General features: G+C 36.4%; 2 protein-coding genes across 7 annotated transcripts in view; one reads left to right on the top strand and one right to left on the bottom strand.

Moving 5' to 3' along the window:
* The window catches only part of DEGS1 (delta 4-desaturase, sphingolipid 1), a 10,434-nt gene extending 9,848 nt beyond the window's left edge, over window positions 1–586 (top strand). Inside the window, exon 3 of the mRNA XM_031967060.1 lies at window positions 1–586. This exon is cut by the window's left edge and continues 31 nt beyond it. Coding sequence (XP_031822920.1) covers window positions 1–116 — 116 coding nt within the window. The 3' untranslated portion in view covers window positions 117–586.
* A 47,477-nt stretch (window positions 587–48,063) lies between these two features.
* On the bottom strand, window positions 48,064–132,679 carry NVL (nuclear VCP like). Of its 6 annotated transcripts, none has more exons than XM_012547910.3 (23): window positions 132,309–132,679; window positions 127,407–127,480; window positions 118,440–118,492; window positions 118,257–118,356; window positions 116,193–116,250; window positions 111,218–111,481; window positions 102,573–102,699; window positions 102,280–102,356; window positions 101,609–101,743; window positions 100,366–100,467; window positions 98,117–98,234; window positions 95,528–95,672; window positions 87,495–87,759; window positions 85,501–85,719; window positions 84,752–84,856; window positions 79,993–80,055; window positions 75,263–75,382; window positions 69,183–69,282; window positions 65,626–65,732; window positions 63,507–63,583; window positions 61,238–61,326; window positions 53,760–53,830; window positions 48,064–48,364 (listed from the first exon to the last, which is right to left on the bottom strand). In XM_012547910.3, the coding sequence occupies exons 1-23, from the start codon at window positions 132,510–132,512 to the stop codon at window positions 48,320–48,322; spliced, it is 2,718 nt and encodes a 905-aa protein (XP_012403364.3). In that variant the 5' UTR covers window positions 132,513–132,679; the 3' UTR covers window positions 48,064–48,319. The 6 variants fall into 6 exon arrangements, with proteins under 6 accessions (XP_012403364.3, XP_031822916.1, XP_031822915.1 ...); XM_031967056.1 differs by lacking the exon at window positions 132,309–132,679 and adding an exon at window positions 131,802–132,121; XM_031967055.1 differs by lacking the exon at window positions 132,309–132,679 and adding an exon at window positions 131,777–132,072.
* Window positions 132,680–144,179: the final 11,500 nt, after the last annotated feature.

Genomic DNA, 144,179 nt, shown 5'->3' with positions numbered 1-144,179 from the left:
ACTTGCCTCAGTACAACTCCTGGATAAGAGTGCTCTATGATTTTGTGATGGATGATTCTATCAGTCCCTATTCTAGAGTGAAGAGGCATCTAAAGGGAGAAGTGAAACAGGATTAATACTCCAATCAAAGGAGGACTCTTCATAGTCACTTTAAAAATGGCTTACACATGTATATTACTTCCCCATATATTTATATTTTGAATTATTAACTAGGGAGATTTAGAAGCCACCCTTGTACAGTTTCCAGATAGGAGCTCTACAAAAAGTTTCAAGAATTTAATAAGGCTTTAACCAATTAACATGCTTCTCCTATGTCTAATTTGCACTTGTGTGCCCTGAATAAAACCATGATTCAGCTTGCTTCTATGCCATTACATATAATTTTAAAAAACTATATATTTACCAGTGTTAATGTTTTGGGGGAAGCATATTGTAAAAAGACTTTTAAGAAGTTGCATTTCTATGAATTGAATTCTCTGCCCATTTTGTTCATCTGTGTATTGTATTTTCTGCAGAGAAAAATCATTAGAGTTGAGCTTAAGCACACATAAAATAAAATAAAACTGAATTATTAATTAAAACTGTATTCACTTCTTGCTTTTATATTTCAAATAAAAGGAATTCAGTAAGGTAAGGGACAATAAATTATACAGAAAAGAGATTATTAGGATGTGAATGAGTATTCAGAAACTGGCAAAATACTTTGTAGTTTGAGATTAAGGCATATGCACAGATCGAAAATGATTAGGGGAAGAGGAAAAGAACCTCTTATGTTCTAAAATATTTGCCAACTATGTGGTGGCAAAGAAGTGGATATTGCAGAGAAAGCCATCGATTGGGGAATGACTGAACAAGTTTTAGTATATGATCATGATGAAATACTGTGCTATAAAAAAATAATGAGCTCATTGATTTTAGGAAAAATGTGGAAGACTTGCATGAAATAATGAAAGAAGGACCAAGAGAACGATATACAGTAATAGCAATATTGTTTTGAGAACCTTGAATAATTAAGTCATTTTGGTTATCATAAATTACCCAAATTAACTACAAAGGACATTTGAAGAAAGATGCTATCTGCATCCAGAGAAAGAACTGATAAAGTATAGAATAGTGTGTGTATATGTATATATGTGTGTGTGTGTGTATATATGTATGTATATATATAGTGTAGAATGATTTCATATATATGTGTGTGCATATACACACATGACTAGTGATGGAGGGTGAGAGAAAAAATTTACATGATAAGTTCTATATTCCAAAGAAATAGCAATTTGTACGTAATAGAATTGCAGTTTCATATGCAATCATTCTATGATGTTATGGAAATGCATCTTTTATTTCATAAATTAAAATGTAAAAAAAATAGGGAACATATTTAGTTCATTCAACGTTTATTAAGCAGCTAGCATGTTGCCAGGTACTGTGCTAAGCATGATGATACTAAGTAGGAAAAAAAAGTTCCTGCCTTCGAGGAACTTATCTAATGGGAGAAGACAATACACAAGAGGAAATGGAAAGGGCAGCAGGACACCAGTGTTCTTTCTTCCATGGAGCAGAAAGAGTTGCAGGTAAAAAGTGAGAAGGATGTTATGATAGGAGGGAATAGGGAAGAGACTAAAGCATTCATATAAAGCCTACTGTGTACCAGGTACTGTGCTAAGCACTTTACAAATATTATTTCATTTGAAATAATTGGATAGAACTTGACAACTTTTTGGATATGGTAGCAGAGAGGAAGAGAGCATGAGGAGTTCAGGATGACACTTAAGTTTTGAGACTTGGTGACTGGGAAAATGGTAATTCCTTTGGGGGAAAAATAGGGAATTTGGAAAGAAGAGAGGGTTTGGGTGAAAAAAGAATTTGGTTTTGGATGCAATGACTAAAAGTGTATATGATGTCCATTTGAAGGTGATGAAAAGATAATTGGAACCAGCTGGAGATGTTAGGGCTGAAGAGAAAAGTGGACAGAGATGATAATTAAATCCTTCAGAGCTGATGAGATAACTAAATGAAATAGAATGCGTAGAGAAGAGAGGGGAGCCCAGGACAGAGTCTTGGGGACCTTCCCTCTGCCCACCCCCCAGGATTAGTGGACATGACCTGGATGAAGAACAAGGAACTGGAAATTGAGTGGATGCTCATCAGTTGGAGAATGGCTTGCTAAATTACGTTATATGAAAGTAATGCAATTGTTCTGTAAGAATTAATGAACAGGCTGATTTCAGAAAAGCCTGGAAAGACTTAACATGAGTGAAGTGAGCAGAACCAGGAGAATATTGTACACAGTAATAAATTATGTGATAGACTTGGCTCTTTTCAACAATGGAGTGAATCAAGGCAATTCCAATAGATTTGAGATGGAAAATGCAAATCATATTCAAAAAGACAACCTGGAGACTGGATCACAGCATAGTATTATCCTTTTGGTCTGATTTTTCCATATTATATTGTGCAAGAAAAACAAGTCAGATGGAAAGGTCTCATGATCCTTTGGGTACAGCAATAAGCAGATGATAATGCCTCTTTAATACTATTTATATTGATAAATATGCATTAGTTTCTGATCCTGAGTTACTTGCCACTGGTTTGGAACTAGTATTCCTTCCAAGGCTCCTGGGTCTTGGTCGGTTTCATCAAGGAAATCTGAAGGTCAAGGTGGTTGGATTTCCTGGCTCCCATTACCTTCTGCCTCTCCCTACTGTTTCAGTTAGACTGGCTCTCACCTGGCTTGTGAGGGGCAATTAGTCGATTGGCAGTTGGTGGAGGGTGACTGGCTCCACTGGAGTTATCTCCCCAGATAATGGCTTGAGCACTGGGCTGGATGCAGACCGGGTATTTGCTCTAGTAGTCTAGTAGCTCTTGCTAGTAGTGGTGAGGAAGGTAGAACATTTTCTCTGCAGTGATTTCTCCCCTCTTCGATGGCTGTAGGGATTGCGCTGGAGGAAGGTTTGATGGTTTAGATCACACAATGATTCTCTTGGATTTAGAGTCCTGGGTTACTTCCATCAGAATCTAAAGATAGATAGTCAAGCTGGTTGTCATGGCAATTTTACTCTATTCTATTTACCAACTATTTGCCAATCAATCAACAAGCATTTACGAGATATTAGGTACTGTGCTTAATCACTAGGGATACAAAGGCAAAATTGATAAAGTACTTAAGAAACTTGCATTATCTTCCAAATGCCCTGTGATTTTAGTCTGATATGTAAAACAGTAATTTAGCGAAATGTCTCCATGTGAATGCTTCAGAAAGTGAAAGAAGGTCCCAATAATTCAGGCAAATGTATTTAGAAATTTTCCACATATGATTGTGACATTGGTGCAGTCAGCTAAAATTACCCAATTTTAAAATTTCTAACTTGCATATAGTTTTGAAATAAATTGCAATTACAGCATGTAATTGTAAACACTGAACTCTATTTTCAATTCTAGTTTTCAACAGATTCAAGTTAGAAAAGTTAGTAACAAATAGAAGCAAAATCTTTTTAAATCCTGTAAAAGTTTTGATGTTCCATGGGAGAGAATTGAAGAAAAATTTGTGTGACTCTGAAATGATTTGCAAGTACTCAAGGCTAGTTTTGTAATGCAGATGTGGTCTCTAAAAATATCATAAATATAGAAGAAAACTATAAAAGGAGAGGAGACATGAAATATTTATGTTATTGGGGCCATGGGGTTTTGCTTAAACAAGAAGATACCCTGTTTTTAAGTTGGTTTTTTTTTTTTTTAAGTTTTTAAGTAGAAAAGTGGACTGGGGGGAAAAAAAAGAATATGGTTTTCCATTTAATGACTCAGTAGTTAAATGATGTGAGAGCTGAGTGATGTATGTAAAACACATTGTAAGTATAAGCCTTGAAGTATTTATCACATAGTATTACCTTGATTTTATGGTTTTCTTTACTTAAAGAACTTTTTTCATCCTTAAACTGCAGTATTGGAAAAGAGAATGAATTGCCTACATGTATTACTATTCATGTAGAAGAGGAAGTAATTAACAAATTGTGTAATATTTATGCAGATTGATGTGTTACAAGGGCAGCAGCAGTGGAACTTATAATGTGGAGTAGAACCCAATGGAACTTTTTATTGCTGGTGATTATTTTTGATTATTATTATTAGTTATTAGTTGCTGATCATTTTTTTGACATTGATTCCATATATTGCCTCAAACACTTCTGCTTTAATTGGTTTTGTAAATCAGAAGACAAAATTTGTGCTAGAAATTACTATGGCTTCATTGGGTAGATGGATAAGTCAGCAACCCATCAAAAGGCTGATTGTCAGCAGGCTGCTTGGTGTTCCCCAAACCCCAAAAATGGCTCCGGGTGGCAATAACTTCCATTAAATTGGTTACAGGCAGATATGAAGATGCACTAAGAAGTAATAGAGAAAGAAGTAAAGTTACTGTTTGGACTTTTCTGATAACCCCGCTGTCTTTCTGCCTTGGAGGGGGAAATCCTAATTTGTTACATTTTATGGCCATATCCTTGGAATGATGCTCAGTAATAGTAAGTGCTTAATAAATGCTTCTTGACTTAATTGATTGACAGTATGAAGACAAATTGAATGAATGGACAATTCTGGATTCTAACATTACCAAATCTAAACTTTTTTCAAAGTTAGAAACTTGACCTTATATTCATGGTTGTGTTAATTAGTTTGTATATATTTTCTTAGTGATCTCATTTGTTCCCATAAGAGACCTATCATTTTTCCATAGATTATTTCAAAAGCTGTATTTCCAACTTTGGCCTCATTACTGGCTGTCTATTAAACATCTCCATTTAGATACCACATTAGCATTTCAAACTCCATATGTCCAAAATAGAACTCAATATCTTTACTCCAAAACCCACTTTTTTTTCAGCCATCCCTTTTTCTGTCAGATACCAACCTCTTTTCATTTACAAGGTTTTTAAATTCATGACTTTTTTCCCTTCTTCCCCATAACTAAACAGTGTTAATTCTGCATAATAATGAGCTAACATTTACATAGAACTTTAAGTTTTGAAAAATGATTTAATTTTATCTTCACAATAACCCTGGGATATAAATGCTATTTTTTTTTTTTTTTTACTTTTAAATAGTATTTTATTTGTTCAAATACATGCAAAGATAGTCTTCTACGTCCATTTTTGTAAAACTTTGTGTTATAAATTTTTCTCCCTCCTTTTCTTACCTCTCCCAATCTAGTTTAGACGTGGACTATTATAACTTTAGCATTTAGCACCTAAACTGTTATAATAAATCCCTAAATAATCTACTGTTTTCTAGTGTCTGACTTGTCCAAGCTATCCTCAATACAGATATCAAAATCACCTTTCCAAAGAAAAGTATAAATTCGTCATCAACCTGCTCAGCTGCTCAACTCCCTGTAGTCTCCAGGATAAACAAATCTGTCAGGAGACCTTTAAAGCCCTTTTCACTCCAACTCCATCCTTCCTTCTCACACTTATTGCGCCTCACTCTATTCACTTTATGGTTCAGCAAAACCGGCCTCTTTTCTGTTCCTTACAGTGAGATAATTCTTGTTTTCAGTCCCCTCCACTGCCTCTTAAACCTCTACCTTCCCTTTAGATTCAGCATAGGTGCCATTTCTATGAAGAGTTTTTCTAATCTCCTTCATGGTTAGTTCTTTCATCCTCCTCAGATCAAGCATATGATATTTTAAAATATTGTATTGAAAGTAGACATTGCTTTTAATTTTCCCTTTGTAGCCCCACTGTCTTGTTCAGTCATTTTTTCAGTCATGTCCAACTCTTTGTGACCCCATTTGGGGTTTTCTTGGCAAAGATACTGGAGTGGTTTGCCATTTCCTTTTCCAGTTCACTTTACAGATGAGGAAACCAAGGCACACTGGGTTAAGTGACTTGTCCAGGGTCACTCAGTCACTAAGTTTTCTGAAGCCAGATTTGAGCTCAGGGAGAAGGGTCAGTCTCCCTGACTCCAAACTCGGCATGGGATCAGCTGTGCCAACTGGCTGCCTTAGCTATCCCTAGCACCCAGTGCACTGTTTTTCAAGGAAGCATCTAAAGTAAATGCTCACTGGATTAAGTTGGATCGCCCTCCCCCTGTTGTTTGGGAGTTCCAATTTTGGGGCTGAAGACTCAGTCACTGAAGGATATTCACAAGTGGATGTGGGATTTGTAGAAGGACTACAAAGGATGAGCACTCCTCCCGGTGAGTCACACTGGGAGGTTCGGGCTTCAGTGGGCAGCGCAAGCAGGTTGCAGAAGACTGAAGTTCCCCAGCCAGTTAATGCCCTCATGGCTACTTTAGCTTTCTCAATCACTCCAGGAACCAGAAGGAATAAAGGGAAGAGGATCTCTGCAGACAAGGAAGGCAGAGCGGACCAACCAGTAGGACGAGTTTAGGTGTGTTTCCCTAAACAGCATAGGGCATGCAGCGAAGACTTTTACGGAGATATAGACCCAAGAGACCTCTCCAAAGGCCAGCAAAAATCCTGGCCTAAGGAAAAGGAAGCAGAAGAAGGGGCCATTTGAATGGTAGGAAGGAAAGTTCCAATAGATTGAGGTTAAGTTTTGGGCAAAGTACCTTAGGAGTGAAGACTAAGATGCACAGTGCTAAATAAGATGATCCCACAATCGTAAATCATTGACCGGAAAGGATCTCAGAGCACTGGACTTGGGATCAGGAAGATGAGTTTGAATCCTGCCTGACTGTAGGCAAGTTACATAACTTCTTGCAGCCTGTTTTGTCATCTGTAAAATAGGTATCAAAAAATAGCGTCTACACAAATCATGGGTTTGTTGAGAGCATCCATGAGATGCTAAATGTAAAACACTTGATAAAGTCTAAAGTGCCAGATAAATGTTAGCTAGACATCCATCTTCGCTAAATCCTTTATTTTACAAATAAGGAAACTCTAGTCGTTGAGTGATTTTCTTTTGAATAATTTCTAGGTATCAGAGATGGAATATGAACCCCAATATTATTACCCAGATCAACTAGAATTTGCCTTCGCATCCCCAAAATGACTTCATAAGTGAGTAAAACTAAGAGACCATTGTACACAGCAACAAGAAGATCATGGGAAGATCAACTCTGATAGATGTAGCTCTTTTCAATAATGAGGTGATTCAGGGAAGTTCCAATAGACTTGTGATGGAGAGAGCCATCATCCAGAAAGAGGATGATGGTGACTGAATATGGATCACAGTATAGTATTTTCACCTTTTTTGTTCTTGTTTGCTTGCTTTTTCTTTCTCATGTCCCCCCCTTTTTTTATCTAATTTTTCTTGTGCAGCAAAATAAGTGTGGAAATATCTAAAAAGGAATTATATATATTGGCACATATTGGATTGTTTGCTGTCTGGAGGAGGAGGGTGAGGGAAAGAGAGGGAGAAAAATTTGGAATACAAGGTTTTGCAAGGGTGAATGCTGAAAACTATCTTTGCATGTATTTTGAAAATTAAAAAGCTATTTTTTTTTTTAAATTGTGAGCCAGAAATATAAAGTGAGCAATGTGGCTGGGCCTTCTCATGATATGATGGTTCTAGGTAAGAACTTATCATTGGGTCATCCTCAGAGTAGAGTCATCACCAGGGAGGGAAGCAGCCACTGTGCTAATTTCACTTTGAATCAGTTTATAAAAATTTCTCCCATGTTCTGTTTTCATCATATTCATTATTTCTTACAACATAGTAATATTTCATTGCATTTATATATTATAATTTGTTTAGCCACTCCCTAGTTTCTTGCTACTACAAAAAGTACTGATGAAATATTTTTATGTATGTGTCACCTTTCCTTTTATCACTGATTTCTTCTTGGTTGAAGAATATAGATATTTTAGTCATGATCTCATAGTTCCAAATTACTTTCTAGAATGCTTGGACTAATTTACAGCTCTACCAACATTGCATTACTCTGTTCACTTCTCCATAACTGCTCTAATTTTGATATATACATTTTAATAGAAGAAAATTTATTCAATAAAAGCAGGAGAAGGATAATTAGCAAAGATATTACATTGATTTTATTGAGTGCCGCTCTCTAACCCTTTCATTTGTCATGATGGTTCCAATAGTCAGGAGAATTGTTGATTTAGATGGAAGTGAAAAGTTTTTAGATACAAGGAATACTAAATATTCCTTAAACTGGGTTTTTATATCTTTGATGACCAGGAAACCAGGCCAAAGTTTTAAGCTATAGTCCCTTAATCCAAATAAGTCTCAAATGAAGTTCCATTGGCTTTTTAGGGGACAAACTAGCTTATGTGGAAGGCACCTTCCAATTTGCTTGGGCTATACATGGTGAATGTGCAGCTATAGCATGGACTTAATTCAAGATATTGCTCCTACAACACTGTATGTGGCTGAGGCCAAATTAGAGAATAGGCCATGGGATTTCAGGAGATTGAGGAAATGAGAGGTCAGCTGTTAGATTGGAACATCCACATGTATGTTACTCCTGGATAAAAAGGCAAAAGTACAGAGAAATAACAGCCATTTCTGAAGTTGGTGAGTAAGGAGAGGGAATGACCTAGATGTCAGAGTTTCAGCCAGGGTTTGGATTGGTTATCACATTTGAATAAAATAAACTTCCAAGGGAGAACCATTACAGAGTAATAGTGGCAGGGGGTGAGGGAGGAAAGAGAGAGATTCTAAAAGTAATTAACAGTGATAAGCAAGAATTATTCTAATCCACCCTTCAAGACCAATGTGTTAAGAAGTGTGAGTACTGTACTATCAGTCTTGGAGAAAATGACTAGAGATACAAGATAATGTTAGAGGGGAAAACAAAAGCAGTTCCCTCCTTTCCCCCACCACCAAGACAGCAAGCAATCTGATGTAAGTTATATATATGTACAATCTTTTTAAATATATTTCCTTATTTGTCGTGTTGTGAAAGAAAAGTCGAAACAAAAGGGAAAAATCACAAGAAAGGGAAAAAAAAGATAAAAATAACATGCTTCAATCTGCATTCAGTCTCAGATTGGCATTCAATCTTCAATTCTATCCCAAGTCTGCTGGAATTGTCCTGCAGCAATGTATTTCTGAGAAGAGCCAAGTCTATCATAGTTGATCATCACCCAAACTTGCCTGTCCTGAGTATAATGTTCTGGTTTTGCTCACTTCGCTCAGCATCAGTTTGTGTCTTTCCAGACTTTTCTGAAATCAGCCTGCTCATCACTTCTTATAGAACAAGAGTGTTCCATTCATTCCCTAATTGATGGGCACGCACTCAGTTTCCAGTTCCTTGTCACCACAGAAAGAGAAAGAACATGAGTCCTTTTCCCTCTTTTAAGATCTCTTTGCGATACAGACCCAATACAAAACAGTGCAGTTTTATAGCCCTCTGGATATAGTTCCAAATTGCTCCCCAGAATGGTTGGATCAGTTATAAATCCACCAAAAATGCATTAATGTTCCACTTTGCCCATATCCCCTCCTTTAAGGGCTGAAACTTTTGGTTCATGCACTGAGGTTCCCATAAGCAAGCACTTAAGGCTAATTACCAATTGGACAACACTATTAGCATTTGCTTGGAAAATGGCCCTTCCCACTATTCTGTGTGGGCTTGATCTGTTAGTGTATAAAGAGATGAGGAAGAGGGATAAAAGGGGTGGAGTAAGAAAGTAAGAGCAACTCCTGGCCTGATTCCTGTAGGATTCCTCTCACTTCTTGTCATTCCTCTCACATTCACAAAGAATAAAAAGGATTTTTGCTTATCCTGACTCTGGCTGATTCTAAAGTATCCTGGGTGCTATCATGGTCATCACCCCCTCCAACATTTATCATTTTCTTTTCCTGTCATCCTAGCCAATCTGAGAGGTATGAGGTAATACCTCTTAGTTGTTTTAATTTAAATTTCCCTAATCAGTAATTTAGAGTATATTTTCATACAATTATAGATGGCTTTAAGTTCTTCATCTGAAAATTGTTTATGTCTTTTGAACAGTTCCTGATTTCAAGATACTTATAGCCTTACAGGAGGAAATAATATAAACACACATAAGGATATAGAAATACTTTGTGTTCTGTTGTGTCCAAGACTTCATGGCCCCGTTTGGATTTTTCTTGGCAAAGATATTACAGTGGCTTGCCATTTTCTTCTCTAGCTCATTTTACAGATAAGGACACAGAAAAACTAGGTTAAGTGACTTGCCCAAGGTCACTAAATATTAAATAGTACTTTAAAGTTATTTAAATTTGTAAAGCACTTTACAAATATTATTTCATTTTATCCTTACAACAATCCCCTGAAGTAAGTATTGCTATTATAATCCCCATTTTTACAGATAAGGAAATTATGGCCAACAAAAGTTGAATAACTTGAGATGTGGTGGAGAGATACCAAACCAATTAATCATATGAGGCAGAATTTAAACTCAAGTCTAGATTCCAGATCAAACTTTCTATTCATTTACTGCACCAAGGAAGCAACATGTATAAGGCGCTTAACCTTTTGTACAAAGACATTTTGATTGCTGAAAGGAATAGAAAAGGGCATTTATGTAACAGGCAATGATAAAAATCAGCTTGAGAAGAAACAGACTTTAGATAGGCTATTGAGGAGAGATAGTGATTCTCCCAGAAAATTACCCCTTAGGTAAGTGACAGAAGACATTCCTGAATGAGGAGCATGATTGGATAATGATGGCTACTGAGCATTATGAGCCATCATGTTTATTTTATGGGACTCCCCCCCCACCACACACACACACACACACACACACAGAGTTTTGAATGTTACAGCTAAAAATTATAAATATCTTTGGGAACATGGGATGATTTTATAAGGATTGAGGACCAAATAATGACATTTCCCATTTTTTTTATTTAAAGCTTTTTATTTTCAAAACATGCATAATTTTCTTTTTCTTTTTTTTTTTTTTAATTTAATAGCCTTTAATTTACAGGATATATACATGGGTAACTTCACAGCATTAACAATTGCCAAACCTCCTGCTCCAATTTTTCACCTCTTACCCCCCCACCCCCTCCCCTAAATGAAAACATGCATAATTTTCAACATTCACTCTTGCAAAACCTTGTGTTCTGAATTTTTTCTTCCTCCCATCCCTTCACCCTTTCCCCTCATCAAGCAATCTAATATAGCTTAAACATGTATAATTCTATACATATTTCCACAATTATGCTGCACAAGAAAAACCAGATCAAAAAGGAAAAACTGGGAAAGCAAACAAAATGCAAGTAAACAACAAAAAAGTGAAAATGCCTTGTTGTGATTTATATTCAGTTCTCTCTCTGGATGCAGATGGCTCTCTTCATCACAAGTCTATTAGAACTGGCCTGATTCACCTCATTATTGAAAAGAGCCACATTCCCCACAATTGATTATTATATAATCTTGTTGTTTGGTACAATGATCTCCTGGTTCTGCTCACTTCACTTAGCATCAGCTCATGTAAGTCTCTCCAGCTGAAAACATCCTGTGGATCGTTTCTTATAGAATAATAATATTCCATAACATTATGAGACATTATTCGAATAAAAGATGATGCTTCACAACAGTAGAAAACTGGAGGGGAGAGAAAACCATTTCAAGATAGCAGTAGGAGAGGGAGGTGAGATCAGGAGGAGCTGGACACACAGGACTAAGGAATCGGTGAGACGATTAAAGAGAGGAACTAACATTCAGTCTGTGTAGTTATTTTGTTAGGACTTGTGCCCTTTGTAAAAGGGCCATTTTTCGGTCATTCTTTCCAGTCACCTCCACCAGCCTCCTGGCCTGACCTATTTCTAACTTTAAAGAAAGGAGAAATCCATCCCATCCCCCATCTGATCTCCTGGGCTTGTTGCTAATCTAGCTGAATTAATTCCTCAATAATAAACATTCGTTTAATGGTGTCCTTCCCATTTTAGGGAGTCAAACCCTCCCAGACATTATTCAATCTTATTCTCCAACTTCTTTATTCTCTAATCATTCAGCCCCATCCCCATTCCCTTGTCTCCAGCTACCCATAAGCTTTAGAATGATTGCTTCCTAGATAACAAGAGCTTAGTTTGAGGCTTTCACCTTAAGTCTTGTATTCTTATGTCCATCTCCTGACTGAGATCTCGTTCCCCCTCCTCATTACCGGGCCTCCTTGGCCACTTTTTCTAGAACTGGTTTTACTTCCTGAGTCCTGAAGTGGGGGCTGGAGTACCCCTTCCCCCCCTTCCCCATTGCCACTTCCCAGCTCTCTCCCAGCACTCAGTACTGAGCTTCACTAGCTCTCTATTTGCCATTCAGTTCAGATCCTATTAGTTGTTTCCTACTGAACTCCAGAACTCCTTTCTTCAAGGAGTCGCAGACTTGGTGTATGGGAGTCCAAGGAAGGCTTTGGTGGGAGGGCCTGCCGAGCCCTCATCAGGGCTGCTCCCGCATCCAGATCACCTGGATGCCTATCCATCCAAAAGCCTATCCATGCTCAGTGACTAAACCCCAGGAAACTTTCTAGGCAGACAGGCTGAACCAACCGGCCACCAGGTCACTGGTGATTTGCGGGGTGTCCACCCCAAGTATGGGAAGACTCCCCTCCGTGGGATGGGTGGCGAGAACAGTTTGTTCCAGTGGCCACGAAGGCCGCTGAAGTTTGCTGTAGGTTGCTTGGAGCTTGCTCAGACTTCACAGGAGCCAGAGTCATTCACCATCTCTGGGATCATAGCTAGTCATCCTGATTTTTGGCTTGCCACTGGAAGAGAGAGTGAGATTTGATGCGATTCATTTAAATCCAGTTCACTTGCTCTGAGTCAAGACATCACTTATAATGTCATTGGTCCTCTTCAAAAATGAAGGACACCATTCTGGAGAGCAGTTTGGAACTATGCTCAGAAAGTTATCAAACTGTGCATACCCTTTGATCCAGCAGTGTTACTACTGGGCTTATATCCCAAAGAGATCATAAAGAAGGGAAAGGGACCTGTATGTGCACGAATGTTTGTGGCAGCCCTCTTTGTAGTGGCCAGAAACTGGAAACTGAGTGGATGCCCATCAGTTGGAGAACGGCTGAATAAATTGTGGTATATGAATATTATGGAATATTACTGTTCAGTAAGAAATGACCAACAGGATGATTTCAGAAAGGCCTGGAGAGACTTACACAAACTGATGCTGAGTGAAATGAGCAGGACCAGGAGATCATTATATACTTCAACAACAATACTATATGATGACCAGTTCTGATGGACGTGGCCATCCTCAGCAAGATCAACCAAATCATTTCCAATGGAGCAGTAATGAACAGAACCAGCTACGCCCAGAGAAAGAACTCTGGGTGATGACTAAAAACCATTACATTGAATTCCCAGTCCCTATATTTATTCACACCTGCATTTCTGATTTCCTTTACAAGCTAATTGTACAATATTTCAGAGTCTGATTCTTTTTGTACAGCAAAATAACGACTTGGTCATGTCTACTTATTGTGTATCTAATTTATGTTTTAATATATTTAACATCTACTGGTCATCCTGCCATCTGGGGGAGGGGGTGGGGGGAAGGAGGGGAGAAATTGGAACAAGAGGTTTGGCAATTGTTAATGCTGTAAAGTTACCCATGCATATATCCTGTAAATAAAAGGCTATTAAATTAAAAAAAAAAAAATGAAGGACAAGTTTTAAATCTCCATTCATTAGAGAAATGTAAATTAAAACAACTCATTGACTAGTATTAAAGAAAAGGAAAATGATAGATGTTGGGGAAGATTGGGATACCTAATGCATTGTTGGTGGAATTGTGAACTGACCCAAATATTCTGAAAAGCAATTTGGAATTATTCTCAAAGGGCATACTCTTTGATCCAGAACCATTACTAGGTCTGGATCCCCAAAAAATCAGAAAAAGGGAAAGAACCTACATGTACAAAAATATCTATAGCAGCTCTATTTATGGTGGAAAGGGGATGTCCATCAATTGGGAAGTGGTACATGAATGTAATGGACTACTATTGTGCTACAAGAAATGATGAGGAGGATTTCAGAAAAATCAAGAGATACTTATGTGAACTAATGATGAATGAAATGATCAGAACCAGGAGAACATTGTACAAAGTAATAAGTAACAGCTATGTTAGATATGGCTCTTCTCAGCAATACAATGATCCAAGACAATTCTAAGAGACTCATGGTGAAAAATACTATCTGCATTCAGAGAAAGAACTGATTGAGCCTGATTGCAAAGCAAAGCATTATTTTCACTTTTATTTGTATGTTTTTTTTTCCTTTTGTTATGTTTCTTTTTTCATAAGATGATTCATGTGGAAACATATCTTACATGTCTAAACATGTATAACCTTTGTCAGATTATCTGCCATCTTGGGGAGGTGGAAGGGAAGGGAAAGAGGTAGTAAAATTTGGAACTCAAAATCTTTCCAAAAAATGAATATTGAAAATTGTCTTTATATATAATTGAAAAAAAAATTTATTATTATTATTGTGTGTTGTTGTTTTTTTTTTAATGAAGGGTAAACAACAACCTAATGGCTTGCTCAGTCTCTCCTCTCCGATTCCTGTCCCCACACTAGCGTATTTCAACATAGGTATTGATACTCCCCCAAAATCTTAAACTCCCAGTTCCTCAGTTTATTCATTTCCCAAGATCTCTCTCTCCACGACACTGTCTCTGGACACCCAGATTTGGCCATGCTTTTTGATCAGTCTATTGTTATTCTCTCCTTGGCCTGGTAACCACTAACCTGGTTCTTCCAACTCTAGGTGACTTTCAGTCTACAGCTAAATCTTTGTAAACAGAGTAATAGGAACAAGGTCTCCTTAATCTGGCAGTGACATAGGATTACATTGTGGTTGAGGAGGAGGCTCAAAGAAAACAATGAAAGCAATCAGATGGATGATAAAGTGCATCTGGATTAAGGTGGTTGATAGAATCAGAACCAGGTGGAAGATGGAATTTAAAAGAATTTGATTTCTAATGTACACATTTAATCTTCATTGGATTGCTTGCTGTCTAGGAGAGGTAGGGGGAAGAGAGGGAGAAAAATTTGGAAAATAAGGTTTTGCAAGGGTGAATGTTGAAAACTATTTTTGCATGTATTTTGAAAAACAAAAATCATAGAAAAAGAATTTGACTATGTAGATAGATACAAGTATAGGAGAGAAAAGAATCCAAAGGAATCTATGGTTTTGAAAATGAAACACAGAATTACGAGTGTAGCCACAGACAAATATAGAAAAGGAGGAAAGATATTAGACTCCATTTTGGACCTGTTGTATTTAATGTGCTGGTAGGGCATTGATATTTGTAAACTTTTGGAGAGGTAGAGCTGGACCTCAGAAGAGAGGTTAGGGCTGAAGGTAGAACTTTGGTAGTTATTTGCACAGAGATTGTAGTTGAAGATATGAAAGGGAACAAGATTGCCAAGGAAGAGACTGTAGAGAAAGAAGAAAAAAGTGTCAAAAATAGATATTTGGAGGTCTACTTAATTTAAGGTTCAGGAAGAGGGTAAGAAGCTAGAAAGAGTTAGAATTTTATTAGAAAGGCAGGAAATGAGAGGGTTGATACGTGTTCTTCCAGAAGAGTTTCTGAATATTCTAATGGGAGGACATTTGGGAGTCTTCAGTAGATGAAATGTTCAATACTTTCAAGGGCCTCAGAAGTCAAGATGCATAAAGAAGATTGTAAAAAGACCATTGGATTTGGAGATTAGGGCAGTGATGACCTTTAAGAGAACAGCTCAAACAAGGTAGTTTGACACAAAGCCGATTTTAAGGGGTTAAGGAGTGAATAAAGAAGAAGTAAAGCTCTAGACAGACTTCCCTTTTAGCAATAAAAGGAAGAGAGATGGTAGCACATTTTTAGGACTGAGATCTTTCGTAGCCTTTGTTTAAAGATACTTTTTTTTTTAAAAAAAGAGTTTTATGTCTCTATAAAAATACTAAAAATTTATATTCAACAACTACAGATTATCAAATGTCTCATTCTACAGGAGGTGGAGCAGATACTGGATCATTAAAGTCTATGTCTGATGGAAGATGGAAGCACTTTTGAATGCAGCCCAGTGACCCAATGGGTAAGTTTTTCATCAGAAAGGGAACCTAAGTATAAGAATGACTCATTTCCATAAAAACCACAGCAATTCATGAAATTAATCTACTTAGACATTCAACACTGGGTGAGAAGTAGAGGTTCTGATCCATAATAGTACATGTGCCCACATGAATGGAATCATGAACTCATGAGATATAAAGTTCTGAATACACATACATATAAATAAACATAAAAAAATATACATATCAAGCACTGAGCTGGGTCCTGGGAATACAAAGATGAAAGCAGACTCTGATATAGCTTCCTCAAGAAGCTTTCCATCTAACAGGGAGATAATACTTGTACACAAATAATTATGAAACAAAATAAAAGTATCAAGGAGAGGCATGCATACTATTTTAATGGAATATTATTGCAATTGAGAAATAATGAATGTGAGGAATTTGGAGAAATTTCAAAAGTTGCATAAATTGATGCAGAGCAAAGAAATAAGAACCAAAAATATACACAAATATAGCAACTACAGTAGCTCAAGGGAAAGAATCCTAAAAGATATAAGATCTTAGACCAATGCAATGATTAAGCTTTAATTCAAATCACTGAAAATGAGACTGCAGAAAAGCAATGAAGTCTGGGTGTAAAATGTGTCATGTGTTGTTGAACATGGCCAATATGTTTTGCTTAACTATACTCTTTTATTATTATTATAAGGTTATATTCTATTGGAAGAGGCTGATAATTGGGAAATGACAATATAAAAAACAATTGAAAAGCACCAGTGAAATTTTGAAAAAACAAGGAAAGAAGTTACTCCTTTGGGAAACAGACAAGATGATAAAGTAGCAGGAACAAGTACAGTGAACTGCCCACAAAATTCCAAATATGCAGAAAATGCACCAGACCAAACCCTAGTTGAGAATTTTTTTTAAAAAAATCATTTCTCCAGCCAAGTAAACAGAGGACACTGCAGACCCTAGGGCTAAGGGATGGTCAGGAGTGTACCAGGTCAAGAGGAGGTGCTAGATCCAGCGCAGAGCTTGAACTTGTGTCTATAGCGGGCACAGGTAGAGCCTTTCTGGCACTCACTCCCCAGTTCTGAGACATTCATACAGGATAGATTGAGCAGATAGCTGAGCCAAGGGCTGGTGTTGCAGAGGTGCTTGCTGGTATGGGGCATATTTCAAGAATTGATCACGTACAGAAGTAAGCAGCAGGTGTGTGCATTGTCTCAGGTCTCTCCTACCCAGGCTGAAGTCTATAGAGCAATAAACAGGGCAGGAATGCTTCAGTTCTCTCCCTCTGAACCATCAGAGCTTTCTAGCTGATTGATAGTGACCCAGCCTAGTAACATTTTACTCAAACTCCTCCAGTGGAATGAACCCAAAGGTCTATTGTTTAGACCCAAACTCGTATGAAGAACTCCAAAACCCTGACAAGGGGAGCAGGGGACCATGGAGCAGACCACTTGGGAGCATGGGTTACATTGTCTGAACTGTCCCTAGATCCTCGCACCCAATATCCCAAAAAAGCAACAGAGGGACTAGCCCAAAGATTACCTCTAGAACTACACAGAACCTGGCTTTAATATGAAGTCCAAAGAAGTCAGGAAGTAGACTGGAAGATTGAGCAAACAAACAAACAAACAAAAAATACTAAAATTAAAAAGTGGTTATGATGACAAGAATGGTCAAGACACAAATGGAGACAAGAGAATAACTCTAAAACATGTACAAGCTGTATTTCAAAGAAAAAGACAGCTTGGACAGAAATTCAACTAGAAATCCTGGAAGCAAGGAATCAAATGAAGCAAGAATGTTTTTTTTAGAAAAAATTAAAATTTTTATAGGAGATATTTTAGGAAGAGATGAAGCAAGAGGTTTTTTTTTTTTAACTTTTAAATGTTTTTGTAAGTGAAATGAAAGTGCTAAAGAGAAAAATTGGAAAATTAACAAGAGTTCTGAAAGAAAGGATGGGAAAGGAAATGAACAGCATGGCATAAAAGTTACAGAACCTTGCCAAGCAAAAAGCAAATGACTTCATTTCATATTTTATTGAAAAACAAAATTAAAAACACAGAAACCTGAGATTATTCGGTGAGAGCTATCTCTTCTCTCTTTCTCTGCTTCCTTATCTCATCTCATTGATGCTTTCTGTCACTATCTCTGCATTCATCATTGTCTCACATGATGAAGTGACCCTTCTCCTTGACAGGCAAAGCCCTCTCCTTATATAAGTGAAATATAAATTCCATCTTCCCTAGATTACCTCTGTCTTGATTGTGTTAATTATCTTTCATCTTTTCTTGTTTCCTGGCTGCTACCCAGTTGCCTACAAATATCCCAATATCTCCCCCATCTCCATGTAAACCTTACTTGATCTACCCATTTCTCTTAGTTTTTAACTCTGTTTTTCTCTTCTTCCCTTTATAACTGGTATGGTATGATTGTTGCCCTCATTCTCCAAAAGGACTAAAACAGCATCATTACGGTCTCTGATCAGACCAAGAAGAGCTGGAACGCTCTCCCACAGGCTGGGCAGCAGGAGTCCACGCAGTGGACTCCCTAAATTTGGGGTGGATTTCCCTAAATTTGTTGATCCCGTTTCTTTGAGCTACATGGAGTCTGCTCTGCTCACAGAGCCCCGCACCTTCTCTAAGGAGAATGAACAGCTGTGCTGGGCTAGTGTCTCCCATGTCACACAATCACTTCCAAAGTTCTTAAGCGCGTCCTTGAGAGTGTCCTTGGGTCCTTCTTCTGACTGTCATGTGAGTTCTTGCCCTGCGAGAGTTAGGTTTGGCGTTTGAACAACATGGCAACTCATCGGAGTTGTGCTCTTTGTAGCTAAACTCTGGGAGAAGATCATTTACAATAAATGATCTTTTTTTTCACTCTTCTTCACTTTTTATGTTCTAGCTTCAAACCTCATGATTCAACTGAAACTTTTCTCTTATTTGCTAACTCCAATGACCTATGGTCGGTCGTTACCATCTTTCTCTCTCTGCATCCTTTGTCACTGAAAATCACTTTCTTCTCCCTGATAATTTCATCTTTCAGGTTTTGAGACACCACTTTTTCCTCTGTTTGCTCCAACTTCTCTCTCCATTCCCTCTCCTTCATTAGATAGATCTTCAGCCAGATAATGCTCACAAAGCATGAGTGCCCTTGGGTCTCTGCCCTTCTTGGACATGGATCCGAGCCTGCAAATGCTTTTGAGACACCTTGCGATGCTGGTCTGGAATCCCAACCTTGGGAGGCCTGTTGGCTCCCCTCAACCTGGTTTGGCCCATGAACTGGTCAACGGAGGGAAGAGTAGTTGGGTACACTCAAAAGGGAATTTAAGAGGGAAAAGAGAGAAAGGGGAAGGAGGAATTAGGAGGGCAGATTAAAGGGATTATTAGTCCAAAGGGGTAAAAAAAACTCTAAATAAGGACAAAATTATTCAAAGCTCTCTGTGAGGTAAGAAGAATGGGAATCTGAGGAATTAGCAACAGGGAAATAGCTGAAGTAGTTAAGAGTATATAAGTGTTATGGAAACACTGTTGTGTTGTAAGAAATTATGAAGGGGATAATTTCAGAGAAACCTGGGAAGACTCACATAACTTAAGCAGAGTGAGGAGAATAGAACCAGGAGAACAATTTCTACAGTGACAAGATATGATAAAGATAAATAACTTTGAATGGACTTAGGAACTTTGACAATGTAATTAATCAACCTAGATTCTAGAGGACTAATGATGAAACATGATACTTACCTTCTGATAGAGCAGAAAAGCATTCAGAGTACCTAATGAAACTTTTTTAAAATGGCTGCTGTAGAAATGTGATTTGCTTGACTATAAATATTTCTTAAAGGCATTTTTTTTTTCTTTTTCAGTGGGTAGGGGAGGAGGTAAAAAGGAAAGAAGACTAATTTTGATCATTGTAAAAATATATATAATTGCTTTTTAAAAAGTTTATTTTATTAAAGAAAACCAGAATAGAAAAAAGAAAAACAAAACAGAACAGAACATTGTCAATTGCCCAGCAGAATATCAGGGAGGATTCAAAATATATAACAATAAATTAACAGTTCAAGAAAGGATAGATAATAGCAAAAGAAATTATATTCTTGAGTGTCCATTTTTTCTTTGCTATGCACTTTAAAAAATTTTATTCTTTTTTCCCCATTTATCCCCCAACTTCCCCCAAGCAAGCGATAGTTAAGCACAGTATATATTATATACATATGTAGAATATATATACACACACTTATACATATATATATATATACACATACATTAAAACCCACTCACAGACCCACTAATACATATACATATCTATACACACACTTACATAGAGCAACATACATTTAAAACATCAGTATGGCTGACATATAATGTAGATTTCTCTCTTAATTGGATCTTTTAGTTTGACCTCTCTCTTCTTTCCTAACCCTGCAAATTTCTGTTTTAATTGTGCTCTTTAACTTGCCTTGCTATTACCTAACCTCTCCCTCTGCTTCCCTACTCCACCATGGATCCCTCCCTTGTTTTCTTCCCCCACCCTTTACTTCCCTTTCCACCCATTCCTCCCCCCTTTATTTCTTTATAGATTTTGGAAGTACTATATCCTTGATGGCATATATATATATATACACATTCTAACTATGAGTCCAGCATATTTGAATGTTTTTTTCTTGTTTCTTACAAAATTTTCTCTTTGATTTTCAAAATTTGACAATAACATTTCTATGTGTTTTCCACAAAGGATCTCTTTGAGTAGGGATCCATGGATTTTTTTTCTATTTCTACTTTCCTCTCAAGTTCTATCAGTCCAGGACAATTTTCTTTGATTATTTCTTATATTGCTATGTCAGGATTTTTGTTTTTTTGGTCACAGTTTTCAGGTAGTCCAATTATTCTTCTATTTTCTCTTCTTGATTTGTTCTTCAGATTTGTTGTTTTTCTCCTAAGATGTTTCACATTCTGTTCAATTTTTTTTTCATCCTTTATATTCTATTTTGTTATTTCTTGGTCTTTTATAGCTTCACTGGCTTCCCCTTGCCCATTTCTAATTTTCAAGAAGTTGTTTTTGTTTTTAAGACTCTGGGTCTTCTTTTCTAGTTGGTTAACTGTTTTTTTTCCCCACAATCTTCTTGTTTTTCTTGGCTTTTTTTTTTTTTTTAAAAGTTTTTCCTCAGTGTCTCTTATTTGGTTTTTAAATTCTATAAATTCTTTCTGGGCAGAGAGTTATTTAATGTTACTCTCTGGGGTAGAAGCTTTTTTTTTTTTTTTTTTTTTACTTCATTGTCCTCCTGTGAAGATGAACCCTGGTCTTCCCTATACCTATAGTAAGTCCTATGAGTGGGCTCTTTCTTCTTTGCTGGTTCATTTTTTTAAAACGAGAAATTTTAGTGTAAGGACCTTTAATCGTGGGGTGGGGGGGTATGGTGCCTTTAGCTTCCCTTCAGCTCTCCCCTCTGACCAGGAACCCCAAACCAAAAGCTCCCCTTCTGCAAGTACCCACAGCCAGAAGCGAACCTGCCGCATGGCTTCTGCACTCCCCAGGTGTGCAGGTTCCTTCTCCCCAAAGGCAGCATCTGAGCAGCACATGAGAGCCTGGTGTTCTTAATTAGCAGAGATTCCCTCGGTTTTCCCACATCCTGGAGGTGAAAGTTCCTGTGGTTGGGGCTGAGGCTTGGGCCAAATCCAGGTAGCCCCAGGGCTCCCCACTTGTTTCTGTGGAGCTAGCTTGGGGGTATTTGCACTTCACCCTAATTAATCCTCCGACTGAGGTCTCTCTCCAGATTTTCCTAGGTTGTGCCTTGAGGGTCCCTGTTTTGTCCCAAGGCACAAATTTGTTCCGTTTGTGGGGGAAATCTGAAAAGTGAAATTTACTGACCTACTCCACCATCTTCCCAGAATCCTTCTCCCCAAATACATAAAATTTCATTTAAAAACATTCCTTTTATATGAACTTGAGTACACAAAGCCAGCAGTTCACGGCCCTGAATCTAAAAGCAAATGAAAAGAAATTCCTTCCAAATAAAACAGCTTTTCAAGATGATCAGTGGAGTGCCAGTAGGACTCAACAAAAGTGCTTCAAGGAAAGAGAAATTTAATCTCTATTAAAAACATTGCAATTTCACTGATAACATCTAAAAAATTTGCAGTGAGTCTTACAGGCATTCCAGAGTCAGATAATCCGCCAGCTACGTAGGGACGGACTCCCTTTCTACTTCTGTCTGAAGGGCTGCTTTTTAGATCCAACCCCACTCTCAGTTTTGGGGTGTTCTAGTCTAGAGCAGAGATGGAAAAGAAGGAAAAAAAGAAAAGAAAATGCCTTTGAATATAAAGTATAAAGGATCCCCCCTATCAGCTTCACTTCTTGGTCTGGTCTGGCTGAGACCCTTGCTGGGAATGGTCAAGTCAAACAGAATCCTCATGACTTCTACAATTTCCACTTCTTACCTGTTGAATAGAAAGTGGATCTCTCCTGAGCATTGACAACAGCCTCGCTGTCAGTACCAGCAACACGATAGGCCTGAGCCTGTACTCTACGGTCCCAGAGAAATGAAACCGGTTCTGCCTTCCAAGGGTTTCTATTCCATTAGGGGAAAACCACATGTATAGTTTTAGATATTTGCTAGTTGTGTGATCCTGAGCAAGTCACTGAACCTTATTTGCTTCAGTTTCCTCATCTATCAAATATAAAATAATCTCTAAAACCTATAGAATAATATAAAATTAAATTTGCATAATTAATTTTATAATCTATAATAGTATATAATGAAATCTATATAATATATAATCTAAAATAATACAAAATAATGCTATCTTCTATGTTTTCCAGTTCCTAATTACTAGTACCTTCCCCTGTACAATTACTTTATGTTTGTTTGTATGTACATTAGTTTGTATATTTAGAGAGTTACGGATATAGTGGGAGCTTTCCTCACAGTAAGGATGGATTTAAGTTTCAATTCTGACATATACTAGCTGTATGACCCCAAGTAAGTCGCTTAAACCTATTTACCTCAGTTTCCTCATCTGTAAAATGAGCTCGAGAAGGACATGGCAAACCATTTCGGTTTCTTGGCCAGGAAAGTCCCAAATGGGGTCATGAGGAATAGGAAAGGACTGAACAATGATGGGGAGAGCCGATGGGACGCTGCTTTTGGGGGAGGAAGATAGGTGATCATCCAGCAAAGGAGATACAAGCGTCTTGCTCTGTAGGCAGCTAGGTTCCAGATTGTAAAAATGGAATACCGAGCAGTCGTGTTTATTTTTCAGGGTTGGGTTCTTGCTCCAGGATGTTTCCTTCTCTTCCTGGGAGCCCTCTGGAAAAATGGAATCTATAAAGCTTTATTCATGTTTCCTTTTGTTTTTGTAGTTAATGTGACATCCCACTGTTTTTGAAGGGAACCTGCTTCAGAGTCCTCAGCAGGCCACCCTCCTGTCCCTGGCATGCGTGTTCAGGCCTTTGGGATTAATTAGTTCAGGTGGTAAAAACTGGAAAAAAAAAAAAAAGCCCTCGGGTGTTAACATTTTCCCCTTCACTAAGTCAAACAGGATCAGGCTCTTAAGTCAAGCGAACAGTTTATTTTTCTGGTCAGGTGGGAGCCATTCAGAGATCATGACTAGAAACGCTGACTAAGGGCCAAAGGCCAGACTTGTCTGCTGGGCAAATATTATGCCATTTCTGCTTCTTCCTTGTCCTCTTAAAAGTTATTCAAATTCTGTTTTAGATACTTGCTAGTTGTGTGACCCTGAGCAAGTCACTTAACCCTATTTGCTTCAGTTTCCTTATTTATAAAATATATAATAATCAATAAAAGCTATATAATAGTATACAATAAAATCTGTGTAATAATCTATGATATGATAATTTATAAAACCTATATAGGTTATTATATTATGTATATTATTTTAGATTATGTATCATAAGATTTTAATTATATACTATTATATATGATATATATCATATATACAAGCTATATAATAAAATCTGTATAGTATATAATCTATAACAACATATGTAATATATATATATATATACACATATATACACACATAATATAATAATATATAAAATGAGCTAGAGGAGTAAACAGCAAACCACTCCAGTATCTCTGCCAAAAAAGCCCTAAATGGAGTCATGAAGACTTGGACACTACTAAACAACCAAAAAAACAGACTTCTCTAAATTCTCTCCCTCCATGTGAATATCGAATATTATTTTGTTTTAAAATCCACTTACTGCTCTAAGTTATTTCAGATTCTACTTTCTTTTCATGGCCTTCAGGATGGCCTGGGAATCAGGACTGGAGTTCTAGTACCTGTTTTGTGAACTGGGACAAATGTTTTTAATGTGTGAGATTCAATTTCCTTATCTGTAGAATAGGATAGTTGAGCTTGATGGTTCCAAAGTTCCCATCTAGTAATATATATTTTTTTAATTAAAATTTTTATTTTACTTTTCTTTAAAAAAAAAAATCATTTCCCCCAATTACATGTAAAACAAATTTTTATTTTTATTTTTTTCCCTGAGGTAATTGGGATTAAGTGACTTGCCCAGGGTCACACAGTTAGGAAGTGTTTAGTGTCTGAGATCAGATTTGAACTATGATCCTCCTGACTTCAGGGCTGGTGCTCTATCCACTGTGTCACCTAGCTGCTCCTTAATTTTAAATTAAAAAAATATATATTTTGAGTTTCAAATTCTTTCTTTTCTTCCTTCTTTCCCCCTCCCCTTATTGAAAAGGCAAACAATTTGACAGGTTATACATGCTAGCTTTTCCCCCCAATTAAATTTTTTACATTTCTTTTAAAAAAATTTTGATATCTAATTTCCCCAATTACACACAAAACAATTTAAAATTTTTAATGTAAAATTTAATTTAAAATTTAAAAAATTTTTGAATTCCAAATTCTCTCCCTCACTCTCTTGCCTCATTGAGAGGGCATACAATTTGACATAGATTATACTTGCTAGCACTATATTTCTTTTTTTCTGAAAGCTGTTTAATTACATTATTATTGTTGCTTGCAGCATTTTTATATGGTCATTGATAAGATTGGTTTTCTTCATTTGATAACTGCTTATTTATATACTTTGATCACTTACTTATTGTGCAATGGATCTTCTTATATACTTGAACCAGTTCTTTATATCTTAGTACTAAATTTCCTTAAACCTCTTCTATAGGGACAGCTAGGTGCACAGTGGATAGAGCACCAGCCCTGAAGTCAGGAGGACCCGAGTTCAAATCTCAGTCAGACACTTAATACTTCGCAGCTGTGTGACCCTGGGCCCAATTGTCCCAGGGAAAAAACAACCAGACTGGGGAAGACTGCAGAAATGAAGGGTTCCTGCTCTTACCCTCTCCTCCCCCCTCCCTCTTTCCATCTCCTGCAGACCAAATGGAGCTGTTACACTTATCTAGAAATTGCCCAATCTTGACTTTTCTCAATTCTCCTCCTTCTTGGTCTTTCAGTAACTTTTGACACTATTATGTCAAAATAGTTTTCACCACTTTCTCATATTTCTCTTCCTTCCTTCTGACTACTTGGGTTCAGTCTCCTCCTGGGTTGTTATCCATCTCCTACTCTCTAATGTTGTCTGTGACAAAGCTCTCCCACCACCACCACCATCATCACCCTCACAACAACCTTGAGAGGGAGGTGCTACTGCTAACCCCATTTTACAGATAAGGAAACTGGGGCAGACAAAGGTACAATCAGTTCTGTGATAAGGATCTGAATTCTTATCTTTCTGACCTCGAGAACTGGTTCTATCCACCATGATCCCTAGCTCTCTGTGCCCTATTTTCACTCCCTAGACTGTAATTTGAATGATTTTGATGAGGTCTAGATATCTAGTACCTAAATGAAATTAGGGTTTAGTTCGGGGGTTCCCTCTTCAATTTCATCTTCTAGGGACATAATTATCATTCATCTATATTTCCTGGAGATAGATGTGCATGGATGCATGTACATATGTGTATCCAATTATTCACACACACACCCCCATTCTGAGTTCTAGTCCCAAATATCCCAGCAACATCCTTTTAAATATTTTCCCCCTTGTTCTTTCTTCCTCTCCCCTCCCTCCGCCCCCATTGTCTTTCTCTCAGTACCTGACTTTTAACCCTCCATCTTCCCTTTGTGTGCCTTTGTGTGGGAGGTACCGTCTTCCTCACTTCCTCTTCATAGAACCAACCCTCACTTCCAGACTAAATCAACACTTTCTGCAGAAAAAAACAAAACAAATTTCCTGATTTCCCCAGGGCTAATGCCCTCACTCACTACTTTGTATTTAACTACATTGTTATACATGCACAGTAGTCTCCTTTGAGCCAAAGTAAGCCAGGTGGTCCTGAAATTCAAATTTCCCCTCAGATACTCACTGGGCATCTGTAAAATGAGAATAAAAATTAACAGCACTCACCTTGTGGGCTTGTGAGGGCAAATAATAAATGCTAGCTATCATTAATTAATTAATTTTAATTAAGTAATTAATTATTAACATGACCATTTAATCAATCTTTCCCCTTTCTCCCACAAGCTCTAGCCATTCATAATGGGCTTCTAGCTGGAAATCTCCATCTGAATGTCCAACAGTCGTCTCAGACTTAACAGATGCAGATGGAACCCCTTTCCTCCCCAGCTTCCCTGGCTCTCGGCTCTCTGATCATCCGGGCCTCATGCTCATATTCCATCAGCCGCCAAGTCTAGGATCCCCCAGCCCTCCACCTGTCAGCTCAGGTGAAAGTTTTAGTTGGTCCTGCTCCTTTTCTTTGATTTCCTCGTTTGTTTACGTGTTTCATTTCCCCAGTAGAGTCTAAGTTACTCAAGGAAGGAACTCGTTTCCATTCTGATCCCTAATCAATCACTTAATGCTTTGCCCACGGCGAGTCCTTCAGCAATGTTTCCACAATTGGGAATCGGATCTCTGCGAATGGAGGAAAAAAAAAGATGAATGTTCTCTTGGACATGTGCAACTTGTGATCTTTGGGGCCCTCTGAAGTGCAGTTTCATAATTTGCTAAGAAAATGAAGGGTGTAAAGGGGATTGTAGGGTCTTTCCCCAGTAAATCAAGTAGTGAAGAGAGAAAGCTGTTTTTAAGGCTTCTTTCCTAGAAATGACACTGCTAATTCTAAGTGGATTTTAACCTAGTCATTAAGCCAAGCCCATTTCTGGTTGTGCTTTGTTTGAATCAGCAAAATTATATGCTTCGAATCAGCAAAAAAATCATATATTTCTTCTCAAAGATTTCCATGATTCAAACTTCTCAGGGATTAACTAACCTCCCACTTACTTCACTACCTACCTGAGGTCTTTTGTCCTTAAAACTCCAGCAAGTGGTTTTTTTTTTTTTGAACTCCAGCTGCATAATATTTACCAAGATAAGGCAGAGCTGGGGCAGCGAGGAGGAAGAGGAAGAAGTAACAGCTTGGTGGTCACTGGCTCCGACCCATTTCCCCGGGGCCCCAACCGTGGCTGGGTTTGGAAACACCCCACCAGCTGCTCTTTCATACCTTTGCTAGCAACCTGTGGTTTCCTGGCCTCCTCTCAACTGCACAGCCCCCGACCCACTCGCAGGGTCCTGGAAAAGGCTCTGGAGGCATTTCTAATAACCGCACAGCACCTACTACGAGTCCACTGCTTTACAGTGATTTTCCCATTGGATCCTCACAACAGCTCTGGGAGTGGGTGCTATTATTATCCCCATTTTACAGATGAAGAAACTAAGGCAGGCAGAGGTTTGAATGGCGTGGCCAGAGCTGCACAGCTAAAGAAGGTCTGAGGGCACTTTTGAATCCAGCACCCATCCACTGCACCAAATCGCTGCTTCTATTTATCAATGAAGGGCCTGAACATTTAGGGATATTTTCATGCTTTTACTTCAGGCTCTTCCTCATTAATATTATTATAAATAGAGATTTAATTAAAAAAAAAAAAAAGCTCTGATTTCACTGATACAGGGAACTCCCAGGTGAGGAAATTCTCTCCACTGATGCAAACTTAAAGCCTTAGAGAGTTGCCAGGAACTTTGGGAGGTTATGTAATGCCGAAGAAACTGAGCAAGACAGAGATTAGAGACCACTTAAATAGTTTATTAAATGGAGAGAAATACTGGGACCAATGCATCCAAGGTTGATCCCAGGGCTAGACGAGACTCTCATCTCAAGGAGTCTAGCCCCGAGCTTTTTATGGAATAACTAGAACAATGACATTACTGATATTCTAATGACATCTGAAATGGATAAACCTTTATCTTGTCAAACATTAAGGAACGTCTATAAAACCTTTCTCTCAAACATTAAGAGGGAATTAAGAGGTTATAACCTAAGGCAGAATAACGAACTAGGACAATTGGAGAAACTGTGTCACAACATTAAAAGGGAACTTTGGCATAAGAGTTAAGGGGTTTACCTAGGATCCCACAGATGAGACACAGCAGGCGTCTGAGGCAGGACTCGGAACCTCATTGGTTCTTAATAAATATCTACTAAAAATTGTCATAGTACTGATCACTCAAAGGGTTTAACTGGATTGGACTGAATATAGAGTGCCCTCTCCCTCCCTCACTCTCTCCCTTTCCTTCACTTCCTCTTTTGTCTTCCTCTACCTTCTTCCCCCTCTTTCCCTCCCTCCTTCTCTCCCTTATTCTTTTTCTCTCTTTTCCTATTTTGCCTCCTTCCTTTCCTTCTGCTCTCCTTCCCTCCCTCCTCTCCCTTCTATCTCTCTCTCTTCCCTCCTTTTCTTTCTCCTTTCCTCCTCTCCTCCCTCCCTGTTTTCCCCCCTCTCTTTTTCTTTCTTCCCTCTCTCCCTCTCTATCTTTCTCTCCCTATCTCTTCCTCTCTCCTCTCTTTCTCTGTCTCTCTGTCTCTCTCTCTCTCCTACACACACATTCATACACAATTATAATACATCTGCGAATAAACCTTAAAACTGAACTTTTAAACACTTTAAAAATTACTTTGAGCTCCAAATTTTCTTCCCTCTTGCCACTTCCCCCACTCGTGGAGAAGGCAAGCAATATGACACCCATGTGAATGCGCTAAAACGCTGAGACACCCAGTAATTGTGGGGGGGGAAGAGGATACAGTCTATATTTAGAGAAATGAGGTAATTTCGGACACAAAAGGCCCAGGTACACTGCAGTAGCATTGGAATGGGCGTATTTCTCACTATTTTGGTTTATCATCCATCCCCTAGAAAATCTGAGCAAATTGTTTACAGAGTGCCCCCGAGCTGGAGATCAAGGGTACTAATCACTCTCCCACTCACCAGGTACAAAACTTTGGAATGTTCTTTTGTTTTTCCCTCCCTCTAACTCCCTTTCCAGTCAGTTGTGAAACCCTGTTGATTCTATTTCCTCATTATACTATCTCTTGCATCCTATCTCAAATTCTCCTTTCATATAATCACTGACACAATTCTTGCCCTTATTACTCCTTGCCGAGATGATAATAAGAGCTTCCTAATTGATTCAAAAACCTTTAAGTGGTTCCCTATTTTATGATAAAAAGCAAATTCTTTAGTCTGACATTTTAAGCCTTTCCCAATCTAGTTCCCACCTACCTTTCCCATCCTCCCTCACCTTATTCCTCTTCTTGCAAAATTCATCATTTCAGCAAAACTTGACTTTCTAGATTTCTTGAACTCAACATGCCATTCCCTAAAGCCTTCTATTTAAAAACAAATTTTCTCCCATGCCTCGATTTCACTCCTTTTTCATCTCTATCTTTGAGCTTTTTTCTTCCTTCAAAGCTCAGGTTCAGGTATCATTTCCTATGAATCTGATTTTCCAGATCCTCAGCTTTTGATGTTTCAGCTTTTCTCAGTTATTCCTTTTTAACTTGTTTATTTAAAACTAAATAAAAAAAAAAATAAGAAAAAGACATAAAAAAGAGAAGAAAAAGTAAAAACAAAACATTTTCATGTGCTCAGCAGAACATCAGGGAGGATTCAAAATATGTAATGGTAAATTTCCATTTCAAAAAAAATCTTAAAGTAATGACATTATATTCACGAGTGTCCATCTTTTCTTTCCTTCCTTGTAGGTTAGTCTTTAGGTCTTTGTTGTGCACTTTTTATATTATTCTTTTTTCCCCTTTATACCCTCTTTCATTCCCCCTCCAACAGGCTATGCATAATCAAGGATATAATTATGTATACATACACACATTTGCACACATGTATATCTATACACACATATACCTAAATGCAAACATATAGACATATAAACACACATTTACACATATGTAAATATACATCTCAAACAATATTAATCAATGATTTCTAGCCCTATATTTTTTCCTAATAAATTCTACTCTTGATCTTTGTTATAGTGTTTGTGACTATCTTATTTCCTATCCCTGCTAATTTTTCTACTTTAGTTCTACTCCTTAACTTGCCTTATTATTACTTAACTCTTCCCTATTCTTGGATCCCTCGCTTAGATTCTCCTTCCACCTTTCCTCCCTTTTTATTCCTTTCCTAATAATGTATACACTTGTCACGTTTTCATAAATCTACATACCCTTCTATACTCCACCTTATCCTATTCTCTACCCCCTTATTTCTTTATAGATTTTGGAGAGAGCTGTACCCCTCATGATATATACATGTATATGTATGCATGTATGTATGTATTATTCCCTGTTGAACCTATTTCTGATGTGAGTAAATTTTTAGAGCCACCAGTCTCCTCTCCCTTCTCTAATTTCTCTGTGTAGGTTCTTTCTCTGCACGTCATTCATATAGCATAGTTTAGCTAATAAAAATAGCATTACTGTTTTTATCCTTTCCTAGATAGTTTTGTTTTTTAGAGTCAAATCATCCTCATCTCTACCCCAATTTTTCTTTTAGACTACCCAATTACTAACTCAGTCTTAGATACATGGTTTGTATTTCCACATATTGAAACCATAAACAGTTGGTTGTTATTGAGCCTCTTGAGATTAGTTTTTGATGTTGGCTTTTATATGTTCCATTTTCTATTGAGTTCAGGTTAAATTGAGATAGAATCATTAAAATCTGTGAGTTTATTAAATGGCCATTTTTTTTCATTCAATATTATGCTTAATTTTGCTGGACATAATATTTTTGGCTGCAAATTTAATTCTTTTGATTGTTGATACTATATTCCAGGACCTGTAGTCTTTTATTACAGCTATACTATAGAATTATACTATAGAATTTGTTATAGAGAATGATGGTCATGGTGGTTGTTTTTTGTAAAATTTTCTCTTTGATCTTGGGGTTTCAAAATTTAGCAATAATGTTCCTATATGTTTTCCTTATAGCTTCTCTTTGAGACGATTTGTGCTTTTCTTTTTTCCTATTTCTATTTTCCCTTCTTGTTCTATCACTTCAGGACCATTTTCTTTGATTATTTCTTATATTATTGTGTCAAGGTCCTTTTTTTGGTTCCAACTTTCAGTTAGTCCAATTATTCTTGTTTTCTCTTCTTGAGTAACATGTTCGTCAGATGTTATTTTTCTTATGTTTCACATCATGTTCTATTTTTTCATTCTTTACATTCTGTTTTGTTATTTCTTGGTCTCTTATAGTCTCACTGGCTTCCCCTTGTGCCAATTCTAATTTGCAAAACATTATTTTCTCCTTTAAGACTCTAGATCTCCTTTCCTAGTCAGCTGGCTTTGTTTTCATAATCTTCTTATTTTTCTTGGATGGTTCTTATTTTATTTTAGTTTTAGTTTTAGTTTTTCCTCAGTCTCTCTCATTTTATTTTATTTATTTATTTTATTAAAGCTTTTTATTTACAAAACATATGCATGGGTAATTTTTCAACACTGACCCTTGCAAAGTCTTCTGTTCCAAATTATCCCCTCCTTGCCTTTACCCTCTCCCCTAGATGGCAGGTAGTCCAATACATGTTAAATATGTTCAAATATATGTTATATGTAATATATCTCATTTTATTTTAAAAGGGTTTTTTTGAGGTCTATAAATTATCTCTGGGCAAGTTGCCATTTACCTTTACTCTTTGGGGTAGAAGAAGCTTTTTTTACTTCAGTATCCTCCTTTGAAGATAAACACTGGTCTTTCCTATTCCCATGGTAAGTTTTTATGGTTGGATTCTTTTTTCTGTTCATTTTGTTTTTAAATGAGAACTTATTAGTGTAAGCATCTCTACTTGGGGGGAGGCTGGGGTCTCTAACTTTACTTCAGCTCTCCCCTCTGACCAAGAACCCCAAACCAAGAGCTCCCCTCTCCTGCACGTGCCCACAGCCAGCAGTGCTCTTGCCCTTGCTGCTTCTGCACTCCCCTAGTACTGGTTCCTTCTCGCCCAGGACCCTATCTCTGCACTACAGCTGGGCCTGGTGTTCAGCTGTGGTTCCCTCTGTCTGCTCAGACGCAGAACCCCAACTTCCCAGCTGATTTCCTGTGGTTCCTGCTTAGGCTCCAGCCAAATCCTGCTTCCCTCAGGGCTTCTCGCTTGATGTTTCTGCAGAGCTAGCCTAGAGGGCTTTGTTTCCAACCTGGAATCTTTCTTCCTGTCTTGGTTTGTGCCAGGAGGACTCCTGTTCTGCCCCAAGTGCTTTTCTGTGTTTTAACAATCAAAGTTCACCCTTAAGCACGCTTTTGTTCCATTTGTGGGGGAGAGTTTGAAATTTTCTAACCTATTCTGACATCTTCCCATAATCCTCCTCAATGATTCCCATAGGCCTTCCTCTGATCTCTCCCTCAGCCCTTTAGCTCATTCTCTTTGTATTATATTTTTTTGATCTATGTGTTCAATGTAGAATGGAAACACTTTGAAAGAAGGCGGCTATTGCATTCTCTTTTCTGTATTCCCATCTATGAAGTGAAGTGTTTTATTTATTTTTAATTATAGCTTTTTATTTTCCAAATATATACATGGATAATTTTTGACATCCACCCCTACAAAATCCTGTGTTCTAATTTTTTTTCCCCTCCCTTTCCCACCCTGAAGTGAAGTGTTATATGCAGATGTGGCTTAAGAGATTTTTAAGAATGAACTTCATTGATGTTGGAGGGAGGGAGGAGACTCTTGCATGAATTTACTAGTGTCAGCAGTACATAAGTGATGCATGTTATGGGGCTAATTCCTACTCCATTTCCCAGAACTTGATGGGAAAGGTGAGATTTGAGAAAATAATATTCACAGTGACGACAACAATGTAAATGCAAAGAACAAAGGCATATCAATAAATGAATGGATGGATAACTAAATAAAATATATGTATGTATGTACACATACCTATAAGTACCATTGTCAGTCATCCTAACTTTTGTCTTAGCACTAGACTCTGATGAAAAACATTAGAAAAGAGTCTTCACTGTTCAAAATAGATATCAGACACAGGACTGTGTTTTATTTTCTTAACCACAAAAGAAATGTTTATAAAATGCATTAATTATAAGCATGCACAAACAAATACTTAAATTTGAGAAATTTTGTGGAAGTGCAAATGGTTAAAGAGTAAGGGGGAGGAGAGGAAGTAAAGTTAATGAATACAGATATCTTTTTCTAAGAGTTTGGCTGAGAAAGAGAATAAAAAATATAGGATGATAGGATGAAGAAACAAATGAGCTTAGTCTATGTTATTTATGGAGGAAGAGAGTCAGGTATATTTGAAAGCAGAAGGGAAAGAAGCAATAAATATATAAAAAGAGGCAGAAGATTAAGTAGAAGGACAGACAAGGTAAAAATCTATTGGAGAAGATTGGGATGGGATGGGATCCAAAGCACCTGTAGAAGAATTGAATTTCACAAGTAAGAGGATCACATCATCATTAGAAACACTGAAGAGAAAGAGAAGAGTTAAGGGATAAGGTCAATATTGACCTTATCCCTTAACTCTTCTCTTTCCCTTCAGATTAAAGGAAAAGGGATTTCAGGAGGCATAACCTCAAATATCTCAGGAAAGTAAGAAGAGAAGTCCTTAGCTGAAATGGTAGGAAAGGGGATTTAAGGAAACTGAGGAACTGGGAAATAAGGAAATTTGAAGAAATATTGACATGGAAGCAGAAGTGGGGAGGAAACAAAGATGGTATCCTAGGTGATAAATTTCTTGAGAAAAGAAAATAACCAGGTCAGTATACAACAACCACCTTAAATTATCTTAGGCAGAAAAATTTAATACTGTGAACTTGTTTCTTTTATCTTTTTTTTTCCTCAATAGTATTTTATTTTTTCTAAATACATGTAAAGATAGTTTTCAACATTCATTTTTGCAAGGTTTTTCCTTGCAAAAAAAAAAAAAAAATGTTCCAAATTTTTTCTCCCTTCCTCCCTTACCACCCCTTTCCCCAAGATAGCAAAAAATCAGATATAGGTTATAAAAGTACAATACTTTTAAACATATTTCTATATCTTTCATATTGTGCAAGAAAAAATCAGACCAAAAAAGAAAAAAAAAACTACAAGAAAGGAAAAACAAGCAAAGAAACAAAAAAGTAAAAATAGTATGTTTTGCTCCACATTCAGTTTTCTCTCTCTGGAAGTAGATAGAATTGTCTGGGATCATTGCATTGCTGAGAAAAGCTAAATCTATCATAATTGATCGTGTGGACTTTTTTAAAGGAGGAGGAGTTGTTGAGTGACTGTAAGAAAAGAGTCTGGAAGCAGCAGTTAGAAGCAAGGGATATTTCAAAGTTTCCTTTTAAAGTGTAGGTATGGAAGGGTATGGGTGATAATATAGCCATTGGTAGAGATGAAGGAAAAGGATGTAGTTAGTTGAAGGGGAGCCAAATCTCAATAAATTTTGCTAGATGGAAAGAGGAGGAAGAGAAGTCCAAGATAAAAAGGGAATATGTTCACTCTGGAAAGGGAATTTCAGGGGGCAGAGAAAAAGAGTTTCAAGGTAGGATTAAGATATCAGGTGGGGAGGGGGCAGCTAGGTAGTGAAGTGAATAGAGCACCAGACCTGAAGTCAGGAGGACCTGAGTTCAAATCCAGCCTCAGACACTTAACACTTCCTAGCTCTATGACCCTGGGCAAGTCACTTAACCCCAATTTCTTCAGGGGAAACAAAAGATATTGGGTAGGGTAGCATTGAAGAGGAAGAGGATGAAAGAATAATAAACTGTAGTTGGGGATTATTTTCTTCAATGTGGCCAGTGATATATTAATATAGGGATAAGTAAAGAAAGAAGTAGTAAGAAGTTGTTAGCAATGGGTAATAGAGGGCAGTAGATGAAAAATAAAACTCACAGTCTCCAGAGGATAATGTTATTTTTCCATGGGAAGGAAAGGCTAATTTTCCTGCTATTGCTGATCTTTCTTTGAGATATCTGGGAGAAGAGTAGGGCTTTATTGTATCCTGAATAGTAATAAGAACCATCATTTCATCAGATATTTGCAACATTTTATGTTGCAGTATTCGTGATATAAACAAAGGCTTAATTTTTTTTCCATTTAGGATCCCTTTATATCCGAGAAATTTTTACACAACTCTAGGTATATAAAACAGGTATAAAAACCAAACATTTGCTGATAATCAAAAATCAAAAAAATCAAAAAAACAATTCTTTGGTATACATATATATTTTTTTTAACATTTATTAAAGAAAAAAGCAAATTTGTCATATTAATGAGATGGATGCACTTTTTATTTTTACATAAAGAACTAAATCTTGGTAGAATATTTGGTATTTTTTATTGCTGGCAAAAGTTTTAGAACCTCACATTCAGTTACATGATCTTATGTGGGATTGAGACCCACAAATTAAGAAGGTTTGAAAAATCAGATCAAACCAGTACACACCTCTCCGATTGGCTAAGGTGACAGGAAAAGATAATGAGGAATGTTGGAGGGGATGTGGGAAAACTGGGACACTGATACATTGTTGGTGGAATTGTGAACACATCCAGCCATTCTGGAGAGCAATTTGGAACGATGCTCAAAAAGTTATCAAGCTGTGCATACCCTTTGATCCAGCAGTGTTTCTACTGGGCTTATATCCCAAAGAGATTATAAAGAAGGGAAAGGGACCTGTATGTGCACGAATGTTTGTGGCAGCCCTCTTTGTAGTGGCCAGAAACTGGAAACTGAGTGAATGCCCATTAATTGGAGAAAGGCTGAATAAATTGTGGTATATGAATATTATGGAATATTATTGTTCTGTAAGAAATGACCAACAGGATGATTTCAGAGAGACCTGGAGAGACTTACACGAACTGATGCTGAGTGAAATGAGCACAATCAGCAGATCATTGTACACGGCAACAACAAGATTATATGATGATCAATTCTGATGGACGTGGCCCTCTTTAACAATGAATTGATTCAGACTAGTTCCAATTGTTCAGTAATGAAGAGACTCATCTCTAGCCAGAGAACTATGGGAAATGAGCGTGGACCACAACATAGCATTTTCACTCTTTCTGTTATTGTTTGCTTGCATTTTCATTTTTTCTTTCTAGATCCGATTTTTCTTGTGCAGCAAGATAACTATAACTATGTATACATGTATTGGATTTAACATATGTTTTAACATATTTAACATATAACTGGACTACCTGCCATCTGGATGAGGGGGTGGGGTAAGGAAGGGAAAATTTGGAACAGAAGGTTTTGTAATTGTCAATGTTGAAAAATTACCCATGCATATGTTTTGTCAATAAAAAGCTATAATAAAAAAAAGAAAAATCAGATCAAAAAGGAAAAAAATGAGAAAGAAAACAAAATGCAAACAAATAACAAAAAGAGGTTTTCTTTTTTTAAAAAATAATTTTAATAGATTTTTTTTGAGAATGCTATTCTCCTTCTCTACTAGGCATCTAATATGACAAATTTTTTTTTGGAAGAGGAAACAAAAATCAGCATATCATTTTTAAAATCATCCCGCTTGTCATTTCTTGTAACACAACAATATTCCATTATGTTCATATACAATTTCTTCTGTCATTCCTCAATTGATGGTTATCCCCTTAACTTCCAATTCTTTGCTACCACATAAAGAGCTGCTATAAATATTCTTGCACATGTGGGCTCTTTTCTCTTTTTTAAGATCTCTTTGGGCTACTGACCTCATGGTAGTATTGCTGGATCAAAGGGTATGCAGTTTGATAGCCCTTTGGAACTAATTACTGATTGATATCAATTGGCCTGGAACCACGTTCTAACCTGTGAGTGGCTGGAGCTGAAACAGAGCCAGGTAGAGACATGTGAACATGTGATGGAGAAACCTGGGAAATAAGGGGAGCTAAATCCCTCGGTGAATCTTGGTATTGGTCCCAGTAATGTACTTTGCTAGAGGGTGATATCATCCTGAAAGTATTGCCAAGTTCAGGACCCAGACTGCTTGCTGGGCTTTAGCTCTGGGAAATAGTATCTCTAAAATATTTTGACATCAATATATTGACAAAAGTCTGAAAACCTATGCAGAGTATAACACTTGTAGAGCCCCTACCTCTGTGAAGGGCTAAGTTGGGGATATCTTTTCCTATCTCAACTGAGTTCCACTTGATTTTTAATAATTTTGATATATATATATATATATGTATATATATATATACACATACATACTTTGATATATATATACACACACATACATATATTTTAGTCATCTATCCATCCATTCATTTATTGATATGCCTTTGTTCTTTTCATTTACATTGTTGTCGTCACTGTGGATATTATTTACTTGCTCTGCTTACTTCACTTTTTTATCAGTTCATATATATCCTTCCATGCTCCTATCACACAATTCCCACAACACATTAGGAATCTATTCCTTTCATGTATGTGTACTTGTTTAGCTACTTCAATTATTGCGCATCTACTTTGTTTTCAATTCAAGGATCACTATAAATATTTGGGAGTATATGGGGATGTTTTTTTTTTTTTTTTATATTGATAGCTTCCTTGGGGATATAAGTTCAGTAATGGAGTCTCAAGTTCAAAGGATCATTTTAATCACTTTAGTTGCAACTTTCAAATTGTTTTCCAAAATAGTCATATCATTTCACAGCTCCACCAACAATGTATTAGTGTGCCTATCTTTGCACAACTCTAACATTTTTGAAGCCCATAACTAGAATCTGAATCTAAATCTGTTGACTCCAAAACCATGTACTACTTAATCTGCTTATAATAATGTACTTTGGAGAATTAAAATGTAGTTGTTTTCTTATTGGGACCTTGTATCCTTTTTGTATAGAGAACATTGTTCTTGAAAGGCCTATGGAAGATTTCTTGAAATACAGAACCTAGATTCTTTTTATTTATATCTTCTGGCATATAACTCATAAGATTGTTTTCTTTCCCATTTGCTTTGTAGCATTAGTCATTTTTGCCTTGAATTGTCATATCTCCATCTAGGGGCAGGGCAACAAGGACTTTGTCCTGAAATCCATGTCAGAGTGGGCAGCTTCCTGATGGCTATCTATTATGTCATCTACCAGCGTCATGCACTGTCCTTGAGAGTCAACTACTGTGCACTCACCCACTCCCAACTCTAGTATTCACAAGTTCTGGCACCAAACTCTTTGGAAGATAGGCTGCCCCCATTCATGGTGTGACTTCTCCCAAGTTGGGTAGACTATCCTTTACATCAGGGCTTTCTAAACTCTCCACTTGTATGCCCTTTTTGCTTGAGGTTTTTTACATAACCCCTGATACACAGGTTATAAAATAGATATTACAAACCAAACATTTACTGATAATTAATCATAAAGAAATTTATTTTAAGACAAAATTTTGGTATATACATAATTTTACCATTTATTAAAGGCAAAAGTAAACTTGCATGTTTGTGGGTGTGCTTATGTATTCTAACATGAAAAATTAAATCTTGGCAGAATATCTGTTACCTTTTATTGTTGCCAAATTTTTTGGGACCCCTCACATTCAGTTATGAGATTGCCCCCAATTTTTCTTTTCTTTAATTTTATGCCTATCAAACAATCTGAAGAATGATTTGACTTCCCAAGTAACCCTAAAGGTTACTCCCAAAAAGTCCCTACCTAAAAAATAACCTAAAAAACCAAAAGATCTTTACCCTTAAAAAAAATTCAATTTTTTCAATTATGTGTAAAAACATTTGCTTTTTAAATTTTTGAACTGTATATTCTCTCCCTCCCTCTTTTCCCTACTCCTTGAGACATTATGCAATTTGATAAAGGTTATACATGTACAATCACTAGAGGACTGTGAAGAGTGAATGTGGATTACAACATACATATTTTCATTTTGTAGTTATTTGCTTGCCTTTTTTTCCCCTTTTTGATTAGCTTTTTCTTGTCCAGCATGATAAATATGGAAATGTTTAGAAAAATCATACATGTTTAACCTATATTGGATTACTTGTTGTCTAGGAGAGTGAGGGGGGAGGGATAGAGAAAAATTTGGAACACAAAGTTTTCCAAGGGTGAATATTGAAAACTATCTTTGTGTGTATTTTGAAAATAAAAAGCTATTATTAAAAAAAGGAGAAGAAGAGAAAAATAGTGTATTTTGTTCTGCATTGAGACTCCATTAGTTTTTTCTCTGGAGGCAGATAGCATTTTTTGTCATGAATCCTTTGGAATTGTCTTGGATCATTGTATTGTTGAGAATAGCTGAGTCATTCACAGTTGTTTATTACACAATATTGCTAATTGCAATTTGCAATATTGCAATAGCAATATTCTCTTGGTTCTGCCCACTTGATTCTGTATCAGTCCATGCAAGTTTTCCAGGTTTTTCTGAAATCACCCTGCTTATCATTTTTTATAGCAGAATAGTTTATACATATATTCTCTACACAATGCAATAGTCATGCACCACAACTTGCTCAGCCATTTCCCAATTGATGGACCATCCTCGAAATTTCCAATTCTTTGCTTCCACAAAAAAGAGCTGCTATTAAGGTTTTTGTACATGTAAGTTTGTCTCTCCACCCCCTTTATAATCTCTTTAGGTTAAGTTAATAGAAGTGAGATTATTGGGTCAAAGGATATGCACCATTTTATAGCTTTTTAGATAGTTCCAAATTGCTCTCTAGAATAATTGGATCAGTTCACAACTCTACCAATAGTGTATTAATATCTCAGTTTTCCTACATCCCTTCCAACATTTGTCACTGTCCTTTTTTTTTTTTTTGTCAGACTAGCCAGTCTGATCGATGTGAGGGGGTATCTCAGAATTGTTTTAATTTGCATTTCTTTAATCAATATTCACTTATGACTCTTTTGCCATCCAGTTTAAATCCCACCTCTACCGGGAAGCACTGATCAGTTCAGCCTGGGATGTTCTCCATAGTGAATATGGAAAGCCACAAGCTGTTTGTTCAATTCTCAGGTGAGGGCAATGATAGCACCCGCTTCCCAGGGTGGAGGAGTGGGGGGGGGGGGGGGGGGATCAAACCAGGTCATTGTGACAAAAGGCAATATCCCATAGTGGATAAAGGTGAACTTGTGCTTAACTCCTCCCTTTAACACACATTGGGCACATAATCCTGGAGAAATCATAAAACCCCTTAGAGTTCTGGGCAGAAAAAGTGAGTAACGACCCCTCCAGAAGGAGTTTCTCCATCTAGATGTTTCCTAATTGCTTCCACAGCCAAATTGTAAATTCCTTTAGATCAGGAAACAGTCTTGCTTCCTTGTATTGTTGAGTTCCCTTGACATTTATGGTAGCACATTTCTCAAGCAGCTCAGAATGGTTGGATTGATGGGATGTTCTGAAATCCTAAGGGACAGCACAAATCCAACTCGGCCAGTAATAATAAACGAGGAATGACCAATCTAATATTTGACCTAACGGCTTTATTGAACTTAAAGAAAGAAAAAAATGTCCTTCGTCAGTTCTAATCTGTCACAAAGGGGATAGGGCCATGCCATCTTTTTTACTGTTTATTTGTCATAATTAAAACATTAGAATCACCTGAACCGACTGAGAAGCTGTGGTACTCAGTGATTACACCTTGCTGGAATTTCCAGTTAAAGACAAATTGCCCGACTTATCAAGTTATACCTGAACACTTCCCATTGCTAATTGTGCCCCAGAAAGGGGAAAGAAAAGTCAAGTCCCTGGTAAATGTCGAGGCTCCTTCCCAGTTACATTACAGGCTGCTTTTTGCAGGTTTATCAGCAATGTTTTATCTTAATTGCTTTTGCCTAGCTGAGGGACCTCCTGGAGCGCAGTGGAGCAACTTTTAATTATAATGTGGAAACTTACTACAGAGCCAGCTAATCAGGTTTCAGTTTGTGGGAAAGAGGAAAACAGAGGAGGGAGGAGATAGCACCATAGCAGGGAGTTTTGTGCCAAAAAAGCACCTTTAATCACCACCAGGCAGTTCTCATAAGCACAGTTAAAGGAGCAGGAGCCAGGACCTACCGGGGGCTTTGGTTTTTCTTCTTAATTCAGGCTGGGGTCAGACCGCAGAACTGCATCCACCTTAATCGGCCAGCTGGTTTAATGGCATGCCCTTCAGTAATGACATAGGGGTCATAGACTGTGCATAAAAGCTGCATGTTGACTTAGAAAACCACGTATTGTCTGTATTTTATTGTATTTTTATTTGTTAAATGTTTCCCAATGCATTTTGTTCTGGTGCAGCCAGGCTAATGTGGGAGTGTTTGGGGCCTGTGGAGCTAGGTTTCGACATCTCTGCTTCAACTTTCTTATAAATGAAGCTACAACCCAGGTCAACCACATTGAGGTGGACAGTGAGTTTCCTTATACCTATGGGAATATCTTACTCTCTGGAGCAGCTGGATGATGCAGTGGATAGAGCACCAGCCCTGAAGTCAGAAGGACCTGAGTTCAAATCTGACCTCAGACACTTAACACTTGTAGCTGTGTGACCCTGGGCAAGTCACTTAACCCCAATTGCCTCAGCAAAAAAAGAAAAAAAAGAAAAGAAAAAGAAAAAAAGTAACCTCATCTTCTTTCAGAAGGAAGTTCATCAATTAACCTAAATCTACAACTGACCTTTGCCATGTGTACACTTTTTTTTGCCCCAATATGGCCTTGCGATATGACTTCAATTTTGGAGAGTTACCTTGATTATGAAAATGAAGTGCAAGTGAAGGGAGAAAGAGCTACCTTTAGAAAGTACTAGCTCCATGTCCTAGCCCTAAGCCATTTGGGGTCTCTGGGTTTTCTCATCTGCAGAATGAGGGGTTTAGACTGGATGGCCTCTCAGAGCTCGTGTAGCTCTAGCTGTATGATCCCAGGACCTTGCTTGTACTGCAGATCTTGAGTTTTCAGTCCCTTCCAAGGCTCTCTGTACCTGGATTTCCCAATCTCATTATGACTATTAGTCTCATTCCATCTTTCTGACCTGTATCCAGTCTATTATGTCTAACACCATCATGGGGGCATGAAGGATTTAAAATTTTCATTAGTTTTGGAAGAATGGCTAAGATTTAGAATAACGCAAATAAAATGGAAAAGGCTTTTTAGGCAGACCGAACAACATAAAGAATGACACTGAAGATAATTGTATAAATATGTATACATAGATTGGATTGAACAAATATTTTTAACACGTTTAACATATATTGGATTACTTGCCATGTAGGGGAGGGAATGGGGGGAAAGGGGGAGAAAATTTGGCTTTGCAAGGGTCAATGTTGAAAAATTATCCATGCCTATGTTTTGTAAATAAAAAGCTTTAATAATAATTTTTTAAAAAGACACTTAAGTTACTTGGCACAAACTGTTCCGGGAATATGAGGAGGCTGGTCTGGCTGAAGCAGAGGGTTTGGCCATAACAGTTAAAACTACAGGAAATGCAGCTCATCAGGGAAAGTGGAGCCAGATTATAAAGAAAACTGAGCGCTGGAAAGGCGCCTGTGTTTGATGTGGCAGGCCCCAGAGATGCCCTTGTGGGATAAGGGAAGGTGGTCACACAAGACGGGTAGTGTTTGGGATGAAATGCCCTGACAGCAACCTGAGGGACTGGAGCAATCAAAGCACAAAAGGCTTCAAAAACTGGGCAAGGAGGGGGTGGGAGTCTGCCATTCCCACACCGTGATGTGAGCCTCGGACGAAATGGTGTCTATGGGAGCAGCTGGATCTAAGAGTTATTCTACCTGTCGAGTATCTTTCAGGAAGGTCAGTCACTCAACAAGTATTGTGCCAGACACAATGTAAAGTGCTAGATAAACATGTAGTTGGAAACCAGATCTCAGAAATAAAGAAAAAAGGAAAAGGCAAAAATATAGTCCCTGCCCTTAAGGAGACTAATATCACACACACACACACAAATACACAGACACACAGACAGACAGACACACACACACACAGACACACAACTTACCTTCCAGTCACACTGGAGTACTGCCTGTTTTCTCAGCCTCCACTAGAACAATAATAGTACATTAGACCGCAGCCAAAATTTCTTTGGATGATTATTTTCCTTCATTCTTCAAGAGGACAAATGACACGACCATATCAGCCTCCATCTGTGGTGTGTCCGAAGGTCCAACCGACCCAAGCTCAGAATGCTCCGCCACAGGTCGGGCACAGCAGTCCACGTGAATATTTGGGATGAATTCTCTAAATTTATGCATTTTGCATTTCTTTTGAACTATTTCCATTCTGCTTCACTACCAGATCACAGCCTTCTCTGATGCAGGGATCCCATGCTGGGCAGTCCTTCGCCAGTCTCCCATGATTATGCTTCAGCAACACCTTCAGAATGCCCCGTTATCGCTTCTAATCACCAAGTGAGCGCCTGCCTTGGGTGGGTGTTCTGTGAAAGGCATTTTTGTCTGGCCTCCACCCGTGGCCAGCCCACCAAGTCGTTCTCTCTGCAGCAGCTGGAAGGCTTTGCAGTTTAATTCCAAAAAGGACCTCAGTGTCCAGAGCCTCCCACTGCCAGGCGACCCACTGCTCAGATCTCACAGGCACACAGCCTTCCTTTGGATGAGCAGCTAACTCTCTCTTCTCCTGCATTTTCCTCTGCAGCCTCCCGGAGGCTGAGCTGGCTCTGGCAACATGAACATCAGCCTCATTCTCGATGTCCCTGGAAGGCCCACTGCCAAGGTAAGTGCCGGTATCCCTATTCAGAGCCTCCTCACCTGCCGTAACCAGGTTCCGCGGCGGATGGGATGGCTGCTGACTGGCCGGGCGCCTGCTGTCTTGTTCTTCGGCCAAAATGAGCCCACACGGCGGAGAACCGGCCCGTAGTTGGTGGCATCCCAGCTTCAGAGGCTGCATCGAACGCGCCAGGGGGTAGGGTATGTGTAGGGGAGACTGGTACCTACTTGGGTGGGAGGGACACCGAGGCCTTTTCGGAGTTGCTTTCTACCAGCTAAAACTATGGTCAAATTAAATGGCATTAATTTTTTGCTTAAATATTTGGACCTCCAGATTTACAGCCTGCAAAAAAAGGAAAATTTTTAGTTCATTATAATATAAAAGTAATACTGTAACTTAGTAGACACCCTCTAGGCTAGCATTTCTTGTAAACAACGTATGGATTCTTCCTCCTCATCCACTATGCTGAGGTCTTTATCAGTTCGAGCCATCCACATATTTAAGATCACAGCCTATTTTCCTCCATCTTATTCTCATACTTTCCTTGTTTCTCACTCCCTCTTTACAAAGGTGGCGGTGAGAAAGCTCAGTGCAATCTGTTTCTGCTCTCCTGCCCAAGATCTTTGTTTTGCCCATTACTCAATTACAAGCTATTTTTTCTTTTAATTCCTAGATCCTTAGTTTGTTTTGCTTAAGACTACTCCCTCCTTTCCCTCTTCCCTTTCTCATGTCCCCATTTCTCTAGTAAACATTTTGTCTTTTTGTACCCAACTATGTGTCTAAGTATCTTTTTCTACCTTTGACTGGTTCAGATGTGTGAGGTTCAAGGCTCAGTCTCATTCCCTCTTGTTCTTGCATAGCCCTCAATGGGATGCAGGCCACTACGAGAGAGAATTTTCTTCCTTCTTCCTTTCTGTTTCCTCGCCCACTGAATTCCTTTCTATTTTTTTTTTTTCAATCATTAAAACAGAATCAATTCCTGTTAAAAGTTCCCTGGATCTCTCCAACAATAAGAGTCCTTAGGGGATACGCCTATCATCAGCTCATATCAGAATGTAAACAGTTTTTTCTTGTTTTGTCCCTTATGATTACTCATTGTATTTGCCTTTTTATGCTTCCGATTCTTGTGCATTTCAAAATTTGTATGCAGCTCGGTCTTATCAGAAATACTCTATTTCACGAATAAAGATCTATTTCTACCTCTACCCTCACCTGTGACAGTACTCAAGTTTTGCCAGGTAAACTATTATTGTTGGAAGTCTATACTTTTGCCTTCTGAAATTTCTATATTTCAATATAATGATGGCTGTTAAATCGTGTGTGATCCTCAATCTGGTTATTTGATACCTGAATTTTTTTCTGTTTATACTAGTTTTTGTTTGACCTTGGAAACTCTGGATTTTGGAGTTTTCATTTGGGCGTTTTTTTCAGGAGGTGATGGATAGATTCTATTTTCATTCTATTTTTCTATTTTTTAAATCTGGCTCTTGGTTCTAAGAAATTGCAGTTGTACAGTTTCTTGAAAGATGATCTCTTTTTGGTCATGTATTTCAGGTAATCCAATGATTCTTAAAACTTTTTTTACTTCTGTTTTCCATGTCAACTGTTTTTGCTATGAGATAATATGTAACTTTTATCTTTTTAGTCTCTTGACTTTCATAGTTCTTGTCTAATGGAGTGAGTCACTGGCTTCTGGACCAAAGTCAACTCTAATTTTCAGATTTTTCTTAGGCAAGGTTTTGTACTCTCTGTGACAAGATATTAATTCTCCCAATTCTTTGTTTTGTGACTCTCATTTCTTTTCTAATTTCTCCCTTTGTTCTTCTCATTTTACTAACAGAAACATGTATAAACTTCTTGATTGAATCTGCATTGGTAGGACAGGGCTATACTTTATCAGTAAAATCCCAGTCTGATTTTGTTCTCAGTTCCTTCTTGAAATTCTTTTGAGCTTTCTGGAACACATAAAAAAACGAAGACTCATCATGTGACACATTAAACTTGATTAGCTGAAGCAGAAGGACCAGTTATTTTGCCTGTTTTAAAAACAAAAATACTGAACATTGCCTTTTGAGGGGTTATTCAAACTGGGAACATAAATGGCAAATACTTCGGCCCTGATCTAAAAATAGCACCTGTCCTATTTCCACAGTTTTATCATTTTCTTCAAAGGGCCAAAGGGTGCTAGTTTCTTTGATGGAATTTCAATAAAATCTCATGGAATGTTTGTTTAGAGGAAGTAGATGTAGTTGTACTTCTACTCCAGATATTTAATGTGGGCAGAGAGAGAAAGATAAAGAGAACATCTCCCTTGCTCCCATATAACTTTGTTTGTTTGTTCCTTCCCTTCCCCTGACCAAGGCAATCAAAGTGACTTAACAGGTTGTAACCTGCAAGTTATACTAGCTGTATATTGCTGGTACATGTCTGAGTATTACATTCGAACTCAGATCCTCCTTATTCCAGGGCTGTACCACCTAATTGCCTCCTTTTCTCTAAGGCATATCTATATCTATATCTATATATATATATAAAATTTTCAATACAGCTGTCCATTAAAAGACAAAATGGACCCTACTCGTCACAGAGGTATCTGATGAACCGTATATGTCATGACCTAAATGCTATTTCCAGAGAAGGATCGATGAAAAAATGCAACGTGTGTTAAAATAACTAGATTGTTTTAACCAATTTAGTTTGTCACAGCTTCATAGAATTTTGAGCTGGGAGGGAACTTTAGGGGTAGTCTCATCCAATTCTTCTCTCCCACCCCATTTCACAGATGAAAAATAGTAAATTCAGTCTCAAGTCTTCTGATCCCAAATTCAGTGTTGTTTTTTTCCCCATTATACCATGCTTTAAGCCTAGTCCTGCATCTAATTCTCACCAGCAGCACCCTCCCCCTTTCCTACTTCACTGCCAATTAAATCTTGAAAGGACTGATTTAAAAAGCTTTTTTTTTGATCCATATTAGACTTCTCATCTTCCACACCTTCAATCTTTTTCTTAATCACTGATGAAATCTAAAGATATGGCTGAAAGCCTACAGACACAAGCAGAGAGGTTTCAAACTAAGGAGAATAAAGTTTACTCCTTTTCTTCACAGAAGTGTGTTTGTCTTGCCTCGTAGGATAGTTGATAACATGTGAAAACTTATATTTGTACTATGTTGTACAAGTTCCTCTCCGATTATGAAATCTCTTTTTGAAAGGAAATATATACATGTTTACAATGATAATCACATTAAATTATTACATAAAAATAAATTTACTAAGGCTTTTAAAAACTTGTTTTTGCATTCAAAGATATTTTATTCATTGTTTTGTCTTTATCATTCTCCTTCTACTTTCTCACAATGTGTTATTTTTATAATCATTCAGTGAGAGTATAGAATATATCTAAATTTCATACAAATTTGAGCTGGAGAAAATGTGTGTCCAATACAGTGGATGACTCAATACTACTTATAATAATGCGAATAAAACAAATTCAATTCACAGGATAAATTGTAGACTTAACATTCACAGAGAGGGTAGGTAATGTCTTCATTTATTGATAATTGAAAATATTTAGAGAAATAAGTCAAAACCTGATGCCTGTCAGAATCCTTCAAGGTCAAGTAACCTGATTGATAACCTAGTTTCTTTTTTCTCTATCTGGACATTTCATTTAGGACCTCTTTCTACACACACACACACACACACACACACACACACTTTACCCCAGATGCTTTTTAGTTGGAGACACAAGACACAACACCACACCCACACCCATTACCCACACACTTACTTTACCCCAGATGCTTTTTAGTTGGAGATGGCAGTTTTCTTTAGGCAGTATGCTAAATCTGAAGTAGCGCCCATACCAAAGATAAATTTCAGTCTCCAAATTTAGAAATCCAAGATTAAAATGTCAGCCCCTTCTTCCAAATGTGGGATTGCCTTAAAATTTACATTTATAAAGCACTCATTGATAAACAGGGCAAAGACCAGACCTCAGATCACTATCTTAAAACAGTATTTTTTTCTAAAACAAAAACTAAGAGGATTGTGAGAAGACAACTCGTTCACAGTTAATGAGAGTAAATAAACTCAACTAAAGAAATATATAATATAAATATATAATTTATTTCATTTGGGTCTTTTACTTTTCAAAAGAAGTAAAATGAATGTCGCTGCAAAAAGTTCCACAGAAACTAAGGGGATCTTCAGTAATCGTTCCTGTTTACCATTTGATATTAAGCAGCTCACACTGGAAACCAGAGTTGTACCTGGGCCATCTTGAAAAGGCAAACAATCAAATGAAAATGTCAAGTTTTTCTCTTCCACACAAACACATGATGTAACTGAAGCATTCTTCTACAGACCAATACAGAGCGACACTATCTGCTGAGAGATTGCCGAAGTTTTTCATACATCATTTGATCCTAAAGATGCCACAGAGAGAAATAAGAGCATTAGGTTGCTGAAACGGAACACTGACACTACACATTTTATTCTCTTAACATCGTATATGTGCATTTCTTTAGGATCTCAAGTGACTGTTAGAGTTGTCTGCTTAAAATAGGTTCTCCTTTGATCTAGTTAATAAAGTTTTGGGGGGAAGCTACTACACACAGTACTGAGTAAGGATTGGGGTAGGAAGCAGAAATGGTAACTTTGGCAATAAAATAGCAGCCAAATCAAAGTGTTTACATGTGAACATTCTTTTAAGTGATGATTTGTCCCTGGCATTGAGTTGAATCTTTGCTTTCTCTTTATGCCATATTCAATCTGATTTTGTTTTCTCCTAGCACCCAACTAATTTTCCATCAGAGTTCAACTGCCTCAGCAAGGCAAATGAATATGGAACAAACTAGTTTCAGGGAGGGTAAGCAGCACCGGTAGCCAAGAGACTTTGCCGAGTGTTTTAGGATTTTGCCTGCATGGTGTAAATGTGCCTAGGCCATAGCTGTCTGGAAACAGGAGAGACCTGTGGAGGGCAGGAAGTGCTAAATTATAAGTCCTCACAGAGGCTGGAGAAAACTCCTAAATGCTCATTTACACTTCAATACCACCTTGCCCTTTGGGCGGATGCAATTCTCAGAAGCTAGGAGTAGTACGTGCTGTTACACATGAGTTACTGATGATGTAGTAACTATTAAGAGATTACTTGGGAACAAAGTAGTTCAGAACTAACAGAAGCCCTGGTTCTCTTTCCTTAATATTTACTTTCCTATTCTCGACTATGGATGTAGTTAGGTAATTAATATATCTGTAATAATTTTCAAGATAAAAAATATGACTGAAAAAGCAATCAATTTTGAGTAATCTCAAGGGTGACAATTACATTTTCCTACTAAACTTGGCAAAGCCAATTAATAAAGCAATCTTCAGAAAGTTACAAAAAGTAACTGTCCCGATTTTCACCAAAATATGAGGTAAAGCTTAGGGAGTGTGAAATAGGGGAAAATTGTGAAATAATCTACAGATTGCTTTAAATTTCTGAAATGAATAATAAATAATAAGCATTACACCAATTCTCATTGGTATTGAGGCTTGACTTTTCAAATCAAAACTACCCTCACATATTACTTTCCTTGGTGATTTCCATTATCCCTTTCTTCCCTTATTCAAAAAAAGAAAACAAAAACCAATCAATTAAGAATCATTTCTTTTCTCTTTCCCACATCATTCCCAGCTGACTCTTTCCACCCACCCTCCTTTTAAAAAAAATAAGAAAAGAACAAGAAAATATGCCTAACAAACGCACATAGTTGAGAGGAAAATTCCCTCACAGGTCACATTAAAAAAACATCTTATTTTTTGGATTTGGAGTTCAATCCCCCTCTGCAAGATGGTGGGAAGTCTGCTTCATTTTTGATCTCTGGTAGTTTGGGTTTGTCACTGCACTGATAAGCTCTGAAGTCTTTCAAAGTTATTTTTCTGCATAATATTGGTGTCTCTGAATAATCACCTCACTACTCTGCACTAGTTCTCAGAGATCTTTTATTTTGTTGTTTCATAATGCTCTTGTGGAACATTATTCTATTACATTCATATACCAATTGGTTTAGCCAGTTAGATGGACCACTCCCTTAAGATTCCGGGTTTTTTCTACTATCAAGAGAGCTGGTAAAATATTTTTGTACATATGGGTTTTTCCCCCTTTTTTCCTTCCATCTCTGATTCTGATCAACCAAGAGAATGCTCTAGGCCTTAAGGTAAACACTCCAGGTCTTTACATTTATATTCCAGTGAAAATCTTAACAATTTACACCAATCAATCAGTATTAAATACTCACTATGTGCTAGACCTTGACGTAAGTGCTAGGGATGAAAAAAGAGGCATATAACAATTCCTATCTTCAAGAGGCTTACAATTTAATGAAGGAGACAACATGCATACAAATAGACATGCACGTACACAAACATGCATACATACACGAGAGAGAAGAGAGAAAGAGAGGGAGGGAGGGAGGGAAAGAGAGACAGAGAGAGAGGCAGACAGAAAGAAAGAGAGAGAGAGAGAAAGAGAGAGACAGAGAGAGAGAATGAGAGAGAAAGAGAGAGAGACACAGAGAGAGAGAATGAGAGAGACAAAGAGAGAGGGAGACAGGGAGGGAGGGTGAGAGAGACAGAGAGAGACAGAGAGCAAGAGAGAGTGAGAAAGAACGAGAGGGAGAGTGAGAAAGAACGAGAGGGAGAGAGAGACAGAAAAAGAGAGGGAGGGAAGGAGGGTGGGAGACAGAGACAGGGACAAAGACAGAGAAACAGAGAGACAAAAATAGAGACAGAGAGATAGAGACAAAGAGAGAGAAAGTGACAGACAGAGACACAGAGACAGAGAGGGAGAGAGAGACAGAGAGAAAGCACTATAGACAGAATAAAAAGGAAGGAAATAATAGAGGGGAAACAATGGAATTAAGAAGGTTGGCAGCAGTGTGGATATGGGGGAAGGTAAGAAATAGAAACCCTCACCCATGACCACAAGTAATCTATGAATAGAAATGAAATAAATATGAAATAGCTAACTACAAGGGTAATATAGGAGGAAGAGCACTAGCAACTGTGAGGAATCAAGGAAGATGGAGGTTGAGCTGGGTCTTGACCGACAAAAGGGCTTTTGAAGCAAAGGTATGGAGAGAACATATTTTGCAGGCAAGAGACAGCCCATAAAAAGGCAGAGATGAGAAGTGGAGGCTGGAAAGAGAGGTGGGTATAGGGATATAAAGGGTTTTTAAAAATCTAGACAGAGAGGGCTTTATATTTGACTCCAGAAGCATTAGGAGCCACCTGAGTTAGCTGAGTACCGAAGTGACGTGGTCAGGTTTAAACTAGAGAAAAAATATTTTGGCAGATTTGTAGAGAATTGACTAGTATAAAAAGACCTGAGACAGGAAGATTAATCATAAAGGTGTTATAATTTTGGTGAGAAGAGATGAGGGCCTGAATTAAGTTGTTATCTGTGTGATCAAAAAGAAGGGATCAGATGTGAGAGATGTAGAGGTAAAACACTAGGAATATGTTGACTTGGTGGGGACTGGAAGGCCTCCCTCTCTTATCACGGTGTCACCAATTCCAAAGACCAGGAATCTAGCACCACTTAAAACACAAGAAATTCAACAGATATTTAAAGTTTCCTTTGTATTTCTACCAATTTTCAAATGTTTAAAGTTCCATTTAATCTTTCCCCTTTGCCCTCATAGTTAATAAACGCATTCATTTTCATTATATTAACTTATCTATGATAATCTAATCAACACAACGCAAAGCCCTTTGAATATGGGCATTATTGGCTAATATTGCTTATTATACACAACATCTTCTCATAAAGAATGAATTCTATTTTTGCCATTGTGTAAAACCTGATTATAGAATACAGACAGTGATTTTAGATATTTGATAACATCTCTGAAAAATTTGAGATCTCTGATCAACACAAAAACTAACCATGATTTTATAGTACTAATGATGAAGAATATTACCTACACTTTTGCACTGAAATGATATGCTCACAATATGCAGAATGAGACACATTTCTAGACATGTGGGGATTTGTTTTGAGTGTAGGTATAGTTTTTGTTTTTATTCCTTTTCCTCCAGAAGGAATAGAAATGAGGAAAAAAAATAAACATTTGTTAAACAATTTTTTTTTTTTTTTTTAATAAAAAGCCAATGTGTAGTGTGAGCGAGCAGTGAGAAGGAGTCCACATTACATCTCCTGTCTCAGTGGCTTTGCATACAGGACGTCCCCTTGGTTAGAATGGTGTCCACTTCCTCACATCTGGCTCAAATTTCTAGTTTCTAGTTGCCAGTACTCCCTCTCCCTCTCCCTTTTCTTTGTCATCTTTTGTTTTCAAAATTCCAAATTTTGTTCTCCTCCCCACCAAAAGGATGTAAACTTCTTGAGGTAGGGACTGTTTTTAGCCTCATAGTGCCTTGAATACAGATGTTTTAAAAAGATGTTTCTTATATTTTGATGCAATCTTCTAAATGAGAGGAAGAAATTCCACAACATTGCTTTGAAGTTAGGCCTGGAGTCTGGCAACCTCATCTTGCTGAGTTTAGTTCTGGCTTCAGATACTTACAATCTGTGTGACTCTGAGGTTTGCCTTAGTTTTCTCCTATGTAAAATAGGCTGGAGAAAATAAAACCCCAAGTGGGTTCACAAAGATTCAGACATGACTGAAATGACTTAACACCACCTGAGGGAGTGTGGGAGGAGATTCCAGTATGAATCCAGGGCCAGGTGGAGTAAAGAAACAATAGGGTGTGTGTAATGGGGATAATAAATCTCTTAGCTGGCTAGGATACTGAGAAAAGTTCAGCTAATTTGGCACTAGTCAGTCAGGGCCTTGAATGACTATCTAACAATACTTAACACTGAAGTTAAGGAGCAAACCATAAGCAATCCATTCTGTACAATTGTTATGGATTTCAAAATTAGATTTTTCAATCAGTAATCTGAGTGAAGGAAAATTTGAAGCTGAATGTGGTCAATGATTAATGATATAAAAGTTACCTTAAAATAACAGTTAATAAGGTAAAAAAAAGTAAAACAAATTCTTTTGGTCAAGACATTATACTTTGTGAATGCTATCCAAGGAGCCTAAAGACAAGAAGATGTTCAAGTGAACATGGATTTTCTAACAGTGTTCAATTCAGATCCACTGATCCATCTTTGTATTGGATATCATATCCTATGTAATCTTCACAAGAATTGGTTTTTATTTCATAACAACAAGGCTTTCTATTGCTTTTACTATAAACAGAACATACCAACAATCAGAAGTGAACATTCAAAACCTGACATCTGATGAGGAAGTAAAAAAGGGAAAGTATCAGTTATTTCTTAACCTCCTTCCCATCAAAAGGTCAAGATATGATTTCTACTTCATTGAAATGAACACATGAATCAGTAGTTTCCTAACTAATGCATAGTTTAACTTAAATAAAACCTGGTTGTGATAAGAAGCCATTAGGTAAGAAGTATGGAGTCCAAAAGATACTGAAAAGAATACTTATTTAAGTTCTTGAAAGTTATTTAGTTAAATTTTTAAAAATTTTATATTTAAAAAAATGAAGACATGAGAAATGATTTTACAGACATGAGAAATAATTTTGCACATAACAAATATTTTTCTTCAATTCCAATGATGGCTGAATAATTTTATTTTGACCACATAACAATTACTGTTTCAGGTTCTACCCTAACTTATCCAAAACCTTGCTGCATTTTTTCATTTCATGTAGTAGTCTGGGATTTTCTAAGAGAAGAGATGACATGATGAAGGCAGGTCAGAAATGGCTCCAAGTCTATTCCCTTTTTCATTTTCTTACCTCTTTTGATGTAGAAGGTTTCACTTTTTTAAAAGCTTCTTCAAAGTGCTCCTGGCTAACCTTGACTTCTCCTATGGAGAAAACATATACACAATAAATAAGAGAGCCCTGCACTCTCTGATTAGGGGAACGACAGCCAATTTCTCCTACATATTCTTTCATTTAGACACAGATTTGGTGAGATTCATGTTTCACTTCACTAATTTATTATAGTCTCCTCTCAGTTTCACAAATCATACCGATTTAGTTAATCATAAAACAGTATTAATTTATCAAAAGTGGATACTATATTCTCTAAGAACTTCCAGTGCTTTCTGAAACACTAAAACATTCATTTTTCCCTGACACTCTCATGAGGATAGGTGTTACTAATCCTGTTTGCTCTAAGTTGCTTTAGCTTTCAGACTTAGTACAGTAAGCTAGTGCATCACGTATCTGTGGCTTCTGCATTTCACTGCTGTCATATGTACAATGGCACAATTTGCAACAATCGATTGATAAAAGCTTGTAAAAGAATCAGTCCCACCTCCTTGAAGGTATATGAACACATTATTCAAGAAGATTTTCTGCTGTTGTAAATATTTTCTGTGTCTTGAAGCTAATATATTAAAATGTTTGCCATGGCCTGCTCTATATCAGGTATTTTGTTTAATTCCTTTTGGTTTAGATCTGTGTTTTCATCCTTGTAGAACTTTCCACTGCTCTTTGTAATTTATAGCCTTAGAGGTATCTGAAGCACTTGGTCACACTGCTAATATATGTCTAAAGTCAGACCTGAATCCAGATCTTTCTTATTCAAAAGACAACCAACCTTCTACACTCATTATACAGTCCAGCCTGTCTCTCAAGCAAAGTACAGAAGCCCAGAAGAGTTGCTAAATGATAAACTACAGCTTCCCGATAAAAGTAACATGATGTAAAGAGGACATTCATTTAGGCCTATAATATTAGAAATGAAATAAGATAGCTTGGAAAAATTAAGGTTTAATAAGAATGTTATTAGATTGTTTCCTAATTTTTTTTTTTTTTTTTTTTTGCTGAGGCAACTGGGTTAAGTGACTTGCCCAGGGTCACATAGCTAGGAAGTATCAAGTGTCTTGAGACCTGATCTAAACTCAGGTCCTCCTGATTTCAGGGCTGGTGCTCTCTCCACTGCACCACCTAGCTGCCCCTGTTTCCTAAACTATTAAAGCTAGAGGAATACCTTCCACCTAAGTGTATCTCAATCTCTATAAACTGTATTTTTTACTGGGTTAGGTCAGCAATAAGATGGCAGAGATGTTTATCCAGTCCCCACAACCTCTCAAAACTCTCCATTACAGAAATTACATGCCAATGAGAAAGAGTTTCAGTAACCCTCCTTGATCTTCCTCACTCTGGGCAGCAAAGCTGCATTAGCAATCCCAAACCAAACCACCCCTGGCCCCTGGTCTCCCCATCTCTCTCCAGTGCAGTGGAGACCTCAGCTCCAGCTAGGAACAGCTGCTTGGGGTCTGACAGCCACCTTGGCCATGACCTTCAGGAGCAATCTGGAAGCACCAGTGTGGAAGAGAGGCGATGGATGAGGTAGCAAGGGGCAGGGGAAGGGGGAGGGGGAGGCCGAGTTGTGGGTAGCACTCTAGCTGAATCAGTTCTGACCACCCCCACGTCAGCTGGGGCAGAGAGCCAGGCCTGGATCTAGACTGATGGGATTACCCAATGTGGGAGAAGGCAAATTGAGATCCAGCCCCTGAGGAGTCAGGAAGTGAGAGAGAGAAAATGGGGGGAGGGAGAAAGTAAGGGAGGACAAGATTTAAAGGAAGAAGAAAATTCAAAGAACTTGAATATTAATAGATAAATAGGAACAATAAAATCAGAAGGAAATATAGCCTCTAGATCTACTGTGAGTTCAGAAATCTGAATACGGGCAAAAAAAGGGGAAATGATCCAATACTTAATAAGACAGAGAACTCTGTGGAATTTGAGAACATGGAATTACAACATACTATTCCTGAGTAGTTTGAAAGAGAGATGAGAATGAAAGCAGAATTTATGTCTTCCACAATAAAAATGAGCAGAATTGAATAACTGGACTTTGCTAACCAAAGAAACAAAAGAACATTGGATTGGGAATGCAAATACACAGAAATGAAAGGCAACGCAAGGAAGTAAAATACAATATTGGAAGAAAATTTGAATTTGAAGATAGTAGCACAAAGACAATCTAAGGATCACAGATCTCTCAGAAGAATATGACAGCAAAACACATTAATACCATAATGAATGTGATCTGTAAGAACTACTTAGAACATCTGAAAATGGAAAATGAAATTCTAATTGAATTTACAGATTACTGATAGAAACAAACCTAAGGCTACAAATTCTAAGACATAATGGTTAAATTTAATAATTTAATTCAGAGACAAATTCTAGGAGGAAGATCTTTTTTTTTTTTTTTTTTTTTTTTTAATTTAATAGCCTTTTATTTACAGGATATATACATGGGTAACTTTACAGCATTAACAATCGCCAAACCTCTTGTTCCAATTTTTCACCTCTTACCCCCCCACCCCCTCCCCTAAATGGCAGGATGACCAGTAGATGTTAATTATATTAAAATATAACTTAGATACATAATAAGTATACATGACCAAAACATTATTTTGCTGTACAAAAAGAATCAGACTCTGAATTATTGTACAATTAGCTTGTGAAGGAAATCAAAAATGCAGGTGTGCATAAATATAGGGATTGGGAATTCAATGTAATGGTTTTTAGTCATCTCCCAGAGTTCTTTTTCTGGGTATAGCTGGTTCAGTTCATTACTGCTCCATTAGAAATGATTTGGTTGATCTTGTTGCTGAGGATGGCCTGATCCATCAGAACTGGTCATCATCTAGTATTGTTGTTGAAGTATATAATGATCTAGGAGGAAGATCTTAAACCATAAGGAAAAGACATTAGAATAACCCCAAACTCTTCCATACCCACTAGAAAAAAGGAGGGGGAATGGAATGTATTAAGAAGTGCAATGGAGCTCAGGATGCAGCCCAAGGTGACTTGTCCTGCAAATCTGAGTTTAACCATGAGACAAAAGATGAATGTTCAATAATAAAAAGAGTTTAAAAATTTCTTAGAAAAGAAAACTGGAAGAAATTATTTGCCTCTTGAACATCTTGAACAACAGAAATGCAGGAAGAATGAACAAATGCTAAAGGCATGCTGATCGTAGTAACAGCCACAGAGTAACAATCGGGTGAGAGACAGTGATAACCGTAGCCCAGAATAGGGGCAAGGTGGCCCGCTGTGAGCAGAACCCAGCAGCACCTTGCCTCTGAGTGAAAGTTTCTTTTACTGAGCCACGTTACAGGCTTGGTCCCAGGAGAGAAAAACAAAAGGGGGAATAAGAAGGGTGTGATCAGGGCTGGCAGTGAGGGGAAGGTATTTCAGAAAAAGGTGCTGGGGAGGAGAAAGCTAAGACTGGAGGGCTGAAGAGGGAAGACAGGAGGGAGCTCCACTAATGAATGCTCTATGAATGAAAAGAGATGGTGGCTGACCATCTGGGAGGTGGGACAACTGGCACCTGAAGAGCACAGACAAAGGAAAATGTCCAGCCAAAGACAGGGGGGAAAAAAGAAGTCAGCAAGAGAGGATACAGATCACCGGTGGTCTGTAAAGTCAGGGAAACAGTGCAGGAAGGACTCTACCAAGAAGCAGTGTCTTCTCTTAACCTGGAATAAATGGTGATGTTTGGGGAAAGAGGCACAATAGAAAAGGGGAATCCACGGGGGGAACCCTATAAGACAACAGCAGAACATACCTAAGAAGGGAGCTTAAAATGAGTACCCTGGAAACTCTGATTATATGAAGAATACAGAGAAAAGAGAGACCAGATAATTTTAGAGGTCGTGAATCAAAGGATTAACAGAAAAGAAGAATAATGAAGAGAGTGAGAGAAATCCTTTATGGAAAGAGGAACAAAAAAAGATGTAAAAACTAAGGAATAGCATTAGCTGAGGAAAAAAAGGAAGGGCCCATGTTAAGTGAGAAAAAGGGACTAGGGATGAGACAAGAGTCAGTGGGAACAGGGGAACTTTAAAAAAAGATTACAGTTAACTGATGGAACATAATACCACGTTTACAGCAAAAGAGGTAAGTGATCTAAATTTGAAGAGCTTCTGTAAAGATTACATTAATGCATTTAAAGTAAGATGGAAACAGTCAAATGGGGAAAAAAAGTCTTCACATGAAATTTCTCTGTGAGGGGCTTATTATTTAAGATATATCAACTATATAATTTGGTATTTGAGATAAAAAAACCATATACACACCTATAAGCATACATATATGTATATACACAACATATAACAAATAATCATTCCCCAACAGAAAAAGGTAAGTAAAAGACATGAACAGGAGCTTGAGCCATGGCTCATCTGTGACCTCCCCCCCCAACGCCCCTTGAACACCTTGAAAAAATGCCAGTAAACAATTCTTGAAGCAGCAGAAGTTACATAAGGAAGGGGTGAAATTTTCCAGTCCAAGGCAATTCAGATGATTTGTAGGAAAGGTCTGTTGCTCCTGGGTGAGAGTGGAGCACAGCCCTAGTCCTAGCAAACCCAGAGCAGGTCCAGATCAGTGGGAACCACTGACTCAGCAGGGGCCGCGCCAGCTTCCAGAATTCTCAGACCACAGAAGGTACACTTATAGATCTTTTTGCTAGTTCTGGGGCAGGACTCTGCTGCTTTGCACATACTCGGATCTGGGCTGGACTCCTGGGGAGCAGTACAGGCCGAGAAGAAACACTCGCCCACTAGATTTTGTGGCCACAATGCAATGGAGATTTTCCTTCCTTCTCAGGGTTCCAGAAAAGAGAACTTGTGGTCATTCCCAGACTGGGAGATCAGTAAATACATCTCTCCTAGGTTACACCACCTAGAAGAACTGTAAAGTTACAGGTACCTAGGAGGATCTCTGAGAACAGCTGCACAAAACCCCTGAAATTTGGGGCAGTGTACCCTCCAACCTGCAAGCAGAGCCCCACTTTAACAGAGAGTTAAAAAGCAAGAAACAGGTTAGGGAGATGAGCAAACAGTAGAAATAAACTCTGCCCGTAGAAAGTTACTATGGGGACAAGGAAGATCAGAGGAAGATAACAAAGTCAAAGTTCCTACATCCAAAGTTTCCAAGAAAAACAGAATTCATGGAAAAGCTCAAGAAGGATTGTGAAGAGCAAGGGCAAGCATTCGCTCAGGGACCGACTTCCACCAGCCAGCGTGGGCAGGAGCAGCTGAAGCAGGGCCTGTGCCCTGGGCTCTGCGGCAACCCTGACACGGGCGGCCTTGCACAGGAGGGAGGTGCACTGATAATGCCTGACCATGGCCTAGTATAAGTTGGGGCTGGTGGTGTAGGCAGGAGGGCCTTGACAACTCAGCTAATCAGAATCATTGAGGATAAGTATGATTCCACAGTAGAAGATTTCTACAGGAAACAAATGGTAACTGATGGAGACCTGCCTCTTGGATATTCTCAACACAGCAGGTCAAGAGGAACACAGGGCAATGAGAGACCAGTATATGAGGAGTGGGGAGGCCTTTCTATGTTTACGTGCCACAAATAACACTAAATTGTTTGAAATTATTCACCACGATAGAAAACAAATAAAAAAGAATTAAGAGATTCTTAAGATGTGTCCATGATCTTTGGAGGAAATAAATGTGATTTACTTTTCAGAACAGTAGATACAAAACAAGCTCAGGACAAGAAGTTATGTATTTCCTTTCATTAAAAACATAAAAAAAGATGCCTTTTACACATTTGTTTGTGAAATTTTAAAACAAAAAAATGAGCAAAAATGGTAAAAAGAAGAAAAAGAAGTCAAAGATAAAGTGTATAATTATGCAAATAAAATTTGTTCTTTTTTTTCTCAAAGTATATTTAACACACACACAAACACACAATAGCTTGCATTTATATATAGTAAGGTGTGCAAAGCACTTTACCAGTCTCTCACCTGACCCTCATGATCTGGAATGTAAGTGCTACCTCTGCATGCAGGTCTTCCTGACTCTAGGTCTGACACCACCCCCTGTGCCATCCAGGCTTCTCCAATGAGAAGGTGAACTCCCCCCCCCCCCCCCACCTCAGCCTGCGCCCCCTGCTGACACACCCACATGAGGCCCTCCCCACCTGGAGCTCTGCGGGCCTGGCAGACACCACAAAGATCTCTGTGTGTCAACGAGACCCAATTGATGCTGACTATTTGTTGTTTCAGGAAAAGTTTACTTTGATTTTCCTTTAAAACTTTGACCTTAAGAATAAAAAGCCTGAATCCACAATTTATAGGAAGCCATGCATGTGCAATTATGCAAATCTAGAGAAGCTCCCGGATCTCCCCTGAAGATCTAGATCAAAAAACAGTCCTCAACAGCAGCTACCTTGGCAGGATGTTACCAAATGTTGTTTTAAACCGTAAGCAAATAGAGAAGCCACCAACATGAAGAAAAATGCCCTTGGTCTAAAGCCTGGGACCAGCGCAGCCCCCTCACGGGTCCCCGAGGACAAGCATGGCAGGCACCCCATGAGCCCTCACATTTGGAGCTTTCTCATTTCCTCCTTATTCCCTCCCCTCAAACCCCTAAAGCAGGCAAAGTGAGGTAGAATGGATGGTGACCAGAAGGTCTATGACTGGTTCAAGGTCACATGGATAACAGGTCATGAGGCAAGATCAGAACCCCCAGCTGGCTGATGTGATACAATGTGAAAGGTGATCAAATGGGCAAAGCCAGGAAAATGGTCCCAAATTTTGACACAATACTTGCTCTTTTAAAAATGGAAAGAAAAAGGAGTCAAAGGGCAGATGACTGAATGTAGTTTTCAGTTCAGGTTTTTAGCACATTATCTTCCTGCTTTACTATTTTATTCATTGCAGGAATGTTGTCTACTCTCAAAAAAAGATAGAGCACAACCATAGGCCAGGAACAGTATAAAACATAGAGAAGGTCTGGGTCCAAATGCTGCTTCTGCTACTTATTTGGCTGTGGCTATGGGCAATCCTCTTAAAACCCTTGAACCTCAGGCTCCTTCTGTTACATAGGGATGATAACAAGAATTGGCTCAGAAGGGTCATGAAGAGGCTCAAATAAGATGCCTGTAAATTGCTATGTAAATTTAAAAATGTTTTATAACCATGAGCCATTGGATCCTTACCCATTTTGAGGTTTTTAAAAATTGGCCTTCATATCTAAAGAGCTAAAATTTTTCTGTGATGTCAATGACAACAGGTTCCTGCAGGATAAATGCATTATCACAGAAACTATCAGTCACTGAAATGAGGCTGTTTTCTAGAGCAGCTTTAAGCAATCTTATAAGAAAAAAAGTCAGTTTTAATGTAATAGTTAAAGAAGAGAATACATTCTCATACCATTAGTTCTTGCTTTGAAGAGATTTCTCAACAATAAAAAATAAGCTGGAATTGAAAGACCTAAAGACATGCTTACCTTTTTTATCCCCACTCTTGTGACTTGCCATTTCCTGTCTTAAGACACAGATGGAAGCTTCTCGTATCAGAAGATAAAGATCAGCACCTCTGCAACACAGAGAAATAGGTGCTTAGATGATTGGTTCTCAATGCCTGAAATTATTACATACACTAAAAACTGCAAAATGGAGAAGAATTTTTCTGACAAGGGCAAAAATCACATGCTGATCTAGAACACCTCAATCTAAATACTCATGGAAGGAACTGGCCAGAGAGAATGGAATAAAGTGGCTGAGTCTGGAAGGAAGGTGATTTTAGCTTTTTTTAAGGATATTTTTTCTACTCTTGTTAAAGTTAGAAAATTAATAAATCATTCTCTCTTATTACAAAACTTATATTAGCTATATCTGCATTTGATATTTGAATGACATTTATATTTTGAAGAGAAAAACTACTAGTTCAACTTTTAAGTTCTTAACTGCCATATTTTCAACCATAAACCTAAGAAATGTGAAAAATGACATACATATCAATGTTTCAAATAGAGAGACTATAAATACTGAGAAATGTTTGATATGTTTTGTTCATGCAAAAAGAAGTTCAAGTTTACAAGCTTAAGTAGATACATCAACTATTTATGCAAGACACAGAAAGCTGACAGGACTTTACTTTTGTTTATTTTATCAACTTAAAAAAGATGATCTGGTACAAGGTTAACTTGTGATATTCAATTGAATGGTCCTGACCAACAGAAGCAGCAAGTACTGTTCTGCCTATATTATAAGTTTTAAAAAAGTTCATAAGTTATGAAGAAATGGTTGTTTTGTCAAAGAGCTTTAGTTACTAAAAGATCCCAATTCTCCTCTGTCACACTATGATCTTAAGATGAAAAAGAACTTCAAAACTTATTTACTATATTAGGTTAAAGAGGTCTGTTTATTAAATACAAAAAACTAAGACTCTCAAAAATTATCTTAAGAATTATTAATTTGCTGTGTAACCCTGGGCAAGTTACTTAGTCTCAATTGCCCCAGCAAAAAAACAAACAGATAAATAAATAAATAAATATTAATTTGGAGATGTGGAATTAAGGGTTTTTATAGTGCTAATTATATACTTTTTTTTTATTCCTTCCACCAACTGTTTTGTAAAATGGAATCTGTCATTGTAAAATGGATATCTGTCATTAAGAATGACTTGCTACTTGTTAGAAAAGAAACAGGATTTTATTATGGCACCAAAATTCTGCTCAGATTTGCCAAGTGCAGTCAAAGTAGGGGAAAGATAAAAGTGCACAGAAAGATCAGTGAAGCTCATACCCAATACTAAAAAACCCAGCTATGTTCTGTCAGTTGAGCAATCATTTCCCCATATCATTTTCATATGCAAAAGACAGCATGTGTTCTTACAGAACAAATTTTTAAATTGCTTATAAAATTTCCAAATCCATGAGAAATACTAGCTAATCTAGGGCTAAGATTTCACTACATAAACTTTGCTTTGTCACTAGATATTTTGAAATATAAATATCTGAGCAATGTTTCCAAATCATAAAGAATAGCTGTACATTTTAGTGTTGACTGAATCAACGTGTCGTTTTTTTTGTTCTTGCATCTAGAAATAATTAAGGATGTTAAGACATATACATTTTAAAAGCAAAGATTAGAATGTTTGAGTATCAGTTTACATACATTTCTGAATCATACAACACAACTTTTGGTATTTTTACCCCATGTTAAGGAATATAATATAAGAAACAATGGTATTTTTCTGTTAAGTAGAACCAGGAGATAAATTAACTCTTACAAAATAAATTGGCAATAGTGTTATTAAAGCAAAAGAGCAGCTAATTAGTACAGTGGATAGAGCACCAGTCCTGAAGTCAGGAGGCCCTGAGTTCAAATCTGGTCTCAGACACAACACTTCCTAGCTTGGATGTGACCCATGCCAAATTACTTAACCCTAATTGCCCCCACCAAAACAAACAAAACAAAACAAAACCCTAATTAATTAAACCAAAAAAAAAAAGTCTAAAATTAAAAACAAAAAACCTATTTGGTGAATAATTCTTCCAACCAACAGCAGGCCAATAAACTACTGTTAGTGAAAAATTTCAGTACTATCCACTTGAACAATTGAACAGACAGAATTTGTGTAGAGTAGAAACACTAAGAAGGAATTTAGGAATTAAAAGTCAGCAGATGAAATTTCACACTCAGTAATACACAGTTCAGCATCTCATCAAGACCATTCCTTTTTTTAAATTCGAGGAAACAATAAATACTTACGAGAAATAATCACATCGAGGGTCATAAGCAATGGCCTCCAAACTGACAGAAACATCCAGGGGAGGTGTGGTACCATTCTAGAAGGGGGAAAGAGAATTGAACACTTTTTTGGTGATTTTTGTAGGAATGCCCTTTTGAGATAAGGCACTCATTGTATAATGGTAACCAAAAACTGATGGTACCTAAAATATTTTAAATATTTCATCTCAAAAGATACAAGGTTCAGAAATGGATGATGAATTATTCAGTCTATTTTAAAGATAAAATAATCTACATTCACGAATATCAAAGAATTTTAATTTTATTTGAAGAAAAAAACCCAATATTAATCACAAGATAAACAGCTACACATTTTCTTTACATAAAAAATTATCAACATTCCATAATAACACAATAATGCTAGACTGAGACTCACTTTTATCATTTATACTAGTTATATGAGCAGGGGGAAGGCATCTAATTTTTCTGCGGTTATTTCCTAATCTATAAAATCTTTACCTTTTGCATATAATTTATAAGATTGTTGTAAAGATGAAATAATGTAAAAACCCTCTTCAAACCTTAAAGTGATAGATTTGTAATGTTAATTCTCATTTAATTTTACAAGTTGAAGCGGCACCAAGAAATAAGTGGGTGCCCACTTATTAGGAAATGGAGATACAAAGTACTTATTATATGCCATCTATCTATCCATATATCTTAATGAATTCAAAGCCAGAAAGAAAGATCCTGGAATACCAAAATATTGTACTTTTTATGGTGACAGAGAACTGGAAATAAATTCCCTAGGTTGGGAAATGGCTAACATGATACATGACTATAACAGAATGCTATTTTGCTAAAAGAAATGACAGGAATACAAACAATCCCAAGATAACTAAGTGAACTGATAGAGATTAAAGTAAGCATGATCAGGAAAACAATCTACACAATGTAGTGAATATTATATAACTATAATGAGCAAACTAGGATCCAGAGGAAGTTAAAGAATACAACCTCCTTCATGGTCCAAGAGTGGATTATTACAAGGCTACCAGATGTGATCAATGTGTTGGCTGATTTTGTCTATTTTTTTTTTTAAATTTCCTCTTTAGATTTGTTGGGAAAGGAAAGATGGGAAAAATGATATTTTATTGAGATCATTTTTTCCATTACCTACATTTCCCAGTAAAACTCAACCTCTACCCAGAGATGAGTTCCATTGGGAAATGTAAGTAGGAAAGGTACCCAGAGAATGATCCCCTATAACAAAAGTATTATGAGAAATAACAATGTAGCAAAAAATTCTAATACACTGTTATTTATACTGCTGTAATCACTGCACATATATCCTTTCTGGCTCTGAATATTTTATTCTGCAACAGTTTATATATAAATAATCTTTCCCTGCTTTTTTGAATTCATAAGCAGTGTCTTTTACAATAAACTATATTCCTTTATATTTATGTACCACTACCTGTTTAATCATTCTCCAAGTAATGGATCTCTAATTTGTTTTCAGTTCCTTGCTATTATAAATATTTTTGGTATATATAAATCTATTCATTTTAATCACTGACTTTGGAATGTAAAAGGCATCGATTTAAAAAAAAAAATGCTACGATATAGAAAAATGTTATAAAACCAGGTTTTTAGTTCTAATATTGCATTTAACAACGGCACATACAATTCAATCCAGTGGTTTAAAACTCTGGACATTTACAAAAAGCCTAATTTGGCTACCCTTTTAGTAAACAAAATTGCCACTAATTTCTGTTAAGCTCAAATACAGTAAGATATTATGCCTAATATTATATTTAGATTTCTCTTGCTGAGGCACCTTAACAAGATGAAAATTCTTTTAGTCTGTTTAAGTAATCACGCATTAAAAACTAAATAATAAGTTAGCTAATTCACCCTAATTTTGATGAGCGATTTTGAGCCTGGGAAAATGAGAATTAAAACCTTCTGCATTCTGAAAAATACTTCCAGCTATAAGCTAAACAAGAGTTATGTGAAAAGAAAAATCTTGGATGTTGTTTTCAACTACTTTTTTATTTCATACATTACTGCCTAAATTATGATAATCTGCCTGAAATGAGGCCTTTTTAAAATGGTAAGCATGATTTCCTTTACTCACCTTTGTGATTGTTTTCAAGATGGCAAAACGGTCAGCAGGAGATGGCAAACCCACAAAAAGAATTTTATCCAGCCGGCCAGGACGTAGGATAGCCCGGTCAATAGAATCTAGTTAGAAAATGCAAATGCTACTAAAAAACCATTTCCATGAAAGGTAGAAGTCACAACCAATACTCACATTTTATTTTTATAAAATGCTCTTCTTAGTTTAGAGACTGTTTTTATTTTGATGTTATAGCAACCGCTCAGAATATTTTTGTAACTTTTCTTCGGATTATCTATTATATAACATTAACCTTTGATAAAATGTACAACACTGTTAAAAGGATGAACTGAAGTATGTAAAGAACAGAAAGATGGGCAATTGATTCAATAAAAGATCTCATTTTTAATCATTTTAGCAAACTTAATGGTGATTAGTGAGGTTTCAGAGTTATGTCAGCCCTAATTCTATGAGAAGAATAGTGTGGAAGGCAACCACAAATTCTTGGAGCCAATGTTAGCAGCAATGATTTGAGCTGGTCCAATATGGGAATTTTTAAAAATTCTTATGGAATACTACTCAGTCTCATTCTTAGATTTTTAGGTTTTATAGAAATAGCTGACAAACATGAAATTCTTATTCACTGTAAATGGCTATGGTTATTAATGTCTTACACTCTGTAAATCACTATGGAAATAAACTTCACTAAATCCCCCCTCTCCCCCCATCCCCCGATTTCTTGTACAAGTGGGAATTTATTAGATATGAGAGAGAGGACTGAGTGGTAGATAAGATTTTTACAGTTAAGATGCTAGTTTCTCAGCAAGAAAATACCACCCTATAGCTCAATATTGGTAGATAATTTAAACGTAAGGAGGATAAAGAAAGAAATCGCATATTATTAGAAAGATCTAGGTATATAGAAGAATTCATGAACAAAAGAAGCTAGACAGAGGCACAGGTGGTAAAATTAGTAATTATGATTACATAAAATTAAAAGTTTTTGTATAATCCAAACCAGTTCAACTAAAATTAAAAGAGAAGCAGGAAATTGGGGAGAAAAATCTTTGCAGCAAGTTTCTCTGATTAAGGTCTCATTTTAAAAATATATTGCAATTTAATTTAACTTAAGAGCCATTCGCCATATGATAATTAGTCAAAGGATATGAAGGCATTTTTTAAGTAATAAATCTAAACTATCAATAGTAATATGAAAAAATATTTTAAATCACTAATTACTAAAGAAAAGCAGATCAGAACTGTGAAGTACCAATGTTGAAATGTGCTGTGGGAAAACAGGTAAATTAATAATATACCCTTCATGGAACTGTGAATTGCCAGCTATTCTGGGAAGTAATTTGTAACCATGCCAAAAATCATTAACTGTGCATGCTCTTTGTCCAGTGATTTGGCTGCTGGATCTACCCCCAAAAGATCAAAGAAAAAGAGTAAGGATCCATAAAGAAAAATGTGTAGCTAAGTGGGTGGATAGTGTTAGGCCAAGAGCCAGGAAGAGCTGAGTTCAAATGGGGCCTCAGACATTTGGTGGATGTGTGATCCTGGGTATCACTTAACCCAATTGGTCTGTGTTCTCATTTGTAAAATGGAGAGAGAAATGGCAAACCACCCCATTATCTTTTCTGAGAAAATCCCTGACAGCGTCAAGCACAACTGAAATGACTGACAGCAACAATTAATAAAAAAAAAAAAAAAAAAAAAAAAAGGAAACAAACATATATGATTTTCTAAATCGATCTATAAAATAGGGGTGGATTATGTACTATACTAGTACCATACAGAGTTATAAAAAATCAGATGAAATAATATATATGAAAAAGCTTTACCTAGAAATAGTGGGAAATGTCTCTGGAGTAAGAACAAAAGTATTAATAGGATCTTATATTCCCAGTGAAAGAGATACAAAATTTGAGTAAGACAAGCTCTCTGTTCCCAGGGAGTTTATTGTTTAATGGAGGTAAAACAAATATATAAAAGACATTAGGAACGTTTAAAAATACATAAAGTATACATCAGAATCATTGCTTTGATAGCCAAAGGGCCTCTGGAGGGTCATCTCACTTAATCCTTTAATTTGACATATGAGGAAATTAAGGCCCAGGATAGTCACTTGCTCAAATGACTATTGAGGTCTAATTCAGCTCCTAACAGATAATGAGTGTCCATTACACTATACTGTCTCAAATAAGTACAAGTATAGTTTCTGGGAGGTTCGAGAGAGAATATAACTGCTGACAGAGGAAGGTAGGAACAAACTGGGGTAGGCTTCCTAGAAGAGGAATCTTTGCACTGGGATTAAAATGATGGATAAATATTTAAAAAGCTAGCAATGATAAGGAATGCAAAGGATGGCATTCAAGACACAGGGAAGATCATGCACAGAGGTATGAATAGTAAAACGTCAAGTGTGTACAAGGAAGTAGTTGAATTTGAAAGAGGGTACCTATGAGTAAGAGGTATGATTTTGAAGACTAGAAAGTAGGATATATTTAAGATTCTAGAGTACCCTAAATCCTAGGCAAAGGAGCCTGAATTTTACTTCAGTGATAGGGTTTCTATATATTTAATGAAGAACAACTATTCCAGTACCTTGAACACAGTAGGATATTAATAAAAGTTTGTTGACCAGAATAAAAAAAGGATGGCCACAGCCTGACTACCACTGTTCTGTTTATTTCTCCAGACTGAAATATCCACACCGTAAGTATAGAATGAATTATTTCAAATCTAAACCTACAATTATATAATTTTCTGAGACAGTTTGCAACCTGGTTGTCAAGGAATACCTATCCAACTGTCTCCTACCTTGTCTGATTCTCATAGAAACTCAAGAGTACTACAGAATCTTAATGGCCACTTTCAATAAGTTAGAGCAGTCTGAAATAATGTCCTATACACAATTCCACGTGAATTACTTTCCTACCTTCATGTATAGCTGTTTTTTTTTTCTTTTTAACATTCTGAACTTGAAGAGAACTAGCAAACACAATTGTCTCTTGACATGGCATACTATTATATCTGAGTTACAAGGGACAATAATTGAAGTAATTTGTCAAGGACTTTGAGAAAGGTTAATTATAAAAGCATTGTGTGTCAAGTTTTATTCAGTATTTTCTATAAGGTTTTTATTCTTTGAAGCCAATAAAATTTAGAGGATGAATAAAAAAGGAGAATGGAAAAAATAAGCTAAACAGAAGTACAAAACATTTTGATAGAGGGGTCCAGTGACAACCTACTTGTCGAGTTCAGACTATACTTGGGCTCTGTTCACATCTCCTTCTTAGTTCCCGCTGCTCTCACCACCAGGCCCAGATTCTCAGTACCTTCTCAGATGATCTGAGAGGCCCTCTGGGTCTGGGCTCTTGCCCTCACAGGGGTGGGGCCCTGACTCCCTTACCCCTGTGATCATTCCTCTCTGTCCTGGAACTGCGACCCACAAAGGGATAATGAGTAACCATTCTGCCCAAATTTCTTTGCGCTTATCACAAATTGAGCAAAGAACACTTATTCTCAGCTCTGAAACCTCTTTTGTCTCATTTTATTCCCCAATTTCTCACCTGGCCTGTTGGTGGCTGCCAGAATGTAAACCTGCTGCCGGGATTCCACACCGTCCATTTCTGTAAGAAGCTGACTCACCACCCGGTCACTGACAGCCGACTGAAAAAGAAACAGGCTTCCATGAAACACAAAGGGAAGCAAAACCACAACCACCAATCAGCTTCTTAGACCAATATGGAAAAACCCACCATACAACAGTATGTTTGTTAATTTGAAATCAACTACTTTTGTAGCAGAAAACTTAAGTGCAGACACATCATTTGGAGGATGTTTTTAGAAGGTCTGGCCTAAGATTAATGAACCTGGATGATGCTAGAATTCACAAACTTACATTGAAAAGTTAAAGTTTTTAATAAAATTTTCTCTCATTCCAACAAAATTTGTATATGCCTTTTCTTTTCTTTTTTTTAATTATATAGCTTTTAATTTAAAAGACATATGCATGGGTAATTTTTCAGCATTGACAGTTGTAAAACCTTTTGTTCCAACTTTTCCCCTCCTTCTCCCCACCCCCTCCCCCAGATGGCAGGTTGACCAATACATGTTAAATATGCTAAAGCATAAGTCAAATACAATGTATGTATAAATGTCAATACAGTTAGTTTGCTGTACAAAAAGAATCAGACTTTGAAATAGTGTACAATTAGCCTGTGAAGGAAATCAAAAATGTAGGAGGACAAAAATAGAAGGATTGGGAATTCTATGTAGTGGTTCATAATCATCTCCCAGAGTTCTTTCGTTGCTGTAGCTGATTCAATACATTACTGATCTATTGGAACTGATTTGGTTCATCTCATTGTTGAAGAGGGCCCCGTCCATCAGAATTGATCATCATATAGTATTGTTGTTGAAGTAAATAATGATCTCCTGGTCCTGCTCATTTCACTCAGTATCAGTTCATGTAAGTCATTCCAGCCTTTCTGAAATCATCCTGGTGGTCTTACAGAGCAATAATATTCCACAATATTCATACATCACAATTTATTCAGCCATTCTCCAATTGACGGGCATCCACTCAGTTTCCAGTTTCTGGCCACTACAAACAGGGCTGTCACAAACATTTTGGCACATACAGGTCCCTTTCCCTTCTTTCAGATCTCTTTGGGATATAAGCTCAGTAGTAACACTGCTGGATCAAAAGATATGCACAGTTTGATAACTTTTTGAGCATAGTTCCAAATCGCTCTCCAGAATGGTTGGATGTATTCACAATTCCACCAGCAATGTATTGCTTTTCTTTTTCTTAAAGTTCTTCAGATAAGTGTGTTGGCTGTTACACTGCAATGTCTAAGATAAGATGCAAAACAGCAAGATAGAGTTGTAGAAATAATGACAAATAAAGGAAGCTGGGTGGTGCTGTGCATAAAGCATTGGGCCCAGAGTGAGGAAGACCTGAGTTGAAATCCAACCTCAGGCACTTTCTAGATTTGTGAACTTGGATAAGTCATTTAAGCTCTGTTTGTCTTCAACTATCAAATGGGGATAATAATAAGACCTACCATGCAGGATTATTGTGATAAGTTTTTTTGAAGCATTTAGCAGTGTCTGGCATACAATAGATGCTACATACTTATTTCTTTCCCTTAACTATTCCTCATAAAGGAAGAATAAAAGAATGCAACAGATTATAGTAAGAGTGAAAGGTAGTTTTACAAAACTTATTTTCATAATTCACAGTGACACTTGTATACAACATAAATGTTTTCTATATAAAGAAGTGGTCATTAGTCTAATATTTCTTTCTCTTAAAACACTAACTATATCTAATTACTATCCTTGTATCCCAGATTGTAAGGGCTACAATGAAGACAAAAGATGAACAGAACCACATTACATTTCAAAAAAAATTTTTTTTTTAATCAGAAGAGGACAGAAATACATAGCTTTGTGTGATTTGGGAAAAGCAACTAATATATTTTTTTTTAAGAGTTTTTTTTTTTTTTATTATAGTAACTTTTTATTGACAGAATCCATGCCTGGGTAATTTTTTTTACATTATCCCTTGCACTCACTTCTTTTTTTTTTTTTTTTTTTTTTTTTTTAAATTTTTTTTATTTAATAGCCTTTTATTTACAGGATATATACATGGGCAACTCTACAGCATCAACAATTGCCAAACCTCCCGCTCCAATTCCTCACCTCTCACCCCCCCACCCCCTCCCCCAAATGTCAGGACGACCAGTAGATGTTAAAATATATTAAAATATAACTTAGATACACAATAAGTACACATGACCAAAACATCACTCTGCTGTACAAAAAGAATCAGACTCTGAATCACTGTACAATTAGCTTGTGAAGGAAATCAAAAATGCAGGTGTGCATAAACATAGGGACTGGGAATTCAATGCAATGGTCTTTAGTCATCTCCCAGAGTTCTTTTTCTGGGCATAGCTAGTTCAGTTCACCACTGCTCCATTAGAAATGATTTGGTTGATCTCGCCGCTGAGGATGGCCCGATCCATCAGAACTGGTCATCATCCAGTACCGTTGTAGAAGTATATAATGATCTCCTGGTCCTGCTCATCTCACTCAGCATCAGTTCGTGTAAGTCTCTCCAGGCCTCTCTGAAATCATCCCGCTGGCCATTTCTTACAGAACAGCAACATTCCACAACTTTCATATACCACAATTTATTCAGCCATTCTCCAACTGACGGACATCCACTCAGCCTCCAGTTTCCAGCCACTACAAAAAGGGCTGCCACAAACATCCGTGCACATACAGGTCCCCTTCCCTTCCCTATAATCTCTTTGGGATATAATCCCAGCAGTAACACTGCTGGATCAAAGGGTATGCACCGTTTGATAACTTTTTGAGCATAGATCCAAACTACTCTCCAAAATGGTTGGATTCGTTCACAACTCCACCAACAATGAATCAATGTCCCAGTTTTCCCACATCCCCTCCAACAATCATCATTATTTTTTCCTGTCATCTTAGCCAATCTGACAGGTTGCACTCACTTCTGTTCCGATTTTCCCCTCCCACCCTCCACCTCCTCCCCTAGATGACAAGCAGTCCTATATATGTTGAATATGTCCTAGTATATCCTAGATACAATGTATGTGTACAGATCCAAACAGTTTTCTTGAGCAACTAATATTTTAAAAAAGCATAAAGGTTAACTCCCACCTACATGCAAACTCCAAGCAATAATGCATAGTGAAACTATGCAAACCAAAAGCATCTTTCTGAGGTGTGCACTTGTAAATTCTATGCCTTTAATATGATCATTGCAGATTTAGATTTCCCAGCAAACAAAAATCACTATTTCAACATAATCATTGGTATGGTATGGCAAGAGAAAGAAAGAATAGAATAGTCACGGTGGTGGGTAAAAGCCCAACTCACTTACTAAATTTTCTTGGATTGCCCTGACAAAAATTAGTTAAAGAAATCCAATATCTTAGTACCCTATGCTCTACCACCTCCTTTTGCAAAAACTATTTTTTAAAAAAAGTCCTAGTCAATATTTTTTTTCACATGAGGCTCTGTTCAAATAGCTTTCATAATGTTGTTGCAAAGATTAAATAGAGTCAGCAAAGATGCTGGAGCAAGAACTTCAGCAAATAACTGTGTCTCAGGATCCATTCTCAGACTATAGGATAATTTTGATACTTGCAATATCTCTGGGCACAATGGTAATGATGCTTTGTGATGTGAATCTGATGGTGGACAGGATGAGAACTGCAAATTGGTCTACTTCTCACCCCAGGTGGTCCAGTTTTACAGAAGCTAACCCTGGAAAAAGCAACTTTAACTGTCCCAAATACAAATGTCTACAGGGCCACTTTAAATTGTGTTAGTATATTGCATTAGTACTTCATATTACTGATAATGAGATTAAACACAACAATAACAACTAGAAGAAGGACTGACAAAAATTGTGTTTACACCAGCAGGTTGGCCATGGACTTGCGGACAGATTACCGTAGATGTGTCCAGGCACACCTGACTGTGTCAGCAGACAATGAATCAGCTTTGCCAAGGTTGCAAAGCACCCAGTTCTTGTAAATCACTGCTGCTTTCCTGTACTATTTCCATAAGGCTCTGGGAGAGGAAGGGAGAAAAGGGGACTCTAGTGTCTTGGTTGCGAAAAACCATGATAGACAACAATAATATTCAATAACAAAGTATGATAGACACAATGACAAATAAGTGAGGACACACTTAGGGAGTCTTACTTCACTCTAACCTGCTCTATGCTTCTCTGGATATTTTGTATTCATCTTCTTTTGTGTTCATGGTCCACTTCTTGTTAGTTGTTCAATGTATTGCCATCTGTTTTGTTTCCTATTCTTTGTTATCATAAAAACTGCTGTTGTTTTAATGGTAACAGGGAACTGGTTGAATAGTATTTATAATCTTAGATTGTAGTGTTAAAAAAAAGATCTTGGAGATCTGGTCAAGTCCACTCCTCTTTATAAATACGAAAACTGAAGCCAGTTCAGGTAAAAGGACTTGATCAGAGTTATAGAGGTAGAAAGTTGGGACTTAAAGCCAGGTCTATAGTATTGGCGGTGAAAAAAAAATGGGTCGAGGCATTCTGCACTAAATTCTCTGTGCTAGATCATAAGATTTATAGATGCTTGATGATGCCTCCAATATAAAGCATTATTTTTCTAATACACAAAATGTGGAATTTTCTGTATCAAGTAATTTATATTCTTATACTTGACTAATGTTGCCTTCTCCATTTATAAGAAAATTTAGATAATCCATATGTAAGTACTAGGCCATTTGAAGTACTATGTCTTCATATACCATCCAGGAAGCTTTTTAAAAACTTCCCTTTAAAAACATGTAATATGGCTAGCTGCTCTCTAGTCAGGGCAGTCTTTAATCTGAAGTCCATGAATGAGTTTTTCAAAATATTTGCCAACATATTTCAATAATTATACCAATACATTCAATACATTTAAATATCTTTTGTAACCAGATGTGTTTTACTTTATGCATTTAAAAACATTATTCTGATAAGGATTTCATAGGCCTCAGCAGATTGCCCATGGATCCATAACACAAGAGGTTAAGCCATGACACAACATGGCTCTGGGGGATTAATGCTTAGATGGGTTAAGTATGTGCTTAGGGTCACAGTTGGTAAAGGTCAGAGGCAGGATTTGGACTCAAATTTTCATGCCTCTAAAAAAAAGTATTTTATCTGCTTACATTACACTGTCTCTATATACTCATTAAAGTTGAGGCAATATGCCACATTAAATGCATGTTTTCTTTTTTTGTCTTATCACTTAAAAAAACAACTCTGAATACAAACAAATGAAAACTGTAATCCTATTTAAAAGTGTTTGTCCAAGTACAAGAGAGCAGCCTAATTCCAGATTGTTTTTCTAAGGGAAAAGAAAAATGAAAACATGATTAGGGTTTTCCCTCTGCAGGTTTTTAAGTAAATCCTTAAGAACATTTAGATTTTTTTTTTTCTAAAAAGGATATATTTAGAATGTAAATGTCATGTCTTTTCATGCTAAAGTGAAAGGAATTGAAAAAAAGCCATTCACTGGCTGAAGAGTGAATAATCAGAAAATTTTGTGGCTCTTTCTGGAGCTGGGTTATTAGTTCAGGGGAAAACTAAAGCCAAAGGTCCAATCTGATAGTTCAACTAGAAAACCATGGCCCCAAATTCTGTTATTAATCCCACTTTTAAGTGAATCTCTTGAAGCCTCATTAGAAATCCAGAATGACAAAATTTAATCAAATTAAAAAAATCCAAAAAGTCCACTTCTGGGCCTCTGGAGTTGTGATCTGGAAGTCTCCTTTCTCTAGAGCCAAGGTGGCAAGGAATAATGTAAGTTAAAAGAATTGAAAGCTTAAGTTCCTCCCCTTTGTTATTATGTGGAAAAGAAAGTATCAATGCTGTAGAGTGTCAAAGTACACACAAGCAAGGCAAAATGAGGACAAAAGAATCATGGCTCAGCACAATGTACCCCTGAAAAAGTAAAGGCAGACAATATTTCACAAACTCATTTGCTAAAAAATAAGAGACCACTGCAAATTAGCCCTCTTTTTAAAAGATCTAAACAGATACATATAAAAGTTTACCATCTGCAAGACTCACCTCCACTTTTGCTCTTTGAGGGCACAATCCATCTATTTCATCAAAGAAGATGACACATGGTGCTGAATTTCTAGCCCGCTGGAAAACCTGTCGCACAGCTGACTCACTCTGTCCAACGTACTAAATATGCATGTTAACAAAAAAGAGAGTTTAAGTTGAGTGTTTTATGGGTTTTTTTTTTTAAACAATACTACCAATATCCTATCAAGATGGCCGCCTGAAGGTCACAGGAAAAAGACTCCTTCCTGCTCCTACCCGCTCCCCCCCCCCCCCCCCCCGACCAAGCCAATGCAACATAGTCAGAAATCGGACATGTGTAGACAGCAAGGCTCTGTGCCAAAAGGAGGCAAAAGGAAAAGCCAATCTCAGGGTAGCCAGAAAGGCCCAGGAGGTACGGGGTGGGGAGAGGGTAGTGCCCAGCTAGTACAATGACCAATTCTTAAGACCTAATAGCCCAGACAAAGCCCAGGAGCTCTGAGGGCGCTATCCCTCAGTCCTGACACCTACAAATGGCTTCAGAGTTCCAGGGAGAGCTGAACTCTGGAAGGTGGAGGTTGTAGCTGACCACCCCTACTGATCAACTTATTTCTAAGAAGGACAACAAAATGATAAAACAAACTGTTATTCTGCCCCGCAAGAAAAACTTGAGAAAAAAATTAATGGCATCTTAGAATTCATGACAGCCAAGGAGGGTACAGCTTTAACTTTACAAAAATTATAGGCATAATTCCATGACCTGAGAATCAACAAAGAAAGACTCCACAAGAAAAAGAACCTCTCTAGAAAAAGTCTGACAATACAATTGTGAATGTTCCGGATGAGAAAGCAAAGAGGGAACATATAAAGGAGCTAATCTAACACCTCACGGCACCTTCTGATGAACTCAAGATTCTAAAAATGTATGTATATATACATTCTATACATTATGTATAGAAATGAAGGAGGAAAATATAACCAGGGATAGACATTAAGTTGCATAAAACTTCAAGAACTTCCCCAGAAAGACAGAAGCCTCAAATGAGTTAAAAGCTTGAAAGATGGAAAGGGAAGCAAAAGGAACTTTTTAGGTATATTTTAAACAAGGACAAGATAAGGGTAGTTTCAGTGCTTGGGAGAGTTGGTAAAATTTGAATGTAAGACAGGGAGCTCCCAAACTATTCAATTCTTACTTTGATTCAGTTTTCTCCAAGAAAAGAAAAAGGGACAGAAGGATGGACAGACAGAGGGAGGGAAGGAAGGAAGAAGTGAGAGATTTCTATGGGTACGATGGAGAAATCCAAAGGAAGTCATCCCAGTGGAAAATTAATTCAGGATGCTTTACTCAAGTAAAACTTTATTAGGAAGGAAGAAAACACCAATTCACCTAGTACTCTTTCCCTCCATAGTTTTGTTTGAGGTCTGACCAAGAAAATCATATAGAGGTCATTCCAGAAACATCTGGACATGCAGGTTTACTGAAGAGTTCCTTTCTACTAAGTTCAGAACAGAAACAGATTTAAAATCCAGCAAGAATATGTGCAGTTGAAAGAATCTGATGAGGAAGCAAAGGAGATCACGATTTCAAAAAATAAACATTAATTGCTTCCAGCCTAGTTAAAGACATTCTGCTAGAAAGTTTTAGAATTCTTTCTAAAGGGATGGAATAAATGTTGCCTTGTCTAAAAGCAAAGGATTCAACAATCCTCTCACTTGCTTCATATATATCTTGTGTAATCACCTTTTTATGTTCTCAGTTCATCAGATAAGTGAGTTGGGTAAGAAGAAATTTTATTTTCTACCATTTATAAATGTCCTTAAAATTACAAAAGAGTAACAATTTAGTTCTTTCTAATAAACTAATACTAACAAACTCTAATAAATATATTTTTTAAAGTACTAAAAAGAATTGAAAGGTTTCTTCCAATCTCCAATAAAAATGTAAACAGGGAAGCTAGGTAGTACAGTGGATAGAGCACCTGAAGTCAGGAGGACCTGAGATCAAATGTGACCTCAGACACTTAACACTTCCTGGCTATGTGACTCTGAGCAAGTCACTTAACCCCAATTGCCTCAGCAAAACAAAACAAACAAAAAAAGAGCAAATAAATACAACCTCCGAGATTTCAACTCTGACTTAGCAAATTGGCAAAAATGGCAAAAGATGAAAATTCAAAGGGTTGGAGGGGCTATGGAAAAACAAGCATAAAATATTGCTCATGGGACTATGCAATTAGTTCAAACATTCTAGAAAGCAATTTGGAATGATGACCCAAATAAAAAGACCAAAATGTTCACCCTCTTTGACCTAGAGATCTCAGTACTATCTCCCCAAGAAGGTAAAAAAGATCAACCAATTTTTATGATAGCAAAGAACTGGAAACAAAAGAGATGACAATAATTTGAACAGCTAAATAAAAAGTGGCACACAAAAATAAAAAATAATGAATATAAAGTATTCAGAGAAGCACGAAAAAAACTTTTAAGTACAGAGTGAAGAGCCAAATAATATATAAAATTAAATTAACTTAAAAACAAAGAACCCCAAAGGGAAAATAATTATAACCAGAGAAGAGATGAGAAAATACACCCCCCCTTTTTTTAAAGACAATGGGAGTCAAAACTGTATATCCTATCAGATTAGTTATTTTATGAAGATGTTGTATTCTTCATTTTAATTTTGTTATAAGAGTTGGTGTACCATGTAAAGGAGAGGAAAGTATAGATTTGGAAATTAAGACAGGATAAATACAAAAGATATCAATAAAAATTAATAAATTATTTTCAAAGAAATTTTAATGCTTACAAAATAGAAACACAATTACAGGTGATTTTCTATGTGTTATGAATCTGAATTGCTAAATCAGGATCCACACACAGAATACATAAATTCAAAAAGCATTTGAAATGCACACAAGATCATAAGTGTAGTAGTAATGGCATTTCTTAAAAAAAACCACCTTCTTAAAGCAAGATCCACATTTGACAGTGAATTGTTTTGGTTTTTCCTTCAAAGCTTTTGCATATATCCTCTTTATAGATAATTCTCCCAAACTTCTCAACGCCATTAAAACTTGACCCTCACAATCTTTCTCTCCACCACAGCTCCCATCGCAATTATATTAATACTTATACTGATGCGGGTTGTGGTCCCTTTAAGAAACTAGTCCTTTCAGACTGATTTATCCTTTCTGATTCCCAACCCCATAATATCAATTAAAGAAGCTAGGACCTTTGGTTCACAAATCCTGGTCAAAAGCATCCCTTTGAATTCCAATAGAAGATTCGGGCCTGTCCCAGCCTCCATCAGATCTGAGCCAACTTGAGCTGTTCCAGCCCCCATTCTAATGATCTGCTCAGGTTTCCCAACCTTCACCAAGCAAACTCTAGCCCTCACTGAAACCCATCGAGGAGCCAATTTGGGACTCCACCCACAGAACCCTTTCACTAAATCTCTTATTATAAAAGAGCCAAGCTGGAGTCCTCTCTTTATTGAGAGTCGAAACATGCCAGCACCATGCCTGATACCAAGGACTCTCTGCCCACTGGAATCCTGTTTCTGGTGCTCTCTTATCTCTATCTTCACCTATTTCCTTAACTAGACTTTAACCTTACTTCCAAACCCCATAATAAATCTCTTTTATCAACTTAGGTTTTCCGGTCTGTAAATTCCTTTACAGGGGACTCTTGAGCTGCTACTAGACCTCATTTAACTCTCCACCCTTGCACCAAATCCAGTGGGGTTGCAGGGGAGCTCTATTTGACTCCCGTACCCTGAACCTGCCACTAGACTTCAATTAAACCCTAATTTCATTTAGGTACCCCAAAGCTAGACCTCATCAATACCACTAACCTAACCATACAATTCTTCAACCTCCTAAACTTAACCCTTATTTAACCACACACATAATTGCACTTGAGTTAGATTTCATATCTTAAAGAACCATACCACTTCTAAAATTCTTTTTTCCCCCTGAGGCAATTGGGGTTAAGTGACTTATCCAGGGTCACATAGCTAGAAAATGTTAAGTGTCTAAGGCCAGATTTAAATTCAGATTCTCTTGACTTCAGGGCTGGTGCTCTATCCACTACACCACCTAGCTGCCCCACATTTCTAAAATTCTTAAGTTTAAATTTTCATCTTTTCTTTAATAAGCAAGGAGTACAAAAATATGAAGTTTTGAAAAGAGTTACAAAATATAAGTGACCGCATAAAAACAAGCTCTAAATCATTAAGTATAAGAGAAATAATAAACTGAGAGTTCAGGAAAATGGTCAAAGATGACAAAAAATAGGAACAATCAGTGTTGGAGGAGCAATAAGAAGACAGAAACCTTGGTGCAATGATGACAGAGATGTCAAATAGCCAGATTACTCAGGATATCAATTTGGAAATATGTAAGCAAAATGACTAAAATATCCATAATCTTGGCACCAGAAGTTCTATTGCTGGGCAAGTAACAAAAGAAAAATTAAAGATAGAAACAAAATACTTATAAAAGCACTTTTAGAAATAACAAAAAACTGGAACCAATAAATGAATGATGGAGTATAAACTGGAATAGTTTCCCATCAATTGAGAAAAGGTTTTTTTAAAGGCATTATGAACACAATGGATCATTTTGCAGTAAGAAATAAAAAATATGAAGAAGACATTTAGATACTTTCTACTCTAATCAGAACTAATTTTCCTTTTCCTAAAGTAGTAATTAAAGACATCTCAATCAATGGTTAATATCACTAATATTACTCACCATATTTAACAATTCAGGGCCCTTCACTGAAATGAAATTCAGTCCACATTCATTTGCAACAGCCTAAAAAAATGAAAATGAAACAAATAAGTTGAATATTACTTATTGCATGATAACTGTTCTTGTGTCCCTCGTTATTTTTCCCAGCCCTTCTTATAGTTATGTTTATCTTCCCTTTTCTCAGGGATTTCAGTAAATTATAATGAGTGAAGATGAAGAAATGAGCCAGAACTAAATCAAAGAAAGCAATAAAAATGCTAACCGAAACAGTCTATGAACTATATGCAAATAACACAAGCTATAAGCAAAACAACAAATACTATCCTTGTTTCACTTCACAAGCTTGGCCTGCAGGCCTTGGCAAAAATTCTAGCAAAGTAAATTGTATTAATATTTATATAAGGAGCAACAATTTATATTTATTTATAGCATTATTTATGTTATTTATAAATTTTTATTTATTATTTATATTATATATTATAATATTATATGCATTATTTATAAATACATTTATAACAATTTATATGAGTTCTTTTTAGGGGAGTAGTTTTGCATTCTTAAATGCCTACATTTCTCTGGGAGAAAAAAAAAATGGAGCTTGAAAACTACATAAATAGCCGTATACTTGAAAACATAATTGTGACATAGGTTTAAAAAAAGTTATACAAGATGCAGAGTTGAAGGATAACACACTACTATTGAAAACATATGATTCAAATAGAATAAGTTAGGAACCAGAATCCAAACAAAGAAATGAACATTGTTGAACAGATTAAATCAGAATTTGGCACAATAACTTCTTTTAAATCTATCTCATTCTTTGGGAATCATACCTCCAAACAATTCAAAGCAATTGAAAAATTGTGTAAGGGGGCAGCTAGGTGGTGTACTGGATAGAACACCAGCTCTGACGTCAAGTGGACCTGAGTTCAAATCTGACCTCAGACACTTAATACTTCCTAGCTGTGTGACCCTGGGAAAGTCACTTAACCCCAATTGCTGGGGGAGAGGGAGAGGAGGGGGAATCATCTAAGTTAAAAATTTGAAAGAGGTCTGAATGAATAAATCATATAATTTCTCTGGGTCTCAGTTTCCTAATTTATACGAGGCTGTTGGATAATATCCAAGGTCCTTTCCATCTCTAAAAATCCATGATTACTTATTTCTTGTTGCATTTTGACTTTCTCAATTAACCAGACTTGGGAGAAACCTTTAAAGCCACTGCAGCCCATGTTCTGACAAATCTAACCAGTATGGAAATGATTCATATCTTCTGTGCTGGACATGGACTGTGTATTGTTTGAGGGCAAGTCTATAAACTTAAAGAGTTTATAGAGAGTTTCATCAGGAGACGGGTTAAGAACTCAGTGAATTTTTCTGGGCAACAGTAACTCATGAAAATAATTTACTAAGGCAGAGAAGGACTGGAAATTGCATAGAGAAAGATAATATAAACAATAATAAAAAATATAAGTATTTTGAAATATTAAAATAATACCTCCCTAAGCAAGTGATTGGGAATATGACATTCTAGACACAAATGAATTTTGTGGGCAACTAAATTTAATCTTTACATTCCTGAACTTTTTCTCTTACACCTGTTTCCAAAAAAACTCACTCCTGTACCTTCTTAAACTTTACATATTGAAGGAGTGTGTATGTCAAAATAGATTATTAGCATACGGAAACTTCCCCATCCTCCTTCACTGACAGAGATTAGCATGTCTTCTGAAATTAAGAGGCTTTTACAATTGCCTGGGGTGCAAGTCAAGTGATTTGTCCATAATTTTAATCTAATAACTAAGGTACCATGAAGACCTATTGACTAATGCCCAGCTGTTTCTTGCTCATGCAGTAGCCTAGAATACTTTAATTACTGTTTCTTTTCCATTTCAAATAACTCCAAAAGGCATAAAATACCTGAGGATTAACCTCCTAAAGCACACAAAAGACTTGCATAGATTCAATTACAGAGTACTCCTTAAAGAATTAAAGAGCAATCTGAAGAACAGAAGGAATATTCAGTTCTCATGAACATAATACAACATAACAATTAACATAGTTTTAATGCTATATATCAAGTCAAATTATCAAGAGATAATTTTACACTTTACAGAACTTGATAAAATAATATTAAAATTCATGTGAAAAAACAAAAGATCTGGAATATCAAGGGAAATGATAAAAAGTAAGAAAGAAATGAAAGGACAATAGAACTTCAGATCTCAAACTATATTATAAAGCAGCAGTCATCAGTTTTGATCTGGTATTGGTTAAAGAAAAGAAAAACAGATCAACAGAATAGACCAGAAAAGGGAGATATAGTCCAGCAGAAATTAGGCTTAGACCAAGATCCTATATACTATATTTCACATGGAATCTTAATGAAAAGACCATAGTATAAAAAAATTAGAAGACAAACAAAATAGATCAGATGCCTCTTAAAGTTATGTTAGAAAACTATTCTTAATCAAACAAGAGTTAGAAGAAAATACAAAATTACAAAATTTTGATTACTTGAAACTAACAATCTTTTGGACATATAGTATTAACACATCTAGGATAAGGGAAGTGGCGGAATGAAAAAAAATTGTCAATTTTTTTGATATATATAAACAATAAATATATACACATATATGTATATATGAATACACATACATATATATATATATATATATATAACTAATAGCTATTCTCCAATAGATAAAATGGTTGAATGATACGCAAAGACCTACAATGTATTAACAATGATATAAAAAAATGCTCCAAATGAGAAATGTACATCAAAAAAAAAAATGCTGAGGTTTCACTTCACATCTTACAAATTGGCAATTGGCAATGTTTTAAGGGTTATAGACTCATAAGCAACAACTAATATTTTGTTTGTAGAATGGTGAAATGGTAAAAACCATTTTGGAGAGCAATTTGAAATTATGCAGATGGAGTAAACAGAATAAATAGGGTTAAGAAAACAATATACAATAACTACCAATGTCAATAGAACACAACAAAAAATTAAAAGCAAATGTAACAAAATTATAAAGATCAAATGGGAATCAAATGAAAATATATGAGAAGCCACCCACAAATTACCCCTTCATGAGGAAAGGAAGGTTTTTTATACTTTCTCAATGCATTGATCAAGTTTGCAAACTTTTTTTTTTCTCTAGAAAATAAATACTATTTGTCATATGGAATGCCTCTCAGAGAGGAGGAGGAGGAAGAAAGATACATGAGATATAGTGATGTAAAAAAGAGAAAACGACAAAAAATTTCTTTAAAATTTTGCTATACAAAATAACGGTTTGGTCATGTATACTTACTGTGTATCTAATTTATATTTTAATGTACTTAACATCTACTGGTCATCCTGCCATCTGGGGGAGGGGGTGGGGAGTAAGAGGTGAAAAATTGGAACAAGAGGTTTGGCAATTGTTAATGCTGTAAAGTTACCCATACATATAACCTGTAAATAAAAGGCTATTAAATAAATAAATAAAATAAAATAAAATAAAATTTTGCTATACTATTTTTTTCCCTGACAGGACTTGCTTATTGTCAGATACTAGTAACCCATTCTATCTCACATTACTTTAGGTGCTGCTAAAATGCTGTTTACTGTCTTTTAAAAAAATGAAAGAATTCTGAGACAAACCACATCAATGAATTAAGTTGGAAAATTTCAATAGAGAATTCAAAGTGAATAAGTAACTTTATGTCTTTCCATGAAGGAAACAATGTGGGCTTCATGAAGAATGCCTTTTACTATGATACTTGAAGCTTTTTCCACTAGAATTTGGGCTCCTTGGGATCAGATTTTCTTCCCTTCCCCCTGCCAGTGCCTGGCACACTGCTGCTTAATCAATTCCTTCCAACTTGACTTATTTCTAAACTTAAAATAGAGATTGCTGAAAGTCTGATGGGTGAAGAAGGCATACACCATTCTTTTTGTTAGGCAATTAAACAAAGCTGGGGTAACAATAAGAGTATTAAAAGCTGAAAGTTAAAATGGAGTTTTTAAAATTTGGGATTAGCAATTATTTATCCCAATTGACTTAGCAAAGTTATCGGTAACTTCTTTAAACAAAGCATTATGCAGAATTTATCAGTATGTAAAATAAAATAGAGCAGCTAGGTAGTGCCAGGCCTAGAGTCAAGAAGATCTGAGTTCAAATCCAGATTCAGGCACTTACTATGTGACTCTGGGCAAGTCACTTAACCCTATCTGCCTCAGTTTCCTCATCTGAAAAAAATGAACTAGAGAAGTAAATGACAAACCATTGCCATTTCTTTGCAAGAAAATCCCAAATGGGGTCACAGAGTTGGACACAACTGAAACAAATGAACAAAATCAAAAAACAAAGCAACCATGTCAGACACATATGTTTAAAAGTCCTAAGTGTAATTATGACCAAAGAAATATAGAATCCACAGAGCTACTACTACAGTTTCAATCCCAAACAGCTCTCATCCATCAGTTTTAAATTCTCAAAATCTTGCAAACTTGCAATACCCCCCCCCCCCAAAAAAAAAGAGGCCTGAAAAGTATCAAGTATATGTTCTTCAAAGTAGAAAAGCCCAAAAATAAGACAGTGGCTCATAACTATCAAGGTAGCTAGTAAAAGTGCTATTAAGTTATGATAAGTTTTGTTCCTTTTATCCAGACATTACTTGTGAGAAAACCACGCCACATAGGGACATCTGACTTGATCACAGTGTGTGGTACAATATACAGAACATATGCAGTTGAAACACCCACCTTTGCCAAGAGTGTCTTGCCACAGCCAGGTGGTCCTGCAAGAAGGATACCAGCTGGAGTCATTAATCCAAGAGCTTTAACCTGATCTGGATAGCGCAATGGGGCCTAAAAACAAAAATCCCGACATAGTTTAATTATCAGTCCGTTTCCAACAGGACTACCAAATGGAATTAATGATTTGCAGTCTTGATGTTCCCATCAAAAGGACAAAATACAAGGTTGGGGAATCAACTGGACCATTTTCCCGCAAGGCACTATTTATAAAAATGCTTGTTAAAAAATTTTCAGAAATCACTCAGGTTTCTGGAAAATGTAAATTTTACACAAATCAGTATAGTAGAGGCCTGTCTAATATACCTTCTCTTGCAATTTAAACTGATATCCATTTCTTATCCTTTTTCATTTATTTTAACAATAGATTTGATTTCAATTATTATTAAAGTTGATTAACAAGTAAAAATGAAAATTTAACACAAAAACTAAAAGATGAAGTTAAATTTAAAAATATTTCTTTTTCAAATATATTCAATTTAGAATTTGGCTTCAGAATGAAACCTGATGTATCTCTGGTTCAGCTGACACATAATCGCCAACTAAAAATAAAGAAAAATCTAAGGAAAGTCTTAAAAGCACACACCATTCCTGCAATGAAGGTGTTGAAACCAAGATACCTATGTACACAACAGGATACAATAATGCAATTCTTTGTCTTTCACTGCTTCATGTGATTTAAAATTAAACACACCTACCAATATTGCCATGGTAAGCTCCTCTCGAATATCTTCCAGTGCTCCAATATCTGACCAGGTCACATTAGGGACAGTGACAAAGCCTTCTCTCTTAGCAGAAGGTTGTACTTTGGACAAAGCAACAATGAAATCATTCATTTCTATGCATAACATTTGCAGCTGCTCTTCTGGGATGGAGTTTTGGTCCTTTAGCAACTCTAGTAGCCTCAGTAATTCATCCTTGGAGACAGAAGATATGGAGACAGGGAGAGGAGAATCAGATAACATTTAGGGTTTGCTGAAAAGATCACATCTATGTTTTTATACTTATTTTTAACACCTCTTCTCCAATCTCCTCCCCGCTCCCCAGACATCTGTTGTTATTTCTCGGAAGTTAGAATAAGCTTCTTTATAAATTAATGGTTTTCCTAAATTGACATCATTGTGAATATGACTTGGTGCCACCAAGGTTACATACGCTGCAATGACATGGTCTTCCATTAATTTTTTTACAATCAATCAATCAAATATTTATTAAATGTCTACTATATATACAATGTCTAGCAGTGTACTAGATGTTAGGAGGATACAAGTACAAGAAATGAAAATGTGAATTAATATCCTTTTCATTTCTGTTTCTTAAGCTTACCTTTTGAAATGTGAGGTTTCCTTTCATTTGGAATGCCTATTTGGTGAACACCACTTTTAAAAACTCCCTGCTTTCATTTAGTGGAGAAGCCTTCAGAAATTCATGTTACTAACAGAAGGCCAAGTAAAGGATTACAGAATTATTAAATAGACCAAAAATTACTTTTAGAAATGATTCTATATTTTATAACACACCATATGATTTATTAAAACAATTCTCCCCCAATAGATTTTAAAGGTGATTTCATTTATAAGAATTTGATTAACAATTAACTTTCGCATATTTGAAGAGTTAGAAGGGACCTCAGAACTTGCCTAATCCAATAAGGATCCCTTCTACCATATCCCCAACAACTAACTGGTCACCTAATCTGTGCTTGATTAAGAATTCTTAAAGTTTATTTCCCAATTCAAGGCTGAGGTACTTCTTGATGTAGTTTTCTCTGATTCCCTCCCCCCAATTCAAAGCATTCTCTTTAAAATTTCCTAGATTTACTAATTTTCTCCTTCTCAAATTTGATCACTTCTCTCCTTTACCCCAATCACAATGACCCATTATTAAATGAATCCATATTGATCATATTTCCAATAACTAATCTATTGCATAATAAATGATTACTGAATTATTAACTTAAATAAAGTTTGCTTGTAGTTCCCAATAAGAGCTGATCAGACACAGAACAGTACAGACTGGATTTAGAGAAGGAAAATCCAGTCAAATCCCAACTTTGCCACTTTATTACTTCACCACGAGGGGCTTTTTCTGGTTATAAAATAAAAAACTTCATAATGTCTAGGGATTCATCTAAATCTAAATATGTTATCAAAATTTTCCTTGAAAAGTTTTTGCCTGACAAATATTCTTCTGAGATTATTGTGACTGACTTCACACTGTATTGGACTTGAAACTGGTACTGCGGCTATTATGGAAGGGAATATCACCTTAAAACAACTACAAAAGTCCATTGAAAAACATGCCCAAATTGCTTAAAACCCTTGTAATTATATAAAGTTTGCTAAAGATCCAGTCTACTCAAAATAAATAATTGAGAAGGAACTGTAAATTTTTTTAGAGCCCAGCTTCTAAAACTGTGGGTCTCATAATTATAATTTATTATCAGTGAATGTTTGATTCCTATTTTATAGACCTATATATTCAGGGGTCACATAAAAATTTCTCAAGACAAAAGGGATCATGAGTGGAAAAAGTTTGAAAAGCCCTAAAGACAAACTTTCCTATAATTTTAAAGTAAATAACAGTTACTACTTCAAGCAATGATGCCAATGAATAGGTAGTCTTATAAACATAAACTGGCTTGACTTAATTAAAATAAAAAACACAAGGAAGAAGGCTTGTAGTCATTTACCTTTACAGGAAGGTCCTGTGGTTTTAAATCATTTTCTGTTTCCATCAGCTCTACCAGACTTCCCTCCATTGTCATATCTCCAGACTGGTCATCTTTGTGCTTCATCACGTTTAGCTTTAACAGAACCCTATCAACAGCACAGCTGACTGCTTCCTGACGTAGTGCCATTAGATCAGCACCAACGTAACCTGGTGTAAGGTGGGCTAAGTGACGAAAATCAAAAGCCTCAGGGAGCTTCATCTTTCTACACAAAGTCCGAAGAATTCTGTTATGGGGAGAAGCAGGAAGTAAAAATGTGGGTATCCATTTAAATGCATAAAACTATCTGTTAAATTAAAATTAACTCTCAAGATGCTAGAAAAAAAAAAATCAAATTCATCACACCTCAATCCAATCCAAATATTTAATGACCATTTTTGATTCCAAAGCACTAGGCCAACTTGACAACATGATGAAACTTTTTTGGATATCCCCAACTTCTACTCTTCCTGTTATGCATTTAATATTTGTTTATTATTTATAGCAAAAGAGCTAAGATGAAATAGTGAATAGCCTCAAAACCAGGAAAAGCAAGCTTATTGCCTCTGGCATATGCTAGCTATATAATCCTGGCCACGTCTCTAAGAAAGTAAGACTGAAAGAAAAAAAGGCTTTTATAGAAAAATACTAAGAACTGCATTGGTGCAGGAAATTTTCTCATCTGGGAATTCCCTATAAAACACAGGTCCAATCTATATCTCTAACTATTTATTCTATATATAATTAAATATTATTCATGAGTCTTCTCCGTTAGAAAATAAGTTCCTTGATAGGGATTGTTTTATTCTTTTTATGTGTAGAAAGATACTATCCTAGAGGGGTGGGAATGTTTACTTCATTACCTCACTTACACTAGATATATGCATAAATGATTATCAGTTGACTAAGAAAAAAAAAATGAGTAGTCTGGATAGCAGTAATGAGGACTTGCACCATAAGACAATTTCTGGCACATTTTGTCAAATTTCTGGCTTGACTTAAAGATGTCATCCTTGGAGAGGTAAGTGAATGACTTAATGAATTAATTCATTTATTACATAGTTACTACATACCAAGAAGTATGCTAAGGATAAGGGATAGAAATAGAAAAAGACAATCTCTTTTTGATAAGGAGCTCACATTCTACCTGGGGGAAACATTACATTAAAAAGTGGACAGTCAATGTTGGAAAAATTACTCATATATATGCTTTATAAATTAAAAAAAAGTGGACAGGATAAATGAAAACCTCAACAGTGCGTCAGATGACAATGCCTGGAGTCTTCACAGCATAAAAAGAACATCAGATGACAAGATCAGGAAGACTTTAGGAGGCAGCAATCAAATGGTAAAAGTCTAGTCCAGAATGCTCCATTTCACAGGAAGTGAACTGAGACTCACTACTAATGTGACTCAACCAAGAACTAAATGATAAAGTACACATGATGGATACCTTAGAGGAAAGTGACTTTTAGATGTCAGAATTCAATAGAGAGGAAAAACAGACATCATCAGATATGCCTCCAAATTCTAGGGACAGCACAGTTTAAACAGAACTAAAATGATAAATAAGAAATCAGCAACTGTTTATTAAGCATCAGTTATATGCCAGGCAGCGGTGAATACAAAAAAAAAAAAAAAAGAAAAAAAGAAAGAAAGAAAGAAAAAAGAAACACTCCTTTCTTCCAATGAGCTCTCATTGCAATAAGAGAAAGGAGGAAAAAAGGGAGAAAAGAATTCCGATAGACAATAAGGAACCAGAAATTAGACATCTAAGTGTTACAAATAGCTTGACAAATACAATAGAAAAAAACAGCAAATGAATCATGAAATTTGGAAAATTTTTAACTGGTATCATTCTCTCTTTAAAGCCAATTTGGTTGCTAGAGTACAGAACTAAGGATACATGCGATTCATTATAATCCTCCTTATTACATATGTATGAGAAAACAATATTGCTGATAAACAAAAGGCTCCACAGAATAAGACCTGAAATCTAATCCTGGTATTGAATCTGATCTCCTTGTGATAACATAACTGATATCATCATCAACACCTCCAACCCAAGCATTTGTTTGACCTACTAGAGTCATGAAGTTGTCATAACAATAACAACAATATAAAAAAGGTCTACCATTTTATATATATTTTAGGGTTTGCAAAGCTTTTACAAATATCTCATTTGGTTATCACAATAATCCTGGAAAATAGGTGCTACTACTATCCCCATTTTATAGTTGAGAAAACTGAGGTGGACAGAAGTGAAGTGACTTGCCAAGGGTCATACAGCTACTAAGTATCTGAGATTGGATCTGAATGCAACTTTTCCTAACTCTAGGGCCAATGCTACATTTACTGCAATAAATTTTATTATACCTCACTCTCGTTCCCTCATATGTTTTAGGCATTTTAATCTCATAATAAGAATAATTATGATGAGATAGGCTTCACTGTTAGGAATCCAATCCTATCAGATTTCTCTAGCCTAGACTTGCATTTTAAAAAATTCTGAATATAAATATTGAAAACCCAATAAATAATCCATGATATAATGACTAGTTTTCAAGTTTTGCACCAAGAAGACTCAGCAGCTTTTAAAAATACATTTGACATAGTGATAAGAATAATTAAATTCATATTACCATTATTAAACTACTTCTGGCTTCATGGGAAAAGCCTGGGACAAGGAGCCAAAGAAGAAGAAAGGGTTTGAAATGATTAGGAAATTATGTAAATGATATGGAAGAGTTTGCTCTACTGAAATTGGTCAGAAATTAAATTTAGGGAGGAAAAATTCAGGAGAAATTAAGGAAAATTTGAAAAATAATTTGCTGGTCCAAAAGTAAGTTAAATAGGACATAAATAGACCAAAGAGGATTTGTTGTTATCCAGTCATGTCTGACTTTGCAGATCCCCTTTTGAGATTTTCTTGGCAAAGATACTGGAGTAGTTTGCTATTTCCTTTTCCCGATTCATCTTACAGATGAGGAAACTGAAGAAAACAAAGTGAAGTGACTTGTCCAGGGTCACATTGCCAGTAAGTATCTGAAGCCCTAAGTTGAACTTATGTAGATGGATCTTCCTGACTTCAGGTCTAGCACCAGTCACAAAACCTCCAACTTGTCCCTTAGGAGAATTAAGGAGGATTAAAGATAATTAATGAGAAGAACCTGAAGAGAAAGCCTACAAAAGGAAAAAAAAAAGATTCACAGACTAAGTTATAAAGTGGGGGAAAATGGTGAAAGAAAAAATTGGTTTAAAGCTTAAGGGGAAGTGGGTGTGGCTGTGGCATTGTAGTTAAGACTAAAGAAAATTACCAAGATATTAAGAGGTAGTAATAGCCTTAAATTTTAACTTATGTTTAAAACTTAGAGTTGATAAGCGAACAAACACCCAAAAGTAGCAAGGTCCACTTCATAATTAAACTGAAAATGCTCTACCCAAAGTGATCCCTTACTGCCATATTGAATTCCAAATTCTAAATCCCTTTTGAGTTCTCTGTACATTTTGTCACTTGTTAGTTACTTTCTTTCTCCATTTCTTTCAAGTTTTCAAGAAAAGGCTTCTCGTACTTATCTATCACTCTTTCTCAGGTTCCTCCATCCATAGTGTATACATAGATGGCGGAGTATCCCCCAAAGCTCTTTCTTTGGCCCTCTTCGCTTCTCCCTCTGTTATTACCTTGATGGTCTCATTGGCTACTACAATTTCAATTATCATTTTTTTTTTTTTGCAGATGACTGTCAGAACTTACTTATCTAGAGCCCCACCCCGACTCCTTACTTACTGCTGGTCTCACAGCTAAAATTGTCTATTAGACATCTCTACAACTTAAGCTCAATGTGTCCCAAGCTTAATTTATTATCCTTTTCCTTCTTCCTAACTTTTGACCACCATCCTCCCAGTCTAGTCACCCAAGTTCACAACCCAGTTATTCTCCAACTCCCTTACTCTTTCTCATTCTCTACAATCGACCTATTCTTAAGTCCAGTGGATGCTACCTTTGGAATATTTCTCATATCCACTCCTCTCCAGGTCATTCGAATTCATGAGGGAAACTTATTGAACTTTCTTATATGGGATATCAATTCCCTGCCTGATCATTTTTGCTGTCATTTGCAATGTAAAGGATATTTTTCCTTTCAGAGAAAACAGAAAAAAATAAAAATGGAACATTTCTGTGTTGTCCTTGTTGGCAGTTCCCATCCATACCAAGAGGAGTTCCTTTTTATTTGATTCTTTTTCTCCCAATACTAAAACTCCCTTTTTATTATCTTTAGCTTCCCATAGCAGCCAAGACTATTCTGAGCTTTAGCTCTCCTAAAACTATTTTTATAGAAGCAAGCCACACTCAAAATTTACCCTCTATTACTTGGCCTGAAATCTACTTTCTTTTTTTATCTCTTTTTAAAATGTAAATTGGGGAGCAGCTAGGTGGCACAGTAGATGGAACACCAGCCTTGAAGTCAGGAGGACCTGAGTTCAAATCTGACCTCAGACTTAACACTTAACACTTCCTAGCTGTGTGACCCTGGGCAAGTCACTTAACTCCAATTGCCTTAACAAAACAAAAAAACAAAAACAAAAAAAAAAAGTTAATTGTTTGGAGTTCCTTGGCTATCCATACTGATATTTTCAGACAAATCCCATCTTCCCCCTTCCACTGGAAGACAAAGACTCTTTATCTTCACAATATTCTCAAGCATCTCCTGTTCTTTTGAACTGAATTCCCTTGAAGCATTTTACTTAAGAAAACCCTATCTTTCTTCTGTACCTTGTGAAGTATGCTTTCCTAAGACCTAGAATACATAGTATACTTAGATTTTCTCTCCTTTGTCAGATCTTCAGAAGGTAGTGGTCATTTCCTATCATTTTCCAGTGAGAACTGGATTTAGGACATTCAGTCACAACCCAATCACAAATTGGTAGAAATAGAATATTAGGCAAGATGGGACATGAGTTTGAACATTTTGATAATTCCTAATTTCCTAAGTCTGTTTATCTTTTTAGTTTACTCATGAACTGTCTTTGTATTGTTATTTAAATGTCTCATGTGAGCTTCTCTTCTACTTCTGACTAATAAACTTGTTCAAAGCAGGAATTGTCTTCTTATCACAATGAATAGGGCATTGGATTTGGATTAGGAAGTTCAATTCTAGCCTCAGGCCCTTAATAGCTGTGTGACACTGGGCCCTGTGTTCCTTCTACCATTACAGAGAGGATTTAAAACAAGAACAATGCTAATTGCAATAGGCAGCACTGTACATGTTATTAGAGAGCTACTTGTGGTATGGAGTTACTAACTCAGGAAGACAATATTTATCAAAGATGAGATTTGAACTCAGATTCTTCTAATTCAGGGTCTATTTTCTATACAATATACTGTCCTGCCAATAAAACAGAACAAAACAAACAAAACCCAACCCACCATCATGCTGTCCTCACACAGTTGAATATGTATTTATAAGTGTTTTAACAAGAATAATGTATGCATCAGCCGATCATCTATGTGGATGTCCCTGGAAAGTATACTACCAAGGTAAATGAGCTTATCCATAGAATTAAACTTTTCTCCATTTGCTGAAACCAATGGTCATAGCATTTGAGAGATTCTGTATCAGGCTGCTTATCAAACTGAAGGTCCACCCAGCTGCTGTGCTAACCTCACTGCTGTATACCCATGAGCCCTGGTCAGGATGCCAGGGCCATGCCAGAAGTACTCTCCATTAAGACTCTAAAGATTACTTGGAAAGACACAATACTGGACAATGGGGCTCTCTCTTAAGCTAAACACTCAAACTATACGCAGAAAGCCTAAGTGTGGAGGGATGGCCAACGTTATCTAAAAAGTTACGTGATAGAGAACTGGCATAAGGCAAATGCTCACAGAGAGGTCTAAAGAAGTGGTACAAGGCTTCTCTGGAGACCTCCAGGATAACTGTGAGACCTGGGAGAGGCTGGCACCGGACCACAAAGCATTGGGTCACTGCTCCACAAAGCAGAAATCATATACCACAGAGGAAATCAGCCAGTCTAAAGACACCTTCATCCCAAATGTCCCTTCCTTGTGGTAGTCTCCCAAGCTTCCAATGGACTGACCAGTCACAGCTAAACATGGCTCTCTTTGAGGAGAAAGAACAACTAAGATCACACCAGCTAAAGCAGAGAGGAACTACCACAGCTCCTTACACCTAATCCAGTGAAAGGAAGGAGCCAGGAAAAAATAAAGGCACATCCCTAGCTTTCCTTTTGTATTCTCCTCTCCTTCTGTGCTTCTTTAATCATCTTTTTTTCCTTCCCATATGCCACCCCCCTCTTCTTCTTTAATTCTCTTTATCTCTTTTTAGTTTTATGCCCTCTCCCTGATTGGATATATTGTTTGTGACACTAAGTGAAATAAGCAGAACCAGGAGATCATTGTACACAGCAACAGCAAGATTATATGATGATAAACTGTGATGGATGTGGCTCTTCTCAACAATGGAACAATTCAGACTACTTCCGATGATCTTGGGATGAAGAGAGCCATCTACACCCAGAGAGAGGACTATGGGAACAGGATGGATCACAACATAGCATTTTCACTCTTTTTGTTGTTGGCTTGCATTTTATTTTTTTTCTCATTTTTTTCCCTTTTTGATCTGATTTTTCTGGAGCAACATGATATTTGTGGAAATATGTATAGAGGAATTGCACATGTTTAACATACATTGAATTACTTGATGGGGGTGAGGGAAGGGAGGAAAACTAAATTAGAACACAAGGTTTTATAGGGGTGAACGTCAAAAATTATCCATGTATATATTTTGAAAATAAAAAGCTTTAATTAAAACAAACACAGCCAATGAAGCCAGGATTAGAAGACAAGCAAGGAAAAAAATTTTAAGCAAGTTTCTCTGATAAAGGCTTAATTTTTCAAAATACACAGAAATATGTGAGTCAAATCTGACTCAAAAATGAGTCAAATATAAAGAAATAGATGAGTCAAATTTATAAGCATATGAGTCATTCTTACATGGATAGTCAAAAAATATGAACAAGCACTTTTCAGAAGAATTCAAAGCTAACTCAAGTCATATGAAAACATGCTCTAAATCACTACTAAATAGAGAAATGCAAATTAAACCAAATCTGAGGTACTATCTCATACCTATCAAAATGGTTGAGATGACAAAAAAGGAAAAATGATGAATGTTGGAGAAGCAGAAAACTGAGACACCAATATACTATCAACGGAACTGCAATCTGATTCAACCAATCTGGAGAGCAATTTGAAACTATGACTAAACAGCTATAAAACTGTCTATACCCTTTGACCCAGCAATACCATTGTTTGGCCTATATCCCAAAGAGATTAGAGAAAAAGAAAATGGTTCCTTATATACAAAAATTTTTATAGCAGATTTTTTTGTGGTGGCAAAGAATTGGAAATTGTGGGGATGCCCATTAATTGGGGAATGGCTGAATAAGTTGTAGTATATGTAGTATGTGACTAATAAATAATGTAAAGCAAGATGGTTTCAGAAAAACCTGGGAAGATTTATGAGAACTGATGCAAAATGAAATGAGGAGAAGCAGGAGAACATTTTACACAGTACCAGCAATATCGTAAGGATGAAAAACTGTGAATGACTTAGCTATCCTGATGAATACAATGATCCAAGACAATCCCAAACAGAGAATAGACCCTGAATTAGAAGAATCTAAATTCAAATCTCACCTCTAATAAACAGTGACTGTGTCTTCCTGACAATCCATGATGAAAAATGCTATTTATCTCCAGGGAAAGAACTGATGGAATCTGAATACAGATTAAAGTGTAATTGTCATTTTCTTTATTTTCTTTGCTTTAAAAAAAAACCAAAAACCAAACACATGGCTAATGTTTTGTATGACTTCATATGTATAAATGATATCACATTTCTTACCTTAGTGGGGAGAGAATTCAGAACTCAAAAAAATTTTTAAATCAATGTTAAAAATAAAAATAACAACTTAAGAAATAAAAGATTTACCTTTCTCTGGATGCTTCATCTGGAATACCCAAACAAATTTCTCTGTCAAACCTTCCTGCACGTCTCAATGCTGGGTCTAGTGAGTCTGGTCTGTTGGTAGCTCCAATTACTAAGACCTGCGCTGTAGCAGCCAAATTATTCAGGTCTAAAAGAAAAAAGAAATAACTAAGAAACTGGTGAAAATACTAATCTCTTTGGATTTAAAGATTTTATTTCACAATAAACAGTTATTAGTGGTCTAGAAAGAGTTCCTTGCATACAACCTTGACTTTTCTCTATACAGATTTCATCTGAGTAGAAATATGCAGTTATTGATCCCATTTTTAGAAAGCCTAAGGCAAAGAAGTTAAATGACATAATCCTAAGTTCAACAGTGAGGTTTTCTTCCAAATAGTGGGAATTTTCACATGCTATAACCTGACATTTTTACTGATTGAATTACATAATTCCAAAGTACTTCAAATAAAGTTATATACCTAAAGTGAAAGAACTGATAAACTCTTAAGTGAAAATTAAAGTATGATTTTTTTTCACTTTTTCTTTCTTGATTTAAAAAAAATATAGCTAATGTGGAAATGTATTTTGCATGATTTCATATGAGTAATTGATATATTGCTTGGGTGGGAAAGAGAGGAAATGAGGAACTCAAAATTGTAAAAGAAAAGAATGCTAAACATACATATATAAATGCAAACTTTTTTTAAGAAAAAAAAATTTACTTGAGTTCCTTGTATCATCCAATTCTGAAGGGGGAAGATAATTGCTGAATTTCAATTTAAGTGGTTGAGTAAGTTCATCCCACTTAAAGCCTTTAAGGAAATCACATAAAAAAACCCCAACAACCTCAACTATTAGGTTGCAAGATATTCTGTTATTTTAAATTTATGTAAGCTCTCTTCCTTATGTTAAAGTTCTTTAGCATTTATATATAAATCTCTACCATATAATTTACATAGGTTTTGTATTATGCTTACACTTTCATATCTTATCCCTACCTAATTAAGTTTTGAGTAAGTACATGGCATGCATAAAGATTTATAATTCCACTTTGTTTATATAACCTTAAGTCTCCAATTTAGTACCATATTCTATAATGACTTGTTCAATTAATTAGCCAGGAAAATCAACAATGTATTTGATCACTAACATAAAAAAGACCTTTCTACAAGACACTCCATGAGAAGAGTCCAGTTGACAATAATTACAAAAAACTATAGTGAAATCTGGCTTAGGTGAGGGAATAATAAAAGAACAGAAAGATGAGAAAATCCCCTTTTGGTATGCTGACCATCTACATTAAGTGCTGACAAAGGTACTATCCTAGGGGATTTTTCTCTCTGCTCTCCTTTGGTGAGCTCATCTGAAATGAAGTTCACTTACCCCTTCTACAAAAGGAAAATTCAAATTAATATATAGAGCCTTTTTTTTTTCCTCTGAACTATAAACAAAGCTTGTATGGCAAAAGTGTCAATAGGAAATATTTATTTGGATATTCTACTTGTAACTTAAGGAGTATAGAATCTTAAAAAGCAAACTATCATCAAAAAGATGATAAAAGCTTACAAGCCAAAAGAACAGAGAATGCAGGTAACCAAAAAAGAAATGAGCACATTGGCTTTTTAATATCATTACACAAATGTCAGTGCCACCAAACACATTTCTACTTCAGATTTAAACAGGTACACAAAACAAGCAATTTTCTCCAATGTAGATTATCTAATCCTAAGAGATCTGGTGGAACTAGCATCAGCCCCTATAATAAAAACTATACATTAAGAAATGACCAGCAGGATGATTTCAGAAAGGCCTGGAGAGACTTACATGAACTGATGCTGAGTGAAATGAGCAGAACCAGGAGATCTATACACTTCAACAACAATATTGTATGAGGACCAATCCTGATGGACATGGCCCTCTTCAACAATGATATGAATCAAATCAGTTCCAATTGTTCAATAATGAAGAGAACCAGCTACACCCAGCGAAAGAACTATGGGAAATGAGTGTGGATCACAACATAGCATTTCCACTCCTTCTGTTATTGTCTGCCTGCATTTTTGTTTTCCTTCTCAGATTATTTTTACCTTATTTCTAAATCTGATTTTTCTTATGCAGCAAGATAACTGTATAAATATGTATACATATATTGCATTTAACATATACTTTAACATATTTAACATGTACTGGTCTACCTGCCCTCTAGGGGAAGGGGGTCGAGGAAGGAGGGGAAAAGTTGGAACAGAAAGCTTGGCAAGGGTCAATGCTTAAAAATTACCTATGCATTTGTATTTATTTATTCAATAATTTTCTTACTTTCAATTTTTTTTAACCTTTCATTTTCTTTTTTTTTCTTTTTTACTTAATAGCTTTTTATTTACAAGTTATATGCATGGGTAATTTTACAGCACTGACAATTGCCAAACCTTTTGTTCCAATTTTTCCCCTCCTTTCCCTCACCCCCTCCCCTACATGGCAGGATGACCAATACCATGCATATGTCTTGTAAATAAAAAGCACAAAAAATAAAAATAAAAACTATACATCTTTTAAAAAGAATATTTTTTAAACAAATGTTTATTTTACACTAACCATCCATGCAGACTAGGAGCTGGGCCACAATTCTCCGTTCCATGTCTTTTGAAGCAACTTCTCTTTTGGGGGTGATAGCATCAATTTCATCAATAAAAAGGATACAAGGTGCATTTGACTAAAAATAAGAATGCCATGGTAAGTGATTCAATGAAGATATCAACCACACAAAGATGAATTAAAAAAAAATTTATGGAAGCACTCAAATCATTAAAAAACTTGAAAGTTTTATGAACACACATTAATATCAATATCTTTGACCCAAAGGGAATCTAGATGGTTCTAAAGAATCATATAAAAGGGGGAAAAAAGCAGATATAGTTGGAAAAAAACTGGATTTCAAACATTTACTAAGCACCCCCTATGCTGCAGGCTTTGTGCTAAGGATAAAAAGACAACAAAGAAATAGTACTTGACCTAAAGGAAAAGAAATATATAAATATATAGATACAAAATACAAAGAAATTTGGAAGAAAAGAAGGGCAATAACAGGTGAGAAGATCAGGAAAAAAAGAAGATCAAGGAGAAGGTGGACCTTTGACCAGAATTTTTAAGGAAATTAGTGAGTCAAGGCTAAGGTAAGGGAGAATTCTAAACAAGAGAGACAGCCAGTAAAAACACAGTGGAATGTCATGTATTAAGGCAGCAACAAAACCAGTCTATGGCACTGTAGAGTTCGAAAGAATAAATGAAATAAGCAATGAAATAAGTTCTTTTTATGTGTCAAGCACCATGATGGGAATAGACATACAAAAGGAAAATAATTACTGCCTGAAAGAGTTTAAATTCCAAGGGGTGGTGGTGGTGGAACAATCAGAAGAATGTAAAAACATGATGGACGAGACCTTTTAATCAAGAAGGTGCAGCTAGCTCCAGGGAAGGTGACAAAGCGTGATGTCCCCAGAAGGTGAACCTCACAAAAAAGTCCACTCAGTTGATAGTCTAAACTCCACTCAGTTCCACAGTCTGGACTGATTCCCCCAGCTTTGGTTTGAGTGGTCATGTCAGAGAGCCCAAGATTGGCCTGGAGTTGAGCAAGCAGTCTGGGCTCCCTTCCTTAGTGACTTATCCCCACAGCCATAACAACCTAGAGATTCTGGTATGGAATGTCTTATCAGGAAATATCCTATTAAGTATTGTTTCTGAGTTATTAGTTTTCCTTTGATTTTTCTTCATCATTAAGGAAGGCTTATGGTTACAGTGCACATAGGCCAATGAGCAATATATTCTAACAGAAATGTACTACAGGATACTTCATGAGATATCTGATTAATGGCCCCAAATTTATCAAGTATCACTATGATTCCATCCAGAATTATGATTTTTACTTGATTTCATAAAATACATAAAATGAACTATTTCTATCTCATTGAATATGAATCTCCAATCAAATCTACTACATCACCTGCCCTCTTTGTTTTGTTCTCCATATTTTCCTTTAACTACTATGGCAGTAGAATTTATTATCTCTATTCATATTGTAGTACTTCCAGTTTTTAAATTTGTTTTGTTTTTAATTCTTGTGGATTTTCCCTTCTGTTCTAATTCTTCTTTCACAAAATGACTATATGGAAATATGTTAACAGGATTGTATATATGTATAGCTTATATCAGATTGTTTGCTTTTGGGGAGAGATGGGAGAGGGAAAGGAGGAAGGGAGAAAAAGTTTTAACTTGAAATATTACAAAAATGAATGTTGAAAACTGTCTTTACAAGTAATTGGGGGGGAAAAAGATAATATTACATGCAACAACAACAACAAAAAGAACTTATCATTATAATGATGAATAAACAGCCAAATGTGGAAACAAACTGCAATAATCTTGGGTTGTTTTAGTTTTTTAAATCTTTAATAACATAAGTTTCAGATAAGACAGAAGTAACCCATGATCTTTCTCATGAAATATAACTGAATTTTCTTTTCCCAATGGATAAGACCTTAAATTCTACTAGTCACAAGACAAGTTTACATTCAACTTTACAATAGGTAAAATCCAACATAAGATATGGAATATTCTCCTAGACATTCAAGTCTAGGAGACATTAAAGGCTCCTAAAAGTCACCTGCAGGTTGTCTCTGCCATAGGGCTGCTAGGAACAATGTACTATGAAATTTTAGGCAAACACTGTTAATCAATTCAGTGAATGAGAAAATGCTGGTAATGCCACGAAATGGGAGAAGAGTCTGACCTGAACATAACCTACCAAAGAAATGGCCTCTGTATAGCTAGCATCCACCTTGACTTACCACAGCCTGTTCAAAGAGTGCTCTCAACTGCTGTTCAGATTCCCCCGACAATCCAGACACAATCTCAGTAGCAGCTACTTTAAGAATTGGCAGCTCAAGCTCCTGCATAGAAATACACAAAAGAATGATGAAACTGCTAAGTTATAAACCAAATTATTTCCTTCAAATCAGCCAACAAAAATAAACTAATTTTTTTTCCAAGTCCCAATTTCTTTTTTCTTTCTTTTTTTTTTTTAATAGCTTTTTATTTACAAGTTATATGCATGGCTAATTTTACAGCACTGACAATTGCCAAACCTTTTGTTCCAATTTTTCCCCTACTTCCCCCCACTCCCTCCCCCAGATAGCAGGATGACCAGTAGATGTTAAATATATTAAAGTATAAATTAAATATAAAATAAGTATACATGTCAAGTCCCAATTTCTAAGGAAACATTAACTTTGTATGCTGGTCCAATGAAAAAGAAACATTTTAATTAAGAATCTGTTTTAACATCAGTTTTTTGGACTCAGTGCCTGAGAAAAGAAAACTTGAAGACTGTTTTCTTCCCCATGAAAATCTGGTCAGAAAGGGCCAACTTTATCCAACTCTAGTTTGGGCCAACATATTTTGAAATATACCATACCGGGGGGACAGGAACTGCAGAAGATCTGACATATACTCAAAACTTTCTCTTCCATTTTTTTTTTTTTTTTGGCTGAGGCACTTGGGGGTAAGTGACTTGCCCAAGGTCACACAGCTAGGAAGTGTTAAGTGTCTAAGACCAGATTTGAACTCAGATCCTCCTAACTTCAGGGCTGGTGTTCTGCCTACTGCACCACCTAGCTGCCCCTCTCCCCAACTTTTAACTGACAAAACTATGAATAGAGGTGAGAAGAGAGGAGCCTCAAAGGTAAAGTAAGTAGGGTAATTATGACCATCTTAAAGTGGCTTACCTCCACCAACTACTCCTCTATTAGAAAAAGAAATGAAATCCTATTCTACCCAGAAAGTCATCCAGAGGAAAAAGTAGTCAGATTTCAATTTTGATCATTATACAATGGTTAAGAGAATAGAAAGCCTGGAAACTAAACTGGAATAAATCACCAGTCTTAAAAATTGGCACAAATTCAATTAATTTTATAACAAAGAAAAAAAGACAAGAGGATCATTTTTAAGTAATAACTGTCCATTTCCTGACATCATCACATAATAAATTAAAGAAGTTGAAGGAGAAAAATAGGAAACATCAACATTTCTTACCCCAGCAATTGCTTGTGCAAGTAATGTTTTCCCACAACCTGGAGGTCCATGTAAAAGAAATCCTCTAGGTGGTACTACACCAAGATAGTGGTATACTTCAGGATGACGCATATGGATAAGCATTTTACATATTTCCTGTCAAGAGAAAAGGAAACAATACTAGTTTGCAAAAGCATTTTATGTACTCTATCTCATTTGATCAGCACAACAACCTTGTGAGATATGCTATATAGGTATGAAATCTTTCAGATGTGGTGGGTTAAGTGACTTGCTCATGGTCATACAACAAATAAGGGATCAGAGGTGAGATGCAAAATCCAACTTCACTTGACTTTAAGTTCAATATTGTTTCAAACATATCACAGATTCCACTAAAACAGTCAAAGAGACAGATATGTTTAAATTGAATTAAATGTTCAATTTTTAAAACAAGCCACTTTAGTGAAAGTAAAAATGATCTTAAATGGCCTTAATTAAATCAATGGTGGTATATTTTATATCATCAATATTTCTTTTGTCCCTCAAGAAAAGCCAAAAAACAAAAGGTAGACTGGTCTACCTCAAATTTTTATTTGCTATGGATATACATTTGGCAGAGGCAAAAAAGCAGGGTCTGTTTCTTTCTGTCATTAGCAGGACAACATGAAGTCATATTCAATAGTATAACTGACCTTCAGTGTTACATCATTGCCCCCTACATCTTCAAACTTCACAGTTGGGATCTGTAGCTCTAGAGTTTGAGTTCTGGCTGTCAAGAAGGAAAGAAGAGATAATGAAGAATTCAGAGCAAGTCAAGAGGAATCTTTTTTAATAACCTCTACTAAGTAAATTACCAGATTTCTGTTGTATACTCCCTTATACTTTGCATCTCCTCTGCTAAGGTAGCTTCCTTAAACTTGAAGCTAAGTATGATCTAATGATACACTACTACCATTTTTCACCATTATTCATTCATTAATCTTACCTTTTTTTTGCAAAACATTTTCTATTTCTCCATCTACTTTTTGATGATCCTCTGTTTTCCTCCTGGTTCTCTTAAGTCTGTTTTTTCTTTTTCCTTCACTCTCTAGAAGAGAATTATCTTTCGAATCCTAGAGAAACACCAAATGAAATAATACCTATAAGAGTAGTCAGTTAACATGCAGTTTCTGAAATATTTATTCATGCCATCTTTGAAGATATGACCAAAAAAAGCTTTAATATCTTTAGAGAAGGATATCATCAAGAATTTGACCTGTTCCTGCCCCTCTCTTTTTTTTTTTTTTAAATCTCAGACAAAAGTTTCAAATTATATTCAATTAGGTTAAGAAGACAAAGCCAGTTAAAATTCAAACATCCAAATTATTTGTTCTATTAAACCTCAGCAGAGTTTACCTCTCCAGATGTTTCTAAGATAGGTACACATTCCATGCTTGCTGAACTTGTTCCTTACCCATGTTTCTTCTGAACCTAAAACCATAGTTCTTGGTGTACCAACCTAATTCAATTTCAACTCTGAACATATTCCTGTGATATACTACAGTCTGGTCTGATAGACTCTGACCCCATTACTTGCCATACCTTTCTTCATTCTAGTTACATGCTGCTTTGCATCTATAGTTCACTTGACAAATATCATAAAATTCATATGTTCCTGCTGAAGAAGGCTTTTAAAAAAAAGATTTTTAAATGTGGCATAACACTGTAGAACTTCCACAGAATCCTTTTTCAATGTCTAATCATGGCTTGGAGAGACTCTTGGTTTGATCATGGCAGAAGATAAGTTCCGAATATTTCTACCATGCTGTAAACTGACTACCCTCTGCAAGAGATACAGTGTTTAAAAAAGACCAATCTTGCTATGTAGGGGAAAGCATGTCATCAACACCTAGTCATCTGAATAATCTACATTTTGGCCATGATTACCTAAAGAACAAAGAAAATTGTAAAATGGCCCTCAGTCCTCTGTGGCTCTCTTAAAATTCAAGTGACAGGGACAGAAGAAGTGAGGAATCCTACAGTTTGTGGCATTTTTAAGAATTTAGATGCTTGGGACCCTTAAAAGTGAAATCCTTATCCAATCACCTGCAAATGGACATCTTGCTGGAGGAATTAAATTATGTCAATCTTAACATTCTTATTACAAAAAAATCCTGAAGAAGGAAGTTGTGGTGAAATCAAAGAATGGCACACAGGTGCTCTTTCAAGAAGTAAAAAAGTAAAGAGAAGAATAAGTTTTATCACGTCCATAAAGACACAAGGAACATGATTTCATGGAATGGATAATTGGTTATCAATTATTACAGACCCAATGGCATATATTTACAAAAATGTCACCAAATAATAATTGGAATTTATATACAAACATCAGTTATGGAGCAAAAGGATGGAGAAGATTCTATAAAGAACTTGTTAAGTCCTTCCAAATAAAATCAGAATACACTGTTATACCTGATGACTTCAATGCAAAGATGAAAAAAGGTAAAGACTATAAAAATACATGGGAAAAGATAATTCAAGAAGAACCAAAGACTTGTAGCTTATCCATAAGTCTTATTTCTCTAAAACATAAACACTTTGATATCTAAATAGACAGGAAGAAACTACTCTATATCTAAGACTATACTATTATGTCTATGCTATTAAGATCCTTGACTTATCAGGGCAAATACCTTTAAAATAATTCCTCAAAAAAAATTCTGAAGCAGCAGAATCCACAAAAGGATGAGATGAAACAATTCTCCAGCTTAAGCTTTCTGATTCAGAAGGTAGCAGGAAAGGTCTGTTTCACTGCTGTGAGATTGGGACACAATCCTGCAGCAAGCATCAGCACAGCCCCAATCCCAGCAAAGCAAGAGCAGGTCTTAGGAGCGACTGCATCAGCAGTAGCTACGGTTACTTTTGGACCTCTCAGTCCACAGACAGTAAGGGGAGTCAGACAAGTGGTCAGAAGACAATTACAAAGATTCTTTTAATGGCATGGGAGGCAGGGGAGGAGAAGGACTCTTGCATTGTCCATACTTGGATCTGGCTTGCAGTCCCAAGTACTGATCCAGAATAAGGTAGAGGACTGGTACGCTAAAGTCTGCAGTTTCAGAAGAGTGGAGACCCCTATCACAGTTTCAGGGCAGAACAGAGTTCCTGTGGTAATTCACAGAGCAGGACACAGGCCAGGAAAGCGGTGAATAATCTAGAGCAACGTTTCCCAAACTTTTGACATATGTGTACCCCTTCTATAATTTTTGTAATGCTCAGTACCCCTTGTCAAAAAAAAAAAAAAAAAAAAAAGAGGTATTTCAATATCAAAATATAGTTATTTTTTCTTTTTTTGGTACATACCCAAAATAATAATAAACAAAAAATAAAATTATTCATAATAAAATATAAATCCATGCCAGAAGGTTTGTCGCATGCAGAAGAAGAGCAATTATTGGAATAGGCTTCAGACGGATTCTTGAAAAATAAACATAAAGAATGTACTTTAACATCATTCTGGTTACAAATGCAACATGTGTATCCTGTTTTAACAGAAAAAGTTCTGAAATACATCTTGCCTTTTCCAATTTCATATTTATGTGAAGTTGCTTTTTCAGCATTTGTAGACATTAAGTAGAAAAAAAGGTACAGACTATTGGACGTGGAGACGCATTTCAGATTAAAATTAACAATCAGGGAACCAAATTATGACGATCTGTTATCTCAGCACAAACAATTTCCTCCTTCTGTAGAAAAATAATCAAAATCAGTGGGACTTACTAAAGCACATAACAAACCTTTTCTATAAGAAAAATCTAACAAAAGCTAAAAATACACAGGTACCTGTAGAAGCCACTAACTATTAACAAAGTAAGTTGTCTGTAATGAAGTACGGTATATTCACGCTGTATCACAATGGACCATCTCAAGCCTCACAAGACTGTCTTGACTTGACTCATGAAAATGTAGAATTAGGCCCAGCTAAGCAGGCGCAGTGCATATCCCCACCAAACTGGTGCAATGCATATCCCCACCAAACTCTTCCCATACCCCTGGGGGTAGGCATACCACACTTTGGGAAACACTGATCTAGATCATACCTCCTTGGAAGACCTGAAAATGTATATAGATCCCCAGAACTAGCTCTGAAAACAGATGCACAGAATTCCTTAAGTTTGAAAAGTTCACCCTCCATCCTGGAAACAGAGTCAAACTTTAGCAGAGTGAAAAGTCAAGAAATATGCTGGAAAACTGAGCAAATGAGAAATAAAATTTTGACTATAGAAAGTTGCTATGGTGACAAGGAAAACCAAAGCATACTTTCAGAAGACAATAAAGTCAAAACTGCTATATCCAAAGCCTCAAAGAAAAATATGAATTGGTCTCAGGTTATGAAAAAGTTCAAAATGCTCTTAAAACCAACTAAGAGAGCAGAGGAAAAACTGGGAAGAAAAATGAGAATGATGCAAAAAAAAAAAAACATGAAAAAGTATCAATAACTTGGTAAAGGAGGTACCAAAAAAAAAAAAAAGAAAAGAAAACTGAAGAAAATAGCACTTAAAAAAATATGCCACATAATAAAAGAGGTACAAAACCTAATGAGGATAAGAATGCCTTGAGAATGGCTAATGGAAAAATAGGGACAAAAGCTCACTGAAGAAAAAAAATTCTTTAAAAATAATAATTAGGCAAGTAAAATCCAATGATTTTGAGATATCAAGAAACAATAAAAAGAAATAAAAAAGAATGGAAAAAATGTTAAAAATTGCTTTCACATGCAATTAAACTGAATTTAAACTGAAATTAACTGAATTTAAACTGAAATTAAAACTTGAATTAAAAAATAACTGAAAACCAAATACAGTAAAAGAACAACAGAAATGACACTGAACAGCAGTTAAGATAAAATGAGCTAGAAATTGAACCAATGTTCCTGAATTGCCACAACAAGGAGGCCAAAAGGGCTTCTGGGTTAAAACTTTTTGGGCAAAGTGTCTTTCTCAGCAAACATGTGACTCTTAAAGAAGGGAAAGGGGAGGACATATAATTGAATAGGATGAAGAACAATTACTGTTAGCAATTATAACTGAATATGAATGAGATGAATTCATCCATAAAATGGAAAAGGATATAAGAATGGATTAGCAACCAGAATCCAATGGTACAGACAATTCTAGCATACATAAATTCTCTTTATACAAACTCAACTTCCCATGTGGGTAGGCAGCAGAATCTGGCATCAGCCCAGGCTTCAGCTCCAGCTACTGTAAGTACCGAAGCCATTCTGGAGTTGTAAAGGGGACGAATCCACAGAATGATCCATTTTTGTAAATTAAGTAAGAATTAGCTATATATAGTTTACGTGAAACACGTTTGAGTTAAAATTAGGGATGGAGCAGAGCAGAATCTATTATGCCTCAGAAGAAAAAAGGCAGATCGTGCTCTCAAATTAAGCAAAAACAAAAATTGAGCAAAATAAAGACACAAACAAGGAACTATAAGTAAAAGGTACCACAGATAATGAATGAATATTGATACTGAACATTTATGTAGAAAATGACAAAATTATTTAAATTCTTAAAGGAAAAGGTAAATGAATTCTAGGAGGAAATACAGTAAAACTAGAGGGGTAGAAGACCCCAATTTACTCTCAAATCTAGATAACCATAAAATAAACAAGAAATAAGTTTTTAAAAAATGAATAGGATTTTTAGACAAAGTTAGGTATGATGATCTCTGGAAAATAGTGAATGGGAATGGAAAGGAGTTTACATATTTCCTCAGCTATGTTTGGTACATTCACAAAAATTGACTAAATTTATAAAAATCTCACAAATGCAGAAAATCAGAAACATTAAAAATTTCTTCTTTCTGATCATAATACAATGAATATAGATAGATTAAAAAGTAATTGTAAAGCAAAACTTATTCTTTTTTTTTTTTTTTTTTTTTTTGCTGAGACAAATGGGGTTAAGTGACTTGCCCAGGATCACACAGCTAGGTCAAATAACTTAAATCTTAAGGAATGAGAAGTTCAAAAAAACAAATCAAAGAAATAATCAATTTCATTAAAGATAACAGATGCAGCCAAAGCTGTATTTATGGGCAAATTTGTATCTCTAAAGGCTTAATAAAATAAGAGTATATCCATAAATTGATCATGCAGCTTAAAAAAAAAATTTCAAAAAAATCAAGAAATTAAAAATGCCAAATAAACACCAAAATGAGAAATCCTAAAAATCAAAGGGGAAATTAACAAAATAGAAAGTAAAAAACAAAAAATAAAACACAAAAAACATATATACCACCCTGTTGAACTAATAAAACCAGGAACTGTTTTTTTAAAAAACAAAAATAAAATTAATAAATTTTATTAGAAAAACCAAATTATCAATATCAAAAATTTAAAGAGTGAATTTAAAACCAATGAAATAAAAGCAATTATTCAGTTATTTTGCCCAACTATATGCCAATAAAGTTAGCAATCTAAATGTAATGAATTTCTCCAAAAATATAAACTGCTTAAACAGAATAGGAAATACTTACATAATCCTATCTTAGAAAAAGAAAATGAATAACTTGAAGAAGCCAAAAATGAACTCTCTAAGGAACTCCCTAGAATCAAATAGATTTACAAGTGAATTCTACTAAAAGAACAATTAATTTTAGAGCACCAGCCCTGAAGTCAGAGGACCTGAGTTCAAATCTGATCTGGGAGACTTAATACTTTCTAGCTGTGTGACCCTGAGCAAGTCACTTAACCTCAATTGCCTTAGGAGGGAAAAAAAAAGAACAATTCTTATACTAGAAATTATAGAATGCTATTTGAAAAAAATAAAGGAGTAGCACCAAAATCTTTCTGTAACAAAAATATGATCTCGATATCTAAACCAAGGAAAATCAAAGTACAAAAAGAAAACTACAGATCCTTTTTTCTAAGGAATAGTGATTCAAAAACTTCAAATAAAATTCTAACAAGAAAAATACATATCACAAAGATTATAAAATAAAAAGAAGCCATATTTCTGGTTGCATTTTAAGAAAATTACAAATATAACTGACCACAGTAACAAGATTACCGTCACTTCAATGGATGCAAAAATTTTTTGACAAAAGACAATACTTTATTCACATTGCAAACACTAGAAAGTATAGTAATAAAGATAGCTTTCTTTAAAAATAAGCTCTAATATTCTTTACTCTATAACTAAATTGGATGTCATGAATTCTAAATCACAAAACTAATTGGTTTCAGAAATGTAAATTATATTCTCAGTTTAAAATTTTCAAAGCACAAAATTTTCCATATACTTCAATGGAGAGGGATGTGAATTTAGAAGTGAGAAATTTGGGCTAAACAAATAAACAGTCCATGTTATTAGAGAATTGCTTAAGATGCCCAAGGCTAAGATGGTGACTAATACCCTGAATGTAATGGCTAATAAAAGTAAATTGCAGAGGCATGAGAAAAAAAGAAAACTCAGGGCTCATCTCTTAAGGTTAGCTAATTTCCAACTTAGAAGAAAAGGTACAGATCTGGAACAGATAAGTTTTGAGGTATCAGATCCAAGCCTAAAAAATTCTGAAGTTTCGGTTTCATAAGTTCAGAATGGACACAGATGATCTTGCCAAAAATTTATTTACTACCCCAGCTTGGAACCAATCCTTGGCTACGACGACAGCAAAAGAAAATGATAAATATTGGAGGGGATGTGGGAAAACTGGGACATTAGTACATTATTGGTGGAGTTGTGAACTGATCCAACCATTCTGGAGAGCAATTTGGAAGTACAAAACTGTGCATATCCTTTGACCCAGCAGTGTCTCTACTGGGTCTATAGCCCAAAGAGATCATAAAGGAAGGAAAGGGACCCACATGTGCAAAAATGTTTGTGGCAGCCCTTTTTGTAGTGGCAAGAAACTAGAAACCGAATGGATGTCCATCAATCGAAGAATAGCTGGGTAAGTTATGTTATATGAATGTTATAGAACATTACTGTTCTGTAAGAAATGACCAGCAGGATGACTTCAGAGAGGCCTGGAGAGACTTACACGAACTGATGCTAAGTGAAATGAGCTAAGTGAAAGGAACTCATCATACACGACAACAACAATACTATATGATGATCAATTCTGATGGACGTGGCTCTCTTCAACAATGAAATGATTCATGCCAGTTCCAATGATCTTGTGATGAAGAGAGCCATCTACACCCAGAGAGAGGACTGTGGGAACTGAGTGTGGATCACAACATAGTTTTTTCACCTTTTTTGTCATTTTTTTTCTTTTTCATCTCTTCCCAATCTTGATCTGATTTTTTTTTTTTTCAGAACATGATAAAGGTGGAAATGTATTTAGAAGATTTGCACATGTTTAGCTTATATTGAATTATTTGCTGTCTGAGGGGTGGGGAGGAAAGAGGGAGAAAAATTTGAAACACAAGGTTTTGCAAGGGTAAGTTGTAGAGGGCCACAAACAGGGAGGGAACTCTGGGTAAGGTATAAGATCCTTCAGCCCAGAGGGAACCTGCTGACAATGTCTGGTTTTGCTCCCCATCTCCCTTAAGGGCGCTCGGCCTTCCTGAGAAGTCAGGGGGCAATGACAAGCTGTGTTGTGATTGAAGTAGAGTGATACCAGGTTGCAAAGAGTGATACCAAGTGACAATCTACATACAATAGCAAGCTATTTATGTGATCCCATGTGCACAGTATATACTTAGCATACGCCCAGTGTTTTTTTGGTTATATAAAGGTATTAGAGTATATAAAGGAAGAAGACCTTGGAATAAACAGACTCCATATTTCCACCATTCTTGGGAGTCTCGTCTCATCACTCCTCCACTAAGACATTATGTTTTAACCACCCCGGTGTGGGAGCTCTAGTAAGCACGGTACATTTTGTCACCTCAACTTGGGGGCTCTAGAAAGCAGGACACAACAGTAAATGCTGAACAATATCTTTGCATGTATTTTGAAAAATAAAAAGTTACAATAAAAAAAAATGAACAAAACCAATCTTTTTTGGGTCACTTAGAATTAAACCATTTGGTTCTACTGTTTCACATTCTCAAACAGGAACCAAAGCAATCTACCTTATATGAGTCAGGTCAAGGGAACTACTATGTTACCTCACTGGGACTTCCTTGGTCCATTTGGGATATATTCTCAAGAGACCAAATATAAGTCAAACAATATTAAGATATTATTCTAGAGATGCTGAATAGAAACCACTGTTAATAAGCAACTCATGATACAAAAGAAAATTCAAACTCTCTCCTAAATCATACTAATAATAACAATGCCAATTACTGATGACAAAGCCAAGGGAAAGAGAAAAATATAGTCCATCCAAAAAAAGTTAGTGATACTGTTTCTTTAACACCCTTATAATTATGAAAAATCAGATTACAGTGATACCTATTCTTTGCTTGTGACTAACCATAAAACAAGTAAAAAACACTCACACCATTAAAATCTGACCCCAAGTAGCTATTAAATTTCAAAAGATTAAAGGCAATATAACAAGGTCCTGTTTCTTTTGCACAGCAGAAATGCCTACTTGAAAAACTATCCACCTAAGGAAAATGACTCAGAAAACTACAGTATGTTCCTGGAAAATAAGCCTAAACAATGCAAATAGTTTAATGCAAATTACCTGTAACTCAGAAATTGTCTTCCTATGGTTGCCTTGCTCATCTGAAAGGTCTAAAAAAGTATTCTCTTTTTTTCCACTTGGAGTTTTATCAATAAACCATCCACCTTCAGAAACCCTGGTAAAAGCAGGCGTTGTCAAGGGGAAGACATTCTTTGGCATAGAGAGACTATTTTTATCTTGTTCAATTGCAGGACTTTCTGGTAAAATGTCAGGATTTCCTTTCCGGTACAATGATAGCAGAGAGTTATTCATGTGATTTGCAGACTGAAAAGAAAACAAATTATATAAATGAATACACAAACATACAGAAAAATATGACCAACTAGATTAATAAGGGTCTTGCATTGGCATGACACATATTCAAACACTAAAATAAAGTCATTTTACAAATAAATAGTTTGCATTAAAATTTTCTTTTCTCACTACTTAATATCAGTCAACAAAATAAAATGAAAGCTTTTCAACTCTAGAAACCACACTAAAGCTCTGACTTAATATCATATAAAGTAAATTGTGTAGTCATAACTGAATTAGTAAAAAACATCATTTTAAAATGAGAACATCATTAAAGTGAGAAAAAAATTTAACAAAAAACTAGCATAAAATCATAGCTTTGATATATTTTGTGGAATTGAGGATCATATAGTCCTATAAAGAAAATCAGAGGGACAGTTAGATGGAGCAGTGGATAGAGCACCATCCCTAAAGTCAGGAGGACCCGAGTTCAAATCTGACCTCAGACACTTAACACTTCCTAACTGTGGGACCCTAGGCAAGTCACTTAACCCCAATTGTCTCAGAAAAAAAAAAAAAAAAAAAAAGACCCAGTAATACAAGGATCTCTAAAAAAATAGTTTAAGTCATCTACTGGTCATCCTGCCATTTAGGGGAGGGGGGGGGGGGGGGGGAAAAGGGGGGAGAAAGGGAAAAAAGGGGTTGGGGATGTTTTACTTCTGTAAAGTTACCCATGTATATATCCTGTAAATAAAAGGCTATTAAATAAAAAAATAAAAATAAAAAAAAAATAGTTTAAGTTCAAGTAAAATGATGGCAGTGAAGAAAACTACTTTATCAATGTTTTTGAAAATATTAATACCACACACTATTTTTTATTATATTATTACTTACAAACCAGTCACCCTAAGATATAAAGTCTTTTTTGTCTAGATATGGAACCTGAAGTAAATGATTTGAATCTTTCAGGGTGTCGGTCCCCTCATTGGTAAAATAAGGGGACTGGACTAAATAACTTCTAATATCTCCTCTATCTGAAAACAAGTGATTCTATGCCTAGATTTTATTCAGAGAAATCCTAATTCGGGGACCTCAATACACATGCACACAAATACACACACCCAACATACAAAAATGTATTATGTAAATGTAGATACACGTACATATGCATACATATAGATGTTCTATTGAAGACCCTACTTCAAAGTCATCAATTTATTCATGTCTCATCAATCTATTTCAAGTTCATCTACATAGTCAGACCCTTGAATTCAGAATTACATAAAAGTGATGCAATTTAATGATCATAAATTCCAAAATTCCCTTATCTGATTATAATTTCTAATCAGTGACTAGGGACATTGAAATATTGATGTCCCCTCAAACACCTTCGCCATGTTGTCCTTTCCCATAAACTATTGCTCCATACCAACTCTACTATATAGACAGCTATACCCTTAATATTGTCATCACTCACAAGATTTGAATTTCCAGATTCAGAAATACTGCAATTCCCTTTTTTGATTATAATCTTTTATCATTGCTTCAATCCTTTCTAGGATCTACTCTTGACTAATTCCTTTAGCCCCTATGTCACATTGGCCTTCTCACTCAAAAAAACGCTCTGCCCCTAGAAGCTCCATTTCAAAACACTTAATGTTTACTGACTTGACTCTAACCCTGTTCTTGCTTCAACTGTCACCTGAAACCCCTCTCTCCAGTTTAATCCTTTCCTAGGCCCAAAACTCTGCAACTGCCTTCAGTCTCCTTTCCTCATTTATACCCTTTAGTGAAACAATTCTTCTCCACTTTAAACTGGAATTTTTTGCTCACTTTTCTATCACCTGCCATACCTTGCTAAATCTCAAACTTGGGACTGTTCCTGCCATCATACTCCTCCACTCCTATCAACACATTGCTTAACAAATCCAGAGGAAACCTATTCATACATACCAGGGAATTTCAAGTGGGTCTTCCTTATTATGAGCAAGGCAGCTTTGGTGCCTGATCGATTCTCTCTTTCTCACTCCGATTTCCAACAAATAAGCTCTGCTGACTTGCACTAAATCCTTCCCAGTCACCTAAGCTGATCATTCTTGTGAAACCTGCGCCTCTTCCCCAGACACTCACTCAATAGAGGCCATCTGTTGTTGAATTTTGCCATTCCTCCCTTCACCATGGTTTTCGAATACCTTTCTTTTTCTCTACTCACCCTGCATCTGACTTTGAGCCTTACTGCTTCTTACCTAGCCTACTGTGATGGTCTTCTAGTGAGAGTATCTTTGCCTTACCTCTTCACCTCCAATTTATCCTTCACTTACCTGACAAGATTGACCGTGTAATTCACCTATTTGTGAGGCCCCCACGGCTCCCTATTTCCCCTAAAATTGAACATAAAGTCCTTTGTTTGGCATTTAAAGCTTTTCATACCTTCTGTTTTCTTTCATATTGCTCTTCTTCAAGCACTCTAATCTATCTATCTTGGCCAATTTGTTCCTTGAACATGACCTTCTATCTCTCAATTTGGTGTTTTTTCTCTGGATGTTTCCCATGTCTAGAATATCCTCCTTTCTCATACTATCTCCTACCTTCTTTGGCTTCTAAGACTCAACTCAAATCCCAAGGTACCTTCCCAAAGGTACCTTTGTATTCTTCCCTACACAAGTAGTTTCTCTCTGAAATTACTTTCAATCTATTCCAGATATATGTGGTATATACAGTTATGTGCATGTGGTTTCCTCCTCTAAAATGAATTCCTCAAGCAAAGGAATCATTAAGGCCTGGTGTAAGTGCTGCATCCTTCAAATTTTGAAAGAAACTAGGAATTCTGATAGGCAGAGATAAAGCAAGAGTGCATCCTAGGGATCCAAGACAGCATAGAAAAAGCTAGTTTGGTTGAACTACAATGTGTGAAGGGCAGTAATGTAATCGATTGCTGTCCTTTGTGTTCAAAAATGACATCACTAGGTCGGGGCAAAGGTACAATGCGTCCGGCTACGATTGATCAGAACTTTGCACATTTGGAGTAGCGATGTCTAAATCTGCACATCTCACATTTTTTTGAACCCCATCCTGCTAGGCGATCTTCAGAATCTTCCTAAGACAATTCGGATGGAAATGATGCAGTTTCCTGGCACAGCGCTGACAGAATGTCCAGGTTTTGCCAGCACATCACAAATGATTTGCAGGCAATTTCTCTCCCATAATTTCCTCTGGAGCCTTTCAGACATGGAGCCAATTGTGGCAAGGTGTGCCTCAATCTCATAATCTAGGTAGAACAAGCTGGAAGGCATACTGCCCAGCTGGGTGTGCATGTCAACAGCACTTCCAATTTCTCCATCTGCTGTAGTCAATAGTTTTATAGGTGAATGGTATGGTGCTGGCTGGTGGAGAACCTGTCTCATCATGATTTTAATGCCAAAATTAGCACAAGTGGCAGAGAATCAACCCAAACTCAGTTGCATCTTGGCCTTTGAGACTACAGTTAGTGCAGAATCATATACAAACAAAAAGTCACATCCCAATTCTCCCTTCACTTTAGTCTTGGCTTGAGCTTACTCAAGTTTAATAATTTACTATCAGGAGCAGATTAATTTCAGAAAAGCCTGGAAGAGACCTACAAGAATTGATGCTGAGTGACGTGACCAGAACCAGGAAAACACTGTACATAGTAACAAGATTATGTGATGATCAAGGTGATGGACATGGTTCGTCTCTACAATATGGTTATTCAAGGCAATTCCAACAGACTTGGGATGGAAAAGCCAATCACATCTAGAGAGAGAACTAAAACAGAAATATGTTTAAAAGAACTGTACATATTTGACCCATATCAGATTACTTGCTGTCTTGGGAAGGGTGGAGGTAAAGGAAGGGAAAGAGAAAAATTTAGAACACAAAATTTTACAAAAACAAATATCAAAAACTATCTTTATATGTATTTAGAAAAAAATGCTATTGAAAATTAAAAAAAAAATACATACAAAAATAACAATTTACCAGTAGCTAACCTTGAGGCCATTTTCATTCTCATTCAAAATATCTGACAACAATGCTGAGAGCATCATGTTAAGAAAGCACGGAAGTAAATAGTCCTGCTTCATACTACTGGTAACAGGGAAAGTGCAAGAATACCAACTATTATCCAGAATCCAAATAAGTATGCCATTGTTGAACTAGTATATAATACTAATGAACTTCTCTGGGCAACCAAATTTTGCTAAGATCTTCCAAGTACAGTTAGGTATAAAATATAGCTGGAAAGGTAGGTTGGGTTCAGGTTGCAGATGGTTTTACAACCCAGACAGAGGACTTTATATTTGATCTTAGAGGAATCGAGGAACCACTCCAGCTTATCAAGCCATCACACCAATTCTTTAAGAACATCACTTTAGCAGAACAGATCTGAGGCCAAGAGTATAATTAGGGAACTTTCTTGCAATAGGCTAGACAAGAGGTGATAAGAACTTCTAGAACAAATATTAGCATAGAGATACAAAATTAAAGTATTTAAATAGCATCTTTTCTTTAATACTAAGTTTAAAAGATTGATCTAAATTGTTCCTCCCCTCTTATTCTGCCACCATTCTTTATCTGTTCATTTGAATTTGGTTATAAGCACATATGAGAAGGGTAAATAATTTCTAAATAAGCTGACATGTGCATTAAGACAGCATCCTGAAAATGATGTTAAATGACAATTTGTCAATAATAATGCTTGCTAAAGTTCAATTTGACTCACCGGTTGATCTGGGAAATTGTCCACATCTGAATCATCATCTGTTTTGTTTGCTGCACATCTTAAGCAAGATAAGAAATGGAATATTTTAAACACAAAATTAATGAGGGCCAGCATAACATTCTTGAAAAAAAGATGTACATATTAAATTAATATATGAAATGAAATAGCCAGACCAAGAGTCAACAGGTATATCTTTTTCTTTTTCTTTCTTTCTTTTTTTTAAGTATTGTACTCCAAATAACAAGAGAAGACTTTTCTTCTGAGGCTGTTAGGTGGCATAGTGGAGTCAGGAAGACCTAAGTTCAAATGAGACCTCAGATATTTTACTAGTTTTATGACCTTAATTTCTTTGTAAGATAGGGCTAATAATAACATTATTACCTCTCAATTGTTATGAGGGTCAGATGAGGTATTTGCAAAAAGTACTGAGCACACTGCTTGACACATAGTTGTGAAAAGGGAAGCAGAAATTTTCTGCTGAGCTATACAATAAATAGTACCTGTATCTCGTGAGGCAAAAAGTCACAAGTAGATAACTACCTACAGCAGAATACTTGACAATAGATATTTAATCTCAGACAAAAAAGAATTATTTTCCCCTCAAACAGTACCTACATATGCAAGATTTTATCTGAGACATATCCAATCAGACAGAAAAGTGACTTTTTCCATACATTGCCAACATGTGAAAAATCTTAATTCAGGTCATCCCGTTTTTGGCCCAATTCTCCTGTTTTTCTTACTTTCCCTTCTTTAAATAAACCCTCACTTCACTCTGCTAAGCTGCTTCTTCCCTTATGGAAAGCCCATTCAATGTGCAAACCTCAAATATAATAAATGCCTTTAGTTGATTTGGAGTTGCTTAAGTCTGAATTCTTTCAGAGTCAACATTGTGACATTCCGGAACCCATTTCATGCTAGTTAAATGCTAGCTATCATCATCCTCACTTTCAATAATCCTGGATATTATTAACTGGTGAAAAGTGAAATAAGCATAACGAAGAAAACAATTTATACAAGTATAACAAACTGTAAAAGAAAAAACTAACTCTTTGAAAAGCCTAATTTTGATCAATGCAATGACCAACCAAAATTTTAAAAGTCACTGAAGGATAAGTAAACAAGTACATCTCTATAAATAACATTATTCATCAACAGAAAGGTAAATGGACATAAGGTGCAAAAAGAAACAATGAATTTAGACAAGACAATTATATGTATCAATTTTGACTGACTATGCTTATTTGTCTCCAAAGGTTTTCCCCCTCAGTTTTTAATTGCAGAGGGAGAAGCAGTTTGGGTTACTAAGTATATAAATAAAAGGCCTACTGAAACTTAAAAAAAAAAAAAACCCCAACAAAGGGAAACAAGAAAGTTTAAAAGAAAACAGGACAGTTTATTAAGTAATGTGAATTATTATATACTTTTTAAAGAGCAAGCATACTAGCAAATAGTGAAACTGGTAACTGGTATAAAGAGTACAGTAATGAGCTCTTTTATTTCTGGTTATATAACTGGTATATAAGTGTTTCTTTCCTCCCGACTCTTGAATTTGACGTCAGGGAGTTTTTTTTGACTTTTAGACCCTCTAGTCCACCGATTATCTTTATTGTCTGGCCTCATTATCCTAGTCTGGGAAGTCATTTTGTCTGAGTTAGAGATGGGGCAAATAACTAAAGGGGCAAACCAAAGCTACTGAGTCAGAAAAAGCTAATTTGTCATCATCTTTCCAATCTTTGTCATGTGCCTCAATCAAATGAAGAATTAGTTTAAAATGTAAATGTTATGCTATTTTTCTATTCATCTGTCAACCCAGAAGTTCCACAGAAAGGGCAAAAATCTGGGCTCTCCTGACTTCAATACTGGAGATTTTGTTTTTTTCAAGGAAACTTAAAATAAAGCCTACAATAAAAAAAAAAAAAAAAAAAAAAAAAGACAAGTATTATTAAAAGGAGATTAGTTTTAAAAAATATAATCTACCTGTTTTGTTTTGTTGTGAATATAGAAAGGATTTCTAAATTCAGAATGAGAAATTAAGAAAATTAGTTATTTTCAAAAACTCACTCATTAAACTCTTGACTTTGTCTTGCTCTTTTTGACAGGTGTTCATCTTCTAATTCAGTTAAGTCTTCAAGTTCTTTCTCTCTCTTGATTATGCTAAAAACTAGAACAAAAGAAGTTTCCATTAAATAAGATGACATTTTCTACTAAGTTTATTAGTAGTTCAATACGTATCTGGAAACTTACCTTTTTCTACCTGAATTCTAAAAGCATTTCTCTTCCTCCGGCCATAATCTACACTGAAAAAGAATATAATAAGTTTAGCTGAGTAGATGCTGCCAGTAAATCAACAAGCATTTTTAAGTTCTTAATATGTGCCAGGATTATTATGTGCTAAGTGAAGAGAATACAGATATAAGCAGAAAGATAGTCCCTGTTCACAAGAACTTGCCAATCTAATAAAGACTATAAATAAAAATGGGTAGCTGAAAAACTGGAAAGGTGAGGGGACAGAGATGAAATCCATACAGGAAGTCCTGGGCAACCTGGGGAGGAATGAAGCCTCTTCCCAAACATGAAGATCATCTCCAAGGGAACAAAAAAAGAAATCAGCTATTCCTCCTGCATATCCTTGCCAAGTTGAAATATGACAGTGACGTGATTTAGGAGCACCAAATTTGGGGTTCAGTCATGTGAAGAATTCACAATGGCCATTCTCTTTGCCAAAAGGTGGTTTAATTAGGAGAAGAGGTTACAAATAAAATAAAGTGATACGATAGACACCAGAAATGGTAAATATGAAATAGAGTTATGAGAACATATACCTATTAAGGAAAAAGGCTTTAAGCATGAGGGGGGGCAGGGAGTGGAGGGGGATGAGGAGACACACCATGGGGCACAGGGGAAGGTTAAGTTAAAAAAACCAGGAGGCAGGGTGTTGTGATGGCCCAGAGGGACTGAGCAAAGATAGCATGAGCCAGGGACAGATTTACAGGGAAATTTAACCTCTGGGGTTTGACAGGACTTGGGATTTATTGTCTGGGGTGTTTCCTTCTTGCCTGAGGGGGTAATTCTATCAAGGTTTCAGGCTCTCTCTGCCAAGGGCACCCAGAACCTCACCCATAGGACCACACTATTCCTCCTCTTGTCAGGTTTAACATTCAAGGGCTAGAGAAAGAGTCCAAAGATAGCTCCCCCCAGCAATTCCATAAAATCTGACTTGGCCATTTATTAAAAGCTGACTTCCTAATCTAACCTTTACTTGCCTAAGGCAAAGTCCGGGTTTAGAACAAGCTTTACAATGGGAACAATCTTTTTTGTTAACCTAGGTCAACGTTGTTTAAGTATAAAAGCACATTACTATAAATTTAAAAATAACTATCTTTTTAGCCTGTGTATTGTTTGTTCAAGAATTCAATATACATTTGTGAAACACTATGCACATATATAATAGTAAGAAATAATTGCATTAACGAGATCAACCAAATCATTTCCAATGGAGCAGTAATGAACTGAACCAGCTATGCCCAGAAAAAGAACTCTGGGAGATGACGAAAAACCATTACATTGAATTCCCAATCCCTATATTTATGCACACCTGCATTTTTGATTTCCTTCACAAGCTAATTGTACAATATTTCAGAGTCTGATTCTTTTTGTACAGCAAAATAACGTTTTGGTCATGTATACTTATTGTGTATCTAAGTTATATTTTAATATATTTAACATCTACTGGTCATCCTGCCATCTAGGGGAGGGGGTGGGGGGGTAAGAGGTGAAAAATTGGAACAAGAGGTTTGGCAATTGTTAATGCTGTAAAGTTACCCATGCATATATCCTGTAAATAAAAGGCTATTAAATAAAAAAAAAAAAAAGAAATAATTGCATTAAGTAACTTCTAAAGTCTCTTCCAACTCTTATTATTTAAGATCAGGTAGCAAAAGCACTAGAGAAAGCTCTGAAATCAGCTATCAGCCCTAACAAACTCAAATATAAGGATATCTCAGATTTGTGGAGAAGGGAGGGATTCAAGACCAAAGAAGAACTACACAACATTATAAAACGCAAAATGGATAATTTTGATTATTAATTAAAAAGGTTTTGTACAAGCAAAATCAATGCAGCCAAGATTAGAAAGGAAGCAGAAAGCTGGGGGGAAAGTTTTACATTCAGTGTTTCTGATAAAGGCTGAATAAGTTATGGAATATGAATGTTATTGATGAGATTAGGGGCAGTCAGAGAATTGTTAAAAATCCCTTTTAGTCGACCCAGATTCTGCGTGAAGGAATTCACAAACCCAAAATATTAATTGGCAAAAATGGAAGTTTATTGTTGCATTTCCTATGCCAGTTTTACTAAGAGACTGACTTCTTTAGTGGCAAAGTCCTATTATGGAAATGGAGGCTGGCACTGAGAAGAGAATGCCTTCTCCACGGGCAGGGTCCTGCTTTGGACCTTCTGCAAAGAAATGAGCTCAGAAACTGCCCTTTAAGAAGGAATCTTTTGAGGTTCAGGTTTCAGGTTGAAAAGTAAGCCAAAGTCCCCAGGCCTAGATGCTTATCGTATTGGCCCAGATCTCCAATTTACAAGGGTCTGGCATCCCCAAAAGATCAAAGGGGTGCTTTTTGACCAAGATTTCTAACTGAATAACAACACAACTTATGTGGTTTTCTTATATGCTTTTCCAGGAGGGCCTGAGACACAGTTTCAGAGTGATAATTTCAAAGGGAACATGGCTTCACTTCCCCTTCATTATGGAAGATTATTGTTCTATAAGAAATGATCAGCAGGATGATTTCAGAGAAGCTTGGAGGGACTTACATGAACTGATGCTGAGTAAAATGAGCAGAACCAGGAGGTCATTGTATACAACAAGATTGTATGATGATCAATTGTGAGGGCAACAAGATGGTGCAGTGGAAAGAGCACTGGCCCCACAAAATGGGGTTCAAATCCAGTCTCAGACACTTAAAACACTGGCTAGTTGTGTGACCTTGGGCAGATCACTTAACCCCAACTGCCTTGCCCCCCCCCCAAAAAAAAATTCCCAACAACAAAAATAAATAAAACAATGCAGTGATTCAGTCTAGTTCCAATGGTCTTGTGATGAAGAGAGCCATCTGCACTCAGAGAGAGGACTGTGGGGACTGAGTGTGGATCACAACACAGTATTTTATTTTTACCTTTTTTTTTTTTTTTTTTGGGTGGTTGTTAGTTTGTTTTTTTAATCTTTTTTTTGGTATAGCATGATGGAATATGGAATACAAGGATTTCACAAGTTAAGCTATATTGGATTGCTTGCTAAAGGAGGGGGTGGGGGAGGAGGAGGGAGAAAATTTTGAAACACAGGGTCTTACAAAAGTTAATGTTAAAAATCATCTTTACATATATTTGGAAAAATAAAAAGCTATTATTTAAAAAAAAAAAAAACCTAAGGATAAAGGTAGTTCAACCTAAAATAAAAACAGTAAATTTTAATATATTCAACTGACTAGGGAAGGCAAGGAGCAGGGGAGTCAGGTTCTGCCAAGGGCCATTTGGATATTTATAACATCTTTTGTGAGCCATACAAAACGATCAACTTATAGAACTCAAGCAGTGGGAGGTTGTGTACCTAGCTTTCAGCTCATTATCACTTGTGGTTGCCTTAGCAGATGATTTCAAATGGGTTGGGCACTGGCTACCCTAAACTAGACAATTTTCTAGTTTAGAATCATTTATCATCTAACTAAGTTCAGCATTTTCCACTGTATTATGCTGAATAAAATGTACTGAACTTCAATGTCTTGTAATTAAAAAAAAAAAAAAACACTTCAGAAACCTGTATCAATAAAGTGATCATTTATTAAAGTACCTACTTTATGCTATGCATTGAACCAGGTATTGAGAATACCAAGACCTTCAAGGGGTTACATTTTCACCAAGGGAGCCACATACATGCATAATGTATGTACAAAATAAATAAATATAAGTTAATTAAACAGAGGGAAGGACTAACATCTTAGGAGAGACAATAGATTATCAATGACCCAAATATTATAATCTCTATTCAAAGAGCATCCATTTTACCTGCTCTTCAGAATTTAACATGAACCTTCCATTTCCTGATACTTTTTCTAGGTTTCCTTTTTTTTATAGTTGTTGCTAATCCAGGTTTATTCTTTTAATTTTATTGCTTTATTTTGTTTTACACTAATTTCTCCTCCTGCTCTCAGGACAAAAAGAGAACAGAAGAAAAGGCCCTGAATACCTAACTGCATAATGAAACAAAACATATTGGCTATGTCCATAAATGTATGTCTGGTCTCAGTATTTTCAGTTCCCACCTTTCTGAAAACAGATGAGTCTTTGGACTTTTTGGTATCTCATTACAAAGATCAGAGCTCTAAAATCTTTCAAAGTTCTTCTCTATGTTACTGTTGTGCAAATTGTTCTCTCAGATTCCTATATACTTCACATTACAGGTCTTCACAGCTTCCTCCAAAATTGTTCATTTCTTCATTTCTTATGGAATAATAATATTCCATGACACATGTATGCCATAATTTGTCAAGTCACTTCTAGAAGAAGGAAACTACCTTAGTTTTTAATTTTTGGCTATCACAAAGAAAAAAAAAGAGCTACTATAAATAATTTTTTCCTCTTTGATTTCTTTGGGGTATAGATCCACTATAGTGAAACAGCTGGGTCACATGGCATAAATGCAGTTTTTAATAACTTTAGAAGAATAGTTGTAATTGCTTTCTAGAATGACTAAACCAATTAACAGTACAACTAAAAGTGTACTACCTGTTTTCCCAATACAATGTTGCTCACTGTCGTTCTATCATTTGTCATTGTATAGTGTCATGAGTGTTTTAATTTGCATTCCCCTAATTATCAGTTATTTAGAATATATTTTCCATAAGGTTGTTAATAGTTTGGATTTCTTTTTGCAAACTGCCTCTTCATATCTTTGGATCCTAGTCTTATTATTTGAATCAGAAATTTCCTTGGTTTGTATGTGGAAAAATAAAATACTATTTAAAAAAAAAAGATCTATTATATGCCAGGCACTATGGAAGGTACTTTAAAATTATTATCTCATTTGATCATCACAACAATACTTTAAGGAGGGGAAGGTATTATTATTATTATTCTCATTTTACAATTAAAGAAGCTGAGGCTAATAGAGTTAAATGACTTGTATCAGATCACATAATTAGAAAAAGTATATGGGAAAATTTGAACTCTGGTTTTCTGACTGCAGACCGAGGCTTCTATTGTTATGCCACAGTTCTCTTTAACTGCCCTGGCTCAGTTTCCCTGCACTAGTTTCCCTTGTCTCAGTTTCCTTAACTGTTCTGTCTCAATCCCCTAAGCTGTAACCACCCCCCACCCCCATTCTGGTCCATTAAGACTGGGGACCATTTACTCTAAGGTTATAAATTGTTAGCACAAGCAGGATAAACAAGAGAGTGGACCTCCTGACTCTTTCCTGTTCTCAAGAACTTACAATATCCCTCTAAAAATATTCCAAGATACCCCATTGATATCTTTATTCCTGTCAGACATCCTGTTTCTGGGTTTTTAGGATTTATGGCCTCCCCTATCCTGACAGAAGTTTTCCCACGCTACTTACCCTTTCTTTTGTTTAGAGAAAAGGTATTTAAGAAGTTGGGTTTCTCCTATTCATTGTTGGAGGCTAGATGCAGTATGCTGGATTCTTTGAGATGACAGTTTCCTCCAGCCCTGGGACCAACATGGATATCTTTATCTCTGTCTGACTGAATAATTTGATATGAGAGTCCTGTCCAGTTAATTATACTCTCCAATTAATAAAATATTGAAAACTCTCTAATCTCTCTCCTGCCTCAATTTCTCCAGCATTACACTATCTACTTTGCCAGTTCTTAGAATGAATCTAAATTTTATCTTTAAAAATATGCTAGCTTTTATGTTTAAAGCAAACAATGTGAAATAAAAACTTCATAGATTTAGTTTTTTACAAATTTCCTTGATTGTGAGTTTCCTTCATAGATGTATATGTGTGTGTGTGTTGAATAATGATGTTGATTCATCAACTATTGTTGCCTTTAAGCAGGTTATGCCTCCTTATTTCAGTACTGATGAAGAATGGATTTAAATGCAATCCTTCACTTTAACTTTGTGAATTTTTGTGTTTCAAATGTTTCTTGTAAATAAGGTTATCAGGTTCTGCCTTCTAGTTCATTCTATCCTCCTCCATTTTATGGGTATCTATCATTCACTCAAGTTTTAAATATTGTGTAATTCCTTAGGGATCCTCTCTTGTTTTGCTAGGAAAACATTTTCTTTAAGTCCTCTTTTTATCTTTCCAAAAGCTCCTTCTCTGTCTTCTTCAAGAATTCCTCTTCATTCTCTCTTCCCTAAATTTGTCCTTAGTCCTTTTTTCTCCTTTCTTTCTGATCTCCCAATTGGTAAATTCATACACTCTAAACATCTCAATTTTCATCTGAAGGATCCCCAATTGGATTACTTCCAAGAGTGATGTTTCCCCTGAGTGAGTCTTTTTGCTTTTCCAACTTCATATTGGGCATCAGTAACAAACATTACCTGGACAATCACAAGGCAACTTCTCTAAAACTGAATTAGTTATCTTCCCCACTTTTAAACGGCCTATTTCTATTGATAACACTATTATCTTAGGCTTTCAGGCTCAAAATCTCAAATATTTTCCTAAGCAGTACTTTAGTACAATAGAAAGAGCTGCATTTGGAATTTAAAAAATGCAAAGGACAAAAGACCTGAATTTAAATCTAAATTTTGCCCTTTACTCCCTTTACAAATTTGGCAAAATCACTTAACTCTTCTGGACTTTGGCTTTAATAGTTTTATCTATTAAATAAGATGACCACATGAACTAACCTTGATTGATCTCTTTTAGTTCTAAGTCACTGTGATCCTGTGATCTTTGGAGATGGGAGAAAAAAAGAGGCCACAATTTGCTCCAAGTTGATAATTTCACTTCAGCAACATCTCATTTCTAAACTTTCCTTTTTATTAACCACTGTCACCCCTGTAGTTTAGGGTCTCATTCTCTCCCAACTAGAATATTATCCTCCATCAATTTCTGTGTCTCATTTTTCTCTTCTTTCCAATCTACATACTCACAATTATGCCAAGGAAGTCCTTCGAATTCTATGTAGAACGGATCATATCATTTCTTGCTCAAAAAATTTTAGTGACTTCCCAAGTCTACAAGTCTCGAAGATTACAGTATTAAGTCTTTAATATTTAAAGTTTCTTCACAACCTTAATCCAATCTACTTTTCCAGTCTATTATGAACTTAGTCAATGTGGTCTAATACATTCTTAATCAACTTCTAATCATTAAGAAGTTTTCTATAAACAACCAGTTAAAATTTGCATCTTTATAATTTTCATTCAGTTCCACTAGTTCTTCCCTTGGGGACAAACTGAACAAATTTCTTCTACAAGACTGCTCTTCAAATAATGAAACATTACTCACAGCCCTACCAAATCTTTTTCTTCTTTAAATACTTTTGCTTATTTTAATCAGCTCTCTCACATGGGGTAACTTCAAATCCCCTCATAATTTTTGCCACACTATTCCACCGATCTGGACAAACTCCAGATTGTCAATGTTCTTTCTAAAATGTGGCATTTAGAAGTGAATTCAACAAATTATCTTAGAGTTGATCTGAATCAGAATTTACATCAGGACGATTATTAAGTTTTATTTTGGATACTATATTACAATCTAGTATAAGAACTCAAAATTTAATAGGAAAACCTTATTTTTTGCTTTATTCTATTCTAACCTCTCAAGGTTTTTTGGGATCTTTATTTAGTCATCTAATAGCTTAGCCAATCCTCCCGGTAACATGTCATTTGCAAATATAATAGAATATAATCTGGACTTCAGTCAAGCAATTTGGCTGGTGGACAGACAATTTGGCTGCTAAAACTGTTTAGGCCTGAGGGCAAAGAGATTCCTGTGACATCCTACATAAATTAATTATCATTCAAGTCCAATCACTCAACCAATTCCAAATCTAAATAAAAATTATCTAAGCCATTTTCCATGTCGGGATCTTATGAACAACTTGATTAGAGCAATCTGGATATCTCTCTGGAATTAACTAGATCCACATTTCTTCCTACCTCCCAACTCTTATCTGACTAATTTATATTTACATGATAACAATCTTGTTCTTGGGAAGCTTTCCTTTCTTCCCAGGCCAACAAGAAATGGTATTTTATTTACTCTCTGTCTAAACTCTTTGAAACATGTTCTCTGAAACTCAAGAATAGGTTTTACAACTCAAATAGTTGACGAACTTTTTTTTAAATCTCAAGATGGCAATCATTTCCACTTCACCAATCAATGCCTCCAAATCAGATCCAACTAAAGTCAAAAACAACAATCTCTTTTTTAGTCTGATCTCCTGAAAGATGTTTATCTGTGAAGCACAGTGATAACAGCAGAAGAGCATCCTGTGGATTAAGACAACTTGGCTTCAAATTCTGGCTCTAATAGTTATTAGCTTTTTAACTTTAGGTAAATCACTTTCCATCTCTGACCCTTAACTTCATCTTAAAAAAAAGAAAAAGAAAAAGAGTTTGACTAGATTAGAAGTATCAAACTCAACGTCAGGAACCAGATTAAAATGTAACTGGAAAATACTTAACAAATTACATAAAAATACAATAAAATATAGACAATGTTAATTTGTAGTTTCCTAAATCAATACACAGCCTGTTTCTATTGAGTTTGGTAACACTGGACTAGATGACCTCTAAGGTTTCTCCTAGTACTAAGTCTTTTAAAAACGTCATTTACTCTATTTTTAGCAAAGAAAAACTTTACAAAGGGTGTTCTAATAATAAAGTAATCTATCATAACAAATCACACTTTTGATTGTAAAAAGATACATATTGTGTTCAGATTAGATCTGGAGTTACCACGTTCAGTTGTAAGCTCCATTTTTGAGACAAATGAGTGAATACAGAGACAACACATTAAGATGACAGTGTTTTTTAAAAACAAAAAAGGAAATAATTAAAGGAACTGTGTGTATTTAATATAGAAAAGAGAAGACAGTGATGGTAAAATGGGGCTTAATAACAGCATCTCCCTCACAAGATTATTTCTTAGCATGGTATCTGGCACACAGCAAGCACTATGTAAGTGCTTCCTCCCTCTTTCCCACATTAATATTTATTGCTTACCTGTACATTTCTTGCAAATCGGATGCTAAGGTGCCAATGTCCACATATTTTCCACATTCACTACTGCTCAGGTACTAAAACATAAAATCAGAAAAACATGAACATGTGATCTTCTTTCTTCAATGACTACAAATCAAAAACTGGTTAAAAGGGATCAAGATTAATTACATTATGGCCTAGTGTAAAGAGCATCATATCTGGATTGAAACATTCAGGATGGACTTACTAATGCTATAACTTTGGCTAGGCAGGTTTTCTTTTTTTCCCCTTAATTTTCCTGGCTAAGTTTCTTCATAGGCAAAATTCATAGCTTTCCCTACCTGTTAATGCCCCTTTCTTTCTTTCTTTCTTTTTTTGATGCTGAGGCAATTGGGGTTAATGACTTGCCCAGAGTCTCTCAGCTAGGAAGTATTAAGTGTCTGAGACCAGATTTGAACTCAGGTCCTCCTGACTTCAAGGCTGAAGCTCTATCCAGCATGCCACCTAGCTGGCCCCCTGCGCCTTTCAATCAAAAATATACACATCATCAATTCAATATTCTCTCCCTCCCTCCCACCCTTCCTTTACTCACTGAAAAAGCCTCCAATGACAGCCATTATACATGTGAAGTCATTCAAAACATAATTCCATATTAGCCATGATGCAAACAAACAAACAAAAAAGCACAAAAAAGCGAGGGGGAAAAAAGCTTCATTCAACTGGCACTTAAGAATTCCTCAGTTCAAGTCTCTCCTCCAATTTTCTGGTACCAGAAAACAAAGTTTTTGTTGCCAATACAAAAACTTGTACCTAGACTCTCCTCCTGTCTCCCGAAAGAGCTTAATTTTTTTTATCATTTTTCTCACTGTATTTTTAAAATCTTTGCTACATTCCATACCCATAGTGCCATAGTATACCACCTCTGCAAGAAGGCCAGGCCTAGAATCAGCAAAAGTCATGAGTTCAAATTCAGCTTCAGATACTTATTAACTGTGTGTGTATTTGACCAATTCACTTATTTTATCTCAGTTTTCTCACCTGTAAAATGAGCATACTAATATCACCCATTTCCCAGAGTTGTCATGAAGATCAAATAAGATAATAATTGTAAAGTGCCTGGCACATAAACACTATATAAATTCTAATTATTTTATAATTAATTTTCAAGCTCTCTTTATCTCTTTAGTTCCTTTCCCTGATGTCTATAAATACATCCATATTTTCCTCAAACAATAAACAAACAATTCCCTTCTCATTTCTGGAGACTGAAATTCTTTCTTCTTTCTCAGATGCTACCTGTTGCAATCATCTCAAAAAACACATTTGAAAGAGAACACATCATCTTTCCCCCAAAACCTTCCTCTCCTAATTTCTCCATTTCTGTCAAGGAAATTACATTCTTCCAGTTGCACCAGTTCATAATACCCAACCCTTTATCAAATCAGCTGTTAACTTTTGCAAATCAAAAAATATTTACTTAGCACTTTGTGCCAATTACTATGAGAAGTACTGGGCTACAAAAAGACAAAAACATAGTCTTTACCCTTAAGGAGTAAACATTTTAATTGGAGAAACAACATGCAAATAACTATGTATATACAAACTATATACCGTATAAAGACAATCTCAAAAAGAAGATATTAATGAAGGTAGGGCAGTTGATAATATGGAATTGGAGTCCAAGAGAGAGGTTAGGGCTGAATATATAACTGGAATTATGCTCACAGAACTGCAAGTTGAACCTATGAGGTCATCAAGCAAAACAGCAACAAGAAAGAAGAAAAGTTGGCCCAGGGCAGAGCTTTGGGAAACATCCACATATAATAGGCATAACCTAGGTAAAAGTTCTAGCAAAGGAGACTGAGACAGAGAAGTCAAACCGGTAGGAAGGAACCAGGACCAAGCAAGCAATGTCACGAAAACTGATAAAGGAGAATATATATACAGGAGGAAATGATGGTACAATGTCAAAGGCCTCAAAAAGGATAAGATTTGGATTTGTAATTGCTAATTCTGGAGAAAGCAATTTCATTTGAATGATGAGCATATTATGAGCCAGACATCAGGGGATTTATTAGTCAGTGAAAGGAAAGGAAGCAGAGGCACCTACTAGTGCATGGCTTTCTAAAATTCAGGTGAGAAAAGGAAAAAAGAAATACAAAAATAGTAGGACTGTAGGACTATGAGTCTTTTTTTAAAAGGCTGGCATAGTCATGGGACAGTCTATAGGTAGTTAGGGAATAACTGATGGAGGGAGGGGGAGAGAGACAGACAGACAGAAGACTGGACAAAGAGTGGAGATAGTATGCCAGAGAGATGAGAAGGGGATGAGATCAAGGACCGGACAAAGAGTGGAGATAGTATGCCAGAGATATGAGAAGGGGATGAGATCAAGGACCGGACAAAGAGTGGAGATAGTATGCCAGAGAGATGAGAAGGGGATGAGATCAAGGACCGGACAAAGAGTGGAGAGAGTATGCCAGAGAGATGAGAAGGGGATGAGATCAAGGACCGGACAAAGAGTGGAGAGAGTATGCCAGAGAGATGAGAAGGGGATGAGATCAAGGACCGGACAAAGAGTGGAGAGAGTATGCCAGAGAGATGAGAAGGGGATGAGATCAAGGACCGGACAAAGAGTGGAGAGAGTATGCCAGAGAGATGAGAAGGGGATGAGATCAAGGACCGGACAAAGAGTGGAGAGAGTATGCCAGAGAGATGAGAAGGGGATGAGATCAAGGACCGGACAAAGAGTGGAGAGAGTATGCCAGAGAGATGAGAAGGGGATGAGATCAAGGACCGGACAAAGAGTGGAGAGAGTATGCCAGAGAGATGAGAAGGGGATGAGATCAAGGACCGGACAAAGAGTGGAGAGAGTATGCCAGAGAGATGAGAAGGGGATGAGATCAAGGACCGGACAAAGAGTGGAGAGAGTATGCCAGAGAGATGAGAAGGGGATGAGATCAAGGACCGGACAAAGAGTGGAGAGAGTATGCCAGAGAGATGAGAAGGGGATGAGATCAAGGACCGGACAAAGAGTGGAGAGAGTATGCCAGAGAGATGAGAAGGGGATGAGATCAAGGACCGGACAAAGAGTGGAGAGAGTATGCCAGAGAGATGAGAAGGGGATGAGATCAAGGACCGGACAAAGAGTGGAGAGAGATGCGAGAGATGAGAAGGGGATGAGATCAAGGACCGGACAAAGAGTGGAGAAGTATGCCAGAGAGATGAGAAGGGATGAGATCAAGGACCGGACAAAGAGTGGAGGAGTATGCCAGAGAGATGAGAAGGGATGAGATCAAGGACCGACAAAGAGTGGAGATAGTATGCCAGAGAGATGAGAAGGGGATGAGATCAAGGACCGGACAAAGAGTGGAGAGAGTATGCCAGAGAGATGAGAAGGGGATGAGATCAAGGACCGGACAAAGAGTGGAGATAGTATGCCAGAGAGATGAGAAGGGGATGAGATCAAGGACCGGACAAAGAGTGGAGATAGTATGCCAGAGAGATGAGAAGGGGATGAGATCAAGGACCGGACAAAGAGTGGAGAGAGTATGCCAGAGAGATGAGAAGGGGATGAGATCAAGGATGTATAAAAAGGAGTTTTACCTTGCCAAGAGAATAGAAACCTCTTTACCAGTCAAAAATTAAGAAAAAGATACCGAGAGACGTCTGAGTGATTTGAGAGGACAAGTAGAACAGTAGAAAGCATTCTTGGAAAAGTCTTAATTTATTTTTGGTGAGGGATGAAACAATTAACTGTTATTGAAAAGACTAAAAAACTGATGAAGTAGTATGAATATGTATGCTGAAGTTGCCTACAAAGGACAAAAGATGCAATGGAGAAAAAGTGAGTCTATGCTTCTAGAACTCACTGAGGAACAAAGGAGAATGTCTGGGAGACTGTCTGAATGAGGATAAAGATGGTTAATAGGAAACTCAAAGGAGAGGCCTGAACCAAAGTACAGTATCAGAGAAACAGGGTGGCCTATTCAAGAGATATTGAAACCATAACAGGCTGTGGACACAGATGGGATATGGGGGGTGGATAAGGGATGACCCTGCAAACAACAAAGTAACAGAATAGTTAGAAAGAGAGAGTTTTTGGAGAAAGATAAAGAGGTCAGTTTTGGACAAGCAGAGGTTAGGCCTTTTATGGGATATTCAGTTTAAGATGACCAACAAGCAGTTGGAGATGTCAGCGTTTAGGGCTGGATAAAAAGATCTAAGGATCCCCAACACACAGATGACGGCTGAACCCGGGGGAACTCATGAAATCACAAGGCAGCTCCTAGGTGGGGAGGGAGAAAAAAGCCCAGGGCCTGTATTGTACTACACTGTGCTCTAGCGACCGAGAGCGGCCAGACCTAGCAAGAGGCAGAGAAAGACCAAACCTAAAGGGAAGGGTCAAAGCCTGACCAAAACTGGCCGCGGGAGATCGGACTGGAAGGAGAGCGGTTTCAGCGGGAAACGGTGAGGTCGGAGCTCCTCTGCTTCAGGAGGCACGCTCAAGGAGGGGCTACAAAATACGCCCCACACAAAGTAGAACGGCAACACGACGTGCTCAGTTCCGGAGGCCCCCTCGCCGTGGGCGTTTGGCCAGTGACGGACGGCGGACGCAGCCCCGGGTCCCTGACGCCGGATCCGGCGCCACGGGAGGCACAGCCCCGCCGGCTCACGTTTCTGGGCCCGGCGTGAATCCAACGTAATCCCCACGTAATCCCCTCCCCCTCCTGCCCCCGGCCCACTTCGCAACGTTAAAGAGCTGAAATCACCGGGAGGAGTCTCGGAAGGAAGCCCCGGGGCTTTCCCCGAGCGAGGAGGGGGTGTGTGCGGGGCGACCGGCCGGCCAAAGTGCCCGAGCAGAAACAAGGGCCGCGGGGGGTACGGCGGGAGAGCGCGGACGGGTCGGCCCACGGGTCATACCTGTACGATGCGCCTTTTCAGCTTTCGGTCCACGTAGGTGACGACTCGCGGCTTCATGTCGGAAGAAATCTCCAGACTGAGGCAGCCGGGTCTCCAACAGGAAGTCGGGGACCTCGCCGCCGGAAGGGCTCTGGAGAACGCCTGACTCACCTGCCCGGCTGTTACATAGGAGCGATCACCCGCCCCTGCGGCACTCTTCTTCATCGCGCGATTTATAATGAGAGCGATAAAAGCGAAACCACCCAGGGAAGGCCGTGAATCTCACGCCGCGCCCTCATCCTTTCTAATTTTTTCCCCGTAAGGCTTCTGCCAGAGCGCCCCGAACGAAAGGCTCTTTGGGAACGGCCCGAGCTTATTGGCTGCAAAACCGGAAGTGTCGCGGTCGGAGAGACACGTGAGGACCGATGAGTTCCCTCGTGCTTTGCTTCGCGCCGCGCGTCCGCCGCCTCGGCTGGCCCGAAAGATGCTTGGACGTTGGTCGGGGCGCCGGACGTTTTTGTTATTTATAGCCTTGCTGCGGTCGCTGACGTCGGTCTGGTCAGAATTTCGCGGAGAAAGCCAGGTGCCGATTTAAGGCAGCCTGATCACATAACCCAAGCTAAGAATGACTTCGCTTCCTTCATTGTTAGATGATGGAGACCCAAAGGACGGTTTGTCTCCTTCTCTTCCTCCCTCCCCCAGTTTATTCGCCGGAGAAGGTTTATTTGAAAAAATCCGATTATTTGTTAAGTGACTACTGGTCTGAAAGTCTCTGGGCCCAATTCTGACTTGGTTAGCCCGAGGAAGTCACTTACTCGTCGGAAGCAATCTTCTAGGTGAAGAACCGGATTGCTAGAGAGAGTTTGCTTACTGGAAGCCTCCCTTTATCAAAGAAATCCCAAGTCCGGCCCTTGTCTCCTAGTAGAGATAATGCTAAGTTAAAATTAAATATTAAAAATTAATTTAATTAAAAATTAAATATTCTGTAGCAAATGCACTCTGCAGAAATTTCTGTCTGCCAGCAGCTCAGGGACTTCACCCCGCATTTATTTTCTCTTTTCTCATTCAGAGGACACAAATAGTTCAGAAGTTTTTTTACTGAAATAAGAGTAAAAAAATTAACAATAGGACATTTTTCTCATCCACCAACATACATTCTATCCCGGGTGAAAGTAAACACGCAAAGAAAATACAGGACACAAAGATGAGTAACACACGGCAGGACAAGTTTGACTTACAAAGCTAATAAGAGCTTCTAAAAATGTCATACTTTTTTTTCACCAGGCTCATGCTCTTCTGATTGTGGCATTTACTCCATAGGTCTCTTGAATTCCTACCAATTGCTACAGGGCATTTATTATTTTATATCTCCATTGCCGTATTGTGTTACTTATTTTTTTAAATATGAATTTAAATGCCAAAACAAAGGAGTATTCCCATATACACAAGAGAGCACAAAAAAATAATCTGTCACAGGCTATTTCTTACCGCTTTTCACTGGCTGTCTTCCATATCTGAAATATTTTTCTATGCTTTCACCTCTTGACTTTACTATGGTTTTCCAGATTTAGCTCAAATTCCAACTTCTCTGAGGCATCTTCTGATATCTCTTCTTCTCCAACTCCACCTCACACCCTAGTACTACTCTCTGAAGTTATCTCCTGTTTACATTGTATTTATTGTATTATGCTTTAGTAGTTTGCATATTGTCTCCTCATTCAAAGTGTCAGCTCCTGGGAAGGGACCCTGTTTTTGCTTTTTTCATATCTTTGCTGTCTAGAATGGTGCTAAGCATATATTATGTGCTTATTAAATGCTTCTTGACCTATTAAATAAAAGAAATTCACTTTTACTTCCAAAAATATCCTGTTTTTTACTTCCTTCTGAACTTTTTTCTGTTCTCCATATTTTAAAAAAATATTTAAATGGGCCTTTTAAAAAATTACTATTGCTGATTCTCCCTCTCCACTCTCATTAGAAAACTAAGATGAAAGAGAGGAAACCCTTATAATAACAAGCATAGTCACTGGTCAGATCCTAAAATGTTTATTTCCTTCTTATTCTTGCATTTATCTCCTCTATGTTAGCAGGTAAATAAGATGTTTCATGTTACTGATGGAGACAGTTCATTACATTGATCAGTTCTAATGTTTTTAAAAGTTGTTTTCTTTAACACTCGTTTTCCTTATTTAAATTGTTCTAGTTTTATTCACCTCACTCTATATTAGTTCATACTACCCAGGATTTCCTCAAATCATCTACAATTCCTTAATTATGTAATATTCCTCTATATTCATCAACCCAAACTGGCTACACTCCTTTGAACTTCTCTATTATGTCCCTACCCACATATTATTAATAAACTATGATTTGTTCATCCATTCCTTGAATTGTCCAAGAAGCAATTTTGTCTCTATCCCATTATATGGGTGAGGGAGCCGAGGCTGAGAGAAATTAAATTATTAACAAACATTTCCTAAAATCACTAACATTAGTAAGTTTAGACTTGCTGGACCCACAGAAGGAGCACTTGTCCTGAACTCAGGTAACCAAGTTGCTGTTTTGACCAACTCTTTTTTAACAGATCTTGTGGATAAGCTACTTTCTGAAAAAGATGCTTAGAGCCAAAATTTTGGTATAACATTTTTCTTCTCTCTGACCCTAATTGCCAAATATTTGGCAAAATAAAGCTTGGACTTAAAGAAAATCCTGGGCAAATGTTCTCATTCCAAGTCTGAACCAAAAGCAGAACCAGGAATCTCATTTTCCTGTAGGACTGTATCAGCCTTGGCATTTCCTCAGTACCCTCAGAATTCTCTGCCTTCTGATCTGTAAAGGGCTCCTCTCAAAGTTGCCATTTAAGGAGAATATCCAGGGATCTCTTCACTTCTCACCAGACTATATTCCTACGGACTTGAGTTACTTTTTTATCAATCTCACTGCCTTCATAATAATTGCCAACATTCATATATTGCTTTAAGATTTGCAAACATCTTCCATGTATCTTTTAATTTGTTTCTTATAACCCATTGAAGTAGGTACTATTACTCTATCCCATTTTATGGGTGAGGGAACCAAGGCTAAGAGAAATTAAATTACTGAAGTGACACAATTAGTGAGTGTCTCAGGAAGAATTTGAACTTGAGTCTTTATGATCTGAAGTCTACTTACACCCAGTTGTCTACCATATACCATAGTATGCAAAGAGGTGATGAGGGTGCCAAACTAAGGTTGTGGTTCTGCAAATGGAAGGGAGATGACTGATTTGGCAACTGATTTGGGAAAGAGGGAAAGCAAGAAATAGAAAGATAATGCTGACTTTATAAACTTTGGAAATTGAAAGAATGATGCTTCCTTCTAAAGAAATAAGAAAGATTGTATGGGGAGAAGTTTTCAGAAAAAGATAATAAATTCTATTTTGAACATTTTGTATTTGAGATGATTAAAAAACCTTGTTTGAGATATTCAATAGGCATTTGGTTTTGTGGCATTAGATCTTAGGAAAGAGGCCAAGACTGATATAAATATGAGTATCATCTACATAGAAATTTTTTCTCTTTCTGTCTGTCTTCCTCCTTCTCTCTGTCTCTCTGTGCCTCTCTTTGTCTCTGTCTCTTTCTCTGAATCTGTCTCTGTCTCCAGGTCCACTGAGAAACAGAATCAGTAGGAGATGAGGCATCTTGCCAAAAAACAGACACACCAAAGACAAACAGATGTATACCAGAGAAAGAAGACTCTGCCTGGAAACACAGACATATCAGTGATAAACATAGATAAAGAGATGTCAAAAAAAAAAAAAAAAAAAAAAAGCTATTTCATAGGAGATTTGATATTTAAGATGATACCATAAAAGTTGGAAGAGAAACAGATTATATGCCTTCATAAGTAAAAGCAGATGTATTCTTACAAGTGATAGAGGCACTCACAAGCACACAGGCTGAGTTCACTTCTAGAAAGCTTGTCCCATAAAGAAAGAAATCAGTTACTTTTCCCCCTCACAGTTTTTTTATACTACTGTGGGGAATAGATAAGGTGAAGAACTTACAGGAATGTATGAATTCTTTTTCTGTATTTTATTATTTTTGTGTTTCCCCTATGACCTGTATGATATGTGCAGGCTCATATCTACTTGAGCCTTGGCCAGCTAGAAACATATTTACTTAACCTGAGCTGATGACATTTATTGGTATTTGACATTTATCGATATTTAGTCTATTAGCTGGACCTCTATCTGCTTGATTAAGCCTGAAGGCTTGACTGTTTCCTTGAAATTGGGAGATTTCAGGGAAACAGAAATCTTCCATTCCAATCTCCCCAAATAGCAACAACCAATTAGATGCCTCTCCCTCCCCTTCTCAATGACCTCTTACTTGTGATGTAATTTCTTGTATAAAAGCTATGTATCTTTACTACTTCTTTAGCCCTCCTACCAAGAGCTTTCTCTTTCTTATCTCACAATGGGACAGCTCATCCTCCGGAGGTTTTCAATAAACAACTTTTCTGCCTTCTACTGAGTGATCTCTGAGTAGTCATTTTGGGTAAGGGTCTTCTACATCCCTCACACTACTATTCTAGGAACAATTACTTATAGCTTAGATTTTTCTAATATCTAGAGTCTGTCTCAAAAGAAGGGAGAAGACTATTCAATATATATTGCAAATCAGCTATTTTTTCCCTCATTCAAAAGAAATATTCAACACATAAAAGATTCACAAACACAACTTGACAAAAAAATTGATTAATCATGAAGTGATTTATAATTAACAAAAAACTAATCAGGAAGCAGTATTTTGTAATTAACATATTCTCCCAAGAGATTAATACTCTAATAGCAAAAATATTAGGCATTTTATGGGATTGCTGAATTGACACCTTTAACTTTATCTTGCCTCTGCATTGTCTACACAGTTCCATGAAAGTTCATATCTCTGGCAAGCCAGGCCAAGAATTGATATTATCTATAATAAATATCTAAGAAACTTAGATAAGTATAGTTGTCTGTCTAACTAGCTCAGCATGTTTTGGAGAATAAAAAAGGTAAACATATGTGTTCCTTGACCTACTAAAGATCACAGGCTTGCTGGGAAAAAGAAGTAAGTATGGTAAATTAATGATTATGTTGTAAAATAAAATATAATTGTCACAGGAGATGTATACTGAGGGTAGAAAGGAAGGACATTAGGCAAAATTTCACAAAGGAGTAGATACTTCTAATGCGCTTTAACAAATAGGTTGATTTGGGGCAACTGGAGAAAAAGTATTAACAGACATGTGAAAAAGCATGTGCAGAGGCAGGAAAGTTTTGAGCACGTTTGAAGACCAGTGTATTCAGATTGTCTTGAAGATAAGAAAAACTGAAACGGGAGCATGGATAATAAGGCTCAAAAGGTAGATTGAGGAAAAAGCAAAGAAAGTTTTGATTGACAAGAAGGAACATGGACCTTGATGGATGATGGGAAGTTATTTTAATTATTTGAACAAGAAAATGATACATCTTTTATAGTGTTAATCTACCCGTAGTAAGGTAGGATGGACTGGAGGTGAAGAAATGGAAGTGGGGAGACCAGTGTCAAAGCAGTTGCCAGACTTCAGGAAATACTGAAACTAAAGCAGATGAATTTTTAATTTCCATCATTAACTTCGAGAAACCTTCTTCAGCCTTCAAGTGAACAGCTCCATCTAGTGGCAGTGCTATATTTTAGCTGCTATTCGTCAGCTTTGGTACCCTCACAAAACTTTTCCTTCTTAAAAACTCAAATGCTGTGGAGCCACTGCATTTGAACTCTAATAATCAGTCTCAAATGAACTTTATAGAGGAGGAAGAAAAGGCACCAAGAGAAAAAATAGGGCACCTCAGTAAATAGAGCACAGGCCCTGGAGTCAGGAGGACCCCCAGTTCAAATCTGGCTTCAAACAAGCATTAAGTGTATGACTCTGGACAAGTTATTTAACCCTGATTGCCTCAAAAAAAGAAAAACAAAGAAAAAGCTGGTTTGGACAAAATATACATGTGGATGTTATTTGGAGGTGACATAATTGAGAAGGTGTTGAGATTCATCGATAATATCTTAAGATGTGGAAGATACTAAAGATATGGACAAAACTTTATATTTTATTAGTATTGGGTGGAGGAGTGGAATAATGTAGAAAATATCAATAACTACTAGCCTATATACCTATTTTTTCACCCTAGAGAAATTTTGACAATCTCCATCCATATCAAGGACCTTTTTAAAAAATAATATTTTATTTTTGTAAATACATATAAAGATAATTTTCAGCATGCACTTTTGTAAAATTTTGTGTTCCCTTACCTGACCCTCTCCCCAAGACAACAAGCAATCTGATACAAGTTATACATGTACAATACTTTAAAGCATATTTTCATGTTTGTCATGTTGCACAAGAAAAATCAAACTAAGAAGGAAAAAACCCCAGAAGAAATAAAAACAAATAAAAAAACAACCAAAAAAAAGGTGAAAATACTATGTCTTGATCTACATTCAATCTCTGTAGTTCTCTTTCTGGATGTGAATGGCATTTTCTATTCCAAGTCTATTGGAATTGTCTTGGATTAGTATATTGCTGAGAAGAGCTAAGACTCTCATAGTTGATCATCATATAATCTTTCTGTTGCTGCATCAATGTTCCCCTAGTTCTGCTTATCTCATTCAGCATCAGTTCTTGTCTTTCCAAGCTTTTCTGAAATCAGCCTGCTCATCATTTCTTATAGAACAATAAGATTTCATTATAAGCATATACCATCTTATTCAGCCATTGATGGAAATCCACTCAATTTCCAATTCCTTCCCACTACAAAAAAAGTTGCTACAAACATTTGTGCACATGTAGGTTCTTTTCCCTTTTTTATGATCTTTTTGGAATATAAGCCCAGTGGTGGCACTGCTGGATCAAAGGGTATGTACAGTTTTATAGCCCTTTGTGCAAAATTCCAAATTGTTCTCCAGAATAGCTAGATCAATTCACAACTCCACCAACAATGCATTAGTGTCCCAGTTTTCTTACATTTATCATTATCTTTTCCTGTCATTTCATTCAGTCTGAGAGGTGGTACCTCAAAGTTGTCTTAATGCAGTCAATAATAATGTAGGGTATTTCTCTCTCTCTTTTTTTTATATAGTATCTTATTTTTCCAAATATATACAAAGATATTTTCAATATTACCCTTGTAAAACCCTGTGTTTCAAATCTCTCTCCCTCTCCTTCCCACCCCAAAACATCAAGCAATCCTATAGGTTAAACATGTGCAATTTTTCTAAACATATTCCCATATTTGTCAGATCATTTTTTAATACAAATATGAATGGCTCAAATTTCTTTATTTGAAAATTGTCTGTCAGTTGGGGAATGACTTGTATTCTAATAAATTTGACTCAATTCTCTATATATTTTAGAAATGAGGCTTTTATCAGAAACACTGGATATAAAAATTGTTTCCCATCTTTTTGCTTCCCTTCTAATCTTGCCTGCATTGGTTTTGTTTGGGAAAGATCTTTTTAATTTAATGTAATCAAAATTATCCATTTTACATGTTCTCTAGGTTTTTTTTGGCCATAAATTCCTCTCTTCTCTAAACATCTGCCACATAGACTATCCTTTGCTCTCCTAATTTGTTTATAGTATTACCTTTTATGTTTAAATCATGAACCCATTTTATCTTAGTAGAGAGTGTAAGATGCTAGTCTATGCCTAATTTCTACCATATTGTTTTCCAATATTCCCAGAAATCTTTGCAAATTCTTATCCCAGAAGCTGGAGTCTTTGGGTTTATCATACTATAGTCATTGATTAGTGTGTCTTATGTATTTAATCTATTCCGTTGATCCACTACTTTATTCCTTAATACCAAATGGTTTTGATTACTGCTGCTTTATATTATAGTTTTAGATCTGGTACAACTACACCACCTTCCTTTGCATTTTTTCCCCCTTAATTCCATCAAGGGCCTCCTTAATGAAGGCATTAGTAGGAAACAAGTAGGCTTTCTTCAGTTATATTACACAATAGATCGCCTATCTCCCATCACATAATTGAAAGATTATATAGAAAATACAAATTCCACTGTACTTATTGCTTGTTGCCTACATAAGCATATAATAAGCAAAACATTACCTTAAAGTAAAGGAGCCTCAGAATCCCAGTGTCCTCCAAATCACTCACTCTACTTCTAATTGAGCCGAGGGGGACAATCATTCAAGAGATGAGACCTCATGAAAACAAACCCACCATCCTAATTATTATCAATACCAGATGCAAACTGCAAAGAAAAAATAGCAGACTGGGATTATATCCCAAAGAGATTATAAAGAAGGGAAAGGGACCTGTATGTGCACGAATGTTTGTGGCAGCCCTTTTTGTAGTGGCTAGAAACTGGAAACTGAATGGATGTCCATCAGTTGGAGAATGGCTGAATAAATTGTGGTATATGAAAATTATGGAATATTACTGTTCTGTAAGAAATGACCAACAGGATGATTTCAGAAAGGCCTGGAGAGACTTACACGAACTGATGCTAAGCGAAATGAGCAGGACCAGGAGATCATTATATACTTCAACAACAATACTAGATGATGACTAGTCCTGATGGATCAGGCCATCCTCAACAACAAGATCAACCAAATCATTTCTAATGGAGCAGTAATGAACTGAACTAACTATACCCAGAAAAAGAACTCTGGGAGATGACTAAAAACCATTACATTGAATTCCCAGTCCCTATATTATGCACACCTGCATCTTTGATTTCCTTCACAAGCTAATTGTACAATAATTCAGAGTCTGATTCTTTTTGTACAGCAAAATAATATTTTGTCATGTATACTTATTGTGTATCTAAGTTATATTTTAATATATTTAACATCTACTGGTCATCCTGCCATTTAGGGGAGGGGGTGGGGGGGGTAAGAGGTGAAAAATTGGAACAAGAGGTTTGGCAATTGTTAATGCTGTAAAGTTACCCATGTATATATCCTGTAAATTAAAGGCTATTAAATTAAAAAAAAAAAAAAAAAAAAAAGAAAAAATAGCAGTATCCATTCCCAAACTCATGCTTCTAACATGGCTCCCAAAGCCACAGTCCAATAAATAATCTTTTTGGGGGATATAATTTGTCTATTCCCTTTGCAGATTGCTACAGCCCCAAACTCCTCCTCAGCCACAACTACTGAAAACCTGGAAAATAAAATTACTGCCATTAAATCAGTGTACTTGCCAAATGAGCCAATATCAAAAATCAATATAGTTTTATTAATAGAATGACATTAAAGAAAATGCAGGAATGATATGTGTTGTATATCATTTAATGGGGATTCCTCACTACAGTTTTTTAGGGGATACTTCTCTTTTAAGACAGGTCTCAAAGTCTCAAGGAGATAGGTGATAGAGGAAAACTCATCTCCAAGGGATTATTTTATATTCCCAATTGCCTTTTTAGGTTCTTGGTACTGATTGACTGGGTTAATGTCACTGAAATAGTTAAACTTCATCTTCATTCCTTTTTTTAAAAATTGATTCAAAGAGAAAAGCTATTCTGGAAGCAACTACTTATATTTCTAACTTCAAGTTTAGCAAGTACTGCCAACACTAATAAGGAGGAAGCATTGCTACAAAGTCATAACAAGGGTGGGGAGGTGGAGAATTTGGAAAAATTATAGGATTGGTAGCATTCCACTTGGACTTAATAGGCCCCTACTTTTTGATTTCCCGGTTCACTGATGAGTGAAGGACATTCTAATATACCAATGTAGTGTCAATGATGAATTTTTCAATATCTATTACAGAGAGATAGGGAAATTCTATGATACCTTGAGAACATTCTCCAAAATCAATTAATACGTACTTTAATACTCAGTGATTTCTGAGGAAAAATAGGACTAGGTGAGGATCCAGAAAATATGAATCAGGAATAGAGAAGGAGGGAAGCCAAAGACTTTCAGGACACACAGAAATCTCACCATAGATACTTTATTTGAGAAAAAACCTGAGAATTAGCTAATATCAAATAATATCACAAGAAAATGAAATTGAATCTATTTTAACAGAAAGGAAATGACATTACTGATGTGTCATTCCTAAATCATCTGAATTCCTGAATTCATCTGTTGTTTGTTATTGTTCATTTGATTCAGTCATGTCCAACTCTTTGTGGATGATACTGTCCATGAGATTTTTGTGACAAAAATATAGGAGTAGCTTATTATTTCCTTCTCCTGTGAATTAAAGAAAACTGAGGTTAGGTAACTTGCAGCTAAGTATCTGAGCCTAAATTTAAACTCAGGTCTTTTTTGATTTCAGACTCAGTACTCTAGCCAGTGAACCACCTAGCAGCCTCTAAGAATTCATGTGTATACTTAGACTATTGACTGACTAGATCAAAATTAATATAAATCCAGAAAAAAATTTAAAAGTCATCCCAAAACGACCTATTCTAACCAGTTGTTGATCTTGAAAAATAGGAAGTGGGAGAGAGGATAAGTTTAGTTGTTATTTTCTATTCTCTTATGTATATGGAATTGTCTATTTGATGTTTGTTAAGTTTAGAATTAAAAAAAAAATACAAAATACCAGTATATATTTTGTTTATTTATCTCTAGGATTTTTTTTTTTTTTTTTTTACTTTAGGCATTTAAAGCCCTTCACAACAAAATCTCAACCCATCTTTCCTGTTTTATTTTGTATCACTCTCCTTGTAATCTTCAATCTGGTCATTCTAACCTTCTCAAGGTTCCTCATATACACTGTTTCATCTCCCATCTGTTTCTTCTCATTGACAATACCTTATGTCCAAAGCTGAAGAATGGTTAAGAAGGATGAGGAATAAGAACATTTATTAGATCTGGCAATTAAGAAGTTAATGGTAATTTTGAATAGAACAGTTTCAATTGCATGATGACTTTGGAAAACATTGCAAAAAGTTTAGAGGAAAATAAGAGAGTGGAAACAATGAGAATTGGCTTTTTAAAGAATATTAATCAAGAAAGGGAAAAAAAGACCAGATGATAACTTAAAGGGATGAGATAGTAGGTCTGCAGAGGGTGATGTTCTTTTAAAGCATGGAAAGACTTGGCTAGATTTGTATGCATCAGGAAAGGAACCAGTAAGAAAGGGGAAAACTGAGGAAATTTCTTAAGGACCATGCCTAGGTGAGGGGGCAGGTCAATTCTCTAAGAGTCTCCACAGCTGTGAATCATAACACTTGAAGGAGTAGTAAATCAGCCTTTATTGACACAAGTGTTCCTTTTGGATTGGGAATGAAATAAATTGGAGGCAAGATTTCACACAACACAACTACTCCTCAATCTTCTTATATCAGCACTATCCTCTCACATGAAGAGATCCATTCTACAGGTCTGAGTTAGACCTCCAGCAACCACTGGCAGGTAGCTCCCGAATCACAATAGAAATTGAGGTGGAATCTGTTGTAGAAGACTGGAAGAAATAGGATTGAAGGCACATTCAGAGGGGTAGGCATGGCCATGGACTGGAGAGAGTAGTTTCAGGGTTATTTTTTCTTTGCCTTGTCTACATGTTCTTTCCATATTTCCTTTCTGTATTGATTTCCAAGTTAGAATGTATGTTCTCTGAAGCAGAGGGTATCTGGTTGTACAGTATTCCCAGAACCTGGCACATTGCCTGGCCATAGCTAAGACATAAATTATGTGTCTTTACCTCTGCCTGTCACTCTCCATCTATTTATTTGCAAAGTAATATTATTATAGATTTAGAAGAGATAAAAATGATAAATGTGGAAATACTTGAACTGATAGTGCTGATAGTGAGATAAAACTAATAGTGAGAATAGAACCAGTGCAATTTACAATTTAAGAACAATAAGGAATGGGATAAACTTAGTGAAGACTTCTCATGAAAATT

The sequence above is a fragment of the Sarcophilus harrisii genome, chromosome 4 (genome assembly GCF_902635505.1).
Source record: "Sarcophilus harrisii chromosome 4, mSarHar1.11, whole genome shotgun sequence".
Lineage (NCBI taxonomy): Eukaryota > Metazoa > Chordata > Mammalia > Dasyuromorphia > Dasyuridae > Sarcophilus > Sarcophilus harrisii.
The sequence above is the reverse complement of the archived record's forward strand: the minus strand, read 5'-3'. Positions and strand labels throughout refer to the sequence as shown.

Excerpts from the sequence above, each read along its gene's own strand:
- NVL (XM_012547910.3), bottom strand. The coding sequence starts at position 132,512 with ATGAAGAAGAGTGCCGCAGGGGCGGGTGATCGCTCCTATGTAACAGCC. Across the intron at positions 118,493-127,406 it reads GATTTGCAAGAAATGTACAG|TGTAGATTATGGCCGGAGGA; the intron begins GTAAGCAATAAA and ends ATTCTTTTTCAG. Across the intron at positions 75,383-79,992 it reads GCCCTGAATTGTTAAATATG|TACGTTGGACAGAGTGAGTC; the intron begins GTGAGTAATATT and ends ATGCATATTTAG.